Here is a 144,179-nt window from a genome sequence, read left to right as displayed (position 1 = left end):
CTTGATAATCCGGCCACCTCTGCAACTCGCCAAAACTGAGCTTCCCGACGTCCAAAACCTTTAAAAATTCCTCCCTGAGCTTCAAGAAGCAGTCCTAAGGCTCACTAGAACCTTAAAATTCAACGAAACCTCCGCGATCACGACAGAGTCACTGTGCACCACATCAGGGTTTCCTGGTTCCTGAGTTTTCGAAGTCTTCACGTCAAACCAAAGGTATAAATGAGTTCCTGGGCTCGTAAAGAACACGAATATCACCTTCACAGCCTCGATCCATGCATGAAATGGTTGATTCATCAGTTGACCGTACAATTGTATGGAAAATGAAGAAAAACCAAGAGGGAGGAGAGAGAGAGAGAGAGAGAGAGAGAGAGAGAGAGAGAGAGAGGATGAACGGGAGTGGTGTGTGTGTGTGGTCCAGATGGGTCACCAAGCAAAACAAAAGAAAAATAAAACCTAAGTTGTAATTGGTTCCAAAAACTAAGGAAAACATGAATTGGACCACAAACCAAAATGCATGTCACACAACACCATCTAATGTCCAAGGGTAAATTAGAAATTTCCATACTCTCGAGGATAAAATAATATACACATTCGGGGCGGGCTGTCACACCGGAAATATAATTCAAAAATTTATATATTTCACAAGTTTTGTATATTCTAGAACTTTTTTTTTGTATATGCAATTTATCTGTCATAATATTTGTTTTATACTTGTCTAGAATTCCAATTAATTTAGTATACTAGTATATTTATCATTTTTACTAGTATGTGTATCCAAAACTAAAATATAAAAGTTGATTACAAAATATATAATTTTAATACATAATTATAAAAAATAAAAAATAAACTGGATTTTTTTTATTGGAATATATGTTTGGAACACTTGAAAAAATTTGGATCGGAAATTCAAAATTTTTTGTAAACATTATGCATAAAATTGATTACAATTTTCACTTTATTTTTTAAAAAATATTCGGATTTGAAAATTTTCTGATTCGGATAGGAAATTTTAACGGCGGAATGGAAAATGTTGTTCAACCTTGCACCCTAGTTAAGTCCTTCAAACCAAGAATTATTATAATGCATTAATCCAATCAATTAAGAGACAGATATGACAAATTAGTAACTATTTCTTCAATTGATTATATATATATGTGTGTGTGTGTGTGTGTGTGTCGCCCGGCCCATTGCTTTCAGTTAAAATTTAAGGGCATATTAGTTTATATCTTAAATTTGTAGGTGAAATGATATAATTTAAGATAATCGAGTAATTAATGTTAGGGAAATCATATTTTTTTACTACAATTATCTATCACGTGATGTGGCAATTGACACATTGTATAATCAGCAGTTAATGAGATAAACTCATTAATTATAATGACATTTACATCACTTGACACGTTACGTAGTACACGAATGTGATAAAAGAAAATTTAATCTCTCTAGCATTTCAAGATAACCCAACTTTTTGAATGGTATACAAATAATGAATATGTATGACCTGAGCCTATACAGTAATACAATGAAATCAAACACGAGCCTACGTTTTTGTTCCTTATGAATTTTTCTTAGTTGAAAGAAACTAGGGTGATCTTCTTAGTTTAAACTTTGATGTACAAAATTTGGATTTTTCTTTGACATTAACACGTTGGACTTCATTGGTAAAGGAACTTGAAACTTGCTCACTCTATTCTACTTGTGAATTTGCCTCTTCACTCTCCAGAAAGGACCCGATAAGTTTTGATTGGTCTTCGGAAATTAGGTTAAACAAACACTTCACTGGATCGAGGGGCTGGCGTGTACTCCATGACATTGACAGGGGCGTAAGATGACTAAATTTCAGCATCAAGCCAACATGTTCGTTGATTTCTCCTCTTCGGTGATGCCTGCATCCTAGGGATGGCAACAGCTCAGTTTGCGGACGGACATGCTATAATCACGAAAATTAACCATATTCATAATCGCAAATTAACCATCGGATATTATCCATAACCATACCCACCGAATAACGGATTCCCCATCAGTTAACAGTTATATCAATCTTTGTCAATACAAAAAATACATTCATTCAATTGACGCATGATAATTTAGTAAATATTAATTTCGTTATTAAATTTTTGATGTATAAAATGATTTAATGAATGGATCTTGTGGAGCATAAAAATTAAAGTTAAACATTGATAATGTTGGCTAATCTTTGATATCTCTCATAAGTACTATTGAATTCTCATATACTTTGATTCATATCAAAACTTATGAACTTTCCCACAAAATACAACTCACATAATGCAATTTTTGTATTTACACTCAAAAGTAAGGGATTTGGCAAATAATGAATATACATGTGTGTGTGTATTTTAATACTTTAATATTATGAATAATGATATTATATATTATTCGGTTCGGATTCAGATTCGGGGATGGATACAGATTGGGGACCTCTATAACCATATCCAAAATCATAACTGAATAATATTCATGGTTTTTCCCCATACCCAAAATATACCCAAATTTTCATACCCAAATCTAATCCATTCAAGCGGTTATCCACGATGATCGAATTTAACAATTAGAATTGTCATCCCTACTACATCCCCACCTTCCAAGTTTAATTAGTTTATAATTATTCACTGACTTCATTATAAAAGACCTTAATGTGTGGTCTACAATTCATTAATGCAAACTTAGTGGATTCCCCTTAAAATAGTTAGTTAATTGGCTTTTTGCAGTCTCAAAGATATACAAATCAACTATTATATATACATGGTTGCAATTTGCAAATTGCATTGCAAGTGGTCATGTGCTTACACTAGGAAAAGAGGCAATGGAACAAAAGGAGAATATGTTTGTTTTGTTAACAGAGCTAGTGAGTCTTTCCAGTCCTCCGGAAGGGTGGACTGTCATGACAAAGCCCTTCGAAAGGGTAGACTGTCATGACAAAGCCAGCCGCTGGTTCCTATTAGAAAGAAGGAAAGAAGAAAAAAACAGAGGGTTAGTAGTTAGTGCATGATGAGGGAAGTACTCACTCTCTCTATCATCATTTGGAATATAAAAACTTTGATCCAATTGAGTACGGTTTTAATTATTCATAAGAAACAAAGAAGTTGACGGTTCATTTAAAGAATACTACTTATTACTATAATTTTTTATTTGTTCAACATACATTTATAGCTAAATAATTTCCAAATTGAATGAAACTTATGTAAAAATAATCTTTAGCTAATAATAAAAAAACTAAACACTTCCAATAAAATGTTTGTACAACGAAATAATCATGTTGTTAGAAAGGGAATGAGGACTTTCCACCTATTAAACAACTTTTTTTTTTTATCAAACGATATTATATACATTAAGGGAGGAAGGAAAGGTTTTAATCTCACAATGGACTAGTAATAATTTGGTTCATATTCATATTTGGTGAGAATCAAAGTTAAGACCTCTCACTTACAAGTGAAGAAGAATATCACTAAACCGTAGTACTAAATGGCACCTAATAAAGAGCTGAGAGAAAGCATTATCCTTGTTAAATTGATAGAGCTACTAATTAATGGAGTAGTATTCTCTCCCCTAATTGTTCTAATCTACTCCCTAATTATTGAACCAAAAGAGGCCCACATAGACATTTTATATTGGGGTTTTTATACTACAACACGTGAATCCATGTGAAGGCGGTCCACCATGTTGTTATTAGCTCTAGGATCCTTTGAGTGTTGGGTAGAAAATCCTCAAAAAGGGGGATGATTAATTGATTAATTCACTGTGAGAAGTTCAAAGTTCTGTTTAACTTTAATAGAAGTCCTTGCTGGAAGATTGACTGATAAAGATTGCGACCTCAATATTCGATGGAATTATGAAAGCTAATTGACTTGCTTACTGCAACATTCTGTTATTAACACTTTGTGTTTTCAGATTTTTGTTTATAAGTTTCTCTTTTTGAGGTTATAAGTTTTTTTCTTTCTGAGGTCATATTCTTCATTTTCATGAATTAATTTTGTATTTTTGAATGAAATATGTAAGTTGTTTAAAAAATAAAATAAATAAAAATAAATTGTCATCACTCCATTAGTAGCGATTTATGAAATGCACTTTTAACAATAATGTTAGTTTCGGAGCTATTTTATTAACTTATATTGTCATGAGTTAATTTGGCTCAAATACTATACTGTTATTTTCGGAGCTATTTTATAAACTTATATTCCAATCTTGGTTGCTTACTGAGATTATTTTCAATAGACTTCTAAATGAGTTGCTAAGTTAAAATTTAAGAAGTTAAAAATATAAAAAATCCAATCATGCTTCATATTTTTCTCCTAAGAACATCTCTAATAGTGAAATGCAAACATGAAATTTAAAAATTATATTTCCATCTCAATTGCTTTCCCAAAAGATATAAATGTGGTTTTTTCTCTTGTGGGGAAGGGAAATTATATGGTACCGCTACAACAAGGGTACTTGTACGCTTTATTTTAATAAAATTATGAGTGGGCGTTACGAAATCAAAAATTAGTCATCGTTAATTCACTTTTGAGTTCCCTACCTCAACATTTAATGATGTTACGATTTGAAGGTTACATACAATGTTTGAACTATAAGAAATGTAAGGCTACATTCTAATTGTCAAAGTTTACAGTCCCATGTTATATAATAATAATAATAATAATAATAATAATAATAATAATAATAAACGTTATGATTAATAACATATAATGACATAATAGTAAAAGTTATGGTCAATAACATATAATGACATAATTATTATTGTAACAATATTAGTATTTACGTTGTGTACGTCCTATTGTACGGCCAGGGTATACTCTTATGAGTAGACTAACCCATGAGGGAGATGTTTATTTAAAGGGATAGTTTAGTTGCAGTCTCTGGTTGCTAACTGTTATAGACTTAAACCTTATGCATTTCAGGATTTTGATTGAAGTCCCTCCACATAAATGACATAATAATAAAAAGATGCAATAATACCAATAAAGACTCAACCACTTTTTTGCTTTCATTTACACTACCAATTCAATTATTCAAAATTGCTTATGGATTTTGATAAAAAAAATAAATAAATAATAATTGCTTATGGGGGTGCATTCTAGATTATAAAAAAAAAAATGGGATTTTATTTTATTTTTAAATATGAATACATTTATATAATAAAATTTGGCTACTTTTGCATATAAAAAATTGGTACATTTATATAAAAGTGTGGGTTTATTTTACATACAATAAATTGATACACTTCACGTTTTCTATCCCAAAAATGGGTACATTTTAAAAAAAACAATGCGTACATTTTATAAAAAAAAAATGGTAATACATTTTAGATTAAAAAAATAAATAGATTTTACATTTAAAAAAAAGTTACATTTTACATAAAAAATGGTGCTTACAAAAAAGAAGGATACATTTTGCATATAATAAAGTGGTACATTTGTAAAGAAAAATGGGTACATTATAAATAGATTATGGGTACAAATAAAAGGTTAAAACAATTATGAGTACAAATACAAGTTTAAAAAATAATGGACAAAAAGAAATTAATATATGGGTACAAATTAAAATTTACAAGAAAGGGTGGTACAATATATATATATATATATATATATTAAAAAAAAACAAAAAAAAGGTTGCAAAAATTAAAAATGGGTACAAACTAGAAATAGAAATATATGATAAAAGTTTAGCCATAAATATAAATAGAACAAATGAAACGTTTCAAACACTAAATGAATATATTTAGAAATATATTTTAATTATCTTGACATGTAAATAGTTTATTTTTGAAATAATAATTAATGATGTTTATTAAAATTTAAGGATCTTGATCAAAAATTGAAAAGGAATAAAACTTTAATCAAGGAAGTAGGAAAAAAAAAAATAAAGAATGGGAACTTAGTTTCTCCATATTTGAATTTTGACCGGCTCCTCTTCAACTCATGGGGCTATTGCTTTTACATTTATCGTAGACGTACAAATAAAAAAGATGTTAATTTATATCAATATTTATATCTTCTGGCTAAGATAGATATTTTACATTTTTTTAAATTTCTCATTGAAGAACTTTCTAGCCATGTGTTATAGCTGCATATCAATACCCACGACTCGAGATGCCTAAGATGGCAAAACCTCTACGAGTTCCAAATGAAAACAGGGATTTTGATATAGGCATGAGAGTTTTAAATCTCTTAAACTAAACATCTTTACTTTTGGCGAAACATTTTCCAATTAAGAAGAAGGTCATGGAGGTTGCTAAAATGGTATTGGTCTGCTATTATGCGGCCACTACCATCTTCACCACACACAAAGAAGAATCAGAAACTTCACGAGCCAAGAATCAGCGAATAAGGAAATCACATGAGTAGAAACTAACTCCCTAAAACCCTATCTAAATTCTTAAATCTGTTCTTTGTTAGGAGATTGCCGCCTAATGTAATTTCAATTTGATTCCATTTTTCACTCAATTCAATACTCGTTTAATGATTTGATTTCATATTATATAGTCTATGTTTGAAATTTAGATTTTGAGACAATTAAAATTTATGTTGACCATGATATTCCCAGTTGGTGGGTTTTGAATATAATCTATGTTTGAAAAATTAACTAGGGCTTAGCAAACATGACATTTTCAATAGATTAGGTGGTGGGTTTTGAATATAATCTATGTTTGAAAAATTAACTAGGGCTTAGCAGACGTGACATTTTCAATAGATTAGGTACTTGTTTGGAATGTTTATTGAAACTAATTTGGAATGAGACTAAAAGGTTGATGAGTTTTAAGTACTTAATCCTTAAAAATTTATCTAGTTTCCATAACTGAGTATGTTTTCATGTAACGCCGAAATGTTTTCATTTAGCATTGGTATGTTTTCATTCGGTGTAGTACATTTTTATTTGACATTGGTATATTTTCATTTTTCATGGCTACGTTTTGATAAAGACTTATTATATTAATACCCCACATTCTTAATAAAAACCCACATATGTTTTTTCAATTAAAATTTGTCTTAATACACCTCACATACTTTTCCATAAACACCCTCACACTCCACACTCTCAACATAAAGATGGTGAGAGCAATCTGTTTGAATTTTTTTTCCTTAACCTTTTTCCCTCTAATCAACATTGATCTGCTAGGGGGTGTATCTCAAAAATGATAATTTAGGAAATAAGATGATGATGTGAGGAGCTTAGGCTCTCTATGTCCATTTGGTAGTTAAATTCGGCAGTATAAAGTATTGGCTTTGGCTAAGATGCACACTAAATGATAGTTTATGCATCACATATCATACTCAAACATCATGCTGTAAATGCAAAAATTGTCTCTTGAAGGCACAAATGCAATTTAGTATTATCTGATCAGTAGATTATTTTTAGAACATGGCTTTTGTGAAACAACATCAACATTATCTTCTTTGCGAAAGAAAGGGAGGACTGTAATCTAACACCAATGAATTTTAACCTTCATCCACCTGTGACAATACATTTTGAACAAGGTGAAGCTTCCGAAACGTCAATTTCATGTTCCGTTCGTCAAAAATAATTTTTCTCAATCAATGTGTTTGTAGTTTTATCGGTTAGGTTTTTGTTCTATAATGAAGAGTGAGAGTGGTTTAGAGAGTTGAAGAAGATAAACAATCTTAGGATATACATGTTAAAAGTGATTTGGAGTGTATTTAGTATTTTTTTAAATTTTTTAAAACCTTATAAGGTTGAAATTGTCATTGCATAATAGAGCATATAAATCATTTACTATTAAATTTTAATGTGGGGTGTATTCAACATTATGTGGGGTGTTAATAAAAAAAAGCCGTTGATAAAAAATAAAAATAAAAAAGAAAATTGAGTTAAAATTATTAAATATATATTAAATGTTGAAATGTAAATAGCTTAAATTCAATAAACTGACGTGGCTCAAGTCAAAACAGCTTAATAGATATTAATAAATTAAAAACTGGAAAAAAAAAAAAAAAAAAAAAAAAGATGGTAGGTTCTATGTTTAGATACTAATTTTTTTATTAATTAATTAAGTTCTCATCCCTCATGGTACATTATTTTATGTTCTAAATATATCAATAGATATATATTAATAATTACATCGTACATTATTTTATGTTCTAAATATATCAATAGATATATATTAATAATTACATGGTACATTATTTTTTTGGGAGTTTTAACGAAACACTCCCGGTACTGTTCACTTTTAACGAAAAACCACATTTTTACCTTTCCTTGGTACTATTCACTACACCTTTATTTGTCATTTTTCATTAAAACAAAAGTTTTTTTTACTTTTTGTTAGTTTTCCTTTTTTTTTTTGCTAGAACTATGTGAAGAATTATTACTCTGTTATTGATTTTAAGTAATTGTTGTATTGTAAAAATATTATTTGAATTTGTTTAAGTTTCATAATTTGTATTGAATGCATAAATGCAAGAGTTTATTTTTATTACAAATACACTAAGGGAAGGAGGAGTTCAGCTACGCTACACAATGGGCAACCTAATTTGGTATCGAATTCGTCATCTATGAGATTTAAACCTAAAACCTCTCACTTATAAGTGAAGATAAATATCATCCGACTGTAGTACTAAGTGGCATAAATGTAAGAGTGAAATCCCTTAAATGATGCTAGGGACCTTGATCAAACTATTTAAACAAATAAGGTTTCATCCTAACAATTAAGTTGATTAAGGAACGGAACCAAAATGACCATTTTTTATATATTTCTCATTGTGTTGTAGAGGAGACTAGGGTATGTTTACATATGGACCAAAAAAAAAAAAATGGGAATTTGAATAGTTTTGATTTATTAGTTTTTTGCGTTTACTAAAATATGGGTATGAAAATCATAATATGAGGAGACTTTTCCTTACCTTTACTTGCAGCTAATAAGGGGATTTCTCGGATTATGGTGGAAATGGATTCCACTACTTCTGTGAATCTAATCCAGGCTATGCAGTTGGATGGGTTTGATAATTTTTATCTCCTTGCTTCATTTTTGCGTAATTTCCATGAGAAGGGTTTTTTTTTTTTTTTTTTTTTTTTTTTGGGGACAAAATTGCCATGAGATTTTGAACCAATTCGAATACTCTCAATTCTCAAGCATATTTAAGAGAGAAGAATTAAGTTGCAAACTATTTAGCCAATCAGAGCTACAAACTTGATTTGGGTTTTTTTTTTCTTGAATAACCTCCTGTTTGGATTGGTGATCTTTTGTTTGATGACATTTTGGGAATTTCTAGGAATCGCCTAGTTTGTACTTCTTAGATTGTTTAGTGTTTTTGAGGTGTTCACCCCCCTTAGATTACCAAAAACAGTGTAATCTTTCACTTCAAATTCATAGTCAAATTCCTAAAAATCAGGAATCAAATCACTTAGTTGTACATGATCACCATCAATGGATGAAATTTACCACAACACATGCTTGTTATCTAATCATGCATGTGTTGCCGAAAATTTCATCTATGGATGCAAACATACTCGAGCAATGTAAGTCAATTGAAAGTACTTCACTCCCAATATTTAGTCACCATTGTTTTCTTTTTAAAAATTTATACGGCCTAAATAGTCATTTTATATTAGAATATTGAAGCTATTTAATAACATAAATTTATATAGGATGTATCCAACAATGTGGAGTACTAATAAAAAAAACTATGTCTGAGTACTAATAAAAAGAACTATGTCTTATTGCTTTTTTTTTCTGAGGAATGCTAGCTACATTTTCTTCTTGCCTTTTCCTTTCTACCCTTGCCACTCATTACATGCCATGTGTACTTTGCTTTTACTGAAAACTAAGTATTTAACTAGAAATTTTCATTCCACTTTACCCCTAATAAATCAGTTCTAACCCATTATTGCTCTTTGTTTTCTTTGAATTGTGTCATAATTGTTATTTCTTTTGATCACAAAATTAAAATAAATCAAGTAACTGAAGGAAAAAATGGTAGAACCCTTCATCTTCTGTATCTTCTTCAATCAGAACCGCTGGCTGATTTGAAATGGCCACCATGTGAACATGAAAACGGGGCTTTTGGTCTCTAGGGAAGCAACCAAGCGAATGATACACGGCCGGGGTGGGAGAATAATCATGATTACGACGTCAGCTTTCGCATCTTCTTCTACTAAATACCTGGAATCCTATGTCTATCCATAAGAATGGAGAGGTTTTTCATTCACCCTATACAACCCAAGACGACGGTGGGAACGATGGTCACCTTTTGGTCAAGGAGTAGTGGAATAACTATGAGTCTGCGAATTGCGTTGCGCCAGGCTTGTGGCGACGGATTTCTTTTCAAGTAAGTGTATGTTTGGGCCTGAACTAACAACGTCGGTCGAGAATGGGTTAACCCGAGTTGAGAATCTATAATTCTCTACCCAGTAATAATTCCTCAGGTTAGTGGACTTTCAACACAAGAGAAGATTGGTTTGACCGAGTCCTTATGGAAGTAGGACTGTGAAAGAACTAAGTTTGGACATGGCTTGGTCGAGTTCTCAGTAAAATGTAATTACCATTGATCAAGATGGGTTCTAATAAAATGTGAATCATTTTACGGATTGGAATTTATTCTTGATCAAATAAATATGAATTAAGTGTATATAGGACTTTCTCAGAGTCTTGGTTCAATTAAAGAAACTGAGGCTGGATAGAGTTTGGGTTTCGACTAAGGAAAAGATAATAGAGGAATATCCAGGGAAATGCTGAGTAGGCACAGTCGCATCAAAACTCTACCTCGGCATACTTTTTTATTACGAATACCATCCCTATAAATAGAAGAGGTTTTGCAACATGAAAATTCCTTTCAACTCAACTGCTCTACGCGAAACCATTCTCACACCCCTGAGAAAAATACAAAATGTCCTAACCCCCTCCCGTCAACATATCTTGAATTTGGATGAGTAAATAGCATTGTGTTGACAAACAAGGACACCTTCAGTTTGGACAAGTAAACAAAACCAGAACCATAGAATCAAGCAGGATAATAGCACCTTCAGGTTGGACAAGTAAACACCATTGCTTCTAGGTTGGTTGGTTATCTATGCAAATCTTGGCAGGTGAATAATTCTTAATTCTTTCTCTCGAAGAGGTCACTTCACCAACTTCCCAGCGAAGTGAAGTGTTCTATGATCGGTTACTCTTAGGTGCATTGTTCAATTCGGCATTCAAACAGCCGAACCATGTTCACTATAAAAACGCTCCTATCTTTTTACTATATTTTTCCTTACAACCTAATACTGATTTAACGCACCTATATTCTCACAAATGTTGTCGAGGCAGCTGATCCAGGTGGAGAAAATCCTAAACTTCACACTGAATTAGCCAACCTCTTCTTCTGGTTCTCGAACCCAAGACAAACGCGTTCCTTCCTCAAACATAGCCACTAAATGTAGAAGTCAGCATCGTATTCGACAAAACCACCACACACCTAGACTACTCGCTCGACTAAGTTCGGTCGCAAGTTGGCATGCTCGCATTCACAAGTAAGACGTAGTTAGTTCATAATTACTTGATGTGCACGCTACGTAGACTTTATAATTTTTAAAGCTAATAGAGGGAGAATACGATTTAGAAGATTGAGGAAGCTTTCCCTTTGGGTTGATGGCGAGCCCAATGATGTGTCTCACATGTGGGTATTACCATGGCAGATCATGTATGGTCTAGGTGTGAGCCGATGTTGAACAGTACAAGGCCAAGATTCAACCACATTTTCAAAATAAAAAAATAATAGTAATGAATGACTGAAGTAATAAATAAATAATGGGTTAGATTTGATTTATTAAGGGTACAAATGAAAAGAAAATTGATACCTTTCAAACACATTAAATATTTAGTTTTAAGTAAAATCAAGGTCCAAATGGCATGCAATGAGTGAAAAAAAAAAAGTTACACTATGTTTGGATGAGGAAAATAAACTTGGAATTTAAGTAAAAATCAGAATTTGTAAATTGACATGCACCAATTCCCTTGTTTGGATTCATAAGCATAGAAATTTAGAATTTCCGCATGGAAAAAAACTTGGGATTTGGGACCTCCAATTCCTAAGTTGAAATTCCATGTAAATAGGTGTCATTTCCCAATTTCTCTGATTTAGAGTTTAAAAATAACAAATTCCGTATTCAATTCCATTATTCTCAAATTCCGTATTCAATTCCAAACAAGAAAATTCACAAATTCTAGAAAATAAAGTCTCGTCATTTCAATTTCCGTCATTTTAAAATTCCTTAGTAATCTTAAATTTTTTTCATCCAAACATAGTGTTAAAGAACAATATAAAAGGAAAACGTAGCTAGCATTTTATTTTTTATACCGTCTCATTGCTATATATTTATTTAGTTTACTACATTTTATCATCTAGTAAAATAACAAAACTTCAACTGCTTTACAAGAAAAAGAAAAGAAAAAAAAATTAGAGATCCAATAAAATTTCATTTTTATCCCACTTCATCCAATTTTTTCTTTTTATTTTCTTCATTCCCCTTCTTCTCTGTTTGGTTTATTCCACCAGAAGAATTTAATACTGGAATACAAAATATTTTATTTTATTTCACTTATATATCGGGAGAATTTGCACAAATACTATCTAAACTAGTTGGAGTGTGTCTATTTGCCACCTAAATTAAAAGATTTGTCTAAGTACCACCCAGACTTCAATTTTGGTGCCAATGTACCACACCTTTAATAATTTCTGTTAAATTGTCCGTTAAAGTCTGAGATGCGTGTTATGAAATTTGAATAGTTGTGGTAGTGATTGTGCCGCCTGAGAGGGGGGGGTGGTTGTGGTTTATATCCAGTAAGTGGAGGCGTGGGGAGTGGAGGAAGGTCACTAAGTGAGGTATGATATACCCATTTGTCTCTCTTCTTCTCCTTTCAATATTTTATTTCATTACTTTTTTAATTTTTTATTTAGTTTGAGTTTTCAATAAATTGAAAGATTGAAACTGGACCCACCTATCTCCCTCGCCGTGTTTCCTATATCATCCTCCCCAACTCCATTTATCCATCCTTCCTCCACTCCATTTTCCTCTCCTTTTCTCACTCAATCTTCCTATCTCGGCCTTATGCGGTATATTTCCTTCCCTTCCCCTTTTTTTAGTTGTTTAAATAAATTTAAATATTGTGATTAAGGTGGTTTAGATAGAAATACACAAAATTACCCTTAACTTAATGACATAGTTGGCTGAACGTAATAGAGGTGGCAAAACACTTAGTACTACGATCTAGTAGTATTCCACTTTCATTTGTAAATGAAAGGTCTTATGTTCGATTCTCTCCCAAGATTCTAAAAGACGTTAGGCACTAATCGGGCAGTGGGCTGGGGCCTAACACCTAGGCAAGCACCTAGGGAGACTAAACGGATTTAAGTAAATCTATTATATTTCGTGTAAATAAATGTCTGCTTATACTTAATATATATATATATATATATATATAATTTCATCATAAAACTACAAAATAGAATGGCATATGTATTATGAAGTATTGGAACATAATGAAAACATGGGGAACAACGACATAAGGTCATCTCTAACCGAAGAGTCCAGAGGGTCAGAGGGCCGAAAATAGCTTGAAAACCGTCTCCAACCGAGGGCTAGGCCAGAGGGCTGTGGAATCTCAGAGGGCCCCATGGAATCAAAGAGGGCTAGAGGGCTGGCCAGAAATACTGGGAATCATGTCGGTTATAACCGACAGGAATTTTTAAAAATAAATTTGAAGCCAATGGCTAGCTGACGTCAGCTAGCCGTTGCTAGCTGGCGCCAGTTACCGTTGGATTCAATTCTTTTTTTTTTTTTTTTTTAATTCTATTTTTTTCCTATAAATACCTAAACCATTCCTCACAAAATTTTCACCATTCCTACCATTTCAATTCTCATATTTTCCTTCCTCTTTCAAAAATCTATCCTTCAATTTTTTTAATAATTTTGAAATGGCCTCTTCTACAATGAAGGGTAGGGTTTGGACCCGAAAAGAAGATGAAGCTCTTTGCAAGGCTTATAGATGGGTGTCGGAAGTTGTTTACCTCTGACTATACTCCAATGAGTAAGGCCTATTTTGATAGGAAAAAAAAAAGAAATTATGAGCCGACGGCAGTTGTTTACCTCTGACTATACTCCTACGATGGCGGATGATGAAGATGATGTTGATTATGGATATTAAATTTAAGTTGTTTTAGTTTTTAAATTTAAGTTAATGTTGTTTTCGAATTTAATTTGTAGTTTTTAAATTTAATTTGTCGTTTTTAAATTTTAGTTGTAATTTTTAAATATATTTTGTAGTTTTTAAATTTAAGTTGTTGTAGTTTTTAAATTTAAATAATAAATTATGTTTGGCCCTTTGGCCCTCGGTTAGAGACGATTTTTTGTGGTAGGGCTAAAACGAGCCCTCTGGCCCTCTGGCCCTCGATTGAAGACGGAGGCAAATATGTCCCTGTACTGTTCATTAAAATATTAATATCTTGGAGAATTTTGGAGGGCCAGAGGGCTAAAACGAGCCCTCTGGCTAGCCATCGGTTGGAGATGGCCTAAAGTGTGTTCATTTAAGTATGCAACAAGTCTCTTACAATTTATTAAAAAAAATAAAATGCAAAATGAAAGTTATCTATGTTCTGTCTAAGTGAGTCGCAACCTAAGCGAGTACCTAGGCAGGTTTGGACGGGCTACGTGGGTGCTTAGGTGGGCGCCTCATCATGTCTACGTGCTTTTTCTTAATTTTCAAACACCTAGGCATTAATCGGGACGGTGGCCAGCCGCCTAACGCCTAGGCGGCGCTCGATGGCAATTTTTAGAACAATGTTCTCACCAAAGGGGAATTTGAACATATTATTGCTAGCTCATTATGCGGCTTAGCCCACTTTCTCGCCTCCTTAGTATAACTAATATCATTTGTTTTAAAAAAATAAAATAATAAATAAATAAAATAAAAACAAACAAACAGATGAGCCAATTTAGCACCAAAATAAAAGTCTAAGTGGTAATTGACTAATTAAGCTAAAAAATTAGATTGAGTGGAAAATGGGCACACCCCTAAAAATTCAACTAGAACGTACAGGAAAAAAAAGTCGAGCTTGGACTTGGTACACATTTTAATTTCAACTTCCTTATATAATTCCTCTTAGATTACACGGAAACAGTTAAATAGATAATTGGAAATATTTTTTAAATCAAAGAAAACCCTGCCCACACGTTACATTATATTGAGAAAAAAAAAAGTGTGATATATGGATTCAATTGCTATAAGAAACACCTGATGAAAAAGTCAAAAATAGACGTGGACGATCATTGAATTCTTCTTGGCGAAACTGAAAAGTTTTAAATTGTTATATTATTTCAAAAGAGAAGGCCACACCCTGTTTTTCTTCGCCCAAACCCACACTTTCTCTGCAGAATGGCAACTATATTTGTGAATTCAGTTCTGTAATTATATACCTAACCCGTTTCAACTTTTAACCCTAACCCTAAAAACATATATATAAAAAAGGAATAAAATGTTAGGTCACAAACCGTTGCTGCTAATTCGATTCCCGCATGTCGGAGCAAATTTGAGGTGTAAAATTTAAGAAGAGTACAGAAACGAAGTGGATTAATTAGCCGCATAGAAAAAATCACATCATAAAACTTGTGAAAGCCGATGCTCCCTCTCCAAGTATTTACTATCTTCCAAGTCCAATCCATCATATCAGGTGATAAACTATTAATTACTGGCACATATAATAAAAAATTAGATCGAACTGAAATCCTCCGCCAAGCAAAATTACACAAATAAGAAATTAAATAATAATAATACACTAGTTCATGAACAATTAATTAGTAGCATAACTGAATTAAAGGTCAGAAACCCAATTGGAAACTAGACATGAATTATTATTCTTTTCCTTGCAAACTGAACATCATCAAAAGGCAGCAAATTAAACTCAAAGAAACTAAAACTAAGCTAGCTTTTATATTTTAACATCCACAAAAACACACCCCCAAAGTTTCTCTCCTTCTTTTTAGATCTTAATTCACATCTCTCACTTTCTATCTTGTTTCTAAAATTTATATTTCAATACAACAAAATGAAAATCCCCCACCTCTTCAGTTTCATCTCACTTTTATTAGAAAGGTGGTCTTGAATGCGCCCAATTAGCATAAGCCTCATGCCCAAGATGTCCATGGCCACCATTGGGGATCAGATTTGGAGGCAGATGATGACTGTAAATATTGGGAAGTCCGGATGAAGGATCAGGGAGTTGCTGCTGCTGCTGCTGATGCCCCCCACTCCCCAATTGGGCTCCACTGCTCCCACCACCAGTTGGGGAACCTCCATTATTATGCCCTCCTCCTCCTCCTCCTCCTCCTCCACTTCCTCCACCCTCCTCATCCTCCTCAAGAGGCAGCCTCTCATAAGTAGCATTTGCAAATGTTGCTGCCATCACCATCACTGGGCCTGCCGCCACTAGTGACCCCACCACACTTCCTCCAACCACCTGCCCCTGCCCACCGGCTAAATAAACCGTCAGCCCAGTAGATCCGGGAGGGGCAGGACCGGGAAGGAACGCCCCACTCAGAGACAAAATTTCAAACCTCCCGTGAAGCGCCACCACAGCTCCTGGAGCCGCAGGTTGTCTGAGGGTTACGTTGGCGACCGAGCCACTCCCGCTGAGAACACACACGCCTCTCTGCCGCCTCCTGGCGAACTGAGCCACGCTCTCCGCCACGTCAGCGCCGCCGGCAACCTCCATGACGTGACTACGGAGGGAGTTGGGGCTGTCCCGGGTGACGAAGATGGGGGGTTTGGGCTTGTTTTTGGATCCTGGAGGGCGACCTCTTGGCCTGCGGGATCCAATCTCGACTGCGCCTTCTTTGGGCTCATCATGGTCTCTGTCGTCATCATCGTCTCTGCCACTGCTTCTACCGCTGTTGTTTTCGTTTATGGAAATTTCGAGCTCCCGCTGCTTGCTCAGAGTTGGCGAATTGGTGACTACCGGGTCCATGCCCGGTAGCCCCAAGTTACCACTCCACCAGGGGTTCGCCAGAGTGGCAATTGATGGTCAAATTCTGGGAAAGTATAACAAGGAGGAGGAAACTAACCTAAATAAGACTATATAAAGACAAGCTCCTCAATTTGCCCTATTTAACTCGTTTCACAGTTTGAGATCACCAAGTCAAATCTATATGTATGCATACAGCTCATCAAGAATAAAAATGGAAAAAAGAAGCAAAGGAAGCTTGTGTAACCTTGTAAGAGAGAGTAGAAGAAGTTGATCAGAGAACTTGGGGAGAAGAGAGAGAATTAGATTGAATTAATTGGTGATGGGAGGAACCCATTAGAGATTGAGTTACACAGGTGATGAAGATGTAGCCAAATAAGATGAACAGACGATGGAGAAGTGGTGAGATGATATTAGTGGAGAGAATAAAGAACAGATGCAAAAACCCTTAAACTTGATTGATACAATCAATTAAGCACAAAGAAGAAAGGGAGAATATTAATTAAAATTAAGAAAGCACAGTAATACTAATACTAGCACACAGAAGGGAAAGACTGAAACGAAAATAAGATGGTATATTTATATAAAAATATACATAAGTAGAGACAACTAATTCAAAATTACAAAGTGTTTTATGGGGTTTGGTGTTTAATAAGCAAGGCTCTGTTATGATTTGGGGGAGCTGAGGGAGGTTATACCCTTTTTTCTTGTCTCGATCTCTTTAATCTCTCTTTCTCTGTGTATATAAAAAGAAGAAGATTAGATTAGTGGCTGGTGTGCTTTTTTTTTTTTTTTTTTTTTTTTTTTTTTTTTTTTTTTTTTTTTTTTTTTTTTTTTTTTTTGAGAAGGAAGGGAAGGAGGGGGAGTCTTGGGAAGGGTTAGGGTTTCGTGGGGTCGCGTGCGCGTGGGGAGGTGTCGTTCACACCGTTGCCTGGGGCCCAACAGACATGTCAATCAGGGAAGGGGACTCTTTTCGAATGCCTTCCATCAAATCCTACCAATTAATAAATCTAAAATTTTAAATTTTGATTAAACGGTTAAAATTATTATAAGTTTTAAAGAGATCTTTTATTTCTAACCGTTAAATCAAATTTCAAGAATTCAGATTTATTAATTAATAAAATTTGATGGAAGGGATCGGAAAGAATCCCTTTCAGTCAATCAGCTCTATTTGTGTGTTTTGTCTGCCAGTGTGCATCCGTGTGCGTCACAGTACCAAGAAAAGCTGGAGAGGACTGAAAGTGAAACGAACTGTGGATTTGATGGATGGATGGATGGATGGTTTAATGGATGGTGTTGCTCTGGCTACAACTACTTCTTTCTCCATGACCTCCTTTTTTTTTTTCTTTTTTTTTTTGCAGTTTTAGTGTACAGTCTTCTTTCCTATAATAGGTTGTAACCCATGTTTTCTTTTGTTGACACACAAACAGAAAAAGGACAGTATTCATATGATTATTTTTTAAGTAGGGATAATCTCAAAATCCATACATTCGTTATTTGTCTCTCTTTGACCTAAATTAAAGAAAAAACTAATTATTTGACTGCTATTGTGCTACTTTTCTGAAAACAAAATTTTGTACCGTACAAGTCATTGATGTAAAATATCATATAAGACCATCCCTAACTTTTAAAACTTACAAATTTTAACTTAGAAATAATTTTTTTTCACTCCAATCCTTATGTGTTAAATTTTGTACTAGAGATTACTAAAGAATAAATTTAGGCTAACATTTTTAAAGTAAATTTAAAAAAAAATATATGTAGACTATCCTAATTTAATTTTATGAATATTTTAACTTTAAAATATTTAAATTCCGATAAATATTGTAAAATCACTAAATCGACATTATGAAACTCATGGAACACTACAAAAAAATATGAAACACATAAAACAATATAAAACACATGATAGAATATAAAACATATGAAACACATATAAACCATAATTAATAAATCTTGATTAATAACTATATAAAATTGATACAAGCGATAACTAATAAACATTATAAAAATTAATACAAATGATAACTAATAAACAACATAAAAATTAATACAAAAGATAATTAATAAACAACATAAAAATCTAATCATAATAAGGGTTTAGGGTTTATGCATCATCATCATTTGCTTGACTTGCGTTTTGACTTCGGATAAGGTATTAGATGGTGGACTTGAGATATAGGAATGAGATGGATCATCATCTTGAAATATACTCCTTACAACATTCTTTCGCATAATTCGCTTTTATCACGGAAGAATTTCTTCCTATTTGGAGTGTATTTGTTGAGGTCCTCCTTCATTATATGAAAATCGAACATTTCTAGCTCCAATTCTAATTGCTTCTCAAAGGCCAAGCTCATACAAACCGTTTCTTCCTCCCGAGCCTCTCGGCGTTCAAACAATTTTTCAAATCCAAAAGAAATTGTTTCACCAATCAGATCTTGCATCTTTCCTTTTCTCTTTGCTTCCTTTTGCTTATCTCTTCCTGGGGGCCTTGTAAAAGAAGTTGGGGTCACCGAATTGTTACCTTGATTGCTAACCTTTGTGTTTGAGGCTTCATTAGTAAATAATGTTTCCTGTTGTTGGTCCATATCGGTTTCCCACCTCGGACAATCCTTGAGGACATCTCAAGCATGATGCAACTTAAAAGTTTGGTTTTTGGGCATGTTCTTGTATTGTAAATCGTCATTGCTTTGTCACCTTATGCAAGGTATACATAAATACAATTAGTTGCAAAACAAGATTGTGTACATGAAAAATAAACTATGAACAAAGACACTCACCACTTATACGGCACTCCTTCCACTAGACATGTCATTCATGGCTCTCTCCAAGTTTCCCTTCCATAAAGTGCACGATTTGTTGATAACCTTCCATCGATCATAAATACTACCAACTTCCCTTCAGTTGGTGTTGGAGTTGGAATTGAACTTATCAACAGTTTTAGCCCACAAAACTTTTTTATTTTGATTCGTGCCAACGGCACCATCTTCACTAGTACAAACCCATGCCAAGCATAAAGCAACTTCTTCCTCATTTGACCAATTATGACCTCTAATATGATCTTTTGGCATCTTGAAAATTTTGGACATGGGAAGCAAAATGAATTTGGAAGATGGTAGAAAGAAAAATTGGAAGAATTGTAGGAGAAAATTAAATTTTGTGCGGGTGTTTGAACAAATACATAGGTATTTTTATAGAGTTTTTGGGTGAATTTTAATTTGAATAATTTTTTAAAAATTTATTTTAGCCGTTAGATTGAGTTTTGGATTGTTGGATCTTTTTAAACCGTTAGATTTGATCATATATATTAGATCTCAGCCATTGGATTCAATGAATTTATAAATATAAAACCAAATATTAAATACATTTGAATCTAGACCGTTGGATCAACCAACGGTCAGTGCTAGCGAGCACCATTAGATTAAAGTAGAGAGCCAACAAGATCATTATTATGGCCGACAAGTGGCCAACAAGCCCACGTGGGTGGGGTCCTTGGGCTATCGAAGTATTTGGCAACCTGGCATGTTGATGCGTGGGTCACGTGAGACTTGCACGTCTGGGCTTCTATTTTCCACGCAAACAAGTGGACCAACCCACTAACCCTGTGTTAAATTCTGGCTGGAATTTGCCCCACTTGAGTTTTGGGTAAAACTCATATTTGGCCCAAGGGTTTGAGCAAGTTGGGATGGATTTAGAATCTAAAATTTGAGTTTGACTCCAAAGGTTGGAGTAGGTCTAAAGATCGATGATGAGATAATGAGGGCTTAATGTTGGGGTTGTATGACTTGATACAAGTCCTAAATGAACATCAAACAAGTGTAGCAACAATTTACAATATAAAAGACTTGAGAAATAAAACCTTACGATCTTGATAAGTAGGTCAGGCCTGACTCAAGGTGCATTGGACTTCAGTAGTTAAGTTAGGGTAATTTATAGCCCCTAGACCTAGAGAACGGACGTACCCTTCCTCATAGTTAAGACTGGATTTCTCCTACCATAATTTATAGTGTGTTCTTTTATGTTTGATCAGAACAGCTTTAGATTTAATTGTTGGTCCGAAATGAGAGAAGCATCAATCGAACAAATTGGTTGGGGTACGAGACAAATAGGAAGCATATGGAACAAGAACTTGGGGACATGAGAAGGATATGACGGTACCATATGAAAACCCCACCAACGCCTAAATGTCGAGAGTGTATACAACATTGTCTATTTAACTAACATCATTGAAATTGTTGAAATGCAAAGAAACCTAAACAATTTAGGAACATCAGAAATAGTACTTGTGTTATAGACATTCGACTAATATGGTACAATGGCACTATGGCAATTAGTATATGCTTGTGCAATGACAAAGCTGCTAGCAATCATGAAATTTAGTTAACAATGAATTAGTAATGGATTTGAAAAAATAACAAAATTAAGAATTGAGTCATGAGTAAGACCACTGATTACAGAATTATTGGCAGCAAATTTGGAAACATCTGATATGCATCCATGCAAGTTGTAGTTAAAATTAAAAAATAGAACCTAATAGATTTATTATGAAATAATTAAGTCCATTGGCCAGAAAAACGAAACAAGGACTGGTAAAAATTCAAATTTGTTTATACTTGAAGCAAAGAGGGAGAAGGAGACTGACAAAGATAGGACAAAGATAGGTTGAAAGGAGCACATTCAGGAATTGGCATGTCTTAGAGTGCATGTTTCAATAACTGCTAATTAATTCAGCTTGTAATCTGGCGATAGAGATTTAGGGCTGAATCTTATTGTTTCAACTTGCAATCAAAAGTATTAAAAGTTAGAAAGGATTGTGGCTACCCACCCCCAACGCACGCCCCCCACCCACCCACCCACGCAACCCCACACACACATATTACTACAAGTGATTTACTACTCTAAGATAAATTAAGAAGAGATGAAGTTTTGAATTCGAAATGCAGTGAGTTGAAAAAGAAATCTTATCCACCAAAGTAAACCCATCCCATCCAATCCTAGCCTAACCACACCACCTCTACTATTATAATATTTCTTTTCGGAAATTATTATTAGTATTTCAAAATCTCATTTGGCACTCTAAACTTTTTATAATTAGAAAGAAAATTACACTTGTGAGAAGTGTAGAATGATATTTTTGGAATGCTAATAAATATTCCTTTTTTTATACTATCAAAATATGATACAATTTATTCTTTGAATGTGTTTAATTTAAACAATAGAAGAAATCATTTATTAGCGTGAGATTAGCCATTTATGTTTATCAAAGAAAGTGGGATCCGACATGCAAAGTTAGATTTTGTTGCAATCCAAATTAGGGAAATTGCTAATCTATTGTATTGTTAATCAAAAGGTTAAAAAATTTAATATATGACCGCTTATTATTTCATGCAACATATATATATAGACACCCCCAACACATTTGTAATGTAGAGTTGACGACAATGATATCCAACAAAAAAAGAACAAATGAAATATACATGGTGGAGCATCCAAGGTATACTTTCCCAAAGCTTATTTGGCACGACATCTCACTACCACAAGGAGAAAAACTTGGCTGTTCTCTTTTGGCACTTATACTGTTTTTGTTTTTCCAACTCATCATTAGCGACCTTGTATATGTAATGATGAGTCCTAAATGGAACAAAAGAGTATATTGCCGATGTATGTAAGTTTTCCTTCACATAAAGGTCGGATCCTGTTGTTCCTTCAGCACTGATACTACTTTGTTTCTTTCGCATCATTAGCGGACTAATATGTAACCGAGTTCTACATGAACAAAAGAGTACACTATTACTTCCGATGTACATAAGTTCTTTTTTTTTCCTTTCCTTTGTGGTAGCTATTGTTGTAGGTTAATTTTCTAATTGATATATGAGTGTGACATGCATCGACGGTGTTACCACCCGAGTTAAAGAAATTATAGATGGGATAGACGTTCATTGATCTTGGTGAAAGAGAAGACACATGGCTCATTTCAATGGTTAATTGATGGACCACTACGTTGCTTACATCTTAAACGACTAAATTAAGGGATGGTTTCTACATCCAACATTTTATAAATCCAGCGCAATACATATTACATCTTATTTTCGAAATACGACTTTGTTTTCCAATGTTCTTGTTGACAAATCACTAGTGTAAACTACTATAATAATCTGCAAAAATAGAATTCGAACTCAATAGTTTGATGAGACAGACACTTTGTCCAGGCATAGATGTTTACATTTAATCCGCTGCCACATTTTTTAATTTAAAAAGAAATTACAACTGTCTAACTATATCATGTATGACAAAGTTGTATTAAGACAAGGGTTGAAAAAGTCCGCAGCTGCTATGCGAACTCTTCCAAATTCAAAAGCAAACTTGGCAAGAACTTTGATTAACAACTTTTGTTTGTATTAGTGACTTGGTTAGCATATTTGTTTGATTAGTGACTTAATTAATTTGTTGCCATAATTTACCATAACTGTTCTTCATTTCACATTACCAAAGATAGACTTTACTAGGTTGAATCTCCTAATTATATCTCTGACTGGCTTGATCAAATTGACGTAGAATGTCGGCAGGTTTCCTTGTGTAAAATTTAATTAAGTGCCACTTGGTACTACAGTTTAGTAGTATTCATCTTCATTTGTAAGTACTTGTAAGTGAGAGGTTTTAGGTTCGATTCTCGCCAAAGGTGAATTTAAACCACATTATTACTAACCTATTGTGAGGCTAAACCCATTTCTTCTTTTAATGTAGATAATATTATTTGTTAAAAAAACTTAATTATGTCCCACAAACCCTACACACCTAATTATATTATATAAATAGCTATTTTATGGATGCGCCCCATTGTCAGTGGGGCCCAAAAGAAGGGCATCCCCACCTTATTAGCTCATCAATTTGGGTCATGCACCTAATCCCCCTATGGCCCTAATAAAACCTAATCTCTTTATTGGAATACTTAATCAGATGATTTGTTTTTTTGTCTGCAAACTACTACCGGCCACTTGGCCATAAAAATAAAAGATTAAAGCTAAATTGGCAAAGTCTTGGGTTACTGAAAGGAAATTGCAAATTGCGATGCAATTTTAACGGCTTCATCTAAATGGTTACTTTTAAGAGTTGTTATTGACATTCGAAATTTTCAACAAAAACGAATCTTGCAAGTTGAGCTGCAAATTGCAATGCAGTGCTCATGGCCTTATCTAAATGGTTAATTTTAAGAGCTGTTATTGACAATCGAAGGCTATGTTTGGACAAGAAATTTTCAAGTTTCAACGAATCGAGCTCAAGCATCAAGGAATTGATGATGACAAAATAATTAGATATGATAGATTAGAAAAGTCTTCCACGATCATTATAAAAGGCATACAAGACAAAGTTGCAAATAACACCATCCAAAAAAGGTTTTGCTAATCTCTCTCACATGCCTTTGAAGTACTAGGTCTTTTCTATTCTCTCGTATTAAATTTTTGTTATTTGTTTCCTACTGCAAATTCCTGAGGACTATGAAATCCCACACTTGGATTATTCTCATATCTCTGGCAAAAAAAAATCTAAATGAAGTGATATGTTGATTTATTCGACTAAATTAACATTTTATAATTAGTAAAGTAGATTATTGTTATAGCTTACATTATCCAACAACAACGATCTTTTTAAATGGTCCGGCTACAATACTACTTACAACCACTGAGCTAACCATTGCATGATCTAACTGTTGCATTGTCATAGCCTACATTATCCAACAACAACAATCTTTTTAAATGCTCCGGCTACAATACTACTTACAACCACTAAGCTAACCATTGCGAGATCTAAAAATTGCTATTCAAGCTAGATTTATTGTCAAACCTAAATTATCCAACAACATCAATCTATTTAAACCATGATCATGAGCAAGTGCAAAAATACTACTGAATGATAAGTATAGAAAGTCATGTTGCATCCCCTCATGAGGCATGGAGCGAAGTCACTACAAAGAAGTTTTGAGGTTAATATACTGATAATGGGTTGAGAATCGGAATTGAACTCTCTGAGATTTAATCTCATGTTGTTCCTCAATAGCTCAGTGGTTGAGCGGTCAAGGTCTCGGGATAAAATTTATAGGCCGGCCGTCAAGGTCTTGGGAGTTGTTTTGAGACAAGCATAACGCTTCACAGGCACAACACTAAGTTGACTTTACTACCACAATTTTATAAACAAAAACAACCCAAATTCAAAAATGGCTTACATACCCTGATGCCAAGTTTTATAGCCTACAGTCAGTTGCACTTGCACCTACAACGCTTACGACGACGAAGAACTTGCCCTTCTGTAAATCAATTTCTAATTAACATCCATACATCAACATCGACTACCTCATAAATCACCCCGCCCTAACCAACAAACCGAACGATGAGCTGCATTTAACTTTCTGGTAACAACATAGGGCCGTGAGATCAAGAAAACCGTGCAACAGTACAGGCAAGGGTAAGGTTTTATAAATGTTAAGCGAGAAGCAAATGTCGCTTATGTGTTACTGTACAATTTAACATGCAGCTCAGCTCCAGCGGCTGAGCAATCCTTTCGGGCATGATACTCTATATAGAGAAACAGAAAATGTTCCTGCTGATGATCGCTCTCAGATCGTATTTCCAGATGCTCAGCTGTTTGAGAGAGATACATTTGCACCACATTCTTCGCTTGATCAAAAATTTGAGATAAAAAGCTTGTACGATTCTGGTTCAGCTATGCATGAAGTATTTGCGAATCCTGCAAACAAGCAGCAAACCAACATCAACCGCACAATTTGATTACGTAATCATGATTCCAAACATATGCGACCTTTCATTGATCAACTTAATCATCAAGCCACGCATGAATGATATGGGGAGAGTAGTAATGAACTCCCAAAATAACAAAAGCCTCTTCAACGATTAAAAGTAGGGGAATCAGTTCTAAGAATTCTTACATAAAAGCCTCAGATCGAGGAACTTTCTGCAATTGACGGTTGTGGCTTGCAATATCAAAGACATTTTAACAATCCATACAACTCCATACCCATACAGTTTCGTTTTCTTTGGAATGATTCTACGCGTCCTCTTTCTCAGCAACTGGGGTCCTATACAGTCTATGATCTTTCTTTATTACCCATTATCTTGAATCTACTATTCCTTTTGTCTTTCTCTTTTCTAATTTTGGCATGACCTTAGATCTTCATTGCACATTATCCCACCTTTTCCTCTTGTCCTCTTCGATTACTGCCGCCCCCTCACTTTGAATTATTATCCTCATTCCTAAATCCACATTCATTAACTAATAAAAACACATCTTATTCCAATTTCGATCCTAGCTTATAATAACACATCCATCTTAACATCTGCATCTCACACCCTCACCCACCTACATCCACCCGCCTTGATACTTCTGATTCTCGCCTCTGACAACTCGTTCATCAGTCAAAAGCTATCTCTATCAGAATAGTTGAATGCAATTCACAATTTTTTGAGGCCAAGATATCCTTCCCCATTCAATAAAAACATCAATATTGCAGTAAGAGAGCATATGAATAATGATTTTTTACCTAAATAGAATGTATATGATTAAGAAGAAAGCCACAAAATATGCCACAAGTACACACGTTCTCCGGCTGGATTTTTTCTCAAATACCTACATAGCAAACAACTTCATCTCTCAGACCATTGCCCATAAATATATATAAAAATGAAAAAAGAGAGGGATGAAGGCAAAAACAAGTTCGTGTAGGAGATCTAGTTTAGGTACCATCTTAAATCGATCCATTGTTCCAGACAATATACCCCTTGACACATCCATGCTATTGCCCTGGTTTTAAAATATAATCAAACAAGTTCAAACATACAAACAATACTAGAGAAAAAGAAACGTCTAACAAGTAGAGTACGTTTAATAACCGTAGAAGCATACCATACGGTCAAGCAAACGATTATGGCTCTCCACCTCTTCATGAATATCACCTGTTAACTGCAAATCAAACATTTAACTTTGTAAGATTAAAGATTGATCAAACCCTGCCCAACTCCATACCATTGCATTAGTATACCGTCAACTACAACTTCAACTTCACTTTCAGTAAGAAGAACAGTATCTAGCATCAGACCTGTCTAAATCTAAGCATAACAACAATAAAGTCTTTTCCCACTAAGTGGGGTTGACTATATGAATCCTAGAATGTCATTGCGCTCGATTCTATGCCACATCTTCCATTAGATCCAAGTACTCTAAGTCTTTTCTTAGAGTCTCTTCTAAAGTCTTCCTAGGTCTTCCTAGGTTTTCCTCTACCGCTTTGGCCCCGAACCTCTATGTCGTAATCACATCTTCTAACCGGAGCGTTAGTAGGCCTTCGTTTCACATGTCCAAACCACCGTAACCGATTTTCTCACATCTTTCATTCAATTTCCGCTACTCCTACTTTATCTCGGATATCCTCATTCCTAATCTTATCTTTTCTCATGTGCCTCAATTTCCGCTACTCCTACTTTACCTCAGATATCCTCATTCCTAACCTTATCTTTTCTCGTGTGCCCACACATCCAGCGAAGCATTCTCATCTCTGCTACACCCATTTTATGTACATGTTGATGCTTCACCGCCCAACATTCTGTGCTATAAAGCATTGTTGGCCTTATTGTTGTCCTATAAAATTTTCCCTTGAGCTTCAATGGCATACGATGATCACACAACACGCCGGATGCACTCTTCCACTTCATCCATCCAGCTTGTATTCTATGGTTGAGGTCTCCATCCAACTCTCTGTTCTTTTGCAAGATAGATCCTACATAGCGAAAGAAGTCGCTCTTTGGTACTTCTTGATCTCCAATCCTCACCTCTAACTCATTTGAGCCTTCGTTTGCATTGAACTTGCACTCCATATACTCTATCTTTGATCGACTTACGCGAAAACCTTTAGATTCCAACACTTCTTTCCAAAGGTTAAGCTTCGCATTTGCTCCTTCTTGAGTTTCATTTATCAACACTATATCGACTGCGAAAAGCATACACCAAGAGATACCATCTTGAATATATCTCGTTAACTCATCCATTACCAATGTGAAAAGGTTAACTCATACATCAAGAGATACCATCTTGAATATATAGGGAAGCTTTCAGTTTGTCCTTCATGAGTTCTTACGGCAATCTTTGCTCCGTCATACGTATCCTTTATAGCTTGGATTTATGCTACTCAATACTCCTTTCTTCTCTAAAATCCTAAAAAGAATTTCCAAATCTATAAAGACCATGTGCAAATCCTTTTTCATATCTCTATATCTTTCTATCGATCTTCGTAAGAGATAGATTGCCTCCATAGTTGAGTGCCCTGGCATAAACCCGAATTGGTTGTCCGAGACCCGTGTCTCTTGCCTTAGTCTATGCTCAATTACTCTCCCCAAAGCTTCATTGTATGACTCATTAACTTAATACTCCTATAGTTCATGCAATTTTGTACGTCGCCCTTATTCTTGTAGATAGGCACCAAAGTGCTCCTTCACCACTCATTTGTCTAAATCTAAGCATGCATTAAAATATATCAATTGACATCAATGACAATCGATGACATTTTGAATATATAAATAGTAAAAAAGTCAGCAAGCGTGTGATCAGGTGCATGTAGACTTATGCATGGTGAACAAGCAAGCTGTGTCTATTCGTACTGAAATCGAACACATTGCACATGTTCTGGGGGTTTTCAAGGCAATTTGGCACTCACCCTGGATTATTCCCGTACAATTATTCGAGGATAGTATATATGCATCATAGAAATTTATCCAATGATGTTAACAATTGAGCGTACAAAAACCTGTTGGCATTCAAAAACATTATGGTAACTAATAACAGCATAGACCAAAAAAATTAGTGTTGGTTCACAGGGTGGCATAACGATTGACCTGAGTTCCGTCAACAAAAAACCAGACAGAAAAGGCATCTGAATATGGGCCAGATTTCGGTGAACCCTTTCATGCTTATGCACCAAGCATGATGTTTTGATGAATTTTAGTTATTACCATTCATAGGAAAGTCTGTAATTCTGTATGTTCTATTAGCACCCTTGAATAGATACCCTACAATTTTTCAAGTCCTAAGCAGTCGACACATTATGGCAACAGAATATATACCCACTTTCTAAAACAGCAGGGCTCATATGAACTTATGCAATGTTATGTAAAGATATGTTCGTGTCTACAACAACAACAAAGCCTTGTCCTACTAAGTGGGGTTGGTTGTATGAATCCTAGAACGCCAATGCACTCGGTTTTGCGTCAAGTCTTCCATTATCTTTAATTACTCCACGTCTTTTCTTAAAGTCTCTTTCAAAGGCTTCCTAGGTCTTCCTCTACCCCTTTTGCCCCAAGCTCTGTCTCATAATCGCATTTTTTTATTGGAGCATTTGCAGATCTTCGGTTCACATGTCCAAACCACTTTAACCGATTTTCTCTCATCTTATCTTCAATTGCAGCCACTCCTACGCTTGTATTCTATAGTTGAGATCTTCATCCAATTCTTCGTTCTTTTGCAAGATAGCGGTGTCTAGTGCCTCAGTCTATGCTCAATTACTCTCTCCCAAAATATTTTCATGTCTCATAGAATATAAGGCATGTTAAGATATTTATGAAACAAAGATTCAAAGCAACAAATTTAGCCAGTCAAGAGATCTTTATTGCACTCACTCTCTTCAGAAAAACAACTCGGTCTTGTAAACTTTGCACGGACTTGTCATTGTCATGCTCATTAATGTCGTGGGAGTATGAGGAGGAGGCCCTAAGACCACCTTCCTCAAGGCCATCCAAAAGGGATGCCTTGGAGGAACGGTGCTCCCTACAAAAAGAGCAAACATAGTTAAGTATTAGACAAATGTACCTGGGGACCACAATATGTCTAATTATTTGACGATGCAATACTGGCTCAAAACTACAACATATTAGGGCTTGACACCACTACCTTGAACAATACTCAAACGTGACCGTGCAAATGAAGTTTAAAATTTTCCTAGCACCGGTTTGTGGCCAGGGCTTCTAATTAAACAAAAACTAACGCGTTAAATAAAGTTAATAAACGCATAATAGTAGTACGAAACAACAGAAAAAGCATGACGTTTCTAGTATTTCTGGACTAGGAATGCTTAAAGCAAGTACCAAACAACTGTCGAAACACAACAAACACAAATCTAAGGTATCGGAATCTGGAATGATGATCACAGCTTATAGCTTTCAAAATTTCACCTTACACAAATTGCAAACCAACACCTTGTCCCCTTATTAACAGATTTCCTTCCGACTAATCCGGACTATTAGCAATACTTCTATCCTAAACATGTAAATTAATTAAACCAACACTAAATCCAATCAGTATTTAATCTCATAAAATAAATGGTGGTGCTATCCACACAACCCTTTTTACCTTTCACACACACCCCTCTCATCGGATAAATTTGATTACAAGAGGAAAAAGGGGTGTGTGGATAGCAACACCCAAAATAAATTAACCTGCATTTTTAAAGTAAACCAAGATTAAGGCCAGATAATCTAAAATTGAGCTCCTACTTGGTGCTAATTACAAGATCTAACCAATAAATTTCGAAATTAATAATAAAATTAGCAACACAACATTGCGTTCACAGAGAAAATAAATGCTGAAGCTGTTAAAATTCGCGATCCTGATATATAATACACGTTCGTATCAGAAAAGACGAACCTTCTGTAGCTCATTGGCAGCGGTGTTGGCAGATTCGACGTCGTTTTGCGACGGAGTTTGGAGAGTGTGAGGGTGAAAGTTCGAAATGGTTGATCCTCCTCCGTTTGGTTGCTGAGAAAATGTGGGAAAGGAAGGGAAAATGAAGAGGAAATGTGAGGAATTGATTTGAACGGAACGCAAAGGCAGTTATTGGCAATTCCACGTGGTGCCTTAAATTGGGCTTGCAGCCAACAGGCCTTGGTCCAGAAACTTTTAGGATAATGGGCCTACCTATTCTTTCCGATAATCTTTTTTTTTTTTTTTTTTTTTTTTTTTTTGGTTACCCACACAGGTTTAAATTTGAACTCTCTGTATTTTACACCCTTCACATTTGAAGTCGTTTTTAAATTGAGCAATGAGATTTGAACTAACCGTATTTCGCTCCCTTCACATTTAAAGTTGTTTTTTAAGTGAGCGACGAGTTCTAGATTTTTCTTTTTTCTTTTTTTTTTCTTTTTTTTTTTTTTTTTTTTTTACATTGCTCTTTGAACATCTAATTAGTCATGAAATTGATGAGTTTTTTGTCAACGTGGGGCAAATGTTGCTTACACGTTAGTCTACATAAAGATTTCACACTCACCATGTTATCAATTTAATGATGGATAACACAACCAATTTGTAATACCCTGGAAAAATTTAAATATATGAATTGGATATTCATAATTATGAATATGTGAAAAGAATTGAGAATTTATATTAATTCATAAAAGTTTAGTTTTAAATTAAACTAGTTACGAGGTTTAAAGTTTGGACATTAATTATTTAAAATACGTAGACCTTTCGAGGTCAAAATTTATATTTTTGAATAGAGCTCGATCTCACGAACGCGTAGGCGCAAACCGTTCGTTAAACGGAGTTAGAACGAAGAAGTTATTAACGTTTAAAGTTAGGGATAAATTGGTAATTTTAAACATCTTTAGAAGGCTCTAGAAAATCTGGAGCCATGTGGCATGCCACATATGTGGCTGAGATGAAAGGAAGAAACAAAAATGGACGATGGGGATTGAAAGAAAAACATAGAAAGGGGAGAAGGGGGAAGGAATCAAGGGGGGATGGCCAATGGGGGTAGAGAGGAAGGAGAGGAAAGGAGAGAAGGAAGAAGGAGGGAATCCTTCGACCCGATTATACACACAACCCGACCTGGTCGGATCTTTTGATTTCGGGCACCTTAGATGACATGAAGCGTGTCAAATTGATCCTTACTTCAAACCCAATGGTTCCCTCTTCCTAGTACACCCCAAAAAAAAAAAATAGATTTGGCCTTGAAATTAGGAAAAACACACCGGTGGGTGCGATGGTCATTGCTCGGGATTCCCCAAATATTGAAATGTTTCCATCAAATTACTACCACCAGTAGACTCCCCTTGAAACCTGAAACAAAGCTCATGCGTTGGTTGGGGCGTCAGAGTTGTTTTGGAGTTGAATCAAGAACACCCAAATTCAAGGGTTTCCGGCGGGTTCGAGGCAAATTGGAGCCTTTCCAGGCCAAATTGGACTTGGCCTTAGGTATAAAGTTTGCTCTACTCTTTGGGATCTTCATTTTTGTAATTTTTAAGAATTTTTAGAAACAGATGAATTTTCCGACGAGCCGAGGCGGCCGACCACCACCCGCAACGGCGGGTGCGGCGGCTCAAGGCCAGGGAGCCAACATTGTGTTTTTATGCGACTTTCGTTATTCTCATTATGCTTTTGAGACCTAATAGCTGTGGTTTGAATATTAATACAATATGTTGGATTAAATGAATATATTTGGATTTGGTTTGAATTTTTGGAAATGTGAACTACGAATGGCTTGATCCCTGTTTATGGTACATAGGTCTCGTTAGATGCAACCATACAATAAGTGAGATTAAATAAACGAGACAAAGCTTTGATTGAGAAATTGAACTAAGTAAGCAGTTTGGAATTTTATTATAAGGGCCTATCATTGGAACTATTTCCAATAAACGGATATTTAAAATCTTATGTTTTGTATATAAATTGAAATTGGGCCTATCATTGGAATTATTTCCCGAAAATTGGTGGCAAATTTTGGTTAGAGATTTTTCCTTGTTGCTGGTTGGTTTGTGGTGCGATTCTTTCGTCAAATTCAAAGCAGAGTTGGTTTTCTTCGAGCGATTACCTTTGTGGTCGCTGGCGAGGTGATGGGCGGTCGGCCTTTGCTGGTTCCAACTTTGGGTTTTTGTTTTGTCTGCTTTTTTTTTGCCGAATGGGCTTTGGCTATCACTTTATTGGGCTAGTTTGTTGTACTTGTATTAGGCATTTCTCGTTCAATGAATTTGGTTGTCCTCTGCCCTAAAACAAAAAAAAATAAAAAAATTGTCTGCCCAGAACGAAGGAAGTCATGAATCGTGAAAGGAATGTCATGTAGTAGGGAGCACTGAGGAAGTTAGTAACTGGAAGAATATCAATACCCGTGGTTTACTAGACGCGGGGAATTTAAGAATCAGAGTAATTCCGATATACATTATATGAAAGTAATGTCGCAAAAAAAAAAAAAAAAAAAAAAGAACAACACAAACGAATTGGGCGGGGGTGAAAACATCCTGGCAGATCAATACTCGTCATGTCCATAAAATCTTTAGCTAGTGTGCAAAACAAGATTCAACCTGTAGACTTAGGACGGCTTCAGACCCGACGGCACATTGATGCTTTCTTTTGAGTGCAACGAGGCACCTTCAGTCATCGCAGGTTTTCCCAAAGAAGTTGTTCTCGTTACCCCGCCCACACGCATACATACTCACAGAGGTCTGCAGACTGCAAATGCAACATTTGGATTCATTGGAAGTTCCTTACAATCGTAAATGACTTGCGCCTCACAGGTCACAACTGCACTCGTGCATCGAAAACTCTATTTGTTCTCTTTCATTTTTCAGCACATAGCACATAATCTAGCATAATCAAAGAAGAAGCATTAACTTTACAACAACATATGTACAATTCTACAACAGAAGACACTTTTCTTAGAATTATGTACTTCACAAGTCAAAGCTTCACATACCTTGCAACAAAATACAACAATCAAATCTTGAGCGGGCAAAGTATTCAGTGTGAATTGCAAAACGTTGATATATTCACATCCTGTTGAACTATCATCTACATGTTTATCCAAGTGATTGGAATCAAGAACTCCTTTATCACAGCCACCGCCTTCTCGATTTCAAATCCAATAATGGAGCCAATCAATCAACAAATGAAGCCCCGCATTGCATTTGCCACTCCATGCAATCTTCAAAATCAAAACTACTTGCACAATCCAGTAATGCATTTTGCTGATGCTCGTAACGGCATATATAATTCAACCCAACAAGCAGCTTACAAATAGCTGCCTCCGTCTTCTCTCGATCAGCAAAATACAATGTCTGAAGCAGAAGAACATTTGTGCGCGTAACAATCTGCGTTTGCTCAAAATTACGCTCGCTCTGCCATCTCATCATGTTGTGCGCCAATGGGGCAAGCCACCTCAAAATTCCGTCAAGAGTCTCCTTCCAATCCTGTGCAAGAGGCGCATCATATATGGCCATATTCTTGGCATAGGACTTGAGATTAGTCCTCAGACCCATCCTTAAACTCGTTGGCAGCATATGATACAAATCGTCCCTCGCTTCCTCGCCGACTAGATAAGGATATCGAAGCAACTTCTCTATAACAATTATAACATTTGCGTAATGTAAAGCTAGAGCAGAGCCTCCCACTGTAGAAGGAGGGGCATAAACCATTAACTTACTCTTGGGACCAAACAGTGCACCACCATTCGTTCCGCCACACTTGTGAACACCCGTTTGTGCTCGGTTAAAACAACCCGAATGGTTCGGATACTCTCTCCTTAAACCGCCATTTGCAACACTGCAACCCGAAATTTGGCTACTCCTGTCATCATAATTACCAGCACCACCATAATCATCATCAACTGTACCGCTCATTCTAAGGCAGTCCATGAAAATCCTCCCGGGGCTTGCTCCGCACCGAGGGTTCAAATCCTCAGCTCGAAACGCCCCAAATTCACCTCTCCTCGAATCAAACTGAGGCTTAAAAGATGACCCTTTTTTCAGCACCACAGGCTTCTCAACCGGACCCGAATGCAATCCATCTTTCCTACTAGCAACCCTCTTTAACGGCTCAGAAGCCACCTGAGAAACCCTCCTCACATCAATCTGACCAGACACCGTAGGCGGTGAAGCTCCACCAATCAACCCAACACGGTCCTTGCTCAAAACAGAGTCTCCGAAAACAGCCTGAATCGTAGCGAAAATAGTACAGACCGTCCTGGCGAGCAATTCCACAACTTTATCATACGTTTGGCTCCAAAGAGAGACATCCTTGAGATGCCTGACATCCTGCTTTTGCCAAACGAGCTTCTGCTCAAAAGCCCTTTTGCTCTCCTCGTGCTGATTGTGCTGAAATTTCTTGGTGGCCTGCTCCAACTCATTCAAAACCTCCATTTCGCTGTACAAACTGGAAGTAGCATTGACATACCTCTCCATTTTTCTCACCATACCCTCCATGTCTTTTACCAAAAACCCCAACTCCTTCACATCAATGACCCCATTAACGAGGTCGGCATAGACATGCTCGAACCCCTGCAGAGCCGGCTCGACGCACCGCTTCCCGAGCCTCCCCACGACGGCGGCGACCCGGTTCAGCTCCTCCAGCTTCTCCGCCATGGCGAGCTCGAGAAGATAGGCCTCGTTGGCGGAGACCAGGTTGAGCACTCCCTCGGACTTCAAGATCTCGTTTTTGAGCTTCGAGATCTCGGAGTCGGTGAGAGACTTGTGGAGATGGACGGTCTTGGACATGACATTGGCGACCTCGAAGGAGAGAATGCCAACGGTCTGCTTCTGGGTTTTGGCGCCGGCGGCGGGTTGAGATTTGGGGACTGATGATTTTTTCGAAGGTTGAAAAGGAAGAGCGTGCTTGAGATTGGAGCTTACCTGGTTACCCATCTTCAAAATCCAAGGCTCTGCAACCATTGCTGCGAAGATCCGGATCTCAAAGTAACTGGGTCGGGCCAAAACGCCTGCGGAAACTCGATTTCATGCGCGAAATCTCGGTACCCTTTTGAGCTGGCCGGCTATGGCGGTGAATGGAAGGTGAGATTTTGCCGGCGAAAGCAAGAACAGAAGAAGGAAAGCAGAGAGGGGTTGGAGTGCTCTGGGCGTGGGGAGAGAGTGGGAAGGCGCAATTGATTGGAGGGAAAAGAAAGGTGTGGGGGAATCATCAATCAGTGGATGAATTTAAAGTGGTGGAAACTTTTCAAAACTTTTCAAAGTGGCTCTGACTCTGACTTTCTGCAGTTTTTTGGGTTTTGAATTTGTTTGCATCTTTTGTTTTTCTGGAAATTTTATTTGATATTCAAAATAACCCTCTCTTTTACCTCTCTGCATTTTGATGAGTAAATGAGGCCTGGTTGGTACTTAAAATTACAATAATTTTAAATAAGAAGATCTTAGACATCAATTCTTATCCGTTTATCGTACATCATGAAGTCAACTTTCGTTAAGTACTGTTTGTGTTCAATTTTAAATAAATAATTCTAAATAATTTCTAACCGCAGAATGGTTGATGAACGGATATCTAGAATCATCACAAAAAAGATCCAAATAGGATCCTATTCCTGTTTTGTGTGCTTAAATATAAGATTTTCCTTTTTAACGCTTTATTAGAATCTCTTTCATTTCTAAGAAGAAAAATACGCTAAACTAATATTTGATTTGTCTCTTATTAAAGAAAAATAAAATAACATGAATCCAAGTCAAACATTGATGAATTGAGTAGGTTTGCTTTTTCTGGGTTTCATATTGAAGGATTAAAAGGAAGAACTAGGGAAGTGGTTTTGACTTGAGATTTATTTTGAGTCAACGAGAAAGAAGCAACTAAACCATCATCACCACCACCTCCCCTTAGCCTCTCTGACTTCATATCCAAGTATTCACATTTTACAAGTCTTCATATTTTACATGTGTAAACAGAAAAAAAGCACACAAATTTTCAGTTTGTGCTGTATATTTTATTCAAATGGAGTTATTGACGGAAACTAAACGGAAGAGCTTCATTGATATGCAGGTGTTCGATCTTATTTGACGAATTTGGCTAAAAAAGCCTTAATCAAATGGTAGGCAAACTGCTTTGCAATTTGTATGTGCATCTTCTACATCTATTCCAATGAGGTCAACTGTCAAAATTCCCCAAAATTCTGATCCTGCATGCATAATATGTTGGATCCTTTAATTTCATGGAGATCTGGAAAATTTGAGGACAAAAGCATATATCCATGGGAAAATTGGTTAAAAACTAGGGCAGGAATGGTGGCTTTGGTGATGATTTATGAATATATCTACTTTTTAGCTTGCAAGTTTGCTGTTTAGCTACAATTTAATTGATTTAGGTATTACTGGTACCTGCTCCTCTAATTCTCTTTTAGATTGACACTGCAACTTTGGCTTAATTAATATGAATATTGAATTATACATAAATAAATAATTGAAATTGGAAATAAAAGACTTAAATGGTTATGAAATCAAATTTAACAACTAAAACACCGTAACATTGAATGATACCCTGATTAACAAGCATAGAAAGCAAACGAGGACATAATCACATTGACTACAACACATGCGTTTCAATTCGACCACATTGAAATCCACGACAAGATTTTTATCGAGCCCATATATGCACCATATTCTCAACTAGGTATGTATTCTCTTTCCTATCAATGAACATCGTACATTTTTCTTTATATATATATATATATATATATATATATATATATATAAATAAAATAAAAACCATATGTGTTTCAATTATGCATTTGAGTTTACATTTTCTTATTTATAATTTTGATTAGTCTAAAATAAAATATTGCTTATACAAAAAATAATAAAACAAATGAAGGTGAGTTGGAACCCCTCCCTGTATATAACAACTCAGACTCAGTGAACTCATTATTCATTTCCTATCATTATGTCTTGTGTGCCTTTTTCTTTTTTTCCCCAATATAAAAGGAATTATTGTTCAAGCCTTTTATTGGCTTAAGATGTTTGCAAAAGAAGAAAAATATGTTCTATGTTAAATGAAACATGGGAGCTAATTTTTACACATTTTTAAAACTTTTTACACGTTTTTATTCATTTTTAATAATTCAATTAATTAGGTAAAATAGAACGGTAATTTTATTTTAATAAAAATGTGTAAAAGGCGAAAAAAAAGTGTTCATCATTCCTCCCACGCGTATGCATATATCCTCTGTCCTTTTCAAACATATAGGCTTATAGCTTGCCGTATGTGACTTTGGATTTAGTTTTGTCTACTAATTCTGTGGAAAAAGATGTCTACGAACGAAAACTTGACTGCACTGATGAAGGGCATTCGTCAAAAGTTAATGATGTAGTGGGAGCTGGTGACTTTGTTTTTATGCAGACAAAACTTAGCATAAAAAGCTTAATTAAGACTTGAGGGCTATCACCACACCACACATGGACATTCTCTCCCTACAAAAAGCAAGCAAACAATGACAAAAAGAGCAACGACCTAGTCACTAATTCATCGATAGCTATAGGCTTTGCATATATTATTTTGGTTTTCCTCTTCAGAGGAGAAGGTTTAGCGTGTAATAGTAGAGTTTGAAATTTATTGCAATGGAGAAGTAAAATAGAAACTTCAAACATTGACTGTAATACTTCATTTATAATATTTCACAACGAGTCCTCGTACTTTGTAAGTTAAGCGTTCCCTAAATATTGATGGTGCTCCACTTGTCTCGAAGACAAATATGTACGTACTTATATTACATGTAGCATTCACATACTCTAATCAAATACAGATTATATTGATCGTCTTTCCATCGATACAAAACCCTAAATTCCTGGGCATCAAATATAAAATGAACATCAGTCATTTCCTTTATCTCAATTCTTTTGGGGACAGCATTAGAATTCAACGGGAGAAACGAAAACACCTTACTAGGGGCATAAGCACTCAATGTCCACATCCTTCTTCCGCCACTGCTCATGTGTTAGTAAATTTATACCCTCATGTCTCTCATTAACATAACGTGTATCACTATTTATCACAGTATACTGAGTGTACACATTCAAAGAGGGAGCAAAATCTCTCCCTATATGTGCATGGAAAAAAGTGAGTTACCAATCAAAGATTTGATAAATTTGCTTTCTCTTTTCTCAAAAGATTGTTTAAGGTCGAAGGATATGATAATAGTTAATCTCATACAGTAACTATTTAATCTTGCAGACCGAGTTCTGAAGCCATGCCGAGTCCAAACCATAAAATCATGGGGAAGACACTTCCATTTTGCAAGGGGCAGCTGGTTGGCAATGCATTTCATATGGAGATCACATGATTTCAGAAGGATTAGAAAACCCCATTTTCCTACCACTAATTATGTTAATTAGATTAGTTATCAAATTAACATGCATGTGGATCAAATGTGATTTAATGTGGTGGCCATTTTCGTTATGGCCTCTGTAAACTCCGCGAGTGCAGTATAACATGCATGCCTTTTCACTTTGTCTAATGCTTCTAGACCTTCTCCAATGCCTTCAAAGTCTGACGAACGTAAACTAAAGGGCACAAAAAAGACTTACAATTAGAGGACTAGAGAGAGAAGACCACCGCTTTGGCATGGAGATTGACTTCTATACATGGGTGCATTACTATTGTAGCCTCTCCTGCTAATGATATAATATATGTGTAAGTTTTTATTCACATGATGTTGTATCATTAACACGAAATCTCACGATAAAAGTGTATTTGTGTCATATAATGCTAACCTTATCGTGCACCTTTCCTTGATCATCATTGATTTTGTGTCTATTTACCAGCTTTCCCTATCATTTTAGATCCTTATCATGGATTTATGTGCCTTTGTTGCCCAAGATTATTATGAAAAACAAAAGCGCATGCATCATAAATCACAAAGAGTCGATTTGATTAGTTTTTTACTTTATCAAAGCACACAAACGAAGATATTGGCTGCTTGATTAGCAAAAGAAATTAATGCTCATTTTAGTCAACATTTTCGGCTAGTGCTAGTATGTACTTGTAGCATCACTCTACCTAATTACTAGTTCAAACGCAATATGCAAAGGCTCTTCCAATTTCGCACGGCAAAAATTAGCTAGTTGCATGCATGCAACGATAAATGCGAAAGGCGATCATCCACATCTGACCCTTTACATGCAAACGGTTGGAAATCGTTCATCATTCACACAAGAAAAACTAACCTACAATCAAAATGAAATAGCGACAATATCTCACGTAAATCATGCACCTTAATGCATTTTAACTTTCTCATTTGCTAGCAATAAGTGATTGACAATAAGATACTATTACAACATGCATTCACATTCCATGTAATTTGTTGAGAATGAATCCTACATTGATGAGAGGAGGGATATTGCATGAGTTTATAAGTTAGTTGGGCTACTCTCCCTATTGTCAGTTGGTTTTATGGTGGAATCTCAACTTTCTTCATGGTATCAGAGTAGGTTATCTTACGTGTAAAGCCAGACAGCCACATGCGCTCTACGTTTGTGTGTCCATGTGTTAGGCTTGAAAATTCGCCACATGTGAATGGCGTGTTGAGAATGAATTCCACATTGGTGTGAGGAGGGACTATGCATGGATTTAGAAGTTAGTTGGGCTACTCTCTAAATTACCAATTGGTTTTATGGTGGAATCTCAACTTTCTTCATAAATCTTTCTCCATTTGTACATATGAGTGATTGACTTGAGCACAAGACTCAACGACATGTATTGTTGCGAATTGATTTTATAGCGAAACCTCAACTTTCTTCATAAATCTTTCTTCATTTATACGTATGAGCGATTGACCTGAGCACACTCAACGACATGTGCTGTTGACAATCAAATGTAGGGTCGCCTGCCTAGCCAATTCCACTCTTAGAAAAATAGCATGCCTCTTATCTTATCAAGTGGAGTAGTAAAGGAAAGGTCAAAAAGATAAAAACACACAAAAGAGATTGGTTTTGTGATGATCAAAGCTTTCGCGCTATTTGCATGTAAGTTTGTGTTAGGAGCCACTTTTTACTCGAGTGGGCCGGCTGTTCAACTTTTGCCACACAAATTACGTATTTGGCTTACTTTTTTGTTTCTTTAAATATATATATATATATATATATATATATATATATATATATATATCTCTCTCTCTCTCTCTCTCGGATATCACTCTCATGGAGGAGGTGGCCTAGTGTTGATGTTACTAGCTATTTACACTTTTTTTTTTGTTTGTTAATTGGTTTGATTATTGATCCATAAACAACTCCGTAAGAATCAATCAACCTCTAATCATTTTGTATTTTAGTACTTGTTTTTGGCATCTCATAGGCCCATCTAATCTCTAATTACTTGTCTCGTCTTCCATTTTAATGTTCTCTTCTTTCACAAGTTTTAAATTATTGAAAAGAAAAACACTAGAGGGATAAAACGTGATCATGGAATAACTCCACTTAAAACATAATCTCACGACTTAAATTTAGTCCTCTCCAAACAATAAGATAAAAGTTCGTGATATAAGTACATCAACGTGAAAGACGGATTGTCTAGTCAAGTGAAACTGAATACGTACAAAAAGTCTTTATGTTTATGAGAAGTTTACGAATGACGTAATTTGAATATCTCTACCACGTATTTTCTCTCTAAGAAACGGCTGTCCCGTAGTGATGAAGGATATTGACAAACTTCTATTTCCTTGTTGAGCACATATAATAAGTAGATTTCAAACTTATTAAACATGTTTATCACGAAGTTATTTTTATTGACGACTCGTTCTTGAATTTGGAATCCGACTTTGACAATACTGGGTGGGCAGAATATCCGGGAAAAAATGGCAGTAGTTGTATCTTGGGTTGGCCATGGGCCGAACATGCTATTTTGGATCGGCCCAACATGGCCATGGTCATCCGTGGCCGATTTATGGAAACTCACACAAGAGAAACAAATATATTTAAAAAATGTAGCGTCTCAAGTGGTCATTTACCACAGTGGTGGAAAGATATTGAGCTCTTACATGACGACGTGAGTTAGAACCTTGTGGTTGGCTAATCTAACAAAAAATGTAGTATCATTTACACACCTCTTTTTACCTCCCGCACATTCTCATTAATTTTTTGTTATTAATCTCGTTTAATTTATTTGACCCGACAGCTGAAAATTGAGAAGAGTGTGTGGAGGTAAATTTTTGTGTGTAAATAGCACCACCCTATTCAAAAATGGAAGCCTATGCATTAGTACAACATGGCAATGCCTAGTATGCTATCTAAGACTAGATTGGGTAACTTATCAGATACCAACTCTCCACCCAAACAGAATTGACCAAAGGGTTGGATGCAGGCCCAACTTTACCTGACTGGGCCAAAGGGTTGGGTCTTGCTGGTGCCGAAGTCATGAATATTTTTTTATAAATGAATCGAATCGATGCAAGACTGAACGCATGGGCGTTAGTTAGAGATACAGTGTATGAATTTGATCTGGTCATCTCATCTCATATGTTCTGATAAGATAATGGAAGGCCACAATGTCACACCTCTTCCTCCCCTCATTTTATTCAATTAATTCGAAATCCAAATAAAATCAGACAATAAAAGCATGGAATATTTGACTAGCTATGTATTTCTCTGTTATTATTTCATTTTGGTCCAAAGGTTCTGGGAGGAATCCCTTCCTCTATTGGAATATTTTCTTCTTGTTGACCATGTTATTTTCTTCATTTGCACATATGCCCCATATTCTTATTAAATTTCTTCTTCACGTGTTACATGCTCTCCAATAAATATAAATTAAACAACACTTCTTTAGTCAGGCCAATACCATTCAAACCAAATTATTCTTTTGTTTTTTACATTTCTTTTTTAATACTTGTGTGTGAACTAAGCGTGCTTTTAGTCTAGTAATAGTGACCAATATTAGAAGATGATACAAGTTCGAGCTTCATGACTTGATGGATATAACAGATAAATGTGTGTTTGAGTACCGCTTCAAAAGGCAAATAAGACTACTTCTTTTGGTTCCATTAGAAACATTGAACGCTTAACCGGTCATAAAACCCATATTTCTTTTCCTTTCTCACCATAAAAAATTGATTGCATGTCAGATCAACCATAAAGACGCGGGACAAATATGGAAGGACTGTTTCAAAGTGTCATAACATGACGTGGGACATAATTGGTGTTATTTTAAATGCGGACAAGTTAAAAGAAGGAAGTATTATTTAATCAAGAAAATTGATTGGAGAATTGAAAATTTGAAGATTAATTGTTTATTTGGTGCTATCATATCCTTGAAATGGATATTTTGGACCTTTCGAGAAGTTGGCGTGTTAATTTTGGTCCCACTGCATATAGATTTGAAGAGAACGATGAGATCACCAAGACTTGTTGCATGGCGACAAGCTCAGCATGAATTTGGACGAATTATGTCGTTTAATGTGCGTAATTCGGGTTTCAATATTTTACGATCTTTTCTATATTTTGTTATCTGTTTATTTTTTTCCCTATTTGAAGTTAGGGTTTGTTAAGACTATTTCAACGACTTTTACGGTTGTATAACTTGTATTTTTTTCATCTTTCATATTATTAATCAAAATTCGACAATTTTTTTTAGTTCTTTGGTGTTACAACATCTTATTCAAGAATGACTGTTCGTGATCATTTTTATCTATAACTTCAGATGTGTCATAACAATTGCAGTTTTTAATTGCAAAACAAGACATGTGAGTGTAACGGTTGGTCAAGTTGGTCACTAACGCATCATAGATATCCAAAATTTTAATTAGTAATGTAATTATTCAATTTGGGTTTGCAATACCAAAATATCATGACTTAAAAAAAAGGATAATATAATATAAAATTCATAATGAGTTAATAATAATGTGGTTCAAATTTTCCTATAACGAGAATTAAACTTACGACCTTTCACTTATAAGTGAAAAAAATATCACTAAATTGTAATACTAAGTGGCTTTACGAACACAATTATTAGCAAAATGGTATTGTTATGCAAAAAGGTGTCCACAATAGAATCGTCCCTCGCTTGGTCGTGCTCTGCATCTCCTAGCTTTATTAGAAAGCAAAAAACCAATGATTACGTCACTAACCACAAATTCCGTTCAGTTTGGGGATCTCTGGCTTTGAAATACATCATCAAAGTTGGCTCAAGGCATCTTTTATACTCTCATATGAACAAGCTTACGAAATCATATTAGACCATCTTCAATTGAACAAGGGTCAGAGGGCTCGTTTTAGCCCTCTGATCCTCCAATAAATTAATATTTTAATAAACAGTGCATGGTCATATTTCTAACCAACTCCAACCGAGGGCCAAAGGGCCATATGGCTCGTTTTAGTCCTGTAAAAAAAAGCTGTCTCCAACCGAGGATCAAATGGCCAAACATAATTTATTATTTAAATTTAAAAACTACAACAACTTAAATTTAAAAACTACAGCTTATGTTTTACAAATTAAATTTAAAAACTACAACAACTTAAATTTATAGGAAAAAAATGAGAATTTTTTAATATTTTTTTACAAATTTTGGCCAAATTTTTTTTTTTTTTGGCTATAAATAGGATGGATATTGGGCTATAATTCGCACACCTTTGAATTCAATTTCCTTCAATTCAAGTTTACAATGAATTCCAACTTTGGATCTTCTTCGAATTCCAACTGGGGGTCCTCATCCAATTCTGAATAGGAAGAAAAATGGGCGCATATGAGACGAGAAGATGAGGAGTTTGATGAAGAAGATGAAGCATGGCGCAACACATAATATGTGGCAGCCATGGTTGCGGCCATGATGTGTCAGCCAACTGAGGAACAACCTCAATGGGGTGGCTATGTTGCTGGTCACTCTTACAAATCACGAAACAGAGCGATGACGCATGCTAATCTGATGAACAACTACTTCAACCCCAACTCAGTGTACACAGAAGATGATTTCAGACGTCGTTTCCAAATGAGGCATCATGTCTTCGAGCATTTAGTTCATGATGTCCATCAGATCAATCCATACTTTCAACAGAAGTTGGACAGAGCAGGCCACCCTGGTTTCTCACCTAATTAGAAGGTTATTGTTGCACTATGAATGATGGCCTATGCCTCCCCAACTGATTTGATGGATGAAACCCATGGTATGTCTGAGTCTACATGCCTTGATACTCTTGCTGAATTCCGTAACACAATTGTTCAGCTTTACAAAGAGGAGTACCTTCGCTAACCAAATCAAGAAGATATAGATCGGCTCCTTCGTAAAGCTGAAGACTGTGGGTTTCCGGGCATGATAGGGTCATTAGACTGCATGCATTGGAATTTGAAGAATTGTCCCACCGGATGGCAAGGAGACTTTAGCGAAAGGTCAAGAAAGCCAACTATTGTGTTAGAGGCGGTTGCCTCGTATGACACATGGATTTGGCATGCTTTCTTTGGAGTTCTTGGATCCCAAAATGACATTACAGTTCTTGGGCGTTCACCCTCTTCAATAACTTGACAGAAGGTAAATCACCTTAACTTGACTACTACATCAAAGATCGTCAATACAATATGGGGTATTACTTGGCAGATAGCATCTACCCAAAGTGGGTGACACTTGTCTAAGCAATTCCAAACGCTAAAAATGACGCCGAAAAGTGTTTTACCTTACATCAAGAGGCATACTAGAAAGATGTTGAGAGAGCTTTTGGTGTTCTACAAGCACAGTGAAAGATCATCAAGGAACCAGCAAGAGGGTGGAGTCAAGAAAATTTGGACTCCATCATGATGTCTTGCATCATATTACACAACATGATTGTGGAGGATGAGCGAGATGCGTATATTGATGAAGAGTCTGATGACGACCAAGAGGATCCAAATAGGTCAAGAAGGGCTCGTGCAATAATATATGATGGGCCTACTTTGCCTTTTCAATCCAAGAATTGATAGTATTTCTATAAATGAGTACATGAGGTGCTATAGGATCATACGTTCCCATGCCACAAACAAGTACCTACAACAGGATCTTGTTGCACATCTTTGGGCCAAAAGAAGCATAGAGTAGGCGTTTAAGTTTTATGTTGTTAAATATTTTTAAAAATGTTGTTTGAGTTTCATGTTGTTAAATGTTTTTTTTTTTTTATGTTGTATAATTTTTATGTTGGTTAATTTTATTTAATGTTGTTTCATGTTACTTAATTTAATTTAATGTTGTATAATGGCTTAGGAAGTTATAGGAAATTTATATCAACACAAGACATAAAAAGATAACACAAAATTTGTTTCGTTTTGGTCTTTATATATATATTTTTTGTAAGGGTTTTTATCACAAATAGTCCATGAAATTTGCCCTCACCATCAATATGGTCTCTGAAATTGAAAATCAATCACTGTAGTTTCTGAAAATAGGTGTCGCAAATCAATATGGTCCTTTTGTCACAATTTTATTAAAAATTCCGTTAAGTGTTGATGTGACACATAAATGGGCCCCAAAAGATTTACGAGTTTGTATCACAAATGGTCCCTAAAATTTACTTACACCATCAAGATGTTGTCTGAAATTGACTCACATCATCAAGATGGTCCCTAAAATTGAAAATCGATGAATGTAATCCTTGAGAATAGTTGTCGCAATCACTATGATTCTTCCGCCACAATTCTGTAAAACTTTTTGTTCTGTGTTGATGTGAGTTTAATAATTAATTAAAAATTTGTCTAAATACCTTTTTGCACAATAGAATTTTTTTCTTATAGTAGGAGTGTGTAAAGATGGGTGTTTTGAGATTTTTTTTTTTTAGAGAATAGACAGTGACTGAGGTAGAAGAATGTAGATTGAGACGATAGGTGATTGCAGGACTAAGTTTTTGGGTTCACAACTTTTTATTAACTATTAAATTATTAAACCTATTTGTAATTTTTTTTAAATTTAATTAGACTTGTGTGATCCATTTATGTGTCACATCAGCACATAACAAAATTTTTGACAGAATTGTGATACGAGGACAACATTGACTTGGGACACTTGCTTGCAAGACTACATTGTTTGATTTTCAATTTCAATGACCATTTTGACGTCGCAGGTCAATTTCAGGATCATTTTCATGTCGCAGGTCAATTTCAATGACCATTTGTGAGAAGAAAATGACTTATGAGACCCATTTATGTGCCACATCAGTATTTAGCAGAATTGTTAAAAGAATTGTGACGAAATGACCACATTGATTTACGACATCTATTTTCAGAAACTCTATTGATTGATTTTCAATTTCAGGGACAATCTTGATGGTGAGGGTCAATTTCAAGGACCATTTGTGATTAAAAAAAAAAAAAAAAAAAACCTTTTTTTCAATTACTAACAATATTATCTATAATAAAGGAGAGGGGCCGAGTTTAACCTCACAATAAGTTAATAATAATGTGGTTCAAATTCTCTTTTGGTAAAAATCAAATCTAAAACTTGTCATTTATAAGTGAAAAAAAATATCATTAGACTGTAATACTAATTAGCTATTTTGTTAGTGTTAATCAGGTAAAATATTGGAAATTGGACAACTTTGTAAGGCCAAAAAGAATTAGACAACTTTTGGAATAACTCAAAGTTTATACAATGGAACCCTTTGACTGAATCATGACCGTTGGATTCAATGATTCACCAAAGCATCCCCCTTCCACCACGAAAATGGCATCTCATGAACTTTTCCCCCAACCCCTAATTCCTCCTCTGATTTTAGAAAATTATAGTAAACAGCTTCTTGAGTAGGATTTAAATTTGACTCCATCCATTTTAAACTTTTAATTCAATTCCTCGCATTCTGATAAATATAAATTGATATAAGAGTTAATTCATTTCAATTTATATTCTGATTACACACATTACGTATTGATAAACGAATCATAGCATTAATCAACAAACGAACCCAAATAGGAATTAGCAAATTTTCTAGGGGAATATGTACGAAACAATTGGCAAAATCAGGTGCATGCTTGATCACAAATCGACTAAGATGAACGCACATACACCGTTAGATGAGATCTACACAGACTGTTTTTACAAATTAATAAGGGTCCATCAGAACCCTTCTAAACTAGATTGAATCCGGCTAACCAACTACACAGGAACGAAAGGCCGGACCATCTGAGCCGGCTCGTAGCAAAACGGAGCCGCAGGGTGCTGCCACTTCTTGAACACCGCCACCTGCGCCGACTTGTCAGCCTCCGCGCCCTGATGATGGTGGCGCGGGAGCTCCTTCTGCTGGTGCTGGCGCTGGTACCGCGAGTCGTCACGGGATTTGGTCTCGATCGGTTGATCGGGGGAGACAAGAGGGGAGAGGAGGGGGATGGCGACGTTCCAATCGGGGACGCGGTTTATTTGAAGGGAAGACGGGGGCGGGGCTCGCCGCTGGAGGCGGCTGGGCTGGCGGCGGTTGCCGGAACTCGGTCGCGGTGCTTCTGCCATTGATTTGATTTGGATGAGATCTCGGACGGGAGAGAGAGAGCGCGATGGATTTGGGATTTGGTGTGCAACAGATGGAACTCCGTAAGGAAGTGGTGAGGGGGTGTGAATATATATAAGCGAGGGAGAGGGAGGAGAGAGAAAGGCGTATGGTTGGCACGCGGCTTTGGCTCCTTCAAGCCCCCCGACTTTGGCTGTGTCACTCCAACAAAATACGACTCTCAGACACACGGAACGCGCGTTAATTTTTACTTCGTTTTGGGTACGTTTTGGTTTAACCGATTTTCCAGATTTTCAACATTTGAAGACTGAATTGGTTTTTTTTCACTTTTTAAGAAATAAAAAACAATTTGGTTTTTTGTTTACCTTATCACCAAACTGGATTTAACATTCACGTCACTCACACACATCATAAGCGGAGAAATGTTGGAGTTTAGGGGTTTACAAGACCCATGATTCTGATCACGGTCACATATTCTCAATCAAATCAAATTCATCACAACCAAGAATTGGAACGATCTCGAGCGAATTCGCTCCTGAAATTTGGATTCTAGGGTTAGGGGAAGCAAGGAGCATAGAGAAATAAGGTCGGACTCGGTGGGAAGATTTTTGGTTTGAATCCAAGTTGAGCAAGAACAAACTAGTAGAGGAGAAAATTGAGTTTTCTCGCTTCAGTTATATGGATTTGGATCCTCTCCTGATCCCCTCTCTTGGGATCCGAGATCAAGAAATAAGGATCGTTCATTAAAGATCGTGCATCTATAATTAAATGTTTTTAACGTAAAACGAGATTATTTTATTGTTAAAAATATAAAAAGTATTTAATTGTGGCTGCACGATCTTTGATGAACGGTTCTTGTGTCTTGATCCTCGAGATCCCCAGAGAGGGGATCCGGAGAGGATCCAAATCCCAGGTATATGATGTCGAAGGGAGTGGACGATCGCTCGGAAACTCAGCAAACCGAAGAGACATTCAAGACTTGTAATAACACAAACTAAGCGAGGGCAAAATTGGAACTACACTGACACTGTGCTTATGGACAATATTTTAGTGCATTAATATATATTTGATTTGTGTGACATAGAAATTAGGCTAATTAGGGCTAGTTGCAGTCTTTATTTGGTTTGATTAAACCTCGAACAACACTTCGTACCACTACAACATCATGGTTTTGGTTTAGGCATCAAACCATTGGCATAACTAATCACTTAGTGATTAATTTGGACTGGTTTAACTAAGTTATTATCCAATTTCAATCAGGCAGTAGTAAAGTTATTTTGATCGAAAGACTCAAAATTAGTGAAAAAGAGACCTAAATAGGAAGGATGCATGCAAGGGGATTCTCTATGTTCAGATGTTGTTAGCCTTGGTTGACTTCCTTTGCTCTTTTGGCTACAGCCCTGGAAATGAAATGCTTCTAATTTTCAAAAAAAAAAAAAAAAAAAAAAAAAAAAAAAAAAAACAACGAAAGGAAACTTCGTACTGAAAGTTAGGTAATGATTGAGAAGTTGTTTACCCATTAAATGTAAAGAAATTTTGAGAAGGGGAGATAGATGAATGTAAAAACTAACCAAACCACTCGAATTATTATTTTATTTTTTGTAAACCAATCAGGTTATTTAGTTTGGCCTTTTTGAATAGTTCATATGATTTAAGTTTCAAATAACAAGTTAAACTTAGGGGTGGGTTCGAATTCATTCGGTTCGGTTTTTGCCAAAACTGAAATTTCGGTTCAGTTTGATTCGGTTCAATTTTTTTTCAGTTTTTTTTTTTTTTTTTTTTTTTTTTTCAGTTTGGTTTTTCTTTTTTGTTTGGTTTTGTTCGCTTTTGGTTTTTCTTATTTTATAAAACTTGATATTTTTTAATATGGAGTTTAGAAAAGAGGCTTGCATTGTTAGATAATAATAAGAAAATGGGAAAGTGGAAAGTGGGAAGGTAGTATATATACAATATCATATAAACCAATTCTATTCTATCAACAACATCAACTGCAAAGAAAAATGATCACTGTATTCATTAAAAAAAACAAACAAATAGATAAGTCTTTCCAAGTTCCAAAGTCTTCCAAAACTTTCTTTTATAACCAATGAAATATCCTCCCTAATTGAACCAATACCTTGAAAAAGCCTTAGGCTTAGTTTCAAACTTGGCAACAAAGTTTTACAAAAGAAACATTAGGGGCATACATTTATAGAGTGTAAAGAGATTCGGTTCGGTTCGGTTTCCCAAACCTCCAAAATTGAAACTAAGCCAATAAGGTTCGGTTTGTTTTTGTTTTTTTTTTTTTTTTTCAATTTCGGTTCAGTGTTCAGTCAGATTTTTTTCGATTTTTGGTTTCTAAACCCACCCCTACTTGAACTTGACTTATTTGAAAAATAAAATAAAACAAAATAAAGAGTTGAAAGAAAAAAACTTGCGCGCCTAAACGAAGATCCCATCATGAAATGCATCAACTAAATGAAAACAATGCAACAATTTCAACGTTTTACGCGTATGTCAATGGTGAAGCTTCCCTTCTCCTCCCAAACTTTAACAATGGTATATCGGAAAGTGCAGACAATCTGAGGATGAGTACATATACTAGTGGATACACTGTTAATTTCTACTTCCATGTTCAAAACTTTATCATCTCCTACCATTATTGTAATTGTTTTGAACTCTTTATTTAATAATGATAAAATAAAAATATGAAGCTGAGCCGAAAAGCGAGTAGGCAGCTGGGGAGCTACGACCGAGCCAACAAAACCTCCCAACCGAAAGGCATCTAGATTTTACGCTACCAATTTAGACGTGGGCCCCACCACCGACTGTTTTGGGCATTACCATGTAACGCTTGCAGCTTGCAGTTTTTGCTCCCCTGGATTTTGACCTTTTTTTATTAATTAGTTTATTATTATTATTATTATCTGGTTGGACGACATCAAAAAAGAACGACGTGTCAACTATCTCCGACCAACAGCTCTGATGATGGTTACGTGGTCACTTATAAGCCTTGATCAACCCAAAACCATTCTAATGGTGTTGATTAAGGCTTACAAGTGACCACGTAACCATAATCAGAGCCGTTGGGAAAATTACAGAAATACATAGTCAAACCAGATAGTCTCTGTCTCAAAGGGTATAAACGTCATTTTTCCAGAATATTCGCATATTTAATTATTTATACATAAGTATGCTAAATTGCTTGGACGAAAAATATGAATGCAAAGAGAGAGCCCCATGATTTACACAGAGAAAATCCCCAAATGCAAATTTTCTCTTTTGAACATCCTTGTATGATGACCTAGGTGAAAAGCATTTTGAGCTCATCAATTCCGGCATATCGAACTCTTCCTTGTCGGTGAGAGCTCCGGCGACAAAGCAAGAGTTTGCTTTGTACAACTCAATAAAGGAAAACAACAATGATGCAGGAGAAGTTGTAAAGCCTGGACCAGTTTTAACACAACACTTGGCTCGTGTCCAATGCGATGAATTCTCATGATCGCTTGCCCCTCTCGTCGACTGCAGGATTCCACCACGGATCCTAAAAAAGGGCAAAGACGATGTTTTTAACATCAGGGATGAAATGATTAGTGCTACCAGAAACATCCAAATTATAGCTACAAAGATGGGGGTTTTCATGGACGTCAGCAACACCTGAAACATAATACATTCCCAAAATATTCTAACTAGCAAGAAGATTGCTGACAAACTATGACAGCAAAGAAACAGAATGTGATCCTTGTAGCTTACCATTTCCCCTTCGGTGTCGTTGAACTTGTTCAAAACCCTCTCCCTCTTTTCTTCACAGGGGACTCCGAGAGATCCAATAAAATTGACCACCCCCTTGCAACATCCATCAATGTTGTAATTAAATTATTGCCAATGCCAACATATAATTCCAATTAAAAACAAATAATATTATAAATACCATTATAATTAAATTTTAGAGAAAAAGGGAAAGAGGTAAAAAGTTAGGCGAAAGAGTACAAAACTATGGAGTCAGCGCCAAATCTTTCCCGGTCTTTCAAACCCAAGCTAAACCGGGTACGAACCGGATTCGTTGGTATTTGCAAGTGTGACCCGATTACGAATAAACAAAAAAGTCATAATAAAAAAAAAGATAACGAGAAAACCAAGACACAACCCAAAGGACTCTCCTCAGCTGCAGCAAAAGCAATGTGCACATTAGAGAAGCGCGGCGATCTCTTCTTCCTAACCCTCACCGGAGACCACGACCACCGCCTCGGCCTCCCAATCATCGACTCCCTCCTCTCCGCCATCGCCGAAGCCAAGTCCCAAGCCACGCGCGGCTCCGTCCTCATCACCACCGCCCAAGGCAAGTTCTTCTCTAATGGCTTCGACCTCGGCTGGGCCCAATCCGCCGGCTCCGCCACCGCTGCCCGCGCCCGCCTCAATCAAATGGTCCTCGCCTTCAAGCCGGTCGTCGTCGCGCTCCTTTCGCTCCCGATGCCGACGATCGCCGCAGTCCAAGGCCACGCCGCCGCAGCCGGCTTCTTGTTCGCCCTGAGCCACGATTACTTCCTGATGAGGCGCGACAGAGGTGTGCTGTACATGAGCGAGGTCGATTTGGGGCTGCCGTTCCCGGACTACTTCACGGCGGCGTTTCGGTCGAAGATCGGGTCGGTGTCGGGTCGGAGGGACGTGATGCTGAGGGGGATGAAGGTGAAGGGAGAGGAGGCGGTGAAAATGGGGATCGTGGAGTCGGCGCACGATAGCGCGGAGAGCACGGTGGAGGCTGCGGTGCGCCTGGGGGAGCAGTTGGGGAAGAGGAAGTGGAACGGCGACGTTTACGCGGAGATCAGGAAGAGCTTGTATCCGGAGTTGTGTGGAGTGCTTGGAGTGGCGATTGCTACTCCAAAGGCAAAGCTCTGAGTCTGTCATCTTCTCCGATTTAGTGGGGCATTTAGGGAATAATTTGAAACTCAAGAGGTTTGAATTGAAATTTGATGATTTCAGTGGTCAAATGTGTGAATCATTTTATGTAAGACTACATAAGAAAGCTGAGGAAATAAGAAATAGATTATTTACCCTCAATTTTCTTTCGAAATGTGGCTGAAAATTTTCACTTTGCAGTAAGTGCTAGTGCCAATAACAACACTCATTAAAATATGTGTAAAAGTGATCTTGGACGTTTATCGGAAATAAATTTGTTCTAGTCAATGTATATATGCTCACATTTACGTTTAGCACCAATTGAAGGTTGTTCAGATGGTTCGTTTTAGCTTTCTGGTCCTTTAAGAAATTAATATTTTAATGAACAAGACCATATTTCTTACTATATCCAACCGAGGGTCAAACATAATTTATTACTAAAATTTAAAAGCTACAACAACTTAAATTAAATGTAAGATAATTAAATATTTAAAATAAAATTGTGAAAACACTTACTTCGTCGTAGTAATTGTCACATCCCACATCGACTAACAGATAGGGGGTGATGTGCACCCACGACTGCGCACTCTTTCACTGTTGAATTTTAATTAGTTCTAGTTTAGTTTTAATTTATTCACTTTTTCTCACCACTTACCCTTATGGTTAGGTCACCTCAAGGTGTCGCCCATCACAACTCGATTCGGAGTCCAATTGGACTTTCCAGGTCTGGATGTGTTAGTAATTGGCACCGCTTTCATGTCTACTTGTGGCGGTTAATAGTTGTATATTAAATTAATTTTTTAATTTAAGTGTCCAAATACTAGTACAACTTAGTTTGAGATAGTTACATGTATAAATGCACATTTACCATCTCTAATAGGAAGCTTATATTTGGGGCACCCATTATATTTGTCCCACATCGGGAGAGAATTGAGCAAGCAAAAACTTGCATGTGTGACACCCATTATATTTGTCCCACATTAGCTGTGGGAGAGGTTTGAGCAATCAAACATGCTTATAAAAGTAACACCCCCACATAAAACCAATCACCTTTTTGGACCTTAATTAAATATTATTTTTAAATTTTTGGCCAAAAAAAAAATGTAAAAAAAATAAAAAATAACGGCTAGCTGACGTCAGCTAGCCGTTGAGATTCAAATTTGTTAGCCCGCCCGATTGGCCCTTTGACCCTTTTTTGTCCAGTGGGGTCCATAAGCCTTTTGGCCTGACCCTTGATTGGAGATGATTTTAAGGTTATTTTCGACCCTTTGACCTTCTGGACCTTTCTGTTAAAGGTGGCCTTAAATTAAATGTCCTTCCTACACGAGTGCTCTATGGAGAGAGTGTTCACCTGAATAATGTACTAAAGTGTTTCCTACACAATTAAATTCTTGGCGTGTTATCACTTTATAATAAGTGCTTCTAAAGAAGTTGAAGCATCACCAAAAAGATGTAAAGCAATGCCAATTTGTTTTTAGAGCCCACATATTTCTTTATTTTTCTTCACTCATTAATTATTATTTCTTGAATTTTGACCCACTTGATTTTGTAAATAACAAAAAACCATTTTGATTTGACATCTCCATTAGTCGGTTGGAATAAGAGACTTTTCAAAATGTTATTTTGTAATATCAACCATAAAAATGAAATTTGACATTTTATTTTGACATGCCAAATAGGGTTTCATCATGCCTTCAAATTTTACCACATGGCATTCTATCAGGAATTTGATTCCTGTTTTAGACATTTGACATTTCTATTGGAGATGCTTTAAATATATTACTTTTTAGACCACCAAAGAATCGCCTCCCCGTTTGTATTATTGGATTGCCTTCCTCCTGAAATCAAATTGAAATACTAATCATAGATTATGAATTACAAGCTGTCTAATCTGTGTACGTCTATTATTTGGGAGCCCATAATTAGAGGGGATGGGACACGTTTGGCACTTGGTAGTGCCAAGGAGTTGAGTGACAAGGCCACTCCTGCCAAACTAGTTGATTTAAATGACTTGTTGAGTCATATTGTAGAGAAGCTCGCTTGCATTCAATGCACAGTTTTAATAGCGTCTTTTATTTGTGATCCGTACAACTAAGAGGAGAGAGAAGACAAAATGTAAAAAATAAAAAATAAAAAACTGTATCACTTGCTTGTGGTTGGTAAGAATCATTGCCATATGGTGCATTGAGCACGTGAGAGATCTATCTAACTGGCGAAGGCTTCTAAGAACATCTCCAACCAAACCTTCAAATTTCACTTTAGATTTGAAGGCATGAAAGAACAACTTTCGTAGCCGATACGGATGTTAAACTGTTTTGTGAAGGGAAAAGAGGATGTCTGTTAAATAAATCATCGAAGGACATTTCTAAGTGTGAAAAATATTGTGAGTAATAAAAATGGAGGGTGGGCCAAAGCGAGCCAACCCTAGGAGCTCCCACAAATTATGTCAGCCATATGTCTTGATATCCATACGGCACTCACCAATCAAGGGTGAGAGTGGCATATTTAGCCAACTGACCCTTTTAAACCCCAGAATATCCCCACCGCCTCCATTTTGTACCACGTCCTTTCTCGCCCCTTTTCGTTTCATCGATGTGGGACTGGAGTAAGTGAAATTTTAAGCCAATTTGGCCCCTACCCTAAACTACATAAACTTGGGCCAATTTGCAGCTACCTAATAGTTTAACAAGTAAATTGCTTGAAGGTTAGTTCATAGGGCATACTGGCAGCTACCTAGTAATTTAAGTTGAGATAAATGGCAATTTACTCTTGTTTTAACAAAGGAAAATGATTAACGCTTTTAGAGTAGTAAAAAGAAAGATGCATTGCCTCTTTACGGGCACCCAATGCTTTCGTCTGAAAGACTAAATAAGTTACAGAGTCGGTTAACTGCCAAAGCCCCGACTAACATTGACATTACTAGGGAGCCGATAGCATCTTCAATTAAGTTCATGTAATTAAGAGCAGGTGTCACCTTCTACGAATTAATGTAACACATTGCCTGTGCTTGAAGAAAATAAGAGTCCTTGTACTTTCTCCCACTTCCAATGTGAATCCCATTGCGAATCCAGTCGTCACGATGTATCCAAGCATCCCGACCAATATCAAGAATTCCAAGAATCTGTTGTGAAGCACAGTATATGCTAAGTTGGTAACTTGATGAAAAGTGCAACCAGCAAAAGACACGTTTGGTGGATGCCATTAGCCACAGACAGACAACTAAAACAAGCGCACAAGTATATACTAAAACGGTACCTTCTCCCTACAATCACCAACTACATAAGATGCATACAACTATGTATTAAAAAGGTAGAGGATGCTTGACTTACCGCACCACCTTTCCATGGTACAAAAGTTGGATTTGATCTTGATTGCAAGACCTATTTAACATGATATAGACCACATATGAAAAACTATGGTCGAGTTTATTTTGGTTACAAGAAAAAAAAAAGAAAAGGATTAAAACCATCGAGGATATAAGTAATAAACTAACCTCAACAGTATCAATCGCTTCATTTGAAGGAATTGCATGTAAAACCCTGCCAAAAGGAGAATGATAATTTAATCTTATAAGGGTGTCTGTATCTCTTGCGTGAACGGTCCATCCCCATTCAATAGCCTTTATTAAATAAGCACACGGGCATATCAAGCTCGCATAAGTATCCAATTTTATTGGTGTGTACTTAAAACCAGAAATTCAGCAGAAAGTTGTGCTAGGGTCAACGTAAAGAGGGGCACACAGCAAACAACTTTTCCAAGCATGGAGACTGAGACCTATGAACTAAAAACTCGCCATCCCAACAACTACTATTCATCTTGCATTGTGAAAACACGAAGCTTAATTGCCTAAGCTATGAGTTTATGAACATAAACCACAAGTCTAACTTAGCAAAACTCTACGCCAAGGAATCAAACTCCACATTGGTGGGTTTCTCTAAAGGATGTTGAGGTTACACCCAAAACCAATTGGCAGTGGGAGGAGTAACCATACTCCTTATGATCCCATTCAAGGTTTCCTTAACTTTCCAATGTGAGACAACTCTCCATGCACCCTCACGTGTGGCGATACTCGAGGCAAACACATGGAGAACACATTGGGTGACATAGACACGTGTATTGTTGGGATTCACAAGTGGGCGAACCTGGCTCTGATACCGTATTAGAACATCATAAGCATAACCATAATCACAAATATTAATCAAACAAGTAGGCTTGTTTAAGATGAACTGACCTTTCCTCCACTGCAGGAACAAGACCTCTTGTCAAAGCCACTCCACCAATCTAAAACATGAAATAGGTCATTTCTTCATTTCTTCATTTCTACACCAAGTAAGCAAATATAGAAACACATTGTATATCTTAAGTGACAAACTCACCAATAGTATACTGCAGAACAATTTTCTTTGGAGGTCTATACGTCCTGTCAACAAACCACCAAGTGGTGCTTAGGTATCAGATAGAAAAGCACTGTAAGTGACACTCTAGAAACCTACCTGTTGAAAGAATGCTACTTGTTATGGCTTCTGCAAGGCCAATTTTTTCTTCTTTCTTTGGTTTAGCTGAAAAAGCTGGGTAGCTGTCCCACATTGGATACCCGGTGTTCATGCTGGAAAACAAGCCATCTGACATTTCAGGTCTTCTGGGAAATTCCATGTGCCACGTATCTTCTAGCATGTCTTCATAGTCACGAAACCTAAGCAATTAACCAATCCAATATTTATCAAGAATGACTAATTTATCCCAATTATTATAATGTTGCAGAGAAGTTTAGCTTGGAAAACATTACTGACCAAACACTCGGCGGTGGAGGATATGCATCTGGGACCAAAAGCATTGGGAAGAACAAACCCATAGGAGGGACCTATGCAACATAAAATTATAATAAATTTTGTTCCCTGAAAGTTATATTTTAGGATTAAGGCAGCTATAATTCACTTTAAGAGACACACATTGAGAGCAGTTAATCTTGTCTTATGAGATCCAGCTGGCATGCCATCTTCATAAGAATGAACTACACCAACAGCATCAAGCTCCCCCTCCTGTATAAAGGAAACTAAGTAATTTGAAAAGCAAAACCCAAGAACCAAGGTAAAGGACCCTTGTCCAACACATTCTACACTATTTGGCCATACACTCCATTCAATTCAATTACTAACATATAGCCTTTTAAATCAAGCACATGTTAATAAACCTTCTTTCAACATGAAGGGACTTTGACAGACCTGAATATATGATTACGTTATAGAGAATTAGCTTCACATCTGTGTTCTATAGATGATTCACCATGACCTGAAAAGCTTTCTTTTAACTGTTCATTGCACTGTGAAACCTCAAATTGTATACTAGATCTTCATATATTCTGGAAAGAAAATATGATTGGCTCGTTACTTATAATAATTTTTTTTTTTTTCAAACAAAACATACAGGGGGAGAAAACAAACTTATAAAAAGGAAAACCACCTATTGGATCAAAGTTATGAAATAAGACATAACATATGTGTGCGTTGTCTTGTAGGTAGTCCTCACGAGATAATTACATTAATTGAAAACTGAACACAGAAATATTATACATACATACAACCCCACTAGAGTGTAGGGTGGCCAAAAAAATCTAGATGGCATCATACACAACATTACTGAAGGTATAACCTAGTTTAAGAGAATCATCACTAGCATGATAGTGTGATACTCAACCTGCCTCTCTTTGGGACGTCATGTCTACAACCAATGTTCCGATTCATCTAGACTAGCGGGAGCTCTGTAATAATATATTTTTTTTTTTTTTTTTGGTACTTTTAAGCATCTTTTGGCTTTCCTCAGATGGACTTCTTGTCCATATGTATATGCATGCATGTATTACTGGCGTGAATCATGTATCACTAAAAGAAGCTAGGGCAGATGACAGAAGATACATTACATAGAAAATCCAAGACCAAACAAGAAACAAGTAAGAGAACTAACTTTAATCTCACAATAAGACTCTTTTAGTCTGTTAAGCATCAAGAGATCTATCGGCTTGGTGAACATGTCAGTACGAATTTGTGGCCATGTCTGATGATGTCTTTGAGTCCAAAGAAGGCATCTTGAAATGTCCTGAAAAAATACACATACAATTTAACTTCACAAAGAAAAGGTTGGATGGAAAATGAAACTTGTTAAATCAACATTTATTTCATTAACGGGAAATTAAAAGGTAAAGAAAGAGGTTACAAGATGAGAGCAAGTTAACAAAGAAGAACTAAAAGGCCTTTGCAGTGGAATAAATACATGATGGCAGAATTAGCCCAGTGCTGATGTGCTAAAGAGGAATTGATGCACCATCACATTGTAAGCACAAACTGAAGGAATTTGAAGGACATACCAATTCAAAAGAATAAAACATGATATATATCACCATCAAGAGAGAAGAAAAATTTGAGACGCAAATACGCAAAAGAACAAGTGTGATGAAGAGTAAGATATGAATCATGCGATGAATCGTAAAAATAAAGACTTCAAGCTTTGCATCATTAAGAAACAGCTACTGAGTGTGAACATTATCTTTTTAGGGTTTTAGTTAACATGGATGAGCAACAGTTACAGAAACAAGGGTAGAATATTTATTTCATTCTTGTAGCTACTAGCTAGTCAAAACTTCAGAAATTCTAAAATAGAACCCACCTCTCCACCAAAAGGTAAAGTTTTCTCTGTATGAGGTAAAGCTGCTCCATCCTGGACAACAGAAGAGACAAGCGATACATTATCATAAGTGGAAGACCAACTCTAACAATTTAGGCATAATTCAGCATGCTATTGATATAAGACCAAAAAGCTACAAAAGGAGTTAGTTTTTCTTTTATTTATTCAGCATGAAATTTTATAAAGGATGTTTAAAAGTAATAACACACTTGCGAAAGAAAAGAGAGATGGCAGTGACAGTGTAAAGTAACCTCATTTGAGGGATCCCTTAATTGAAGCTCACACACACGCACACTCATTTGCTAAATCCAATACATATACATACATGCATACACACGCATACAAAAGTGATTTTAGGAAATGCCTCTAATTGAATAACTAAGCATGCATTTTTTTCATGTTGGTTCTGAAAGCATGAACAGATATGCAGGGACTGTATGGAATGATATATTTATGCTTTTTGAGTTTCTTTCTTTATGTTAAATAGATGGGAAGAGAAGGTATGGAAATGGCAGTTACCTCAATGCAAATAACTGATGTCACCTGAGCACCCATCTTAACAACACAAGCTGTTGATAATCCATTCCCAAAAGCTGCAGCTAGACCTTCCTGTGGTAACGAACACAATAAAATCATCATGTACAAAGGTGAGACCATGAAGAGTCAGCGACACACAACAATTTGTACTGCAAAAATAGGAAATCATCAATTGAGGAAAAAGATTGTCAATAGCACTGAGAAAAAATAGAAAAGTTAAATGATAACTCTAATTGTGGCATTATCTCATTGAGCATAGATTTATACAGAAAAAAAAATTTCCCCACCTGATGTACCACTGCTGAGCTAAAACGCAAGTCACGCAAGACTATTGACAACAATTCCTTTATTTCTGCTTGGAGAAAATGACAAATTATAAAATATGACCATAGTTTCCCAAGGCAATGTTTTTATATATTCAAGCGAACAATAAATTTCCATAATCAGAATTAGAATAGGCCAAGATAAATAAAAAAAATCACAGAAGCGCAAGGGAGTATAAACTGTATGATAAATTGTTGTTATGGTTAAAGGATGTATCATTTAGTACATTGACATGCTTTCCGTTTCACATAAAAAGACACTACTGATTGCACAACAGGTGTGAGATGAATCATAAATCCAAGGCAAAATGGTGAAGTTGTATTTTATCTTTAAAGTTAGATAAAGATGGTTACACCCTACAGTTACACCTAATGTGTCAGATAAACATTGTAAAGTAAATTGCAGTGCCACCTACTATATTGGAAAACACAGTTCACACTTCCTTGTGGAAAGGCATTACAAAACCAACTAGCAGAGACCTTTAAATAGATAACACCAATTAGATAGAAGGACATCGTTATGAACAGAAAGCTACAAACTACAACATGATATGCAAATTATCACCACTACGTATTGTAACAATAATAACAAGTTGTTTCAGTAATAGCAGTCTAAACATTTCTATATCCAATTGTGTAGTCCCCTGGTAAAATTGATATCAGCTCAACGAAACTTATAAGCTCTTTGAGAAGGATGCAAAACGGGGGTTTTGATAAAAGCATTTTTTTCTTATAGGATAAACCGATAATGAGGAAGGATATGTCCAACTTGGATAATGAGGAAGGATATGTCGAACTTCAAGTTGAAACAGGCTAGTTCTAAATGAATTTTTCTTGTTGTCACTAGTATACTTAGGAAGACCCTCTTCTTCAGTGAGATGGAAAAAAATTCTTTACATAAAGTTACGGTTATCCATATAAGTTCTGATTGACACACATCATTCATCAAGTAAAAGAATTTGCAGATCGTGTAGCACTCACCTTGTGTTAGCAAATATTTCCACTAAAACAGACGAAGAAAAATACCTAGATAAAGTAGGAATACATTTCTAAAAAATAGAAACAGTTGGCAATCCTAAATGGCAGTGGATACAAATTTTGAAATAAAAACTTATAGCCATGGAAGTCCAATGACTAAGACAGACAAATGTGAGGGCAAAGCAGTAATTTCTCAATCTAAAGAACAGACTACAATTTTGAGTACCTCGATTATCAAATGTTTCTGGAAGGACGAGCATAGCTGCATACTTGTGTCTTTCATGTAGAGGGATGTGCAGTTTCTCTGTCAAAATAAAATCCCAAATAGCATGTACGTCTTCAAGTACCTAACAAAACATGCAAAATGTAAATGAGATTCAGTATCTCATGAAAATTAGAAACTTTTACTTTTATGTATTGAATAATGCATTAAAGCATAAAAGTTTAAATTACTAGATTTTCTCAATTTATTGTGATGAAACATGTCACATGTCATCCCAAAAATTTCTTAGGAGAAGATGTAATCAGAACCCATGTGAAGTTGAAATTCTACAATGGCAACTCAACCAAAGTCGATTCATATCTCTGAGTTAAAATGATAATGAAAACAGGAACTGTACCTGCTGCATGGGATAATGTAGCGAAATATTTAGGTGACCTCTACGTATAGGACGATGTAAGGTATATGGTGCCATGGGGGATATTTTTAGTGCTTCCTCACCATAGATGACCTTTTTGTATTTGTGATTGCTAGAGCCAAGCTCCTCAGTATTTGCATCTCTGTGCTGGCCTAAAGACTCGCTAGTTGTGCCTTTATTCTCTGAACTTTCTGCACAGTTAACATGACTATTTGAGGAAATGTGTGCCAAATAAGACAATATTGGTTGCAGTGGAATAATATCAAGTTAAATGTCCATACACACAATCAAGAAAAGTAGAACAAGTGATATACAAGGACTCTTGTATGACCTAATGCTGAAGACGAACTAGGTTCCTTTTGGTACACATCTGTCCAATCAAATGATGTGTCCTTTCTACTATTCTGTGGATTAAGTCCATCAACGCGTCCCATCTGCACATCAGCTTCATCATTTCATTTTCAATGAACAAAACACATAATCACCAATGTCCAAATCATAAAGATCAAGCTCCTTTTACATTGGTAGGGAAGGTGCATAGCGCACTATCTGTATGAAAACGAACAAACACAATGCTAATTTCAAGCAGAAAATATGCGTACCTTGCGTGGGTAAGAATTATTTCCAACCTCTTCATCTATAAACGGAATCTTCAAGAACGACGCAATCTTCAAAATGGCAGAAACAATAAAGCTTAAATTCAAACTCCAAATACAAATCTAACAAGTTAACGCATCAAACAAAGCAATGCGCATAGACTCACCATATCGTAGGCCTTTTCCCGCTCCATGTACTGCGTAGTCGTAACTTGAGTATTGAGCAGCTGAAACCCAAAAGCAATCCAAAAGAAACTAAAAACATCAACAATCAATCGCGACCGAACCCTACGAAACACTAAAATTGTACGTAAAGTTTAAGGAACAACACGAAACCTGGTCTTGAACATTTCTCCTGGGCTCCTGCGTGGTGTGCCATGCGATGCAATGTGGAATATTAAGAGGGGTGTCCTTCGAAGCAAGGCCAATTCTGATGTTTGCAGAACCTGAGCTCCCAAAACAACAACAACCCAAAATTGAAAGGACCAAAATTAGTGACTAAAATTTGAAATGGGGATGTGGGTTTTGCGATTTGCGTTGTAAACTTTGATGGGTTTATGCTGAAAAATCGAATGGAGCTGTAAAAAAGTGGGAAATTAAGTACCTGGGTTGATGATGACCAGATTGGATCCTCGCTCGGAGAGCAGCTGTGAGGGAACCACGGATTTCAGGTAATCCTGGGAAGTAGCAAGGCACAAGCTGTGTAAATTACAACGAGAGATAGATAGACAGATAGATAGAGAGTGAGAGAGAGGGTCCATACCATGGAGCTTCAAATGGCGGTTCGCCTCCTTGATGTTGCTTCGCTTTGTGTGTTTCACTGCTTACGGTGAGTCTCTTGTTTTCTTCTATTTATTTCTGGGTCTGGAAAATGGGTCGTCACGGGCCAACCTTCTATTTCAACCCAAGCCTGGTCTGAACCAGACCGATTTAATATCTTAGGAAACCGGAGCTAATTTTTCAACAAACTCAAAAAAGTAATTAATTACCAAACAAATTTTCAATTAAAAAAAAAAGTAATTAATTACCAAACAAATTTTTAATTAAAAAAATAAAAAATAAAAAATGAAAAACGAAATAGTTATCAAACTGTTCTTAAGTATTGCCATGATTGAGATTTGGTTAGAACATTACAACATTAATGAAATAAAATAAATAAATAAATAAAACATTACAACATAACAAGTTGTTAGTTAAGTTTTTTTTTTTTTTTCTTTCTCCAATTGGATTTTTGGAGTTATAAAATTTATAATTATTAGTATGTTTTACCTAATTTAATAAAAATTAACTAGAGGGTAAAAAAAACATTTATTGTGACTGATTTTGACCTAATATCACTTTTGATTTATGTGACTACCCTATTTCAATAGCACATATGATAAAAGTTTAGGTTATTCCTCTTCATCTGCCAAGTCCCGACCATCTTATTATTTTTAATTTTGCCAATATGAACACAATTTTTTTCATTGACACTTTAAGGTCATTTTTAATTGTGGTCAAGTTAATTGATGGATTATTTACATATGTGGGCTAATCAGCTGACTAGGATGGACAATATGTCATTGTCAACCTCTTACGTATCAAGTTTGACTCTTCCGGTAAATTAAAAATATAAAATTATGGATTTTAACACAAATTATTTCTGAAATTAAACTATCCTATGATGGTCTTTAAAATATAAATTTGATTAATAATGTATTTGAATATGAGTGTCACACATCAATCTAGCCGTGCTTTGCAATCCTATCAAAAATATTTTTATATGCTGATGTGACATTTGTATAGACCCATTTATCCAATCAATCAATACTATTTATTAACAAAACATTGCTTGTCGACCTCTTTTTCAAAATTGTCCTTCCATACATTAACATAAAGAAAACACAAACTAATAAAATGAGAATAAGATAAGGATAAAACAGTAATTACCATAATTAAAATAAAAGTTAAAAAAGATAAAAGCTTAACTGGGCAATCCCTTTTCTTTGCCGGATACGTGCCAACCCGTTAAAACAAATAACTTCTTCCATTAAAAAAAATTAAAAAACAAATATTTGAGAAAAAAATAAAAAGATGGATTTTCCACACATAAGAGTGTATCCTTCTTTTAGTAGTAGATTATTAATTTTTAAAAATTTAAAATTCTAAACACAATAAAAATGAATAAATAAAAAGAAAAACGGTAAAGAAAATAAAATCTCCCTCTCTTTTCCTTTCCTCTCTCATCACGGCCCCTCTCTTCCTCCTCTATTTGTTCTTTCTTTGTGATTTTTTTATGGAGAGATACTATTTAAGCATCGAGGCCCCGCTCTTCCTCCTCTATTTGTTCTTTCTTTGTGATTTTTTTATGGAGAGAAATACTATTTAAGCATCGAGCTACAGTTGCTTAACATATTAATACCTAATGGTTTTCCACAAAAAGATAACGAAAGACATAACCTTTTCAATTCTTTATATTTTCCAATTCGATCTGATCCATTTATTCGTAAAGCTATTTACTCGATCGTAGACATTTTTAGAACACTTTTAACAGAGGGAACGACACCAACCCCCATCAACTTGGATCATAATGGACCATTACCAAATAACTCCCCCAACCACAGTCCATAAACCCTAAACCATTTACTCACCTTAGTCAGCAATCCCTGACCTCCCTCATTCCTCACTCACTGCCACTCGGACCCCAACGCAACCACCGGCGATTTCTGAATCTTATGCTTCATTTAGTAAGCGCAGATTGTATGACTTGTGAGCAAAGGAAAACCACCAGGCCACAACCAATTCAGATCTTCAAGTAAACAGAGTTTCTGAACCCCACAACAGGGAATAATCAAAGTAATGAATCCTACCAAAGAACATTCGAATAAAATTACAAGAGTGTTGATAAGAATACTTATCCTCCCCGTCATAAGTATGGGGAGCAGCAGCAACTTCAACAACCTAAAATTTAAACGCTTCTTGAAGATCTATTACCCCCTTGATATACTTCTAACCCGTTTTGGCTTTTGGGGCCGCCTTCTTTTTGACTTGCCTCTTTGGGATTGAGTTCTTCATGCCAATGAAGAACAGCAGCGCACCAAAAAGCGCTGCGTGCTGCAACACAGAAAATGGAATCTCAGCAGATTAAGTTGCCACTCACATGGAATATTGATAAACGATGAACAAACATATAAAGCAATACGCAGTGTATACCAACCTGCATGAACTCATTTAGGAGTATGCCAAATTTGGCGTTTTCAGGACTGTAGTTGTAGAAATCATAGATAAGGGGAGTGGTAATCGCCAATTGTAGAAGCTACAAAAGAAAAACGTTACATGTGTCAATAATTTTCAAAAGCCTAATATGTTGATCAGAAACTTGGAAAAAATGAATACTAACCAGGAGAGTAGCTCCAAAGGAACTGTTAAGTACGAATAGAAGTCCTCCAAGCCCTTTCATTGCTACCACACCAGCAGCTAAATGTCTTACCTGTACAAGAAATTCCCATATCAAAAATCAAACTACGAATGCGCAACATGACCATAGAATCCAAGGGAGAAACTGCAGAGAAAGAAATAAAAATACTTACGTCTATCTCCGGTATTGCAACCCCTAGCTTAGCAGACAAATTTTTCTTGAACACATTAAACTTGGGAGCCAAGTCCTTTGCAGCAGGGCCACCATCAACACCAAATTCATTAAACCTACATATACAGATGTGCCATCAACACAAAGGAACATGATATTGTTTTAATTTTTAAACACATCAAAGTGCAACAGAATTTTTGACAATCTCAACAACAAGCCTAGCAAAGTCGTGCATAATTCTTGCAATATAGCATACAAACGGATACGCATCAAGGCTGTAAATAATATGTAAAAGTTAAAACAACAGCAAACCAACGGGTAAAGCGCCTGAAGATACTGAAACTTAACAATATCAGGGCAGAAAACTCATGCGAGGAGTTACAAACTATAAACTGGAACTGTAACAACTTTTATCTTGCATTCTTTTCTTTGTGAGTTAAACGTTGGCACGTGTCAAAAACCTCCTCACTCTACATTGGTCAGAGCACCTCAATGGCCAATTCCTTGACTAATATCCACAAATAAATAAATTTACATATGTGTGTGCTGGTGCTGAGGAATACGAAGGTGGGGGGTCTTGAAGTATAGAAATAACAATACTTTTTACGACCGCCATAGAGAAAATGGAAACCACATTGAAATTAAATTTAACAACTTAAGTGCCATTCCATACTCTACATGGAAATTATTCCGTCCAAAACAAACAAACGAGACCGGAAAACTGGATCCCAACTATATACACATGGAAGTTTTTTAACGACAACAAGCACTTGAATCAACATTTCAACCAAACCAGCATTTAGGGAGCCAAAAAAGATTCTACACATATAAAATAAGTTGTTAGACACAATTCCACCAAACCCACATCCTTGTCTGTCGCAAAAGAAATCCAAAGTTCATTTACAGAAGACCAGACAAGAAGCACCCAACCAAACTTCACAGATACGCAAATAAGTTCGTTTTGTGTCGGAAAAAATTATGCTTAATCAAGATTCCATAAGACAACACAAAAGGTTACTAGAACTTCACAATTCATTCAACCACCTGACTCTCTCTACGTGCCGAGATTAATTAAAACAACCGGGATTTGGAAACTGAGCACAGATTAATAGATCTCAGTCAGTTCTTAACACTAATAAATCGAACAGTAAGTCGTAACAACAACCCAGAACACTTGAATTGTTTTCTTACAAAACAATATTTTTTTACTGAAATCTCACTTCGAAAATTTCAAACACACAAACACACAGATGTATATATATACACATATACAACAACATGTTATGCAGAGGCATCAGAAATCTGAGAAAAAAAACCAACGGAAACATGCTTACAAAAGTTAAATCGGAGAAGTAAAGCAAAATAAATCAGCTAACAGTAAACAAGTTAAAGGAGTAAGCATGTATGGTAGAGAGAGAAGCCCTAATACAGCAGATCTAGAGAGAGAGACAGAGAGAGAGAGAGCGCTTACGCTTGCCAAGCAGAGAGGATGAAGATGGAGGCGAAGAGGACGCGGCCGAGGAAGGAGACGAAACCCATTGTTTTGTGCAGAAGAGGAGAAAGAAGAAGCGACGACAGAGTGCCGAAAACGACGGGGTTCGTACTCTCCGAGGGGTTGGTGTGCGGGCGGTCGTTTTGTTTCGGCTTCTTTATTTAAAGAAGCAAATTTTTAAGCCCGGTTCCCTTGGATAGTCCAAATCCGAACCGGACAAGGGCCGTGGACTTTGACCCGACTTACCATGGTTCACTGTGTGACAACTGACAAGAAGTGATTTTATTTGACCCTATCACTTGTTTATTGAACAAAATTTACTTTCTGAATTTTATTTTTTGAAACAAATTTAATGGTTTGGCTTCAATAAGTTTTGGTTTTGGTTTTTAAAACCCAACAAAAGTTGTGTCCAAATTTGTTTTACAAACTAATTCTATATTAAAATCAATCGGTCATGCCAGCGTACTAGGTGGAATTCCCACTTAAAGATAAAGGCGAGGATCACAATGGCAAATTTAAGCTAGGCCTCGAACACTAAACCCTAAACCCAATATGATATAATGTTGTCATTCTTAAGGAGGGATAACAATTATTTGAATTATACTTATTTTGGCGGAGCATATAGGTAATATTCTTCTTACAATTTTTTTTTTAATTAAAAAAAAATAAAGAATCAAACTTTTACCGTGAATACACTCAATAACCCTGATCATTTGACTTGCCTTGATCTACATCTGATGACTACAGCTGCTGCATGAGGTCATGAGATGTGGGCAGATGCATTAGATTTTCAATTTGAATAATTATGTAATATTATATTCAAGTAACAAAACCAAAAAGGAAAAGGAAATCTGGGAGAGGGTGTGAAAAGAAACAATATACGTGATGAGTCGTGGAATTGAATAATGGAATAATCCAGATCCAATGGAAAACATGCACGCATTTGCTTCCTTTCTTTAATTACAATTCTACCAATGCCCGTTATTTTCAAATAATGTTTTCCTTTTGCCCCTTTCACTTTCCATCTTATTATAATTGTCGGGATCCAATCTATGCAGTGCATTTGCCAAAGTCTTCTGTTTCAATAAATTTTTTTTTTTCTTTTTTTGTAAACGACTTTCCTTTTCTTCTGGTGGTGAAACTTTTATAAGTTCTAGAAATACAAATTAAACGTTATACCATTTTGCGTTTTATAATAAAAGTAGACAATATTATTAACATGTCATACTTTTAGAGTATATTAGTAAATAAAACTCACGTGTTATAGTTTGAGCAAATTATAACATTATATACCCGTATTCTGAATGTACAAAAAAATTGCTCTCTGTGACCCGACTGGACCGTGAAGGCAATCTTCGAGACCTCCTCCTTATATTGGTAATTCAAGGGTTGTCTTCATAATGGTATCAATTTCTACTCTATGTTTGCTTGTACGATCCTCAGTTAAATTGATGATGTGGTTGATGTGGCATTATAGAAGCCACACTTGCACCATTATGACAAAGCTGTGCAACTAGTTATCATCTTAGATCATATGAGGCAATGACAAAGACTAATCAGAAACTCAATGATTACTTTTTTATTTATCTGATGCAAATGCGGCATCTACATCAACAAAAAAAAAAATGAAGTTCATAATCATCATGTCATTGAATTTTCCTATCTACCGTAATGCCGAACACCCAAAAAACATAAATACAACTTCAAAACATCATGACAACTCCGTAACCCATTTTGAAAACCGCTAAATCTAAATGGGCAAAATGGGTAGCATGTTGTTATCCCAAAAGTAAATGCAAGCAATGAAAGATGCAAAACAACTACCTGGCGAAGAGCACTTTAACTTAAATCTCATAACATTGCAAGGGCAAAAATGTAAAACAACGCTCACACACTCTTTCCAAAACCGCCACGTTAGTCCCCAATACAGACAAACAAATCCAACCAAAATGATCGGTTAGCGAATTACGCGTAGGCCCGCGGATCCCCAAACTTTCACCAATAAGCCACGAGTACACCCCATTATAATACTCCCGAGAGTACCAGATATTCGAATCCAACCAACCACCTCTTTACTCTTTTAAATTTTCGAACGCGTGCATCTGTCGCCCGCTTTACGACGTCGTTCCCTAGATCTACTCCGCCCTTATCGCACTCGCCCTGTCTGTCCGAGTTACTTGTTTCCTCCTTCCTTCGCATCGAGAGTTGGGTCTCTCCTCGTACAGGCATCCGACCATGGCTTTCGTTTCGTTCGTTGGACGCCTTCTTTTCGCCTCTGTCTTCTTCCTCTCTGCTTGGCATGAGTAAGCCCAGATCTCTATCTCCCCTCCCTGTTTTTTATTTTCTTCTTTTAATTTTTTTTTTTTTTTTTTTTTTTTTTTTGTAGTTTAAATTATGCAATATCTGATGTATAATTTTAGTTCATCAAACATGCATGCATGGATTTTTTTTATTTTTTTTTAATGTAATTTGCTGTTTGCTACCATTTATTTGTTTTTCTATATCAATTTTTTTTTTTTCAGTTTTGGTGATGCATTCGTAGTTGGATCCAAGTTAATTGAAGAATATGAGTTGTAAAACGATATGATTTAAGCATATTGCATTTATTTGGTATGTAGATTAGTAATTACGATAGTACGTTACGTTGTCGGACTGTTGATCTAAAATGGATACTTGTTAATTGTTATGAGTTCACATCATTCATTTTGTATGAGGCTTGATTTTGATGAGACAGTTCATATGCTTACAGTTGGTTTCTATTTATAGGTTCAATGAATTTGGCGTGGACGGGGGACCCGCAGCCGAATATCTGAGACCAAAATTCGACGTTTTCTCGAATCATCTGTCAACTCACACTGGTGTGCAAGTGCCCAAACAAATTGAAGTAAGAGACTACTTTAGTTTAATTACTTGAGTTCAGTTACTTGTTAATGTTTTGATGAAATATCGTTTTCAGTTGGCACCTAAGTGACTTTTGTACTTTGTGATTGGCAGATCAAACATTTAGTGGCAGCCATGGTGGCATTGAAGGGCATTGGGGGTCTTCTCTTCATCTTTGGTTCTTCTATTGGCGCCTATTTGCTGGTTTGTAACTGTGATTTGGTTGTCTGAGACTCTGATCTCGATCTTGTTTTTGTACCCGTAGGTCAATAATTAGCCGCTAAAACATGTGTTTCGCTATATTTTTGTGCAGCTTCTGCATCAGGCCATTGCTACTCCTATCTTGTATGATTTCTACAACTATGATCCCGAGAAGAAAGAATTCAATCAACTCTTTTTTCAGTTTACTCAGGTTAGCAATCAAGTTTCCTTATTCTCACACTTTTAATACGTGTTGTTTTGCCCATATTTTAATGTTGATCCCTTTGATTTAGGACTCAACAAGGTTATCCTTTTAATTTTAAAATTAGATATTTCGTCAAATTTGTAGACATAACATGTATGAGTTACTGAGCAACCAGGGAAAAACTATAGGGATGAAACCGTAAATTTACTGGTAAATTGACGGCTCGTGTATATGCTAAGATGAGGAAACGACTAATTTGGAAAAATTTGATATGGTTAGAATGGTACTTCTGTTAAGTTTTAAACTGCTGGAATCAAGGTGAGTAGGATCAAACTCCAAGATGAAAATGTAATTTTGCTTCTTTTTTGGTCGTCGTATTTAAATTTCACGGAATGAGGATAATTCATTTTCTTTTTGGTAAATGACGGTATGATTATTGGCCTACGAGTAAGGTTGCTCCGTTGTGACTTGGATCCTCCCTTAGCTTAGAAGCTGCTTGCACAAGGCTGCCCCTTTTTATTAATATCGGGGGCCCCATGGTCAATTTGTTTAGGTGATAAGATAGGTTAAGAGAGGCATGCTGTGCAAAGCTGAAAAACCAAAGAAAAAACTGCTAAATCATTGTTACTGATTTACTTTGTATGATTTGCAGAACATGGCATTCTTCGGGGCTCTGCTCTTTTTCGTAGGCATGAAGACATTGATACCAAAGAGACAACAACTCAGGAAAAGAGCTCCAAAACCAAAAACTACATGAGAGGACGGAACCTTAGATGAGGCGTGGGTTTAGTGTTTTTTTCTTCACCTGACTATTCCTTGAGGAAACTAGTTTTGTATGCCTGTATCTCTGTCTGTATTTCGGTCCCTCTCTTCAGAAATTTAGGGAAACAAGATTTTAGAGGTACGACGGCGTTTTCTTTATTTTGAGGGGTTGGTGTTTTGTTCGTAGTATTACTTAGCCAGTTTGTTGTGGACGGTGCAACGCTAAGAAACGTACATTAGTTATTGGTATTTTCTCAAGGTGCAACTTTTCTATTCTTCGATTTGAGATCTTTAATTCGTTACCATGTTCATTGTCATTAAGAGTTGTACAGCTTACCGGTATATGTGGTGCATTTGAGTTTATGAACGGTTAGATGTTTAGATTAAAAACATGCAAATTCAACCGTCCACTGTAGCTAAGCATCACATTCCTCTCCTGGGTGTTTTTGGTGATAGGTATGGTATGGAATTAGGTTCATCGATAGCTAAGCATCACATTCCTCTCCTGGGTGTTTTGTAGTCTAATAATAAGATTTTATAGAAAAAGTTTATACATGCTGTTGTATTATTGAATTGAAATGCTATAATGACGGAGAATCTGTCGTAGGCTACTCCATCCACAATGGCTTAAAAGAGTCTGACACAGTAGCCACCGCCCCACAATCCCACCATTACAGTTGCTGGCCGAGTGAGGCTGTATAATTCATTGCTTTTGTCCGTGTCGTCGTACAAGGCGTTGAAAAAAGATTCAATGAAAAGAAAAGAGGTTGACAAAAGTGAAAGAATGCAGCAGAGATCAATGCTTCTTTCAACTCCCGAATTAACCCTGTGGCTTTTATGGGTGAAATTAGATTAGCTTAAAACTCGGCCTGCGTTTAGTGTGGCCTTGGACCTGGATGCAAGCTTAGGATAAGGCCCAAGAGTAGATTGTGGCCCATTGTCAACTCTACTAACCACTTAAGTCAACCTTACTGCGTCTCTGCAAATGTCCGATGGAGTAATTAGAATTCCCTACATGTTGAAAATAATAGTGGGTAATGAATGCCCACATAGAAACTGAAGGCATTGGGTAGATTTTCAATGCCCATAAAATTAATCTTGATTTGGGAGATGAAGGAAGAACATATCGTCAAAGATGTGTGCTTGGAGTTGCTCTATAAATAGAGCACTCCGTATGCTTTCAATGTAGATAGAGCAGAGAAAGAGAGGAAGAGGAGAGGAGAGAATATATAGAGTTATCTTTGTACTCGTATTATTCCAAATTATAATGAAAGCACCACTGCTGCCCGAGGACGTACTCCAGTCACACTGACTGTAGAGGAACCTCGTAAATTTTGTGTCTTGTTTTATTTATTCCACTGCACACACACCGTCGATTTTACAACATGTTATCATCACGAGAAACTCTCATGTCAGTGGAAAGCACAACGCCATAAATCCGGTAAAGCACTATCCACCTCTCACCTTCGTCATCTAAAATCTCACAGAATAAAATGTATGTCCATTTTTCGTCTCTCCCACTGCGCCAGAAGCGCCCCACCGAATTCCGGTGAGAATTGAAATTTATGACCTGAAGTCGTCACGAGATGAGAAAACTCGTACCTGACAACTGGTTTCCAGAGATCCAGAAGAATCTCATTAGACTTGGAAACCCAGATCACGTTGTTTTTGACGAATCTTAAGAACTCCCATGAATACTTCGTTGTTTGAGATGGTGATGGCAAGAATGAATCCACACATGCCTCCCTCTCTTGTGCCTTCGTCAACCCCATTATCATCTTTGTCTCTGTAGGGAGGTTCTTGCTTAACGATGCCATGTTCCTTGGGTCATGCAAGAACAACGCCGGTCTGTAGTAGCCTTTTGGATTGAATTGAATTTGGGCAACCTCCATAACTACCGAGCTGGCCCTGCGTTTCGAGACTGGCAGAGATAGAGAAGGAAGAAAAATAATAGAAAAGGGGGATTGATGGAATGGCAAGGCACATGTGAACAAGGAAAAAAAGGAATGTTGACTGCAACCTCAGAAATATATATATATATATATATATATATATGAAAGGATTTGAATGGTGCATGACACCATTTGGTCAACATAATATAAATGGTTTCTGTTGGTGCATGGCACCATGCTGCAGAAATAAAAAAAGTAACAATAATAAGGTTTGAATAAGTGCTGACAGAAGAAAGAAAAATAATAAATAAAAGGAGGTATGATACTTCTTGTTATTTATGTGAATTGGTGTTGGTTTAAAACCCTTTCACAAGTTCTATTTACTTTAAAACAATTTATTTATCATGGACGGTTTTACCGCCTACTGTTTTAAGTTTTGATTTATGTGAATGGTGCTGAATTAAAGCCCTTGTCACAAGCCTTATTTACTTAAATTCATTATGGCTGGAATTACCGCCTATTGCTTTAATTTATTTATTGTACTTTTTTTGTTACGATGAGTACATACTGGACCCGAAGTTCCTTGATCAGATCAGAACATGCAGTTTCTTGATCCTCATCATATAAAAATGATTGGACCTGAAGTTCCATCAAACAAAAAGATCGGGCATAAAGCCCCTTGATCCTCAAGATCGACATGAAGTTCCTTGATGAGTACCTTAAGTTTGAGGAGCCAAAGTGCCTCAACTTAATTGCAATAAAAGCCATAAGAGTCTCAGTCTGCAGACTATTAAATAAGGACCAGAAGTTCCTTATGTCCATACTCAAAAATGGTTTAGCAGAAACATTTATTAAGCGGATGAAATTGATTACCCGCGTTCTGCTGATGAAAATGAAGTTGCCAAGTTTCTACATGGGACATGTCATTTTACATGATGCATTATTGATTTGGTTGAGACCTGTTGACAACCATCAATACTTCTTAGTACAACTCGTGTTTGGGAATCAGCCAAACATTATATATTTACTAGTTTTTGGTTGTGTTATCTATGTGCCTATTGCACTGCCACAACATACTGAAATGAAGCATCATTACGGATTAGGCATTGATGTTGAACATCATCTATCATTCAATATTTAAAACCCTTGACCGAGGATATATTTACCGCGTGGTTTGTGGACTGTCATTTTGATAAGACAATTTTCCTGCCGTTAGGGGGAGAAAATAACTTCGTTTCAGAAGAACGATGAACAAATATCATTCCAGAAGAATGATGAGAAAAAAAACCGTTCCAGAAGAACGAAGAGAATTTGTCTTATTTTAATTCATGAAGCAATCAATATACAAACGAAGTGAGAATAATTGAATGATGCAACGATATGCAAATCAAATACTAGATGCATTTAATGATGAAACGAAAGTGATAAAATCACATATACTTGCTGCAAATGTGCCTACAAGAATTAATGTCTCTGTTGGACAAAATAATATGGCAGAAAATGATTTATCTGTTGCACGCCTGAAGCGTGGCAGACCCTCAAACTCAAAAGGTTCAGTCATTCGAAAGAAGAAGAATATGGCACTACTGAACTATTGCATAACTGTCGCATGCCAGACGCATGACAGTTGCCGCAAGGATACTTGTTCCGAAAAGGTCAATCCGCGGACATGGGAATATTGATGTCTCATGCATGAAGCATGATAGACGTATAAGTTCCAATGACTCAACTCCCGAAGTGGAGATTAAAATCCAAGCTTTATAACGCTCAAAAGGAGGTTATGATCCGCATTCTCTAAATTACGACTATCCTGGAAGAGATAGTGTAATGCCCTTGATGAAGTAATGGATATCCAAAGAAATGGAAAGCTTTTATGCATGCGCATGCACATGAGAATATGAGATCACAGATTGATGATAACCAATGGTAATTTTGGTTTTTACAAGTAGCTACTAAATTCATCAATGAGCTGTGGTGATATTGAGTCCCGTTCTTTTTCCATCAACAAAATTATGGGCCAAAATGGAAAAAGGCAATTCCATTACAATTTTGTAAGAACGTGGAAAAATAGACCTATATACTTGGATACAATACAAATAGCCAAAAGATGTTGAACCTAGAATGTTACATATGGGCATTTGTAATACCATCACATGATATGACGCAAGGTTGTAAAGGAGTTCATATGAATGGAGAATTATATACGAAGGGTTATGAGTCGCCCACATCATATCTCCATAAGTAAATCCTTCAAATATACATGGAAGCAAATTGCTTTGTATAAATTCTAAAGGAAAATGTGTTATAAAATGTAGAAAATCCCTAAAGGATTCAAATTGCTTGAAGAAAGCCCTGGAAGGGTAAAACATAAAATATGTACTCAATACCAATGAATGATATAAATTGCCTTAGTGAGTACTTTCATTATGGTATTGTTGCAACATACTAAAATCTCTTGCAAGAGTTGATGATATTAAATTGGGACTCCTGAAGAGTCAAGAAAGATTATAAAGTGTTGAGAGAAATATTGTCTCGAACTGCAGAATTGAACAATATGCTAACACGAATCTTATCCATGATATTTACGATATTAAAGAATCATATGGATTGAAGATTATGAGTTGATTACTCAAATGATTTAGACACTAAGAATGATCATTTATCTTCGCGAGGGTAAAGATAAATTGATATTTGGTCTAGAAGTACCACATCTTAGTGAAATATATGCTTTATTATATTTAGCACAATACACTGAATGAAATAAAGTTTATATATTAATATCTCCGAGAAATTACATACACATGAGTTAAAACAAACAAATAGGAGGGAGCCTTCACAAAGGTTGCTCATGTGACGCCTCAGTACTTGGAAGTACCCCAGAAGGGGGAGACACCAGAAGTTGATTATTTGGAGTCTCAATACTTGGTGGAACTCCAGACAGCTGAGACAATGGATGTCATTGGAATAAACACTCGAAGCCCCGATTGTCATTTTGAGTCCGATCTTCGGATTCTAGTAGCTGGTCGAGCTTTCTTTTCATGCTCGTAGAGTAATTATTTGCAAGAATGTGTAACACTCTATTCTCATGCTTGAGCCCTCTAATCTCTTGTGTAAGACTTGCAACCTCAGCCATTAATGATTCAACTTGGTGAGTTTGAGAAAGTAGGCGCTGACCCATATTGGATACAGAGCCCGCACATTGAACACTGAGAGCCAATGAGTCTTGAACGGCCGCCTTATCAAACCGGTTTGAAAGGATTCTGTTCTCCTTTGGAGTGAGAAGATTTCTGGCTACCACTGTAGCGGTTATGTTATTCTTCATCACAGAGTCCCTAACCGTAAGAGGACCATTAAAAGATGAGAAGGACGGGCGCCATATGTTATCCTGACGCTGCTCGTCTGTATCACTCCTGAGACTCAAATATAAGCAAATGTTAGATGGGCAAACCATTTTCAGAAATGATGAAGGAAGTCAGATAAAATCTCAGAAGTGCAAGAAAGGGAAATTTCTGCAGGCAACAATTTTCTGAGTGTTTCTGAACAAAATTGATATCTCTATAAAAGGAGGGGCAACATGACCACTTATTCAAAAATCGAAGAGACACCGATTTTTAAATTTCAAAAGCTGGATTTCCCTGCATGACGTCTATCAACATTTCTCAGGCGCAATCTCAGTTCTTGGATATCACGTGCAACTTTATCAAAGATCTTTGATAAAGTTGAAAACGCGTGAATCTTACTGTTCTAATTACACCACAGTTGCTGACAAGAGTAAAGACACATCACTACTACCTGCTATTGGGAAATCCTTATATATGTCAACCTCTGTCCTCCATGGCAAGGCAGAATTGAAAAGTATCTAACTCTTCCACATCTCCGAGAATGCAACTTTCACAAAGTATCTCGAAATACTCAGTTTTCTTCATTTCCGAGAATACCTCTACAAACAAGTCACACCAGAGCAAGAGTATCTCATATTATCAGGGACGAGAGCAAGAGTATCTTATATCATGCAATTTCCCTGTCCTTTCCTTTGTCCTTGTTCTTACTTGCCAAGACAAGGACAGAGAAATCAATATGTCGGAACCTCCACTCAAACTTTCGCTGCCACTAAGAAGTGATGGTCCATTCAAATGCAAGGTTTGCATTTAACTTCTTCATCAGTGAGCAACTACTACAAGAGAAGATGCCACACATGCATGGGGAAAAAATAGGGAACATACCACTTCTGCAAAGGGAACAAATAAGGCAAGTGAAAATGATACATTAAAGCATGTGGAGACAAGCACAACAAACACATGTCAGTTCATCCCCGACAAAGTCTAAGATCATTTGTCACATGAAGCTCCTCATGGTCTAATTTCATTCAAGATCAAGCCTAGACGGCCTTTGAAGAAATCACAAGTCCGATTCAAGATCAAGTGTCCACCACCCTTAAATCAAATTCAGCTCCAGATAAAATAGGTAAATTCAGACATTTGAAGGAAGTCTAGCAGAAGACCCTCCAACCCAGTTTAAGAACAAGTCTGTGGAAAGTTAACAATAAGTAAAACACCTCATTCGGCAACTATCACCGCTAAGAGACTAAAGCAGCAGGATCAATGATCAACCTAAAAAATTTGAAATCAGGGGGAGATACTCATCAAGAGGGAGCATCCAAAAATAGATCAAGATTTTAACGAGGCAACTAATGTTGATATGTGGGCATCCAAGGGGGAGTGTTGAAAATAATAGTGGGTAATGAATGCCCACATAGAAACTGAAGACATTTGGTAGATTTTCAATGCCCATAAAATTAATCTTGACTTGGGAGATGAAGGAAGAACATATTGTCAAAGATGTGTGAGCACTCCGTATGCTTTCAATGTAGATAGAGCAGAGAAAGAGAGGAAAAAGAGAGGAGAGAATACATAGAGTTATCTTTGTACTCCTATTATTCCAAATTATAATGAAAGCACCACTGCTGCCCGAGGACGTACTCCAGTCACACTGACTGTAGAGGAACCTTGTAAATTTTGTGTCTTGTTTTATTTATTCCACTGCACACACACCGTCGATTTTACAACACTACATTTTTTTTAAACTTGTTTAGACTAAATATCTGTTTGTTTACAAAATTTGATTAAGATGCTTTGATTAATTGCTAGCTCAACATTTTTCATGTATTTAAGGTATCATTTGGTATGCAGACGGGACGGGACGGAACAAAATGAGACGGGACCGGACGGGACAAGACGGAACGGAATGGAGCGGGAGTAAAGATGCCCTTGGATGGAAACAAGGAGGAAGAAGGAGATTGAGAGGTTATAGTTTTGTGTTCCATGGATGTGGAATGAGTCGTTCCAGAGAGGTGAGGTGGAACGAAAATTCACCCAAAACTCATTCCGTGGAACAACTTGTTCCACCCGTTTTAGGCGCACAAAACGTGGGACGGAACGCCTTATCCCACTCTGTTCCGTTCCGTCCCACGTATCAAACGGTACCTAATATATATCCACTTAAGCTACCTAACAACTAATTTCCTGCAGTCTAGGAATTTTAAATTCGTGGCCTTAAAAATATTTAAAACTTATGGTACATTTGAAAATAAACTACAGACTTTTGGTATGTTTAGATTTTAAATGTACCAGAACAAAATACACCAAAAGTCTAAATGTGAAGCCTCATTCCCAACATACATCTAGGATCAACACGAGACGCTTGGGTGCAGGGGTGCGAGAAATTCAAACTAAAATACTGAAATGGAATTCACAATAAAGCAAGCTGGCGGGTCTCTCTCACAAATATTTATAACAACTGTACAACAAAAAGTAACTAACCAAATATGAAAACATCAAGACATTTGACATCAAGACATCAGATTATAAAGAGGGATTTCTATTGGGTTTGTCAACAAAATAAATATGAAACCAATTTCCTTCCTAATTTGTTGCAACCCCTCCTCAACAAATTTTGGACTGACATTAGTATGGAAGTTGAATATCAGAGTGTGGAACAAACAAGAATACAAAATAATAAGAATATTATTAATAGATAAAAATGCCGGAAAGGCTACATAACCTAATAGGTTATATCGTGACTAACTTGTTCTCGACTAAATAACAAGTATGCTATTTATAATAAACTAACCCTAATCCTAAAAGTTAAGAAATCAAAACCCTAATGCTAACGGGCTAAGTCCAGAAAACCAAACATTCAAATAAACCAAAATACTAATATTTTCCAAAACTCCCTGTCAAACTCATGGCAGTATACAACATGAGTTTGCAAACAAGCAGATGCGAACTGACTCCGTTAGGTGGATTGGCAGGCAAGTAAACTTGACTGGACTTGACTTGATTGGCGAACTTGCAAACTAGACTTAATTTGCAAAGTGATTCTGATTCTTACATGCTAATGTGAGAGTACGAAAATAAAGCACATGAATGCTCCCCGTCACTAGACAAACGAAATTTTCATATCTCAATTGTACCAACAAATAAACAACGCCAAAAAATTCTAGCAACTATCATTCGAGCCGTCAACACTCCAAACACTCCAGTGACAGTCACAAAACAATTCCAAACAGGTTAACAACTCGTGTGGGCCTAAAACAAACTTAACCATTTTTTCCCCTTGTCCGTGTGGGCCCAACGCAATAACAAACAATATTTTTTCTTTCCTCTCTTTTTGCCTTCTTTATTTTTTCTATGCAGACGCGAGAAAAGGAGAAGACGGAAGAAACAGGCGAAGACAGCAAACAGGCTCACGGCGGCGGATCCTCAAATCCAGATTCTTCATATTGCGGGTGGCGGTGGTGCGAGACAGAGTTGCAGCAATGCTGTGGTGGATCGGTCAGATCGGCAGGTCAGATTGGGGTTGCAGGCAGCAGTAGCGTGGGCTGGGATCTGGGTTGCAGGTTCCTTCGATGCTATGGATGCAAGCGCTTCGGCGATGGCTTTTCCAGATGGTGGTGCCAGACGAGGCGAAACTAGGTTCGTCGGAAGGCGGTGGCATAGGCATGGTTGGTTAAGGTACATAGGTTTATGGGTTTCAGCAGATCTGTACTTGGACAATATGGAGGGGGATGACAGGTTGCGGAAACGAGTAGATGCAGCGGGACTGTTGTGACAAGGGTGGCAGGACTGGTTCACGACAGATCAAACACTGGATATTTTTGTTTATTTATTTATTTTTAACTACAAACAAGGGGTCTAACCCAAACCAGAGAACGAGAAAAATTCGACGAGACGAAACTGGAAAAACAAAGACGACAAAGTCATACGAACAGAAACAGATCAAACCCCTAAGATCAAACTTGTTTTGATACCAAGCTGAATTTCAGAGTGCAGGACAAATAAGAATACAAAATAATAAGAATATTATTAATAGATAAGAATGCCGGAACGGCCATAAAGTCCTAATATCCTATATCGTGATTAACTTATTCTCGACTGAATAAGAAACATGCTATTTATAATAAATTAATCATAATCCTAAAAGATAAGAAATCAAAACCTTAATGCTAACAGGCTAAGCCTAGAAAACCAAACATTCAAATAAACCAAAATACTAGTATTTTCCAACACTTTGTAGTTGGACTACCAATGTGCAAGGGAAGGTCAGCTATCATGGTGGTAGTATATTGGTTGTCTAAATTTGCCCATTTCATGGCTTTATCTCATCCTTATATTGCTGCTTGTGTGGCTCACTTGTTTGTGGACAATGTGTTCAAATGCAAGGGATGCTAGCTACTATAGTTAGTGACAGGGATTCCATCTTTCTCAATGCATACTATAATGAATACTTTTAAGTTACAAGGATCCAAGTTGTGTATGAGCTCAGATTATCATCCTCAAAGTGAAAATTAAACTATGGTGGTTAATAAATGCTTAGAAACACCCCTTGGTAGAGTGAGTCTACTTAGCGAACTGGCGGGACGCAGAGATCGATTGATCAATACGAATCTCGAGAATGTATGGTTGACCACCGCCCCCTTGTCCTAGAGGCTCTCCGGCTGGGGAGGAGCTTGCTATCGTAACCCTTTCTCCCAGTGTATGTGAAAAAGAGTGATGAACCCATTTTTTTTGTCGGTCATAGGTTGGTCTAAAGAACGAGTATTTGAGATGCTTTACAAGTTATCAACCTAAAAAGTGTGTGCAGTGGCTAGCATGGGCATAATGGAGTTATAACACCTCATATACACTTCTATCAACACACTGTTTGAGATGGTTTATGAGTATCCTCCACCTTACATTGATACTTATGAGTTTGGAAAACCCAACTGGACAAGGTGGAGCAAAGTTTAATATCAAGGGACAGATTGTTGTCTATGTTGAAGACTATTCTGGATATAGCTTAGAATCGGATGAAAGTTCGAGCTGACAAGCATAGAGCTAAAAGAGAATTTGCTGTGTGAGATTTGGTTTATCTGAGGTTAATCTCTTATCAATTGCAGCCTCTAGCTTCACATGTTTATCGCAAATTACATCTCAAGTATTGTAATCCTTTTGAGGTGCTGGAAAAGGATTAGACAAGTTGCCTACAAACTGAAGTTGCCAGATGGAATTAATTAAAATCCACCCCTATGTTGAGTTGCCTTAAGAAGCACCTTGGGCCAGATGCTACATTAGTAACAAGTTTGCCTTCAGTTAAAGAAGATGGATTAATGCAATAGACTCCTCTAACAATGCCTTAAAGAAGAATGTACAAGAAAAGAAATGCAGTCGGAGTCAAATTGCTTATACATTGAGAAGGCAGTATCAAAGAGGAAACTACTTGGGAAGATTATGATGACTTAATTACCCAATTTCAGATTTCAAATTTCAATTAACCTTGAGGACAATGTTATTCTTTAAGGGGTAGTAATGATAGCATCAGTGATTGTCATAGTCATAGTGGTAGTTTAATAGTGGTTAAATGAGGTTATTGGTTGTTTTTAGCGAGTCTATATAAATTTCAGCTGGCAAGTAGGGTGTGGGAATGGTATAAGAGCACACGTGGGGTGTGAGAAAATGAGTAGGGTTCTTCTTTCTTCATCTCCTATATTTTCTCCCATCCTTTCACACTTTACTTTTTGTCTTTCTCTCTTTATAAAAAGTCAGCAAAAGATGTTGACGTGGGTCAATCGTGTGCATTCAAATAGAAGAGGAGGGAAGGGGAGAGAAATTAGAAGGGAGAGAATCCTACTCTGTGAGAAATGTAATGGTCATTTTTATTAAACAAATATAATACAAAAATACATTGGAGTTATGCCCCTTCTTCCTTTCCACTCTTTCCTCCATTGTTAACTGTTATACCTACTTGTTAAGGTTGAATATGATCATATCACGGGTCTAGGTTTTGATCTCTTGATGAAAATCTCATCGCCACATTTGATGAAGATTTTGAATGATATGAGTTCTGACCCTACCAACCAAGTTCGTAAGTCATGCCGTGCCACTTGAGCACGTAAACCACTTATGTTTGGGTGGATATTTAATATTGGGCTTAGTGCGGTTAAAGGCCTAAGAATGCGAAAAGTAGGAGGAAATTGGGCTGGGATAGTTGGCAGCCCAAGAAGAATTTAAAATTATTTTTGCCAAGGAATAGGCAGTAAGTCTACGTGAGAAGTAACAAGTGACAAATGGTAGCTCATCCCTAGCAAAAAACACTTTTTCATGGCATGGGTAGGTAAATAACTAAACTAGATAGAGACTCACCATACTTTGGAGTCATCACCAAAAGGGAAGGCTTGGACAATCGGGCTAGAAAGTCTATAAAAGCAATGAAGGACACAACGAAGAGCTCTATTAACCAATCAATCAAAAGACACTCAACTTTGCACTCCGACAACAAGAAACCAAAAAGCTTTAGTTTGTTCAACCTTTACCCTTTTTAGTTGCAGGTTCACCATAGAAAGCTATCTTTTGTCAAAGTTTTAAAAGCTCTGCTACCCTTCCCTGTGTTGTAGTATCGAATCTCTTTTGTAAATCTGGTTTGTATTTCATTTTGCAAGACTTCAATCTCTATAAAATACAAAGAGAAGTGATTGCAAGAAGATGAATCTTGCCTCACAAGGTTGTAATCTTGCCCGAGTCTCTTTTGTTTGTACTTACATAAAGTAGATCTTTTGTTTATGCATCTTTCATTGGATCTTATGTCATTTTCAACTACCTTCGTTCAAGCATCATCTATGATTAATCTTACTTATTTACTGTTAGTCTAAATTGGTAACCAAAGAAATAACTTGAACGGCCTTGAACTCCCTTTAATTGTACATATGATTGTTTACATGGCAGGAAAAAGAACTTTATACAAACTTAACCCATCTGTGAACAATCCAATTTAACTAAGAAGTAGAAGTGACTTGTGGCGTAAGTAATCAATCTATCTAATAACTAAAAGAGCAATCTGTTATACAAAGGATAACAGTGGCATGCTCATACTCATATTAGCTTTGACTATGAGCCTAAAGGCCCAAACTAATAACAAACTTATATTGCAGTACACCAAGCAACAAACCTTGCCTGACAGGCAAGACCCAAGGGAGTTGTGTGAGGGACAGATCTAGCCCGAACATAATTTTGGCTCGCTTGGTGGGACATAGTTTGTAGTATTGTCTGCCAAGACGAAGGAAGGATCGAACATTCAGGTGGAAGGTAGAATTCGGGCAATCTTTTTGCCAACCAGAAACAGACATGAAAGATCACCCAGAAGATTTTCCTTCACCACACAATCCCAATATCATAGAAAGCCCGACCTCTTTAGAGAAGTCGAGTGGAAAAGTCACTAATGAAGATTTGCAAGCCACCATGATGAAAGTACTGAAGAGTATGGAGAAGATCTCTCTGCAAACCAGATGAGAGGTTAGTAGCCTGTGTTTCTTAACAGAAACGTTACAAAGAAAGTTAGAGTTAGAATACTCCACGCCAAAAGATGGCTATGCCAGTGAAGGAGCCGTGGAGACGAGCCCAATAAAAAAGTTAGCAGTTCCTTAATTTCCTTTACTTGAAGAACTGAAGAACAAAGGGAAAAAGAAGGAAGGGGCTGAGATCAGTCATCAAGAAGACCCTATTGTGGAGTTTCAAGAGATAGGCTTGCCTGATTTTCCGTCATCAACACCAAAAATTAGGAGGCAAATCAGGCAAGAAGGAATAAAGATCGGTACACCTAACTCGATTGGAGAAACGAGTGGAAAAAGCTTGTCTACTGCTACGGGCAAGCCTTCTCCTTACAGTTTACCACCATTGGCTAATAAAGGAGGATGAAAAGCTAGATGAGGGCAACCCCGACATATAAAGGGAAGCTTTCTCAAGCATCGACCATGGCCTGAAGTGGGGGACTTCCTATCCCCCGCACAATAATATTGCCAATCAGCAACTTAGGAATGAGTTGGCAGAGTTGAGAAGGATGGTGGTATAGAATGCTCAACCTCAAGCTCGCCTGATGTTTAGAATAATATATCAGAAGCCTTATCCTGGGTATGTTGATGAGCAAAATCCTTTCCCTCTTAATTTCAAAATGCCCAGTCCTAACTTTCAGCAGAGAAGATTGTAATGTATTTTCTAGAAATTACATTTTCAAATTTTCAAATCACTATGTGGCGTTCGAGGACAACCTCAACTACAAACTGAGATTATTTAGGAACTCGGATTAGCTTTCCAATGGTACTCTCTGTTACCCCCTTATTCCATTGCTAACAGGGGCAAATGAAGATGGCTTTTCATGAGTAGTTCTGTAGGGTGAAACCTGACCATTAATGATCTGGTAGAAGTGAAGCAATATGAACACGAGTCCACAAAGGATTTTATGATGAGGTTTAGGAAGGCTAAGATGAGATGCCAGTTCCTCATCAACCATCTTAACGCATAGCTATTGCCCAGAAGCTCTGAGACTACCTCTAAGGAAGAAGTTCTATGAGGTGCAGTTTAATGAACCTTAGAAGCTGGTGACTGCGGCCACTAAGTATAAAAACTATTGATAGAAAAACAACAAGTGAAGTATTCATTTAACATACCTCAATTTTATAAAAATAAAGCATCAACACTTTAACTGGAGTTTGAAGGCCTAGAGGTGGGAGAAAATGACAACAGCTTGGGGGAAATGATAGAGCTATATGCTACATAGATGACTACTCATTTCAAACCTTTGATGGTGAAAGGATTGGTTCAACCCATCAAGGACCAGAAGATCGTGATGAATGATAGAGGGTTTGTACCTATTAAACCTTCAAAGTATCAGTCATATTCCTTTGACCTGACTAAGGCCGCAGACATCTATAAAGAACTAGTAAGAGCTCAGGTAATCTTGCTTGACATCACTAAAAAAGTGCCTAAACTTGAAGAACTTAGAGGAAATAAATATTGCAAGATCCACTACACCTTCAATCACTCAATTGGCAATTGTGTACAATTCATAGATTAGATCCAAGATCTTATAGTCAAAGGGAAGTTGTTGTTGGAAAAACCCCAGGCTAACATGATGATTGACATAGACCCATTCTTTGAAGCCTCAATCAACATGATAAATCTTAATTAGGTTGAGAGAGGAAATGGAAAGGTTATCCTGGATGGGAGAGGAGAAAGAAAGGAGGCATGTAGGCCAATGGAAGACAGCAGGAGGTTACTCGACAAGCCCCAAGCAACTATGGTTAAAGGAATGGTTTTGTGCAGTAGATGTTAATGTGAATGTGAGCTCGAGGTACCAACATTAGGTGCCATCATTGATCACGAGTTGATCAAAATGAAAGAGATAGAACAAGTTGCCCACATGAGTCTCCAGGTTATTGAAGCAAATAAGGAGACTACTAATAATGTGTTCCAGAGGTTGGGATGAGATTCAGAACCTAAGAATTTATCTGAGTTATTTAGAAACTTTGAAGCCTCTGAAGAAGTGGAAGATAAAAATGTGAGGTTACAAAATTGGGTGGATGTTAAGACCCCCCCCCAGCCAATTAGCCACGGCAGCATAAGATAAAGGAGACTAGAAAAGACCATGAGCCCGATACCATCAGTTACAAAGGTGAATTTGGCTCGACTTGGCCAAAAATGGTATATAGTGGGCAAAGATGGAAGGCTTATCAAAGAAATAGGGGCATTCACAATAAAAAGGGTTTAGAGACAACATAAGGCTCATATGAACTCATTAAAAATTCCTGCTATTTTAGAAGCTTCTGAGGATGTTAAGTTTGAGGAATTTACCTAAGGAGGAGAGAGACAACCTAGCTGGAGGAACAGGAAAAAAGTAGAAAGAGCTAATAGAAAGGCTGAAAGCGGAGGGGATCATGTCTCTCAAACCCCTAATTCAGGGAAATACAGGGTATAGGATCAATGGACAAACATTTTTACAAATACTTTTACACTCTTTTTAAGCCTTTTAATTACATGACATCCAGTGGTTCTTATTTATTCCTTAAATGATATGGATGTTTATGTGGATTTTAACTAATATTAAAGATAAAATAAAACTTAAAAAACTTAAAAATCTGGAAAAAATTAAACTAAAATTAAAAAAAGGAAGAAACTTTAATTGAAATTGGTTCTCCCATTCCCATTTCGATCAAGACTTGGATTCAGACTTTGAACCCTAATAAAAAATCATTAACTGAATTTTTATTTATTTTTATTTTTTATTTATTTTTAAGACTTGGATCCTGATTTTGGATTCATGAAACATCATTTAACTGATGTTTTTTTTGCTTTTTCCAACCAGGGACGGATGGAAAGCCGGCTAAGATTGTTCTTATTTTTTGCTGGGAAAATTAAAACTAATATTAAAAAAGGAAGATAATTTAACTGAAATTGGTTCTCCCATTCCCATTTCGATCAAGACTTGTATTCAGACTTTGAACCCTAATAAAAAAATCATGAAACTTCTTCTTTGCCGATAAGGAAGCTTGATGGAATCTCTTCTTTCATCTTATCAAAAATAAACCCTAACAACTCCATCGCCCCCTCATTCGCTTGTAATGCTAATTTGCTAGTGCAGGGGTCAGATTAAATCTTACCACCACCATCCACCATCAAGGTCAGCTTTTACATTTCACAACTATTTTTCCGTTTAAAAGTATTGGATAGTTGTCTAAAACTCGCAAGCGCTTGAACGGTAATTTGCTTTCTGTGTTCATTGAAGCTACAATTTTTTTTCTTCCAGAAATGCTAAGTTGGCAGTTTGTATATTTTTGAAGGTTTTAATTGCTAATAAGTAAATCTTTGTTTATACTTCAGTAAATGTGCTTGCAAGTCTGGTAATTGTATCTTTATCTGAAATATACAAATATATATATATTTTTATTTTTATTTATTTTTCTCATGTCACCCGGGCTGATCATTTTACCAGACCACGAAAATGTCAGGGTATATACTACTCATTCGTTTTCCATTTCTCTGTATTCGTTTCGGTGCACTTTGTTGTGCATATAAAAATGGAGGATGCATATAGTTTTAGGGATGAAAGTTTGTTCCTGATTGCTTGGCCTGCGCAGTATCCTGAATTTATGTTTTAAACCAATTCTACATATGAAAATACGGGGACACGTTATTCCATATTTTAATTTTAGTTTTAATTTTCCAAATTTCATGTTTTGTTTTGTTTTGTTTTTGTTTTTGTTTTTGTTTTTTTTTTTGTTTTTTTTTTCAGTTTTATTTTATCTTTAATATTAGTTAAATTTCACATAAGCATCCATATCATTTAATGAATAAATAAGAACCATTGGATGTCATGTAATCAAAAGGCTTAAAAAGAGTGTAAAAGTATTTGTAAAAATATTTATCCCTTTATTCTATCCTTAAGAAGAATGCAAGATAGTATAGTGATGGTACCTACACTAGGCTGGAATCCAGAGCATATTTGTTTTGGAACCAAATCTCCTGAAAGAGGGGTACCTCCACCATGAGGTAATTCCCTTTGGGACTCATGAACAACTACTTGATTTCAATGCAATAAAAGAAGAGAAAGTGCCCGAGTTGATGTTAAACAAAGATACCTAAGCCTGGATGGATAAGTTTCTATGCCAGATTGGAGAGAATAAGGAAGGAGCACCTGGACCTAGCAACTTTCATGTCAACATGATCTATGTACTGTCCTCCATGTTCTATGCAAAACCAAATCAACCAGCTATCATGGATGATGAATCATTGGCATAGAAGCCAGTGATGGCCCTTGTAAACATTGAAAAGGTTAGTAAAGAAGAGTTAAGCTTGGTAGACATGCCTGACCCCACACGAAAAGAGCATGAGAGAGTTTATTTTAATGAGATGGTGTTAAAAAAACCAAGTCTGGCCTTAGCAAACCATTTAAAGCCCATATATGTGACAACTCATTTGGAAATAGTCTATTTTAAAAAGGTGTTGATAAATGGGGGTACATCAGTTAATGTATTACCACTTAAACAACTAAAGAAACTTTGCAGAGGTGAGGAAGACCTTATCCCCACTGATCTCACGATGTCTAGGTTTTCTGGAGTCATCACCAAAACACATGGGATACTACCCTTAGAAGTAGATTTGGGATTCAAGAAGATTATGTTGGCATTCTTTATGGTAGATAACACCTCTACTTATGGGGCGTTGTTGAGAAGGGATTGGATACACCAGAGTTTGTCTATACCAGCATTACACATAAATGCTAGGATTAGACTATAGTTTATTAGAGCATAAGATGCATATTAAAAAGGGTACATGCTTGTAAAGCAAGCATCAAGAAGGATGTCAAAAGAACTCGAAGGAAAAATCAAGGAAGAAATTGAGAAGCTAGTGAAGGCGGGCTTTATTATACTTGTAAAATATGTAAAGTGGTTGCCCAACATTGTACCTATACTGAAAGCTTTAACTAATGCCAGTCGATGTTGTGTCGATTATAGAAATATTAACGAAGCAACTCCCAAAGATGAATACCTTATGCCTATGGCCGACCTATCTATTGATGTAGTTGCAAAACACAAAGTATTATCTTTTATGGATGGAAATGCTGGATATAATCAAATAAAAATGGCTAAAGAAGACATACATAAGATAACATTTAGATACCTAGGACATATATGAGTTTATGAATATGTTGTCATGCTTATTAGGCTGAAAAATGCTGGTGCTGCATATCAAAGGGCAATGAATGTTATTTTTCATGATCTGATCGGGCACATCATGGAGGTATACATTGATGACATCATGGAAAGGTCTAAAACTAAAGAACAACACTTGGAAGACCTCAGACAAGCCTTACTGAGAATGAGAACCCACAAGTTGAAGATAAATACTAGAAAGTGTGCCTTTGGGGTTAATCGGGGCAACTTTTTGGGGTTCTTGGTCCATCAAAGAGGTGTGAAAGTGGACAAGAACAAGGCTAGGGCTATAATGGAGTCATCTACACCCACTAACACCTACTAACAAAGTGCAATTGCAAAGGTTGCTAGGAAAGATTAATTTTTTGAGAAGATTCATTGCTAATCTTGTGGGCAAGATCCAATATTTGACTTATTTGTTAAGATTAAAGAATCAAGACAAGTTTGAGTGGGCCCCTCAACATCAAGAGGTCTTTGATAAAGTGAAGACTTGTCTAGCCTCTCTTTAAATGCTCATGCCTACCCAGAAAGAGAAGCCTTTAAAGCTCTACATTTCAACATCCGGGAAATCAATAGGGAGTTTATTAACTCAAAGCAATGAAGGAGGAAAAGAAAATGCAATATACTACCTCAATAGGATCCTTACGGAGGTAGAAACAAGATATACCCCAATTGAGAAATTATGCTTAGCCTTGTACTTTGCTACCAACAAATTAAGGCACTATATGTTGCATTGACATATCCATATAATTGTCAAACTGATGTGATCAAGTACATGTTGTCCAAGCCAATGCTAACAGGAAGAATTGGGAAATGGATCCTAGCACTGTTAGAGTTCAGTTTCTAGTATGTACCTCAAAGGTCAGTGAAAAAACAAGCAATTGTAGACTTCCTAACTAAGCACTAAGAGTCCGAAGAGAAACTCATCAACATCCCTGGAACCTTGGAAGTGGCTAACCTTTGGATCCCATCCAATAAGGCTCAGTCTGGCAAGGAAGAATAGATACAACAAAAATTAAAAAGGATAACTAGCTTATGGATCACTCCTTAGAGGCTGTATTTTGATGGATCATGCATACAACATGCTGCAGGAACTGAAATTGTCATCATTGATCCAAAGGGAGTCTAACATTGCTACTAATTTCTTTTAGATTATAAAGATACTACCAACAATAGGGTGGAATATCAAGCATTGATCATTGGCTTAGAAATTCTAATGGAGTTGGAGTCAGCTGAAATAGAAGTATATGGTGATTTCGAGTTGGTAATTAATAAATTAGATGGAGAGTACAAGTGTAGACATATCACAAAGACAAGATATTATCTGGCAGCTACTCAATTATTGGGATATTGGGGTATTGAAGCAACAATTAGCCATATTCCTAGAGAAGCAAACTTAACTGCCAATGAAAAGGCACATAGGGTTTCTGGAACACATGTTCAAGAATAAGGGCATGAGATAAAAGTAGAGATACAAAGAAGAAGTTTCCCCTATATCTTTGAAAGTTGATTTAGCCTGGATGTAACGACTGAAGAGCCTGAGATAGAGGATTGGAGAACATCTACCATCTAGTACTTGAATGACCTTTCTCCTCCCACTAGTAAGAAAATTAGACAACAGGCAACTAAGTTTGTTATGTGGGATAATACTTTGCTGAGAAAGACTCCAGATATGCTTTTATTAAAATGCTTGGGTCTGGAAGAATTAATGAGGGTGATGGCTGAGGTATATAAAGGCATTTGTGGAGCATACTAGCATAATTTTATCGATGTAAACCCAAATTTAATAACAGATATATATTAGAAACAATTTAAGTGCCAAAGATGCTAGTCAAGCAAAAGCACAGTAACTCACATATGAAATATCTGAGTTATCTAATATGTATTAGATGCAATCCAAGGTTCAAACAATCATACATGAAGTTCGTTCACACAACAATAAATAAACGTCCAAAGATGAGATGATTACTAAGAAGATATGCTACTTCTGGCCCAACATGGAGAAAGATTGTAAAGCTTATGCTAGAGGATGTGAGAAATGCCAAAAGCATAGACCTCTATAACATATACCATCGGTGCCCTTGAATCTAGTAGTAAAGCTATGACCTTTCGGAAGGTGGGCCATGAACTTTATCAGGCAGATATACCCAGCTTCTAGCAAAGGGCACACCTTCATAATAGTGGCAACTGATTACTTTACTAAGTGGGTTGAAGCTTCAACTGTGAAAACCATTAATTAAGCTGCTGTGAAGAAGTTCATTGAGACCAAAATTCTACATAAATTTGGGGTGCCTGAAACAATTATTACAGACATATGGCATTCATTCATTTCAAAAGAAGTTGAGGAGTTTGCAGCTAAGTTCAAGATAAAGAAGATCTAGTCTAGCCCTTATTATCCCCAATCTAGTGGTCAAGCAGAAGCTAGCAACAAGATATTGGGGAACATCATTAAAAGAATGGTGGCAGATAGCCCAGAAATGTGGCATGAGATGTTGGGAGATAATCTTTAGGCTTATAGAACCTTAAAAAGAACAGGAACTGAGACTATTCCTTATGCATTGACATTTGGGCAAGATACAATGCTCTTTATGGAGATCAATGTGAGTTCTCTAAGGCTTCAGAACCAATTTGGCCTACATAGTGATGAATTTATTCAGGCCATGTGTTAAGGAATTGAGGACTTGAATGTTGCCCAAATTAAAGCTATGAACAAGATCCACGAAGGAAAAAAGGCTGTTGCCCGAGCTTACAATAAGAGAGTATAATTGAAGACTTTTGAAGAAGAAGAATTGGTGTAGAAAGCAGTTTTGCCCTTGGGAGCTCAAGTTAGAGGTTTTGGGAAATCAAGTCTTACTTGGGAAGGCCCTTTCATAATTACCAAAGTATTAGACAGAGGAACTTATTACTTGGTAGATTTAGAAGGAGATTTACAGAAACATCTAATAAATGCTAAATTTCTAAAGAAGTACCACCCAACTCTTTGGGATGTTAGAGACTGTTATATTAATGAAGTTTGATACTTAGAAAAAGGGGTGAGGAATTCTTTATATGTCTAAAAGCAGTTGTTTCTGTTAGAAAATGTGAATAAACAAGTAAAATAGCAAAATAGTGAGAGATCTTTTTATTTAATTATTAGGAAAGTATAGGAGCCCTAAATTACAAGTTTACATCTTTAGCCAAGGCAGCTATCCTAGACTTGACTTTCTAAAGCTATATTGCTGTTGGCTAACTGGGCTTCTGACTTCTCCACTTCCTGGTTTACTTTCTTCACTTCCTCAATCTTATTGTATAGCTTGCTGGAGAGGGTCATTTGCTCATCCTTTAGAGCAGAAAGTTGTTTTTCCAACTTCTGGATCTCTACAGCCACCACCATTATCAGATCCTCCATGGCTGAGCCCTTCTCCACCAGCTGCTGCAAATTAGTGGAGGTCCGACTATGCTTTTCCTTGTAACACCTCACCCTGTTGCCCTGCCTCTCTGCCTTAAGATGCTGATCCCTCAAAGCTCTTAGATTTCAAAGAAGGAAATGAAAGACTCATACTGCACCTTGGTCATTTGCTAGGCTTAATATAATTCAGTAAGGGCATTCTAAGTATCTTGAAGAGCCTTAAAGCTAAATAAGGTAGAAAAGTCCATTTGCATCCATTCTTTGAAGATCATGCGTTGCTCCATGAGGTGTTGAGGCTTAGAAGGACGCCTTTTGGATCCAGCTTAGTCCTAATTTGCCCGAACTCTCTAACTAGTTCGAGCAATGAAGCTGTGGCTAGGAGAGAAGCCAATAGAGGATGCATGATTCCAGCACCATTAGAAGTAGCTGTAGTAGTGGCAATGTCTTCAACAGTAGTAGTAGTAGCAGTAATGGAAGAGGAAGCAGATCCGGTAACAGGCACCCTCCTAGGCCTAGGAATGAGAATTCTTGAAGTCCAGTAGCCCAAGAAGTTTGAGCTGGGACCACTATGCTCATAGTAGGCTGAAGAGACTTGCCCGAAACCTCACCAAAGGTTTACCAGATGAAAAGAGAATGAGTTACAAGAGCTCAACCTTAAGCTGAAATAATAATAAAAAGGGATGGGGGAGTAGAAGGAACATATTGTCAAGATAAATATACCTTAGTTGAACTTTGAGCCATGGTTAGAGGATTTTTTGGTAAAGTTACTACTGGTGAGGATAGAGCAGGGGAGGCTCTAAGACTAGTTACCTATGAGATAACTGGGTTACCTATGAGATAACTGGAATATCAAGGACTATTGGTTCCTTGGCAGCTTTTGGAAGAGGGGAAAACTGACATAAACAAAGTTTAGATCATTAGTTTCAAGTAATAAAAGAAAAACCATCTCAAAATAAGAAACACCTGAGAGGAGAAAATTATGGAATGCTAGTGTCTTCTACAAAATGGAACAACTTTCCAGTTGCAGGGTTGAATTAAGAAGTATGAATCACTGTTATGGTTGAATGAACTTGAGAAGAATGAGGAAGGGGTGCTTGTTGAGTTTCAGATGCTGGAATGCTCTTAATTGTCTAAAAGTAACAAAGACAGGTCAAAGGTTGGATCTTAATAATAATAAAAAAAGGGTAACAAGTTTTGAGAGAAGGATATACCACTGAAGGCTTGGCCCGAAAGGGAGAAACTTGCTTAGATCGGGCATGAGGAGAAGATGGTTTATCCTGGGAAGTTCCTTCTGCCTTGGAAGCTTGTTTTGAAACCATTTGAGGTTAATGAAAGGGTTAAAGAAGAAGAGGAAATAGGTTTAGGTGATCAATTATGACTACCTTCAACTTCTTCAAAATCTTGGACATAACTTCCTTGTCACTTTGCTGCCGCTCCTCACTGGCCTTTATCCCATTGGGAGGGGAGTCAAGCTTTTTACTAGCAGTAGGTCCTAACCATGAGGAAAATGCAATAAGTTTGATATCTATGAAAAGTGAGCAGAATTGAGAAATTCAAGAAAATAAAGTGCTTATTGGTAGACTTTTGTTTTTTCTTGCCCACTTTAGTTGGAAGAGTGGCCAGATGGTCAGAAGTTTGAGAAGTTTGGGGTCTTTTTCTTTTCCTAGTTGGAGTAGCTCTAGGGACGGGAAGATCATGTCTAGCCTTAGACCGTTTCTCTTATTCTAAATCAGACGATTCAACCACCTTGGGATTGGCCTGACGAGACGTTCCGGTTTCTACCTCAGGTCTAACCTCTGTCTCAGATTCGTTAAACATCTCATAAATGTTTTCAGCTTTCCCAAGAGTTTGGCTCGGGCATGCTTCTTGCTTAGTAGCTTCAGTAGCGGCTTCTAGTAAAATCATGGCATTAGCAGCCTCTTCTTCCTTTTGCTCGAGTGTTGTGGCTTTTGGGTTGCCTTGAGGTGCATAATGAAGGAAGCAAGGTTAGCATGGATAAAGATCATATAAATAAAGAAAATGAATAGCAAGATAAATTACCTATTAGTAGGAGTTGGTTTTTCTCGTTGATAACTTTCTTCCTGCTATTAAACTCTTCTTTCTTAGGGAGAAACTTGAAGAAAACTTGCCCGAAGAGCTTAACATGGGCTTCTCTGATGTCGCCGTCATACTTGTTGGACCATTTGGCCTCCCACCAAGTGGTAAAAAAGGCGGTACACTTAAAATTCAGAGTGGTAAGCTTATGAGCTATCTTGGTCATTACATTCAAAGTACGTTTACTTGCCCAAAATGTAGCCTAAGAAGGAGAAGGTAGGCGATATGAGGTTCCACATTGGATCGAATCAAAGAAGGGGACCAGGATAGCCTTCTCGAATCCTAATTGTCAACCACAGAAGTTAAGGTGGTAAACCTCTAGCCCACATTCATAGCTCGCTTGATCACTTCTTACTCCCCATGCTATATCCTTTTGTTGGATGTAGCTGATGAACTTTTCTTTGCAGAATCTGCTAGCATCCACCCTAAAGGAATCCTGGAAAAATGTTGTCCGAGAACCAATGATACCTCCTAAGCACAGAGGTACCCCACTCCAAGTCAATTATGGTTTTGCTGATCTTGAAGAAGTAGAGGTAAGAGAAAGTTGAATGGTTGGTATCTGGAGCCTCTATTAGAATTTGGGTTGGAGCGAGGATAAAGGACCATGCGGCCACATTATCAAAAGATTGCAGAGCTTTCACCAAAGGGATCCATTCCATCTTCACTCATTTGGATTTGTTGGGGAACACATGCGTGTTCAACTAGTTAAGGAGGAAATACATGTGTTCTTGGGCTTGGTCAGCAGAAGGCGTTGGCAGGCAAAAATTCTTCTTGGCAAAAGGAATGAAGCCAGTGAACAAAGACCCATAACTCTTGAAGGTTGTAAGATTATACTCCAAGCTCACAATGTTTTGTGAAGGTTTAGAACTTCCAGTTGGTGGTTGGGAAAAGGATGACCAGTCATGAGTAATGTCCACACATCTTCCCGACTACTTAAGTCTGAATACTTGAGCCATATCAAAGACGGTTGGAGTCATCGGGCCTATTCTGAAGTCAAATGAGTTAGTCTCATTGTTCCAGAACAGAAGGGCAATTAACAGAAGCTCATGCTTTATGGGAATGATGGTCTTGGACATCATAATTAACTCATAAATGCCATTGGCCATCCATTTCCCTTTCTAGATGGGTTTCATCTCGTCCACCCACTTTGACCAAGCTGCGTCGGTCACGAAAGGAAAACCTCTCTTGAAGTTTGACCACCTAACAACATAAATGCCCTATTCAGCTTCATAAGGACAATGGGTGAACCATTCCTTAGTAGGCATATTGCTTTCCATAGCAACAGGAACTCTGGTGGTCCAAGTAGGCCCTAGTGAATACACTTCACCTTATTCAAAGAAAATGTGGAGATTGAGGCCAGCCTAAGGATAATGAAGGCCATTGAGTCGACGACAAAAAGTGACAATCCCTTCTCCAGACTCATATGTAGTGTGTGATTTGGTAGCCATTGTTGAATTCGGTAGAAAAGAATGAAAAAAAGTGGCTAGAGTTTGAGGCAAGAAAGGGTTGAAAATTCAAGAGAATATGGTAGTTCGGAGAATCAAGTTTGTTCAAGGTAATGACCAAAAAGAGTAAAGTGGAAGTTATATAACGGGCATGTAGTTAATGTTGGAGATCGTGAGTTAGTGCAAATGTTTTTTTTAAACGACTAATTAAGTGGTGCTAATACCTAATTTTGGCAAGCAATTAATTTTAATCATTATCAATGTCTTGATTAGTAAACTTAACAATGATTAAAGGGGGCACTGTTTGGGTGGATATTTAATGTTGGGTTTAGTGCAGTTAAAGGCCCAAGAATGCAAAAAGTATGAGGAAATTGGGCTGGGACAATTGGTAGCCCAGGAAGAATTTAAAATCATTTTTGCCAAAGAATTGACAGCAAGCCTATGCAAGAAGTGACAGGTGACAGAGGGCATCTCACCCCCAGCAAAAAGCACTTTTCCATGGCATGGGTAGGTAAATAACAAAAGTAGATAGTGATTCACCATACTCTGGAGCCATCACAAAAAAGGAAGGCTTGGACAATCGGGCTAGAAAGTCTATAAAAACAATGAAGGACACAAGGAAGAGCTCTCTCAACCAATCAATCAAAAGACACTTAACTTTGCACTTTAACAACAAGAAACAAGAAAGCTTTAGTTTGTACAACCTTTACCCTTTTTAGTCGTAGGTCCATCATAGAAAGCTATCTTTTGTCAAAGTTTTAGAAGCTCTGCTACCCTTCCCTGTTTGTAGTATCAAATATCTTTAGTAAACCTGGTTTATATTTCATTTTCCAGGACTTCAGTCTCTGTAAAATACAAAGAGAAGTAGATACAAAAAGATGAACCTTGCTTGACAAGGTTGTAATCTTGCCCGAGTCTCCTTTGTTTGTACTTACATAAAGTAGATATATTGTTTATGCATCTTTCATTGGATCCTATGTCATTTTCAACTGCCTTCATTCAAGTATCATCTATCATTAATCTTGTCAAGCTAATCACAAACAGGTGATTTGTTTGTGATTACCCAAACTATATTTCTGGTAACCAATTTCCTTAATGTAATCACCAACTATGTTAGCAATAAACTTTTTCGTTCTTGTACTCTCCTTCACAGTTTACTGTCACTTAGTACTACAGTCTAGTGGTATTCTCCTTCCCTTGTAAGTGAGAGTCTTAGGTTTGATTCCCACCAAATGTGAATTTGAACCACACTATTATTAAGCCATTGTGAGACTTAGCTGACCCTTCACCTTAGTGTAGATAATATCATTTGTTAAAAATAAAAATAAAAAACATAGCCCCAACTTCTTAAGCGACCATGACAATAATAAGAGGTCTTCTTTGTGAATCCTTCCATTCATCAGTCATCACTACACACCCTTATATTTCCATGGAAACTTAATCTTTCCTAACTCTCACTCACAAACGTTTCTCTCCTAGATATGGCTTTGATTAATTGCCAATTAATTAAGCGTATATTTGTTTGGGCCGTACTTTAATTAACGGTTCCTGCAGTGGTAACGAAGGAAACTGACTTTCGGCCTCTTTTTTGAAATGCTCGAAACGAGTTTTCATCTCTCCGGGCCGAAGAAGGAGCTTGATGCGTTTTTCGAACTCTTCAATGGTGGTTTCAAAGTCGCGATCAACTGCCTTTCTCTCTTGAAGTAATTCGGCGACAATGGTCGGGGTAGATCAGTTGTCGCCCCTTCCTTCTACCTTTTTTGGCTGCCACCGGGTGGTCGAATTAGCTTGTGATTCTTGTCGTCGAGCCATGCAATCTATTCTCTGGCGACGACATTTTTGAGACTTAGATAATGCCGTATACAGGCTAGTTGGAGAATCATAACTGTACCAATGTTGGTCACGTGGCTTAGGTGGCTTGAAGGTTTTTTGACCCACCGATAAACTCGAACTGCTGGAGTTACGCGAGTAATAATCCTCATTATAGAATGACGCGTCAAAGTCAAGACGTTGTCTGATTGGGGTTGGGTCTTTTGCTTGTACTTGTGGGCCGAGTCTCTCAAACACTTGCTGTCGTTGGCCGGCACCGAGTTTCTTTAGAGGTTTTGTTGCGGCTGTGGACGACGGACATGAAGTTGAAGCCGGAGGTGTTCTCTCTTTAGGTTCAATTCGTGTTTTACAGCGGCCGCACAAAACCATTGATTCATCAGTTTCTTCGGAACTAGAACCTGACATGGGTTCAACAATGGCCGGCACTGAAGACTCCATGGGTGGTGCATTTGAAAATAAATTAATCTTGAGTCTCGGCTGACCACCCTGCTTACAGACATGCTGTACTGGGACGAATTCGGCCTTCCATTTTCCTTTGTTTTTAGGGAGATGAGCATCCACCATACCAACTGCTGTCGAGGGGAAGGGATTGACGTCAACTGCCATCTGCTGATCAGAAAATTTTAACTTACCCTTCTCAATCCAACTTTGAATTGCATCACGGAACACGACGCAATTATTCGTAGCATGCTTGTTTGAATTATGGTACTTGTAATATGTTTTGTCTTTCAATTCTTCGGCCTTAGGAATGTTGTGTCCCGGCCGAAGTTTTATGATCTTTGCTACCAACAACTGGTCGAAAATTGCATCGGCCTTGGTGATATCGAAAGTGTAAACTTTTAATGTTTTAATTATCTCTTCAGAAGCCGAGCGGGTTTTGGCATCTTTGGAACTGATTTGAGCTAATACCTTGCAAATGTATGATTTATCTATCATTATTTCAGTCGCGTCCACACTGGCGTATTGGGGATCCTTGCTTTCGGCCAATGCGTAGCTAATCGTGAGATTCTTGTATATCGTTCCTCAGGATGGCGATTTTGATATTTTTTCCTCTCAGAGCAAATAATCATACTGCTCAACGTGCTGAGTAAGTTCGTACATATCTCGAATATTTGCCCCCAGAAATTTCTTTTTGTATTCCACGTCTAGGCCGTTTAGAGCAATTTTGACGAATTCAACTTCATGGAGAGGTACTCGGCACCAATTCCTAGCCGACTTAAAACCTTGTTAAGTATTCCATTGGCGATTCATTTGAAGCTTAAGCCATTCTAGCTAACGATGAAACGGACATTTCCATCCCTAGTCGATAGAATTGTTCATGGAATTTCTCGACTAATTCCTCCCAACTCTGGACGGAGTTCGGTGGGAGGTTGATGCACCAAGCAAAGGCTGAACCTGTTAGTGAAAAGTTGAATAGCCGTAGTTTATGGAAATCGCTATTAATGTCTCCATATTACGCAGTGAACTGAGCGACATGTTCTAACGAAGATAAGGATGATTCTCCGGCGAAAAGACTGAAGTCAGGGATCTTAAAGCCTTTAGGGTATTTGAACTTTTCCACATAAGCCGGGTACGGATGGATAAACTTTGGGAACTTCGGCCCTTTTTTTAAGGCCGAGTCGATCATTCTTTGGACCTTGGTCATATTGACGGATGCTGCTTTTATTCCCTGGTCAGGCCCATCAGATATATTGCTTGATCCGCCTCTTTTTTCCAAGTCAATTGGTTGGAGTCGAGCAGATCCTTTCTTGGCTTGTAATGGAACATTCTTAAAAGGAAGTTGTCGAGGATGGCCGACGTGGCCATCTTCAAAGGCTTTACTGACCAATAGTTCAAGCATCTTGGTTTGTGTATCACTATTGTTTCGTATTGTGTCAAGCAAATCATTCATTTTCTGGCCAATCGATTGCTCGACTTGCCGAGATTGTTCATTAAGTCATCTTTTAAGAAACGACCTAGTTCGCGGATTAGAACCTTCCCTACCATCTTCGTCGCAATCTTCCACTATTCCTTCGACGAAAATGCCTGCCGTTTGGTTAGGAATTTCTGGGTTGCGAGGTTGTCCGCCGAGACAACTTTCCTTCTCTTGGCGTGTCGCACTTGTAGCCTCGGGTGGCACAACAATGAGGGAATTTTGTGCCTGAGACAAATCTTGTCCAGGGCCTTGTACTAGTAAGTTGGTTGTTGATTTTCCCATGATTGTTTTCTTTTTTACGGACCGTGTCTCAATGGTCATGAACTCCGAAGGTCTAGCACAAGGTCCCACCGGGCGTGGCGCACAGGTCAAGTAATTAATAAGCTAACTACGTCATTCGGTTGAATGCGGGGCGTGCCAACTCGTCGGCCGAGGAGTAAAATTTGTTGATGTTGAATTGAGCGCGTTGCTGACTTCTTTATCTTGCGACTGTGGCGAAGAAGGAACAAATCTCGGCCTTTGGATTCTCGAGCCTGAAGACAAGGCTACTAGTTCTGCGAAGTTCACGAATCATCGACGCCGAATTCGGTCACAGTGATTATATTCGTGAGAGTATAAGCACGCTGAATCGACACTAGATTATATGGACACAAGTATTCAAAGGTGATGTCTGTCTTGATGGTAAATGTGGTTCGACTGTCAGAATGCCGAACTCTGAAACCCACTTGGGAGTATCCAATCATAAAATCACTCGGCGTTCATTATGCTGAATGTCATAACTCGTAACACCTTACTTCGCCGAGAAGACTAATAAGATGATGTCTGCCAATAAGAATTCGGAAACCCTTCTCAACCAAGACTTGGATAGGTAACTAGTCGGCCTCGACACAATGCTGTTTATCCAAATTAAAGGTGCTTCTCGGTCGGCTGACTCTACGGCAACAGTGTTGTTTATCCAAACTGAAGATGTTCGCCGGTTGCCTTCACAGTGCTGTTTATCCAAACTGAAGATGTATTGGCGAAAAAAGAAAATGAAAAATCTCAAGTTGTTTGAGAGGTTTGCGCAGGGCAATTGTGTGTTTTTTTTTTGGAGCCCTGAATGATGCACTCTGCTATTTATTTATAGCAACAAAACCTCCCCAAGGTCAAGTTGAACCCGTATTATACTAGGACTTCTTGTTCTGTTCCAACTCTACCTTGACCAATCCTACTCCTATTAGGACTTTGAACTCACCCCTTTTTGGGACCATATTCATTGCTGGTCGAGAATCCAAATTGCATTAGGACCCCTTATCATATTAGGACTTCTTCAACCCCTCTTCTCATCCGAATTATTCCTTCTTGCGATAGGATTCGACCCTGAACGGCCCGGGACCACCAGGCAGCCCACATAATACACTCGGAAAAGCTTTGGGCCGAACCTACGCTTGGCCCAATAACATTTTGAGCCCAAACAATATTATATTTTTTTACCAGACAATTCCAGTCATGATATGCCGTTTATAAATGAATAAAACCCAACACCCCAAGCATATTTTTTGGTCAAAAGTAGTAGTTGCTGAAATAGTGAAGTGATGCCTAATTAACATGTGCTTACTAATGAGATTATTCTAATATATTATTAGTCTTTGGAAAATGATTGATGTTGATTGCCAATAAAGTCCAAATTATTCTGCTATCATCTTTTGGTCTACTCTTCCAACTTCGGCGGCTATAAAATGATCATCTTCTCTGATCACTAATACACACAAATACACTACTCTGTCTGATCGTATCTAGTCACAAACGAAGATGGCAGCTACCAACACAAATTACGATCGCAAAAGTGAACTAAAAGCTTTTGATGACACAAAAGAAGGTGTTAAAGGCCTTGTTGATGCCGGCATAACAGTAATTCCTAGAATATTTCATCACCCGCCGAACTTGGATGACAACCTCGATTCAGAAGCCAGCAGCCAGTTTAGCATTCCGGTCATAGACCTTCAAGGCCTTGAACTCGGTAGTCCAACTAAGCGCAAGGAGATTGTTGCGAAAGTCGCAGAGGCATCGGAGAATTGGGGATTTTTTCAGATTGCAAATCATGGAATACCTGTTGATGTTTTGGAGGAGATGAAGAATGGGGCACGTGGGTTTTTTGAGCAAGACACTCAGGTGAAGAAGGAGCTTTATACTCGTGATCAGTCCAGAACTGTGTTGTACAATACCAACTTTGATCTGTATAGTGCACCGGCCGCTACTTGGAGGGATAGTTTTGGGATTTACATGGCTCCTAATCCTCCTAAGCCGGAAGACTTGCCAGAAATATGCAGGTATGTTTGTTTGTGTGTGTGTGTGTGTGTGTGTATGACATGCATGATAATTTTTAATTCTTTGCTATAATTGGAAATTAGTTTGATTCAGCAATAATCCATCCTAGATGAGATTCGATCACGTATTGAATTTTGGTAGTTAATAAATACACTTTCAAGTAGGATTTCATTTGTTTCCTGAAAGTTTTATATGCCCCCGTTGAGTGGTTCTCGAAAAATCATTTCCAAAGTCAAAAAATCTTGCTTTTTGATTAACAATTGTCACCAGTGAGATTTGAACTTAATACCTACTCCAACAAAGTAAAGAGTGACTGTTGATATACCAAACGATCATGTGTAAGATCGGAGAGATACAATTAAAATCACGACACACAAGCCGCTCAGCTTTGTTAAATCTCTGTCATATAATTGTTACTCCAAGAGGAGGGATTTTATAATGCTTGATTTTCTGCGTTTCAACTTGTAGGGACGTACTGGTTGATTATTCGAAGCAAGTAATGAAGTTGGGGAAGTTGCTGTTGGAGTTGTTGTCCGAGGCTCTTGGCCTAAAGCCAAGTCACTTGAATGACATAGGTTGCAGTGAGGGGCTTGCGCTTCTAAGCCATTACTATCCTGCTTGTCCACAGCCAGAATTGACAATGGGCACCGCCAAGCACGGCGACGCTGTCTTCCTTACAATCCTTCTGCGAGATCATATTGGTGGTCTCCAAGTTCTTCCTCAGAACAAGTGGATTAATGTTCCTCCTGTGCCTGGGGCTCTTGTGGTTAACATTGGGGATCTTCTACAGGTGAGTACAAACCAAATCTGCACCGTTGACTTTCTAATAACAATTTATAAATCTCACAGCAATAATAATTACTTAAATTAGAGATGAAAAATGATACAGAGACGACATTTGTTAATGTGATAGTTTTGATTGTTAATGGTGAGTTAGGGAGTAAACAATTCTGATTATTAATCCCAATTGGATGGACAACCGTGTATATATTAATATTGTCACAATACAAGCCAACTAACTTCAAAATTATACCAAGTGTTATCGTCTCTTTTTTTTTTTTTCTTTTCTTCTGTTGAGTAGCATTTGGCTCCTTGCTTTAACTATGTATGTATAATCATAATATGCACAGTAATATTGAGCAACTTTATTAAGAAAATATTTAGAAAATTCTGCCTTTTAAAAAGTATTTGTCTCCTTGCTTTAAAGTGAGCATGTATAATAATATTGAGCAACTTTATTAAGAAAATATTTAAAGAATTCGGCCTTTTAAAAAAAAAAAAATTCAATTCAAATATAATTAGATTATTTAGGCACTATTAATATCCTTTTCTTTCTGGTCTTTTTTTTTTTTTTTTTTTTTTTTTTTTTTTTTGCGGGGGGTTTTGTAAATACATGTAGAATATGTAAAAAGTAACTTGTATAAAACGTAAAATTTATGTGTTTTATTGAAAAATATGTGAAAGTAACTTGTATAAAATGTAAAATTTATTTGTGTGCGTGTATAATAGTGTATTGCTAATTGAAGCTTTAAAACACATTTAATTTATCGAAACATTAAAATGTTTACGGAAAATGAAAGTACATTCCTCCAATAACAGTTGACGTGGGCCAGGTTTTCTTTATGGGGTGCACACCTTTTGTTAATTTCTGTTTATTGATCTTCTTCAATTCATCCGATCCGACGGTCGAAAACCAAAAAAGTGTAGGAGAAGTAAAAAGCGGAGTGTGGATATCACACCCCTTCTTTATTTGTTGTGTTCTCTAGCGACTATATTAGAATTTTCTCTCGTGTCATCAAGATTTTTGAAAGAAATTTGAGAAAATCTTATAGTAGTATTGTTTTAGAATATGCCTCAAATTGTTGTATTTAGGCTCCTTGTTTTGGTTTTAAAGTTGAATTGGGTTTCAGCTCATATCAAATGATAGATTCAAGAGCGTGCAACACAGAGTATTAGCAAGCCGTGTAGGTCCAAGAGTATCCATTGCGAGCTTTTTCTTCACCGGTATGTTGCCGTCGACAAAACTCTTTGGACCGATCAAAGAGCTATTATCAGAAGACAATCCTCCAAAGTATAGAGAGACCACTGTGAGGGATTACTTTGCTTGCGTCCAACTCAAAGGCCTTGATGGCACATCTGCCTTGCCTCAATTCAAGCTTTAAACTACTGCTATATATATTCCGTAAAGTGTTGAAATCTGCCGTTCTAAATTATAAAATAAAAATACATGTATGGTGTGTAACATTACTCTTTTGGCCATATATATATATTGGTTGTTTTGACTCCTTGTAATAATTCAGTTGGTAAGTTGGTAGAGAAATGTAATTTAGTAAGTTGTACATCATTGACAGCTGTAATGGTTATTGAACAATAGTTCATTATTCAGATTAAGTTTTCCACCAACAAACCAACTTGAAGTATTAAATTGAAGTTATTAGGATCAAACCTTGGATCTTGAACTGTCAAATATTATATGTCTTGAACTCTATAAATATGTCAATATATACTCATGTGATAAACAACTGTCATAACTTATTATATTAATATTGAAAACGAGCAAATTCAGTGACTTTCTACAAGTACGTTGCTTAATTTCTTCCAGCAGCTTCACTACTTGTAAGGTACTCCTTTGCAAAAGTATACACTACCTTTGATCTAAATCATCTGACATCCAGTAAACCAAGATATGGTAGCTACCAGCACTTCAAATGAAGTTCCAGACAATCATAACAGAAAAAGCGAAGTGAAAGCATTTGATGAAACGAAGGAAGGTGTTAAAGGCCTGGTTGATGCCGGGATAACCCAAGTTCCTCGGATTTTTCATCAACCACCAAAACCGGGTGATCAGTACTGCATCAGCAGTTCCACCTCTGATTCAGAAGCCAGCCAGTTCAGCATTCCAGTCATAGACCTTGAAGGCCTTGAACTTGGTAGTCTAACTATGCGCAAGGAAATTGTTGCAAAAGTTAAAAGAGGCATCGGAGACTTGGGGCTTCTTTCAAATTTTCAACCACGGAATACCTAATGACGTTCTAGAGGAGATCAAGGATGGCGTGCGTGGGTTTTTTGAGCTAGACACTCAAGTTAAGAAGGAGTTTTATACTCGTGATCCCTTAAACCTGTGGTCTACAATAGCAACTCTAATCTTTACTGTGCATCCGCGACTAATTGGAGGGATACTTTTATGTACTACGCGGCTCCTAATCCTACTAAGCCAGAAGACTTACCACAAGTGTTCAGGTATGTGACCTGCTATATAACTGATAATGTTTATGATATTAGTGTGAATAATCTGAACTAATCGATCCCTCTTCAATGAATTAGTGAGATGGTTTGATCTTGAATATCTAGGCAACATTCCTCCTCTGATTAATATATAAGAATTCTTTTACGGTTTTTATGCATGAGTTGTTATTAGAGAGAGAAATATGGAGAACAACTTTGAAGTAGGATTTAAATCGTTTCACCAAAAGTGTTATTAACCCCAGTAAAGAAAGGGCCATAGTCATAGTTGCATTTGCCACAGAGATCACGTTATGGTTGGAATGTATCAGTTTATTTAGGAAAATAAATTGAGATTTGATTTGATTTCGTATTAGGGTATTTTTGGTATTTTCGCATTAGGATTGCTGGTAATTTAGTTTGAGAAACAAGTCAGTCACACTGTAGTCTTGTCAAATTATATAGCCGTCTAGGTGATTTGTTGTCTTTTCTTTCGTTTCACCTAATAAAATTTTATATTCCGTTTATTCGTCATTTATAGAGTCATGCATATACAGGAACATATAAGTGATGGTGGCTGATCTTTGGCTATTTTATTTTGAATGGATTGGATCAGTGGCAAGAGGTTCTTTCATAAGAAAACTAATGAAAAAAATATGAAAAGTTTAAATGTTAACAAAAAAATCAGGTACTAATTTTATTTAATGTTTAGGACAAAGTCTAGCACTAAACAAATCCAATTAAAATGATCCAAACACTGATTTTTCAATTTTACCCCTGCCTTTACCGTTTATTATCTTTCTTCCTTCTCTCTTCGACTCTGTCTCCCCCCATTTCTTCGTGAGATCTCACTCTTACAATGCAATAAATTTTGGAAAATCAAGGATTTCACGAAACCTGGCGATTCGGGGATGAGTTCGGTGCATCTCTAATCAGATTACACAAAAGTTGAAGAAAGAAATGAAAAACACACATGGGTCACTATAGAATTCGTCGATGTCGTCCTAGTGGCTGTTGGGGAGACTTTCTCATCAACCAAATTACAGGGAGACTTACAAGTACGATCATCTCTGCAAGAGCAGAGGTGACTTACTCGCTCACTTTGAGAAGAGCTTCATACTGGGCAGGTTCTAATTCATCCTTGTGGTTGTCAGTGAAGGAGAGGAAAGGAGAGGTTGGGGAAAGTGAGAAAGGGAAGAGAGAGAAATGAGGGAGAAAGAGAGAATAATCTCTACGACGGAGCAACTCAGTTTGCAAATAACTTACGATGAACTGAAATCTTCCTCCCAATTTCTACAGCCAACATCTCACCGCATGCCTTGAGAACAAATGGGTACGTAAAATTGTCCACTTTCAGTCCAAAACTAAGTATTTCACGGTACAAAACCAGAGACTTGAAGCCTTGAACGGACATCCATTGCAGGCATATCCCCTAATCATGAAATTCCACAGGAACAAGTTTTTCAGAAAAATCCCATAAAAAATTTGCAGCGCTTGGGGCATTTTACCGCAGTACGTAGAAAGGGGCGGTGAACGTGACAGTGTGGAGGTTTTAGCCGTGAACGTGACAGTGTGGAGGTTTTAGCCGTGAACGTGACAGTGTGGAGGTTTTAGCCATTTGGTAAGAATTTGGTTTTAATGAGGGATCGGAAGATGGTAATTGTTAATTCTCCCTTTACTTCAAATGTTGCAGATCCATAAGAAAGAGGTGTTTAACTTCATTCGTTTGTATATTAGCAATTTTTATATATTTGTAGTTTGTAACCATGATTTCACTAAATCTCTCTGGCTTGAATTCTTTATTGTTTTATCCTTTCTATGTGAGATTCTATCTAATTATTTATAATCTTTGCATTCTTATTCATGTGCTTAGAACAACCATTTATTGATTATTATTTTTCTTTCAGTTCCAAGCATTTGATGAATTAAGGCCAAATCTCTCGATCTCCCTCTTTATCGTGCTTTCTTTCAATTTCTTGGTATGCAATATTTCTTTGCCTGGAATTTTTGATAATATTATTTACTATCATTATATTTTCTTCTTCTATATATATAAATCCAGAAGGCAAAAATTTTAAAATAACCATAATCCAAAAAAACTCTTATTTGATTCAGATTTAAAAAAAAAAAAAAAATTTCAATTTGTAGTCTTCTAGCAAAACAAAACTACCACGTAAAGGGATAAAAAGGTAAAAACATGGGAATAGAGTTTTTTTTTTTCTTTTGGTAGAATGGCTATAGAATTTTGAACGTAGGAGAAGACAAGATAAGAGCAGTGAGTTGTCTTTGGTGGAATGGCTATAGAGTATTTTTTGGACCCGATTTTACACTATCGCCCCGAGCAATCAAGGCTGTAGAGTGAGTAAAATTTTGAGCAGTTGGATTGGAAAAAGATTTGTCTAGATCATATTATTATAATTTTAATAATCATGATGTTATCTAAGGAATTATTGAAATTTATTTCTAAAAATGTAGAGATAATTAAAGAGTTCAAACGATTGAAATGCTATCGGATCAGAAGATCAAAGATAAGGCTCAACTGGTTGTGGGGACTTATTTTCAAAGTTTGATGTCAAATCACATGCATCTAGTATAGATAGCTTTTTGAAGTTTTTAATTGCAAGGGGACAATTCCAAACGTGCCATTTACAAGAGAATTATGCAATATGGGGGATTATATCCTAATGCATGTTTCTCGGGTTAGTTCTGTGCATGTGGTTCAAGTGCCGTGCAATAATGAAGCGTCAAAGGAGGTGTTTGGCTTTGATTACGTGTGGATGGAGGAAAACATGTGGTAAAGCCACATCACCAAAGATCAAATACAATCATTTGAAGATCAAGTCACGTCAAACTCATGGGAGTTTGAAATTGGACTCTACTCGAGGATCAGGCTGTGCCAAACAAGTACATCAGTCCTATAAATATAGATGCAATGGCAACGGAAAAAGCCCTCCAATTAAACACACAAACTGCCATGCGCAAATCCTCGCTCCACGCAAAACCTCTCAAACACCTTGAGATTTTTATTTTCTTTTTCGCCAACACATTTTTCAGTTTGGATAAATAGCACTGTGAAGGCAACCAGTGACACCTTCAGTTTGGATAAACAGCATTGTTGCTGTAGAATCAACCGTCCGCAGAGCACTTTTAATTTGGATAAATAGCATTGCGTCGAGGCTGACTGATTACCTATCCAAGTCTCGGTCGAGAAGGATTTTCGAATCCTTATTGGCAGAGGTCATCTCATTAGCCTTTTCGGCAAAATGAGGTGTTACAGATTACTGGGCTCGGCACATTGAACGCTGAGTTGTTTTATGATTGGATACTCACAAGTAAGTTTTAGAGTTCGACATTCTGACGGCCGAACCACATTCACTATCAAGACATACATCTCTTTTGAGTACTTGTGTCTGTATAGCTTGGTACCAGTTCGGCGTGCTTATATTATTACGAATATAATCACCGTGACCGAACCCGGTGTCAACAATCCGTGAACTTCGTAGAACTAGCAGCCTTGTCTTCAGGCTCCAGAACATGAAGGCCGAGACGTGTTCCTTCCTCAACCGCAGTTGCAAGATCAAGAAGTTAGTAGTGCGCTCAACGCAACATTAACAAATTTTACTCCTCGGCCGACGAATTGGCACGCCCCGCATCAACCGAAGGACGTAGTTATCTTATTAATTACTCGGCCTGTGCGCCACGTAGGCTTGGTAGTTTTTAGGGTTAACAAGTATTTAGGGTTTCCATTTAAGTTCGTGATATGCTTTTCAATTATTGAATGATTTATTTCTCCCTCTCATTCTTCTTATAGGGAAATCTGTGTATATGGAACGATTATTGTTGAACTTGATGCCTGTTTCATTTGGAGAATAGTCATTCTGACTTTTCTCACTCTAATTCCTTTTTACTATTCATATTCCTTTTCCATTCTCATTACATGTACGTAAATGTGGATCGATTTTTAATCATCGAAATTCATATGTTTTGGCGGTTCTTAATCGCGGTGAGAAGATTGAGATGTTGGTGGATAAAACTAATAATCTTCGCTCCTAGGTTAGTCCATCGATTCAACTAATACCATAAACTCCATCGATTCAACTAATACTATAACTCCATCGATTCAACTAATACCATAAACTCACCTGAACTTACCTGGGTGTCCTACGTTCACCTTTGCATTTCAAAGCATTCACAATAATTATGTGCAGGTAATATACATATGGATATACCTTGATGCAATCTAATACTCAACCATGTCATAACATTTTCAATTATATACATATCTATATATATATATATATATATATATATAATATGACATAAAATGCATAAGCTGTAACGCCCTACTCCCGAACTATTTATCTTCGGGGATAATCATCGGTGACAAGCCCAACTAGACACTAGTTTAATTAACCATCATTACTTACGTTTCCTTACTTTAATTTCTTGATTCTTCACACATTGATTTATAACCAACATTTAACCACCAACACATAAGGTTAAATCTCACATTTTACACCAATGTCCCTCACATTGTTCAATTCCCCCAAACAAAGCTATTGTCTCAATTATTTAATCTCACTTCTTGTATGGTTACATCTAACGTCTCGTTAGACTGCCTACATACCCTAAACAGGGATCTAACCATTCGTAGTTCACGTATGTACTTCTAAACATTCACAGAAATTATATGAAAAATTCAACTTATAAATGTTTGTGGAGATGTCAATCTTATATATATATACACGATAGAAGAGAAAAAACCCACTCACCTCAAGTCTGCGCTACAACTCCCAAGCACGAATATCAAGACGTCACGAACGATCATCACCTAAAACAATTATTCAGTCACGTCTCAGAACTCTTATCCATAGAACTCGTAATTTACATAAAACACATTCCAAGGACGTTCTAGAATGATTTGAGATCCATTGACCAAAAGTCAACCTTCGGTCAAAGATCAACGGTAGGGTCCACGACCCTACGTAACTCAATCCGGAAGATCCGCATTTCGGATTTCCAATTCAAAACTTCTAAAGATCCACATTATACTTCTAGAATATAATACTAAAGTTTCATTACGATCCAACGGTTGGATCTCTGTCAATTGCTGATTCAAGTGGCGGTCAACATTCTATTTCACGAACTTACAAATCCAATTTGGGAAGATCCAAACGTCAGATTTCCAATCCGTAAGTTTCTAATATCCTCAAAAATTACATACCATAATTTATTAAAATTTGGTGATGATTTAACGGTCGGATCGTCAATTCATGTAAGAACCTCTTAATGGCCAACTAGGTGGTCAACTATGAAACTATATTAAACATCATAATTTCACTAAACGGATGTCAAATATGGAATCAGAGCTTAAAATTAGCATAGGAAGGTCAGGTGGACTCTCGGCCCACGCGCCGCCGCGATTCGCTGGAAAATTCCACTATTTCTAAAAATTCTCAAATTTCACAAAAATGAAGATCTCAAAGAGAGGAACAACTTTCATACCTGACACAAAGTCCAAAAGTGGACGTAAGATGGTCAAGTTTTCCCACGAAGTCGGTGGGTGCCTAAAGCTTCCCGGTGTCGATTCGTCTTCTACGGTGGTCCAATGGGGTCAAGGTTGGTTGAGTTTTGCTCCTGGGATGATGGGCTACAAAGCCCAAGTGGTGGCATCGGCCATTGCTTTGCCGATTTGCCGGAAAATATCGAAAAGAGTGGTCGGAGCATTGTTGATTTTCGTCAACTTTTGTGGCCTCCAACTACCACATACCATGGTTAATCAAGGTGGTTCTTGGGTAAGTTTTGTAGAGGGGAATGAGAGCTTCAAGATGGTGGTGGTGGAGTCGAAAAACTCCACCGGAGTTGGCCGGAATTGGCCTTAGAAAATGGGTGGTCACACTGGTTTGGGCACAGGTGCACAGGGAGCTTTTCCTTTTTCTTTTTTTTTTTTTTTCCTGATTGGCTCTCCCTCGCTCCCTCAAATTCGGATTGGTTCCTTCTTAATGTGCCTAAAATCTGATTGGCCACTTTCCCACAAGGTGGGAATTTAAATAATTTATAACTAAACTTTAAATAATCATTTTCAAACGTCCATAACTATACCGTTATAATCCGGACTTGCAAACGGCTTTTTGCTTATGAATTCACACCAACGAGTACCACGAGGACATGCTAAAAGACTAAGTCATACGTCTTTCTAGATGATGGTCAACGGAAGTCAAAGTCTTTGCCTCTAGGGCATTTTCATAAATTCATGCCTTTAAAATTAATAAAAACGTAAAATTTGAGACGGGTAGTCATAAAACATACTATGAAGCCAGAAACCCTATCAACTCCATCTTTAGCAATTTTTAATCAGATAAATTGTTCAAACAAATGTGATAAAAGTCAGTGTATTTTGTGGTACTGTAAGGAATATATATATATATATATATATATATATATATATATATATATATATATATGAATTCTTACTCTTCAACTTAATGTCATAGATTAATTGTTTAATTTATTCTCTTACATTATTATTTGATTCCTTGAAGTATTTTTTACCTTTATTTTTTCCTAATCTCTTTGAATGTGCTTCCGCACGGATAAACAGCCTTTATTTTATCACACATTTTACACCCAACTTAATTTAATTCCAATACCTTTTATTTGTAATTGTATGTTGTATTTTATTTTTAGGACACCCTATGAGAAAGAAAACAACTACCACAACACGTCTTAAGGGGCGCGTAGTGCCCGTGATTAGAAAAGGCCAGCGCGTGCGGAAAGACTAGTATTAAATAAAATAATGATTAAAAAGCTCAACTAGCAAATTTGAAAAAAACCTAAACATTAAATAAATTTTAAAAATGTTAAAATAACATTAAATAAATTTTAAATGTATAATTATAAACATTTTTATATACAAATCAATTTGCATTTTTAACAAATTTACAACTAATCAAATACCGTATTATCCATGTCTCCTCTATCGCAAATGATACTAATGCCATGATCTTGATGACACATATGCCTCGACTCGTTTCAAGCTTTGAACAATGCCATGATCTGTACTAAATTATAAAATACCTGATTGTAATCATTTACGGTGATTTGTTAGAGAAGTGTAATTAAGTTGATGATTCCTCCTCTCAACAATGTGAGATTCATTCTCAACACGTTCTCTCCTGTGTGACAAATTTTCAAGTCTAATATGTGGACAACATAAAGCAAGTGACGTGGAGCGCATGTAGCTGTTGACATAAAGCAAGTGACGTGGAGCGCATGTAGCTGTTGGGCTTCACATGAGGGACGACCTGGTTCTGATACCATAAAGAAAGTTGAGGTTCCACCACAAAACCAATTTACAATATGGGGAATAGTCCAACTTTTTATAAGCCCATACAAAATCCATTATCTCATCAATGTGCGATTTATTCTCAACAAGTTTTCTTATGGTGATCAATGTGGAAATGATTTCTAGTCTAAACTCTGGCAAAGGCATTTAGAATTGCTTTCTTTTCTAATATGGTTGAATGGAATGTGAATTTGACTCATTTCCAAAACTAAGTATTTTGGAATGGAAAGCTTTTAAGAATTCCATTTTAGTGTCCGGAACAAAACTGGAATTGAGGTGTGGAAATAATTTGTCATTTTCGTTTTGTGAATCTCGGAATTGAATGAAAATTCCCCACTTCTCCTACATTACCCTTCCCTTTGCAATTATACATTTGCAATACTACAAAAAAGTCAAAGACAAAAAAATGCATATATAAAGTAAACTCCTAACAGCTACCACAAGCGCAAGCACCTTCGTACTAGCACAAATACCCCAATACAAATCCGCCACAAAGATGGCACGCACAACATACTATACCTAGGCACATGCAATGTCATCGCGGGCCAGCGAGACAACAAAAACCATCCCTGAAAAGCAAAGCCACATCACTTGCTAGGTGAGACATCACCCGTTAAACGCGGCAAATACAAAAAATCCCTAATCCAAACCGGAACAGACCTTGGACTACACCGTGTACATATTAGTGAACTCTGCAAAAGGAGATCTCCGACTCCAAACCCAGAGCTTCAGAGGTTTTGGACAAGGAGAGTCTTAAGAATGGAATAGCAGAATGAATAATCTTCTGTATTGATTCATTAAAATATACAAAGCTAGGCTAGAGTTCTTATACAAACTGTAGAGATACAATCACATCATGTAATTCGTACAAATCAGCTAAGTAAATATTTTTACAAAGGAAAAGAATAAATCACTGATAGTCAACGATCATCATGCTACTAAATAGGAAGGAAATCATTCATATCATTACACTCCCCCTCAAGTTGGCGAGTGAATGTCAAAAACCGCTAACTTGCTCAGCATAAAATGGAGCTGTTCTTTTCCTAAGGGCTTCATGAATATGTCGGCAACTTTCCTTGAAGATTGAACAAATTTGGTGATTACCTTTCCTTCATGAATTTTATCTGGAACAAAATGACAATCAATCTCTATATGGCATGTCCGCTCATGAAAAAACAGGATTAGCAACAATGTGAAGAGCCGCTTAGTTATCATAGTGTAAAATAGTAGGGCCCATTACATAAAAGACTTTGTAAGCAGGTGAGCTCACAACAGGCTGTAGCTATTGAACGATACGCAACTTCTGTAGAAGATAATGAAACGATCTTTTGTTTTTTGCTTTTCCATGAAATTAAAGAATCCCCGAGGAAAACACAATACATGGTAGTAGAACGTCGAGTCACGGGACACCCCGCCCAATCAGCATCACAAAAGGCCTTCAATCCTAACAAACTTTGTGAGGAAAACAAAATACCTTGGCCTGGAATGTTCTTCAAATATCTCAAAACACGTAAAGTTGCATCATAGTGAGTATTGCGAGGATGTTCCATGAAATGACTCAACGTATTCACTGCAAAAAGTTATATCGGGTCTAGTAATAGTTAAATATATCAAATGTCCTATCAATCTTTGATAGATGGACGAATCATGAAGCAAATCTCCTTTATCAGGAAGTAGCTTCAAATTTTGTTCCATGGGAAAGCTAGCGGATCGTGCTCCCAAAAGAGCCACATCTTTCAAAATGTCTAATAAATATTTTCTTTGAGAAACAAAGATCCCCTTTTTTGAACGAGCAATCTTTATTCCTAAAATTATTTAATGGCTCCTAAATCTTTGATGTGGAAGCATTTATTCCAAAAGGATTTAGGAGCACTAATAGCCGTCATGTCATTACTTGTGATCAAGATATCATCAACATAAATAAGGAAAGATGTGAACGATTTACCAAATTTTCTTGTAAAAAGGGAATAATCAGCTTTGGACTGCGTATACCTAGCTGCACGAATAGCCCAAGAAAACTAAAAAAACCATTGCCGAGAAGCCTGCTTTAATTCATACAAAGACGTGTGAAGACGACATACCAAATGCTCATTCTGTCTCTGAAGGCCAGGAGGTGGAACCATACATATATATATATATATATATGTATGTATGTATCCTCATGGAGATCACCATGTAGGAAGGCGTTGTGGACATCCATTTGATGTAGGGACCAGCCGCAAGAGCAAGGAGACAACGAAAAGTAACCAACTTTGCAGTAAAGGAAAAGGTCTCTTGGTAATCAACACCCTCAAGTTGAGTGTAATCCTTGGCCACTAAATGAGCTTTGTAACGCTTAATAGTGCCATCAGACTTGTGCTTGGTTTTGTATACCCAACAACAACTAATAGGGGTCTTGCCAGGTGGAAGTGCAGTCAAAGACCAAGTGGCATTAGCTTCTAGAGCTTGAATCTCTAAGGCTATGGCTTCTCGCCACCGAAGATCTTTAGCAACCTCTGCATATGTGTTAGGTTCAACAGGGAGAGTAATATTGGCAATAAAACTTTGTAAGATGGAGAAAGATTTTTATAAGACATATACTTGCATAAGAGATGGTGAGTACCTTTTTTAGAGGAACCTGGAGTCGATGCATTGAGTGGGGAAGACAAGGAAAGCAAACATAGTCATCAAGGTAAGCAGGTCTACGTTTAGGCCTATCAAAATGGCGTATGAGGTGTGCAATAGGTGGACTAAGTGATTGAGGAGGGCTATGGGTGACCGTTTGGTCTGGGAAAGGTGTAGAAATGGAGTTAGATGGAGTCTGAATGTCGACTTGAGTGAATGGTGAAATGGACTCAACGTGAGTGGGTGAAGTATCAATGTCATCATGAGTAGGAAGAGGCAAGACAGGTTCTTGAAGTTGGGTTAATGAAGGAGTGGTGATAAAAGGAAAATTAGACTCACAAAAAACGACATCTCGGCTGGTGAACACTTTATGAGTATAAAGGTCATACAAGTTATATGCTTTTTGACCAAAGGGATATCCTACAAAGACACATTTTCTGGCTTGCGCATCAACTTTATGAAGAGGGTGAACGTTGGTGACATACACTAAACACCAAAAAGTATGCAAGTGTGCATACGATGGAGGACGACCATAAAGAACCTCAAAAGGTGATTTATTGGACAAAAGTGGTGTGGGTGAACGATTTATGAGGTAGATTACAGTAAGGACACAATCTCCCTAAAAATACAAAGGTAAGTGACTTTGAAAACGTGGTGCCTTGGTTACTTGCAAAATATGACGGTGTTTTTGCTCAACCACTCCATTTTGTTGTGAAGTATATGTGCAAGAACATTCAAAAATCACACCACTCTCGGAAAAGAAAGAATGTAGGGACAAAAATTCACTACCATGATCAGTTCGAATTTTCTTAATTTTGTGATGAAATTGAGTTTCTACATAAGAAAAGAAAGTTTTAAGTAACTGTTGTATTTTAGATTTATGTCTCATCAAAAAGAGCCAAGTTGTTCGAGAAAAATCATCAACAATTGTTACGAAATATCGAGCCCCATTATATGTAGAAATTTTGTGTGGTCCCCAAATGTCACAATGAACAAGCTCAAAAATGTGTTTACTGGAAATATGACTTAATTGAAGAGTAAATTTAGTTTGCTTTGCTAATGGGAAACATCACAAGGTTTATTTGAATGACAATAAACATCTAACAATTGCTTAGCTAAAAGGTGGAGTTGTTGTGGAGATGGATGACCAAGACAATGATGTCAAGAAATGGAATTAACGCAACTGGGTGAAGGTGAAGTGGGTGCAGCTACAGTTTAGTTTGGTGATATAGTAAAGACCTCCACGTTGTCTACCCCATCCAATCATCTTTCACGTATCCAAGTCTTGTAAGACACAAAAATCCAGAAAAAATGTTATGGAGCAACGAAAGGATTTTGTGAAATGACTAACGGATATCAAATTAACCAAAAAAGTGGCAATTCATAATACATTAGTCAATGAAAGTTTGGGATCAAAAGTAAAATTGCCAATACTACTAATTGAAACCCTTTCACCAGTCATAAGTTTTACTGGTGGCAAAGATTTGTTCAAATTAGAATTTGATAAGGGAAGCGCCGTAACATGATCGGTGGTGCCACTATCAATTATCCACTCTTGTGAATGATGGGAAGTCAAACCTGTGATTGCATTGGTTTGTGCTTCATATGGCAAACTTCCAGCCATCATAGCAAAAAGTTGTTGAAGCTGTTCAGGAGTAAAGGTCATCAGTGTTGTTGATGTAGAGGAAGAAGCTGAAGAAGTGGTTGTTTGAACATGGTTGGTCGCTGGTTTTCCTTCCTTATCGCGACCCTTTCCCTTGTTCTTTTAATGGAGACGATGGTCCTCGAGATATCCAAGGAGCCGGTAGCAAGTCTCCTTGGTATGGTGGTCCACATCACAATAATCGCAATGTAATGGCTTGCGAATCCCTTGGCTACCACGGTTGTGCTGATTACCTTAACCACATTGAACTGCCATGGCTGCTCTTTCCACACTTGGTTGTGTGATGGCTGCAATTCCACGTTGCTTCTCCTCTTGGCTAACCATTGAAAAAACTTTGAGCACTGAAGGCAATGGCTTTACAAGAAGAATCTGACCTCTCACTGCTGCATATGAATCATCATGCCCCATTAGAAATTGCATAACCTTATTCTGCTCCTCTTTCTTGTTATGATCTTCCATGGCGCCACATGAGCAGTTTTTATGGCTGCCGTAAGAAGATAATTCATCCCATAAACCCTTCAATTGGGAATAAAAGTCAGACACAAACATTTGATTTTGAGCGAGGCGTGCAATGTCATGTCGAATCTCAAAAGTTTAAGGGACGTTGTCTTGCAAAAAACGAGTCTTGAGGTCCTCCCAAACAACATGTGCAGTTTCTGCATAAACTACACTGTTTGATAACCCAGAACTCATAGAATTCAAAATCCACATAAGAACCATGTCATTACAGCGCTGCCAAAGAGCAACTTCAATTGCTTTCTTGTCTGACAGCTTATTCACAAACCCATCACCAAAACCAAACTTGTTCTTTGCGCTAAGGGCAATACACATTGAATGAGACCATGTGCTATAATTGTTTCCAGTAAGTAGAGTGGAAACAAGCTGCATCCCTGGATTATCAGGGTAATGATTATAGAAAGAGCTTGAGGGATCGTTCGATGCCTCAACTAACTTGGCGAAAAATGACGACTTTTCTCACAAGAAAAATCGGAAAAATAAATAAATAAAATAAAAAAAAGAAAGAGAAACCAAGGAAACAAAAAAAACGTCCTAGGATCTTGGACACTCTAGTACCATCTTAAGAATGGAATGGCAGAATGACTAATCTTCTGTATTGATTCATTAAAATATACAAAGCTAGGCTAGAGTTCTTATACAAACTGGAGAGATACAATCACATCTTGTAATTCCCACAAATCAGCTAAGTAAATATTTTTACAAAGGGAAAGAATAAATCACTGATAGTCAACGATCATCATGCTCCCAAATAGGAAGGAAATCATTCATATCATAACAGAGAGGCTTTAGCATTCCGTCCAGAATGCAACTGTCATAACTTATTGTGATCATATTGAAAACGTGCAGCCTATACGTACTCTTTTGTCTCTACAAATATGTTGCTTTCTTCCAACTTCACTACTTGTAAGGTAAACTCCCTTGCAAATATATACAGTAGTTCTGATTTAAATTCTCTGATTCCAAGATGGTAGCTACCAGCACTCCAAATGAAGTTCCATCCAATTACGATCGAAAAAGTGAGGTGGGCTTTTGACTAAACAAAGGAAGGTGTTAAAGCCTCGTTGATGCCAGAATAACCCAAGTTCCTCGGATTTTTCATCAACCACCAGAATCGGGCGATGAGTACTGCATCAACAGTACCATCTGTGATTCAGAAGCCAGCCAGTTTAGCATTCCAGTCATAGACCTTGAAGGCCTTGACTTTGACAGTTCAACCAAACGCAAGGATATTTTTGCGAAAGTTAAAGAGGCATCAGAGACTTGGGGCTTCTTTCAAATTGTTAATCACGGAATACCTAATGGTTTTCTGGAGGAGATTAAGGATGGGGTGCGTGGGTATTTTGAGCTAGACACTCAAGTGAAGGAGGAGTTTTACACTCATGATCCCTTTAAACCTGTGGTCTACAATAGTGACTTTGATCTATACAGTGCACCCACGACGAATTGGAGGGACTTATTTATGTGCTATATGGCTCCTAATCTTACTAAGGCTGAAGACTTGCCAGAAGTGTTCAGATGTGTATCTGATCTATAAGAACTCATTTACTGTATATGCATGCGTTGTTATTAGAGATGTATAATAATACTAATATGGATAACAACTTTGAAGTAGGATTTGAATCGTTTCACAAAAGTTTTATTTACCTACCCTCGTAAGAATTTATTGGAAAATCAACACTACTAAGAAAAACGGGAATCACAATTGCATATTGTGGCTTTCAGTCATCATTAGACACGGATCACCCCTGCTTTGGCAAACTAGCAATAGAATCAAGGGTTTTTTAACTTTAATCCTTCAAGAAGATTGAAATTTAAAATAAACTTGGTGTTAGATTACATATTAATTATAATCCCTTGATGTGTCCTTAATTCAAAATAATTAATGTGCATTTTATTTAATGTATCACATTAAATATTTAAATTTATTAACATACAAATTTTAATTTATTTTTTGACCAAAAAAGAGTTTTCTAATTTATTAATTTTATTTAACATTCTTCAAATTTGAAAGACTCAATTAATGTACCTAAATGTTAGTACCGAAATGTATTATATTGAACTAACGTGTTTAAATGTTAGTACCGAAATGTATGTACCTAAATATATGCACCGAATTGTAATATATTAAATTAATGTACCTAAATGTGTGTACTGAAATGTATGCATCGAAATGTGTACCTAAATGTGTGTACCGAAATGTATATATTGAATTAATGTACCTAAATATTTGTACGAAATGTATGTAACGAAATGTGTGTATCTAAATGTATGCACCAAAATGTATTATAATGAATTTAATGTACCTAAATGAAGAAGACAATGCATGTGACATCCCACATCGCCCAGGGAAGTGATCATTATATGTATATTCCCATCCCTTCTTAGCACGAGGCCTTTTGGGAGCTCACTGGCTTCGGGTTCCGTAGGAACTCCGAAGTTAAGCGAGAAGGGGGCTAGAGCAATCCCATGATGGGTGACCCACTGGGAAGTTGCTCATGAGTTCCCAAAAACAAAACCGTGAGGGAATGGTAAGCCCAAAGCGGACAATATCGTGCTACGATGGTGGAGCGGGCCCGGGATGTGGTCCCCCCTGGGCCGGGATATGACAATGCACATCGAAATATATTGTATAACAAAAATTAGTTTATCTAAATGTTTACAACAAAATATATTACGATAAATGAAATGAAAATGAAAATTATAATGAAATAAAATTAATACATTAAAAATTAGAAAGAAAAAGAGAAATAATTAAAAAATCAAAATATAATTAATAAATGATGTTATTAATACAACAAGAGACTCAAATTAGATTTTGATCTTACTTATGGTTTTAATTTAAAAGTCATGTTTGCCAAGGATTAAAATGAAATTTTCTATAAAATCAATTCACACACGCATATATATATATAGGACAGGTTACGCAGTCTGTGGGTGATCTTTGGCAATTGACTTTACATTATCTGTCACTATTTTGATTAAAGGCCACGGATTGGATCAGCAAAGTTCAGAATCTGAAAACTGAAAAGATTTATTCATTCTCAACATACAATCTGCTCAACCCACCATTTTAGTTAAATCTCTTCGTGAAATCATTTTCACGGCAAGAGAGGGAATTTTCAAAATGCTTGGTTTCTTCCGAGAATAACCATACTAGTAAAGCATATGAGATATGTGATAGCCTACATGCTTTTCTGTTTTTCAACTTGCAGAGACATGCTAGTTGAATATTCGAAGCAAGTAATGAAGTTGTCGAAGTTATTGTTTGAGTTGTTGTTGGAGGCACTTGGGCTGAAACCGAGTCACTTGAATGACATAGATTGCAGTGAGGGGCTTGTCATGGTAGGCAATTACTATCCTTCTTGCCCACTACCAGAATTGACTCTGGGCTCATCCAAGCACGCCGACAATGATTTCTTATCTGGGTTGATGTCCCACTTTGAACTTTGGAGCATCAAAACCGGTCAGAAAAGCATCCTTCCCCATTTCAACAACCACGTGTGTGGTGTGACCCCTCTCCTCCACCCCTAGTCCCCATCACTCACATCAGCCAAGAGACTAACAAACAAAGGAGACCATCTTTTATTCTTTTTTATTCTTTCCTTTCTCCATCTTGAATATAAAAATTTAAACAATCAATAGTAACTTGATGTTGAATATTGACAGCCCATTTTTCTTTTTTGGAAAGATCAACTTGATGCTAGCTGTCCAAACGTGATTGGATGAAATTAAAATAAATTAAATGGGAAAGTTTGAGGGTGGTCACGTGAGAATGAAAGGATGAGAGAGAAATTCATTTTCTCATTTTCTTCCTCCTTTCATCTTCGTCTTCGCAAGAACATAACTAGCAAACTTAGAAATTCCAAAACACACTGCACTCATCCTTTCTCAAGTTTGAAAACAGAAAAAAAATTGAAATTCCAGATCGTCTAGGCCAACCAGTCGGCCGCCTAGGACGCCCAAGGTCCGCCCAAGCCGCCTCAGCACCCACCTAATTCCTTCCTCGATTTTTCTCCCGATTAAGAGTTAATCCCAGCGGCTGGCCACCACCCAACGCCTATGCGGCCGCCTAAACCGATTTTTAGAATACTGGTCAGAATAGGAGTTCCCATCCACCATCTCCTTCGTTTTACCTTAAAGTTAAGGATAGGGAAATTAGAGTGAATATGGAATGTATATTCTTGTATATTTCACAAAAGGAATTTACATTTGTTATATACAATTTTGAATTGTGCCACATTAAGAAAATACAAGACATTTAACAAAAGAATATTCTGTTACAATCTTCTATTAAATGAGAAGATAGTCAACGGTGGTCATGTGTAATTGCCCTGATTTGAGTTGTTGATATCTGGTACAGAGGTTATTTCCATAATTTTAGGAGATTTCCTTTTAAGGGAAAGGTAGCTTGCTTACTTAGTGCTTGCACCAAGGAAACCCCACAATGCCAAATGAGGTCTCTGGGCTGTATTCATCCAAATTACTTCTTAATTAAAATTTAGGGACGATTTGAAAAATTCCATCTCTAAGCTAATCATTCTGCCCATCATGTCCATAGGATAGCAAATATCTATACAGTGAAAAAGGAGCAAATACTTAGTTACTATTTTTGAAAATCATTTTTAATTAAATTTTTTTATTTCTATACCCTAAATTAGGATAAGGGTAAATCGCCAAAATGGTCCATGAGATTTGCATAACTCATCACTTTGGTCACTGAGATTCCAAATCGATAAAAGTGGTCCCTGAGATTGTCCACCATCCATCATTTTGGTCCTTTCGTTAAAAACTCCGTTAAGTGTCCCAGAGCTTTTGGCCGGAAGTTTGGGCAATTTTCAAAGCTTCGTAACTCAATCGTTTCTTAATCAAATTTGAGCCATAATATATCAAAATGAAGATAGGAAAGTGTAGAATAAGATTATACTTATTTCGAAGCCCAATGGTTGCCGGAGATGGCCGGAAAATAGCCTCAAAGTTGACTGGTCCAAGAGAAAACTGGAAAAACGTTCATAAATTCTTCAATACTCAACAAAATCAAGTGATTCAAAAATGAAAATCATACTTCTCGATGAGGCAAAGAGAATGGAACCTTTTTCGGCTGCTATATCGCCTTGGTTTGGCCAAAAAAGGGCTTGAGAGTGGCTAATTTGAGACCAAGATAGCCACTTTCGAGCTGTTTTCTTGCCAAACCACGGCGATTTATCCGTCAAAAAGGTACCATTCTCTTCGTCTCGTCAAGAAGTATGCTTTTGTTTTTGAATCACTTGATTTCGTTGAGTATTGAAGAAGTTATGAACATTTAAAATTTACCTAGTTCCCAACGAGTTTTCCAGTTTTCGCTCGGACCAATCAAATTTGAGGCTATTTTCCGGCCATCTCTGGGAACCATTGGGCTTCGAAATAGGTATAATCTTATTCTACACTTTTCTATCTTCATTTTGATATATTATGGGTCGAATTTGGTTAAGAAACGATTGAGTTACGAAGCTTTGAAAATTACCCAAACTTCCGGCCAAGAGCTCCGGGACACTTAACGGAGCTTTTAATGGAAGGACCAAAATGATGGATGGTGGACAATCTCAGGGACCACTTTTATCGATTTGGAATCTCAGGAACCAAAGTGATGAGTTATGCAAATCTCAAGGACCATTTTGGCGATTTAGCCTTAGGATAATAATTGACACGATACCTGTACATCACTACATGGCATCGCATGTTAATAGAATAAGTATATGTGGACAAAAATTTGCACATGTATATCTCTATTTCATATGAGACGCCACTATGATGATATATATAACTGTCCATATAAGTCTTTTTTTCTAAATTAGAGTATGGCTTGAGTAGAAATTTATCAGTTAGTTCTTCCTAATCCTTTCAACAAAATTTAATTAAATAGAGATCATAATTGGAGATGCTATTAAAATTTCTAGTCGTAAGTCATAACCTGCCGCCTACAAATAAACCCAAAAATCCCACGTACTTCAACTTCCGTTTTGATTGTAAATTTGGTTTGGCATCACAGATGACGATAAAGAATTGACGAATTTGTTTCCGTGGGAACATGGCTAGCTTTTTTTTTTTTTTTTTTTTTTTTTTGTTTCATCTGCAAATAAATCCTAACATATTGAACTTATAAGGATCTTGATGTTTGCAGTGATTGAAAATTTTGAAATATCTACCGGCGGCGTAATCAAGTTGCACTTTGTAATATTATTTTCGAGTTTGACTACAATCATTGCAAAGAATAATTACATCTTTATATGTATCATCTAACGATTGATTTTCCGGGCACTCATACGTACCATGAAATAAAAATCAATTAATGTTTGGCTGAGCTATAAACAGCTAACCCACAACTAATATATGAATGTGATTGTATAAATGCTATATTTAATTGAGATTTTGAGATATTTTAATAGATTAATAAATTTATGAATTTTGATGGAGTTTAATTGATTTCTAGAACTCATTTTTGAGTGAATTCTCTCAAACTCTTAAGGCGAGAGGTAAGGTATACGAATGTTTAAAATACTCTACGAAATCTTTTAAATTTTTATACTCCTTTAAAACCTCACATATGACATAACCCTAATTGAATACAACCCTCTTTGAATTTTTTTTTAAATTTTTTTTTAATTATGCTTATTGCCAATCAAGTCAAAGTTTTTTTGGAATTATCTTTTGGCCTTAGCGAAATTATTGCCATCCTTTCAACTTCAACCATTATAAAATGATCCCCTAGGACCACTTACATACATCAATAAACAAGTTAGGTGAATGAAATCTAGTCACAAACCAAGATGGTAGCTACCAACACAAATGACGACCGGAAAAGTGAAGTAAAAGCTTTCGATGACACCAAAGAAGGAGTTAAAGGCCTCGTTGATGCGGGCATAACCGAGGTTCCTACAATTTTTCATCAACCGCCGGAGTTGGATGATCACTACATAAAAAATTCCAGCTCTGATTCAGAAGCCAGACAGTTTAGCATTCCAGTCATAGACCTTCAAGGCCTTGAACTTGGTAGTCCAACTAAACGCAACGAGATTGTTGCGAAAGTCGGAGAGGCGTCAGAGACGTGGGGCTTTTTCCAAATTGTCAATCATGGAATACCTGTTGATGTTCTGGAGGAGATTAAGGATGGGGTACGTGGGTTTTTTGAACAAGACACTCAAGTGAAGAAGGAGCTTTACACTCGTGATCCCCTTAAACCTTTGGTCTACAATAGCAACTTTGATCTTTACAGTGCACCGGCCACTAATTGGAGGGATACTTTTTTGTGTTATGTGGCTCCTAATCCTACTAAGCCAGAAGACTTGCCACAAGTATGCAGGTATGTGACAAAGGAATTTATAATTCTCTGCAATCAGTGGTAAGTTTTATAAAATTTACTATAAGTCTGATTTTGTGCGATTCGGGCGGGTTGGAAGGTCAATCCAATCCTAACCCAACTTTACAATTTGAGCTCGGGTTCGGGTTGGGTTTCATTCGAGTTCATTTGAGTTTGGGTTTAATTGGGTTAGGGTTTACTTGGGTTGGGTTCTGGTTGCCCAACTTTTTCATGTTTAATCTTGTAACAACTTAATTTCTAACAATTCCTAAGAAAATTAAGCCAAGTAGCATCAAAGCTAGCTAACTTTAATTTCATAAATCAATATACTATAAAGCTTTAGGATTTAGAGACTACAAATATGCTGACTAATCAAAGTCTCTTATTCCCTAAAAGCTTAAGTAATTATAAAAGGTAATTTATTAAAAAAAATATTAGAAAGGGAGTTGGTTTTTGGACTTGGCTCATTTGGGTGTAGTATGAGCATTAATTGATATGGGTTACAATATGATTAAATTGAGTTTGATTAGTTGGGTTGGGGATAGACGGACAAATGATCAACCTAACTCAACCTAATCAATAAACGGGTTGAAATTGGGTTGGGTCCGGACGGGTTATAACTATAAAAAAACCCACTTGTTCAGGTTTAAAGTCAGTTTAAACATAGACGAGTTCGGATTGCACCCCTAATTATTTGACATGGTCCAACTCAAGTTGCAACCCTAATTATTCGACATGGTCCAACTTTATTTGATTATTAGGTTAGGTCTTTTGACACATTGTCTACCTCATCTTATCTTCACTTTCCTGTCAATTTTCCCCCTAAATTATATTATCCTTTAATTCTAGGATTAATTGTATTATGAAATTAATTTTAATTGATTATTTATATCATTAAAATAAGGGAACTTTAACAAAAAGCTCCCGGTACTGTTCATTTTAACGAAAAACTATTTTTTTTACACTAAAAAGTCAATCTTGGTGCTATTCACTTTACCTTTTATTTTGTACTTATCGTTTAAACTTAAAGTTTTCAAACTCTTTTCATTAGTTTTCCTTTAATATAATCCCTTAATTATAAGATTGGATTTAAACAATATTATCTCTTCTTCCTTGTAACTCCCGTGTACATCTTTTTAGGAGTATTTATCAAATATAGCCAAAAATTAACCCTTAATTTCAAAAATGTCACTTTTTATAAAAACTTTCAAATATATCCAAAATTTCACTTTAAATAGACACAAAAACCGTCAAATTTAACAATTAAATCAATTAAAGGCTTTTTAGCTATTGTCGCCTCAAGCTCCGGTCCAACTTCACCTTCGCTTCTACACTCCATCACCATAACCCTATCCCCTTCGACCCCCTCATCACTGACATTGAGCCCCACCACGGTTATCGCAAGTAGGAGCAGCAGAATTTCAATCATGCCTTCAATGCCTTTTTTATTACTAATATCATTTTTAGTTTTGCATATAAAAATGGTTTTTAAAGTCAATCCACATGTCGTTATATGATTGTATTTGTGAGACCCACGTGGTGCCACATCATCACACTAACAGAGTAATTGACAGATTTTTCACGAAAAAACTAAAATGATCACGATGGACAAATTCAAAGAAAAATTAAAATGATTCACAATAGACAAATTCAAGAACACTACTATTGATTATCATTAATTGTTAAGAACCAAATTAAGGAGTTATGTCAAGGTCACGAACCATTTTGGCTAAAAAGCCTTTAATTTATTTGATTGTTAAATTTGGGGGTATTTGTGTCTATTTAGGTAGAATTTTGGATATATTTGAAAGATTTTATAAAAAAATGACATTTTTGAAATTAAGGGTTAATTTTTGGCTATATTTGATAAATACTCTCTTTTTAGAGCATTATTATCTCTATTTCTTATGTGTCGTCTTCATCTTCCTCTTTTTCTTTCATTTTTTTTCTTATGTCTTATTCTTTCTCTTTTTGTTCCATCTTTTTTTTTATTATCCTCCTACTCCTTCACAAAATCTTCTTCTTTCTTTCAAGAATTGCAGACTCCCATGATTCTTATGTATTCATAACGTTTTATAAGAAACTTTTTGCTAGATGTATTCACCATATTATGTTTATTTTGTTTGTTTATATATATATATAGGGAGAGAGAGAGAGATACTCTCTTTTTAGAGCATTATTATCTCTATTTCTTATGCATCGTCTTCATCTTTCTCTTTTTCTTTCCTTTTTTTCTTATGTCTTATTCTTTCACTTTTTGTTCCATCTTTTTTTTGTTCTCCTCCTACTCCTTCACAAAATCTTCTTCTTTCTTTCAAGAATTGCAGACTCCCATGATTCTCGTGTATTCATAACGTTTTATAAGAAACTTTTTGCTAGGTGTATTCATCATATTATGTTTATTTTGTTTGTTTATATATATATATATATGTATAGAGAGAGAGAGAGAGAGGTATTTGTCGATTTACTCTCTAAATTTGTAAGAATTAGCCACGTTCCCCCTCAACTTTAATTTTGGCCAATTTTCCCCCCTCAACTCTCATAATTAGTCAATTTCCCCTCTCCTGTTCAGTTTTTTGAATTTTTCATCTATCCTTCCATTGAGTATGTCACGTGCTATCCATATGACCACTTTTGAAGGGCAAACATGTCATTTTCTCTACATCTTCTATCTCTTTCCTTTTCGCCACCCACGTTTTCTACTCCTACCTAGATTCTTTTCTGTTAGAGAAGCACCTCTTCACCAAAAAAACAAATGACAAAAAAAGAGAGAAGCACCTTAAGGTGCGTTTGTTGCACCGAACTGTCTCGAACTAGACTAGCTTCAGGGACTAAGCTGGACTGGCTTAAACTAGACTAAGTTGGACTAGCTTAGTGAAGTGTTTGGTGCAGTGTTGGACTAAAAAGCAGGATAATAAAAATAATAAAATTAATTCTTTTTTTTTTTCTTTTTCTATTTCTTTTTCCTATTCTAGAACATTCCTGAAACCTCTATTCCCTCTCATTTTTTCCGTCCAAACTCCATAGATTCCAATCATAGCTTTTCCTTACCTTTTGACAAAAATATAAATAAATAAATAATCATAGCTTTTCCTTCATTTCAATTGATAAAGCTCTCCATCCAAATTCCACTACTTGCAACCACATCTTTCTCCTCCATTTGAATCAATAAAGCTCCCAAAACACAAACAATCAAAAATTCAATTTCAATCAAAATCAAAATTGTAGTTGCGTTCCTTGTGTACCCAACAACGACACTCTGATTCTGGTCCTGACTTGAGTCTAGGTCGCGAACCAAGACCAACTAGTCAAAAATCTCACCTCCTCGAGGTTAGGTCATACAGATTCGTGTCGGCATCAAGTAGGACAAGGAGAGAGAGGGAGAGGACGTGATCTGGGTTCAGGGCGATGAGAGAGGGAAATGGCACAAACGAGAGCAGTGGAGAGAGTACGCGAGAGCGAAGACAGGACGCGAGAGCAAAGGGAGGTGTCTTAGTTAGTCCTATAGTTTTGGGGGGAACATGCTAAGATCGGCTAGAGATGTTGTTAGTCGAGGCGAGTCCTCCCTAATACCACTAAAGTTAGTCTTGCAAGCGAACAAACATGGATTGCACTAATCTTTAATCCTATCTAGTTTAGTGAGAGCTAAAGAAGGAAAACAAACGGCCCCTTAGTTCTTTAAGGTGGCGATGACTTTCGACACCGCCTACATCCGCTGCTCCATGGCTGAGATCTTCTCCAAAGTGCCACCACTAAGCCCTCCCATGAAACATTTCAAATCACAACCAACCGGTGGCGACACTGCTAAACCTTCCCATGAAACCCTTCCGTTTCAACTTTGTATAAAAGTAGCAAAAAACTGACCTGAATAATGGGAAACTCCAAGACCCACCTGCATTTATACATTTAATACAACCCATAAAACAAAACTATTACAAAACCCCCTAAATCACACTCTCCCAATTGCTGAAACCCATTCCCAACCCCCCCCCCCCCCACACACACACACACACACTGACACCACTACAACAAACCCCGACATCAATGCTGCAAAAAAATCAGGAAACCCACCGAAAGCTTAGCTTGAGCATGGGAATTGTCGTCTCTGTCGAATTGGAGCCGCCTTGGATGAAAAGGAAGTGAACGAGCTGGAGAAGAGAGTTCGGGTGGTGGGGGTGGGACAAGGAGAATAAGGAGAGTGAGAATGAGAAGAGGAGCAAAATGAGATGGAAGGTTAGAAACATAGAAAAGGGTGAAAATTGATGGGGTGAAAGGGAATGTGAATGGGGGTTTGGCAACAAAGGGGGAAGCAGAGGGGACAACTGAAGGATTTTGAAAAAGAAGATGATGATGAATGTGGAGGGAGAAATTGCATTGGTAGAGTACTGATGGAACTAGAAGGGGCTTGGCTCAGAGAAAAGGAACAAGATAGAAAGTTCGGAGAAAAAGAAGAAGATACAAGGTTTGGATAGCACGTGACATACTTAACAAAAGAATAGATGAAAAATTCAAAAAATTTAACAACAAGGGGAAAATTGACTAATTATATTAGTTGAGGAGGGAAATTGGCCAAAATTAAAGTTGAGGAGGGAATTTGGCTAATCCTCACAAATTCAAGGAGCAAATTGATAAATACCTCACACACTCATATATATATATATATCTATATATCGTTCTCATTTTTCTATTTGTGTATATAAAATTGTAGACTTTCACTATTAATTTATTCCTCAGTTTTTTGTTTTTTTATACATACTTTTCAATATATAACTAAAAACGTTATAGCAGATGCATTTTCTTCTATTATTTTGTTCATATATACCTATGTATTAGGTAGATGTATGTTACAAAAGATAGAGGACAATACTCTTGTTATATAATAATTAGATTATATATATATATATATATATATATATATATATATATATATATATATATATATATGCTTTATAGGTACAAAGTATTTGTCTTCCCATATAGTAGGTATATTTGGAATTAGGTTGTCACGCCTCAATTCCGAGATACATCCAGGATCGACATGTGAAGTCACCACATACCTGATCATCTATCATGTCCCGCCTTCTAGACATGAACATAACACAAATCAAGTCCAATAGTGTAGTAACTTTTCATTTATTTTATGGTTGCACCTAACCTCTATGTTAGACTGCCTCCATACTCAAGATGGGATCAAGCCATTTGTAGTTCACTCTTCTTTTAAACTCTTAAATTCTCAAGGCATTAACTAACAAGAACTTAGAGTTTCAGAATCACTCAAGGAAACCAATTGAGCATGCCTTGCTAGAGTTTAATCTACATAATGAAATCATATGTGAAACATGGTTGTCATTCACCTATATCACAATATTTTCCAACCTAATCCACCATCACTACAATTAATCGATTCGATGAATAACATATGCACAATATTAGCATTTAACTACATTAATCAATCAACAAGATTACATGTCATTTCACAAAATTTAATACAGGAACTCTCCATAATTCCCTACCTGGAATCCAAGCAATAACATGGTAACTTTAATTTACAAACACTATGTCTATTATGAGCAATTCCTATTCACTCAAAGTTTTGGACTAACTTAATGGAAATGAACAAGAGCTGGGATTTGGACCACTTAATGGAATCCAACCAAGAAGCAATCCTCCATCGCATATTTACCAAGCACGACCACTCTATATGATGCTAGATAGACAAATTTATCAAGTATGCCCCCTCTAGGATATGTATGATCTCCTATCACGCATTAACTATGCAGGACTCTATCATATAACACTAGGTAATGACCACCCATCGCAAATATACCAAGCATGACCACCCCTATCATATGTACCGTCCTCCATCGCCCTATCATAGCAGATGCATTTTCTTCCCTAACTCTAAGCATGACCACCCCTATCCTATGGCTGTAAGTAGTGATCACCCATTGTAGATATATCAAGCATGATCACCCATATAATGCTTATGGTCCCGCATTTCAAATATACCAAGTACGACCATCCATGTACTATTGCCACATGGTGTAGTCACATCATCACATATTGACCCACATGTTGTATACTACAAACACACATACCATAAATTTCCATGACAACACACTATCTAATCACACAGACAAACTACTTCTACTGAATACTTCTAATATGGTTCCAAGATCATATTTTAATGCCAGTAATCATACATCGCATTTATATTATCTAGAAGCTCAATAAACATATATATCACTGTACGCATCACTTACATGTAAACCAACGTATACATTAATTGGAATAGCTTGCTAACCAAGATAGATACACTAGGCTCTACTTAGTCTATAGTAATACTATTTTTTATTTTTTTTGAGCAAACAATATTATCTACACTAAGGGGGAGAGGGTGGGCTTAGCCTCACAATAGGCTAGCAATAATGTAGTTCAAACTTGTCCTTAGTGAGAATCGAACCTTAACCTCACACTTAGAAGTGAAGAGAAATATCACTAGACTGTAGTACTAAGTGGCTAGTAATACTCATTTTAATATTTAATAAATATTCAAAACATGTTGACCGAAAGTCAATTGTGGGTCGACATGTTCAACAAAACGGTCAACCACCCTAGTAATCCAATCTGAAATATCCGCCCACTCGATTTTTTATCTATAAATTTCTAAGGGTCTCAATATGTTTCTAAAACTATATATTAAAATTTCTTGACAATCTGACGGTCGGATTCGCCAATCGCAAATTCAGGAGGCAGTGAATGTTCGTTTCCTCAAAACATAAAAATTTAATCTGGAAAAATCCGTATGTCTGATTCCCTATTCATAAGTTTCTAAGATTCTCAAATATTAATTACAAATACACTTATTAATTTGGTGATGATCCAACAGTCGGATCGTCGTCTTCTACAAATGTCAAAATTTACAATTTCCTTCAATCCGGAAGATATGCATATCAAATTTCCAATCTGTAAATTTTTAGAGTCCTTAAATAATAAGTACAATAACATACTACAAATTGGTGGCAATCCAATGGTTGGATCGCCGATTACTTTAATAGTCAAGTGGCGGAGCATTACAAAATTAGGCTCACACAACGAATTTCACCAAACAGATGTCAAATATGGAATTAGGGTATCAAATCTAGCCTAGAAAAACCAAGTGGTGTCTCGAGCCACGCACCGCCTCATGCAACGGCCTACAACCTCAATTCACTTAACACCAAAGTTGCTCAATAATTTTTTTTTTTTTGAACAAATGATATTATCTACACTAAGGGAGAGGGCTGGGCTTAGCTTCACAATTGGCTAGCAATAATGTGGTTCAAACTCGCATTTGACGAGAATCAAACCTAAGACCTCTCACTTACAGGTGAAGAGGAATATCACTAAACCATAGTACTAAGTGGCCAAAATTGCTCAAATTATACCAAAATGAAGATCGCAATGAGATGAATAACTTTTGTATCTGCCTATTTCATCAGGATATACTTGAAATAGGCAAGGAAAAGCCAGGACACCCAAAACCCTCGAACATCGATTCACCCTTATCGCAGGTTGAGGGAGGCTTGGTGAGGGTAGTGGTTGACGTTGAGGTGATTGGAAGCTACAAATGCCGACGTCGAGGTCCAGGAAGCATTAGGTTTGATTGGTATGAAATCGTGGCCAAAATGGTTCAAACCTGGGTGGGTTGGGTTCGTGATGACGAAGGGATTCGAGAAGTGGTGATCGTTGAGGTCGTCACGTCAAAAAATGCCGTGAAATGGCGTCGGGAAGCTCAGCCTGGAATCGGGTCAATTCGCAGAGAAACAAGTCGACCCAGCCTTTCAAAACTTTTTGGGGGTGGGGGTAGGGGTGGGTTGGTTTCTCCCACTTTCTGGGAGCTTCTAAAAAAAGGTCTAGATTCCCTTTTTGCCCCCGAGTTTAGTGGCTTATAAATCTTTCGTTAAAACTCTGTTTCTTGAATGATTTTGTTTACGTGTTCGTGGAATTGAGCTCCATCTAAAATACAAAGATTGACCTAGAGAGATCTACATATTTTAAATGAATAGTTGCGAAAAATCAAGCTTAGTAAATAGGTAACTAATTCTAAAATTTACAAAAATAAAATAAATTCGCGTAAATACAAAATATGTAGAATTCTATAGTGAAATCCAGGGACAGAATTTCACATAGGCAATACTTTTGTTTTTCTACCTATAACATAGGTTTTTGTTTCTAATCAACCTCACATGTCATGTTTTTGTTTTCATAAATCTTTACCTTCTAAAATTCAATTTAACAAATTAAAATATAATTTTTATTTTACTGTAAGGGGCAAAATGGGCATACTAATAAATCAAATGAAACTAGAATTGATATGAAATTAAGTGAATTTTTTGGACTTGGATCAAAATGCCCCTATATTATATCTTTATCATGATTCATTGATTAGATGATTTGATCATGTATTGACTTTTGGTGGTAATGGAGTTACATACTTTGGCCAGTATAACATAGACAACAATTTCATATAGAATTCATTTACTGTTTAAAATATGGAATGGATTGTCTAAGTTGAGATAGAAATATGGAGAACAACTTTGAAGGTCGGTTTGATCGTTCATTTAAAGCATTATTTGCCCAAGCTAAATAGGTTGACCAACTCCAATCTTTGGCCTAACCTTTAGGCATTTGGCCAGAAAGTGTGGGGTTATTGAAAGTGTTTTTAATATGACTGAAAGAGCTTGTGATGAAAACATTGTTCTAAAAATCCCAACCTAACACCGCCTAGGCGCTAGGCGGCTGGCCACCGTCCCAATTAATGTCTAGACGTTTGAAAATTAAGAAAGGGTGCCTAGACCTACTAAAGCGCCCGCCTAGGCCTCCTACCCCTCCCAGACCCGCCTAGGCACCTGCCTAAATTGTGACTCACTTAGACAGAAAATAGACTACTTTCATTTTATATTTTATTTTTTTTCAATAAATTGTAAGAGACTTGTTGAATATTTAAATGAGCATAAATTATATGTTTGTTCCCCATGTTTTCATTATTTTCCAATACTTCATAATACATATGTCATTCTATTTTGTAGTTTATGATGAAATTATGTATATTTTAAGTATAAACAGACACTTATTTACACAAAATATAATGGATTTACTTAAATCCGACTAGTCCACTTAGGCACCCGCCTAACCACCTAGGTGCTAAGTCTCAGCCCACCGTCCGACTAACGCCTAGCGTCTTTTCGAACCTTGAATGAAAATGTTTTCAACACCAATTCTTGTTAAAATTTTAAGTGAATCTTGGATTCCATTGTTTTGGTCGGTCCCATCTCCTGGCCTATTTATATCTTTTTCTTCCTTGGACCCATTTTTTGGCCAGCATTAAAAACCCAGTTTCAGAAGGCAAAGGGTTGTAGTTGGTCTTACTAGATACAATAAAGTTTGAAATCTGAAAAGTAAAAAGATACTTACATAGGCAGCTCAACTCACCATATTGTTTCATTTCTGTATTAATTTCAACTCGCAGAGACATACTAGTTGAATATTCAAAGCATGTAATGAAGTTGGGGAAGTTGTTGTTCGAGTTGTTATCGGAGGCTCTTGGCCTAAAGCCAAGTCACTTGAATGACATGGACTGTAGTGAGGGGCTTCTGATTCTAGGTCATTACTATCCTTCTTGTCCACAGCCAGGGTTGACTATGGGCACAAGCAAGCATGCCGACAATGACTTCGTCACAGTGCTTTTGCAAGATCATATTGGAGGTCTTCAAGTTCTTCATCACAGAAAGTGGGTTGATGTTCCGCCTGTGTCTGGTGCTCTTGTGGTTAACATTGGAGACCTTTTACAGGCAAGTAAAAGACTATCATATATATTGTTATTGGATTGATGCGTCATCGTTCTATATATGTTCTAATTAAAATTGATTATTCTCTAATCATCAATTTATAGCCAGTGCATAATGAAGATATTAATTGCTACCCATACCATCAACTTGTTCAATGCATGATTTACTAAATGATCTACAAAATAATTGGCACTATCATTACTATCTTGTGATATACCTGTATATTTGTAAGTGAAGGTCAAGTGCGATTCATTGTGTGGCTTAATTGAAATATCATATACCATGTATTACCATGATTTTTATGTCTATATTTATGCCCTCTCTAAATTCTATAATTTTTCTTGTGTCAAATTTTTTGATTTAGATTCAATTTTGGGTTTTAATGTTGAATTGTTTTGGGGTTTCAGCTTATATCAAATGATAGATTCAAGAGCATACAACACAGGGTACTAGCAAACTGTGTAGGTCCAAGGATATCTGTTGCGAGCTTCTTTTGCACAGGGATGTTACCGTCAACAAAGCTCTATGGACCCATCAAGGAGTTAGTATCAAAAGACAATCCTCCAAAGTACAAGGAGACCACTGTGAGGGACTACGTTGCTTACTTCAACAACAAAGGCCTTGATGGCACATCTGCCTTGTCACATTTTAAGCTTTAAAGTTTGACACAGAGGATCAGTACCAAGGTTCTAAAAGACGTTATACGCTAGTCAGGCAGTGGGCTGGGGCCTAGAGCCTAAGTGGATTTAAGTAAATTATTTTATATCTTTAATATTTTGGTGAATTTGATAATATGAGACGAAAGTTTAAAGGATTATAAAGGCTAGTTTAGTATTGTTGTGCTTTTTAAAAAAAAAAAACTGTTTTTACTGTGTTGTGAGAATAAACAGTTATAAAATAAAGCTGTTAACTATTTGGTAAACCTTTTCTTGTAAAAATGTTTTTAATAATAATAAAAAAAAAATAGTGCAGGAGTGTTTGGTAAAATTTTATATAAATTGTTTTGAATATGTTAAATGACTAAAAATGATATAATATTTATTGTGATATAATAATTGTCAAAGACAATAATGTAGAGGTAAATATTGTAATTTTGTAAAACATGTGGGGGTGTACTTGTCATTTGAAAAGTTCATTAAATTATCATTGATTACTATGCTTTGAAAAAAAACACTTTCTTTAGAAACAAGGTAGATTCTGCTTCTACTTTTCTATGTTTTTCTACTTTCATTGACAACATTTTTTTTTGTTTTACCAAGCACATTTAATGTTCAAATTTTTTTAATGAGCATTTTTCTTTTTTGAAGCACCAAAACCCTAAACCAACCCTAAGTTTGTTAGTTTCAAAGATGGTGAACTTAAAAGAAAAGTCTATTGAAAACATTGGCAGTATTGAAAACATTAGCAATGTTGAAAATGTTGGCAGATTTATGAATGCCCACACAGATTTTTCAATACCCACATATAGTAATGTAGACTTTGGAAATGAAGGAGATCATATTTTTTTCAAAGGGTGTAATTAATACGTTTGGAGTTGCTCTATAAATAGAGCACTCCGACTGCTATCAAAATACATAAAGGAAAAAGGAAAGATCAATAACATCAGTATCTATTCCTCCCTCTTTGATTTGTCATCCCTTTGTGTTATAGTTACAATGTGATATTTTATACCTGTTTTGCTTCTATCATTAGTAAAGGTTATCTCTCTAACTTTTACCTATTTATAACACGTTATCAGCACGACTTTCTAAAATCTAACCAATTTGTCATTTCTCTTCGCCGAACGAAAGAAGAAAAAAAAAAGTTTCCTCTAAGGATTTTAATGTTCATCTTCTTCCTCTGTCTCAACTGGTGGACATATCCTCGCAAAGAAATGTTTGCTTCATACATGCTTTTAGTTATCAACCTAACAGTTACATATATCTTTGATTTCTTGTTCGGTGTAGATTTTGATTACTAACCCAGTGTTTATTTATGTTAATTTTACTGCAATCCAAGATGGTGCGGAACAATCTCCTATCTTGAACTGCAAATTTAATCTCACTGCAATCCAAGATGATGCGGTATCATCGTCTATCTTGGACTGCAGATTTAATTTTATTGCAATTTTAGGTGGAGCGGTATAATCGTCCACCCTACTCTGCATATTTACATTTTCCTGCTACTTAAGTAGTGCGGAATAATCGCTCATCCTATGTTATGTTATTTCATTAAGAATGGTGTGGTACAATCGCCCTCCTCATTCATCATGTAAATCTCGAGCTTGAAGTTCTAACACTACATACCTCCAGAATACATATTATTCCAAGTTCTTACATATCTTAGTTTTCTTTCAGAAAAGAAAATGGCGAACTTGCCAAAACTTGATTTTGTTGCCCTGGACATTACTGGGAAGAACTACCTTACCTGGGTAGTGGATTCCAAGATCCATTTGGAGGCAGGAAATCTTGGAGAAACAATCAAGTAGGGGAATAGTGCATCTTTTCAAGATCGAGTGAAGGCCATGATCTTTATCCATCGCCATCTTGATGAAGGACTAAAAAGCGAGTACCTAACGGTTGAAGATCCATTAGCACTCTGGAAGGCATTGGGAAACAGATAAAATCAATAGAAAATGATGATTTTTCCAAGAGCTCGTTATAAGTGGACTCACCTAAGGATCCAGGATTTCAAGTCAGTGGCTGAGTACAATTCTGTGATGTTCATAATTAGCTCCCAAATGAAACTCTGTGGGGAAACCATCACTGAGGAAGATATGCTGGAAAAGACTTTTAGCACCTTTCATACCTCACACGTGCTCTTGCAGTAGCAGTATAGAGAGTGAAGTTTCACTGAATACAACCAGCTGATCTCTGTGCTCCTGGTTGCTGAACAAAACAATGAGCTTCTGATGAAGAATCATCTATCTCGACCTACTAGATCTGCACCATTTCAAGAAGTGAATGTTGCTTCCCTCGAAGTGAACGCCACATTCTCTAGTGGCAATAATCATAGACGAGGACGTGGCCACAGGCGAGGATGGTGGAATGGGAAAAGCAAGAATCATGGTGTCCAGTTTCATAACTAGGTTCCAAGGCATAATTCAGTCCCGAGCTTTAAAAATGTGAATCGCCACAATGGCAAAGCTCATATGAACATTGCTCCTAGAAACTCTGAAAGAGCCTACCATAGGTGTGGTGGCAATGGGCACTGGGCGCGTACTTGTCGTACCCCAAAACATCTGGTAGATCTATATCAAGCCTCCGAGACCAATTTTCTCGACCATGCTAAACCAATGGATATACTTGATCTAGTGTGTGACTTATCAGGGCAGTTGAACACAACCTATCTAGATATCTCAGATTTTATTGTGGAAAGGGGGAATGAAGTATGCCAGTTCGACTAAATTGTTTATGTTTGATGTACTAAACTTATAGTTCAAAACTAACATTTCAAATTCAATACAAGTGGTGTTTAAATTTCCATTTTATAATTTGCTTTTAACTATGATTCCCTTACTCAGAGAGCATAGATAAAAATTATGGCCATTCTCAAAACATGAGAAATAGCGGAGATATTTTGTCTTGCAGACTGCGCAACCACGTATATAATACTTTGAGATCAAAAGTATTTCTCAAGGTTGATGCTTACAAAAGTAAGGGTAACAATAATATCAGGCCCTTCAGATGTTATTGAAGGCTTAGGGAAGGCCCTGATTATGTTACCAAATGGAACAATATTGTCCATACAGAATACGTTGTATGCTACTCAATCTACTTGAAATTTGTTGAGTTTTAAAGACATACGTTTAAAGGATACCACATTGAAACGAAAAGTGCAGAAAATGTGGAGTATCTATGCATTACCTCTAATGATACCCAAAAACGTATATTAGAGAAGTTGCATGGTTTGATGAGTGGATTGTATTATACATACATAAAGACAGTTGAATCACATACTGTCATGAACCATAAGTTCATTGATTCAAAAGTATACATGCTTTGGCATGACCGTCTGGGTCACCCAGGATCTACCATGATGCGTAGAATCATTACTAACTCTAATGGACATCCATTATTGAGCAGACACATTGCTATCTCAAATGATAACCCTTGCAAGGCTCGTTCTCAAAGGAAGTTGGTAATTAAACCATCACAATTAAAGGTTGATGTTGAATCCCCATCATTTGTGCAAGAATTCAATGGGATATTTGTGGGCTTATTCAACCATCTTGTGGACCATTCCAATATTTTATGGTTTTGATTGATGCATCTACCCGATGGTCACATGTTTGTCTCTTGTCTACTCGGAATGTAGCTTTTGTGAGACCTCTTACTCAGATAATTAAGTTACGAGCACAGTTCCCAGATAACCCCATTAAGTCAATCCGACTTGATAACGTTGGTGAATTTACGTCTCAAACCTTTGATGATTACTGCATGACATTGGGCATTGATGTTGAACACCATGTTCCTCATGTCTATACTCAAAATGGTTTAGCAAAAGTATTGATCAAGCGGCTTCAGTTAATAGCTCGCACTCTACCCATGAAAACAAAATTGCCAATCTCTGCATGGGGAAATGCCATCTTACATGCTACATCATTGGTTTGATTAAGACCTATAGTCAACCACCAATACTCCTCAGTATAACTCGTATTTGGACATCAGCCAAACATTTCACATTTATGAGTTTTTGGTTGTGCTGTTTATGTACCTATTGCACCACCACAACGCACTAAAATGAGACATCAACGCCAACTGGGAATTTATGTGGGTTTTGATTCACCATCTATCATTAGATATTTGGAACCCTTAACAGGTGATATGTTTACAGCTCGTTTTGCTGATTGTCACTTTGATGAGACAGTCTTCCCATCGTTAGGGGGAGAAAAGACCGTTCCAAAAGAACGGCAAAAGCTGAAATGGGTTGATCCCAATCAAATGCCAGATGCATTTAATGATGCTATGAAAGTGACAAAATCACATATACTAGCTGCAAATGCACCTGCAAGAATTGATGTCCTTGTTGGACAAAATAAACTGGTAGCAGATGATTCATCTGGTGCACGCCTGAAGCGTGGTAGACCTCCAGATTCAAAAGATTCATCCCCTCGAAAGAGAAAGATGAAGGCACAACTGAATCCAAATGAAATCATTCAAGAAAAGAAAATGAATGACAAATCCACAATTCATTATTCTGTACTTTCAGAAAAAGAAAATATCTTTGATGAGACACATGTACCCGAAGAAACAGAGGTACATGAAAGAAAAGAAATCTCCATAAATTATGCTTGTACTAATGAATTGTGGGATCAGAATGAAATAATCATCAACGACATGTTCACATTCGCAGTAGCCAATGAAATCATATTAAGTGATGATCTTGAGCCTCACTTTGCTGATGAATGCAAACAGAGATAAGATTGGCCTAAGTGGAAAGATACAATGTAGGCAAAATTAAATTCCTTGGAAAGGTGAAATGTTTTTGGACCAATAGTCCAAACCCCACCTGTTGTAAACCCCGTGGGTTACAAATGGGTATTCACAAGGAAACGTAATGAGAAAAATAAGATTGCAAGATATAAAGCACGACTCGTTGCACAAGGTTTTTCGCAAAGACCTAGAATTGATTATGAGGAGACATACTCTCCTGTAATGGATGCAATTACGTTCCGTTACTTAATAAGTTTAGTGGTTTTAGAAAAACTTGACATGCGACTTATGGATGTCATCACCGCGTATCTATATGGAGAATTAGATACTGACATATATATGAAAATCCTAGAAGGACTTAAGTTGCCTGACATAATTAACAAACCACGAGGTATGCTCTCAATCAAATTAAGGACGAATGTGGTATAATCGTCTCAGTGAGTATTTGATCAAAGAAGGGTATACCAACAATGTCATTTGCCCTTGTGTGTTCATTAAGAAATCCAACTCTGGATTTGCTCTAGTGGCAGTATATGTCGATGATATGAACCTAGTTGGAACCCCTAAAGAGCTCAATAAAACTACTGAATATCTAAAAAGCGAATTTGAAATGAAAGACCTTGGAAAAACAAAATTTTGTCTTAGCCTGCAGATCAAGCATTGTGCTAATGAAATTTTGGTCCACCAATCAGCTTACATTGAAAAAATGCTGAAGCGATTTGGCATGGACAAGGCTTATCCACTTAGCACGCCAATGGTCGTTTGTTCTTTGGACATTAAGAAACATCCATTCCATCCAAAAGAAGATGATGAACTGGTCCTTGGTCCAGAAGTACCATATTTGAGTGCAATAGGTGCTTTACTGTATTTAGCATAATGTACTAGACTAGATATAACCTTTTTAGTCAACTTGTTAGCAAGGTATAGCTCTGCTCTAACAATTCGTCATTGGAAAGAAGTCAAACATGGGTCTCTTCTACTCAGAGAAATCCACAATCCGCATAAAACTCGCTCACAAACTGGATATGTGTTCAAGAATGGAGATACAACAATCTCATAGCGCTCAACAAAGCAAACATTAGTTGCTACATCTTGAAATCATTCAAAAATACTTGCTTTACATGAAGCAAGTCGTGAATATTCTTGGTTAAGATCAATGATCCATCATATTCAGAATTTATGTGGTCTACCTTCAAAGACAGACACTCAAACTGTCATCCATGAAGACAATGCAACCTGTGTTGCCCACATGAAAGAAAGATTCATCAAAGGCGATAAGACTAAACAAATATCTCCAAAGATTTTCAATGCATGTGAGCTTCAGAAGGCTAAAGTTATTGAAGTCAGACAAATCCGTTCCAATGAAAATTTGGCAGACTTGTTCACCAAATCTCTACCAAAGTGCACTTCACATTTCAGAAGTTAGTGCAAAGTATCGGATTACGTTGACTTATCACTTAGATAAATTTGGAGAATGCGGAATCAAGGGGAGATATATATCAAGGGGAGCATCCATGATACATGCATGTTGTACTCTTTTTCCTTCGATTAGGATCCACTGGGTTTTTCCTATCAAGGTTTTAACGAGGCAACATAAGCATATTTAACACTATCAACAATCCAAATAAAGTTGTACTCTTTTTCCTTCGCTATGGTTTTTTCCACTAGGTTTTTCCAAGCAAGGTTTTAACAAGGCAACTAATATTGATATGTGGGCATCCAAGGGGGACTGTTGAAAACATTGGCAGTATTGAAAACATTGGCAATGTTGAAAATGTTGGCAGATTAATGAATGCCCACACAGATTTTTCAATACCCACACATAATAATGTAGACTTTGGAAATGAAGGAGATCATATTTTTTTCAAAGGGTGTAATTAATACGTTTGGAGTTGCTCTATAAATAGAGCGCTCCGACTGCTATCAAAATACACAAAGAAAAAAGGAAAGATCAATAACATCAATATCTATTCCTCCCTCTTTGATTTGTCATCCCTTTGTGTTATAGTTACAATGTGATATTTTACACCTACTTTGCTCCTGTCATTAGTAAATGTTATATCTCTAACTTTTACCTATTTATAACAAAGTCAAATATGTACTGTAAACTTGTTGTCTATTGAAAGCATTTTCTTTAAGTGGTTTAATGTGCCATATAAAAACGAGGTGAGGAGCACCACATGAATATTTAAAAAACAATTAAACAAAAAGATTGCGTGGTTTTTTTTTCTTTTTTTTTTTTTTTTTGGAGTAAAAGGTTGAGTGGTTTTGTGTCTTGTTTGTCACATGTAGACTTGGTATTCGTATCGTGTTTCTCGTGTTCATGTCGTTTTCATGACATACTTGATACCTTAACTGGTCATGTCATATAACACCTGTTAAAGTAAACGGATAATATGACTCGACCCAAAATTGATCCATTAATATTATCAGGTAATATGACCCGATCCATTTTGGGTTAAAGAAAATATATTTTAAATCAATAAATAATGAAAATGAAAAATATAATTTGACTTTAAAAAATGGAAAACATAATACTAAATTAGTATATGCATTACATTGTCACATCAATATTACTTCAAAGCATAAAAAAATAAAAACATTTGTCTTTCAAGTATTATAGATCCCAAAATAAGATCCTAATAAAAAAAACATTAGTACATTAATACAAAATACTAAATGTTCAAGGATATGCAAAATGAAGAGAGTTGCGTTTCAAGGTTGAGAATGCAATCCCGAGCATTTATATATGCTTTCATATTTTTCAGACTTGTACATTAATTATTATGAATTTCCTTATTTTGAACTCCCCTAAATATACTATTCATGAGGGCTTGTATGGTTCTAAAAATTGAAACGGCGATGTTCCCATCCTCAAAGCGTAGAGGATGCGCTCATGAGTGTTTGCAGATTTTTTTCACATTTTTTGCACTTGTAAATTAATTATTATAATTTTTTAATATATTTTGTATTATTAAATTGCTTTTGATTTTATTTTTATTTTTATTATGTTTTATAATATTTTTAATCTCACTCTTTGCGTATATTCTATAAAAATAAATAAATAAAATTTAAATATAATAATACAATAATATATATATATATATATATATATATATATATATATTCACACACACACTATGCTTATTATATTTTATAGTAAGTTTTTTTTATTAGTTTAAAGAATTAAAATCATCAAAATAATATTTTTCTTAACGTGTTGAAACAGGTTACCTGCATTTCACTCTCGTGTTAACCTGTTAAGGTCCCATTATTAACGGGTTCTTATCGTGTGATCCGATAACGACCATATTAGTTATCGTGTCGACCCAAACCAGTTATTTTCGTGTCATTTAGGTGTCGTGTTAACGGGTTGTGTAAGAAATTATCAGGTCTAGTCACGTGGGTGGGCATGGGAAGTGAGAGAAACTCATTTCTCTTTCTTCTTCCTCTCGTCT

At 36.6% G+C, this 144,179-nt stretch overlaps 11 protein-coding genes and 1 non-coding gene across 12 annotated transcripts; 5 read left to right on the top strand and 7 right to left on the bottom strand.

Annotated features, from left to right (window-relative positions):
• Positions 1-15,972: 15,972 nt before the first annotated feature.
• Positions 15,973-17,495, bottom strand: LOC137738315 (AT-hook motif nuclear-localized protein 20-like). Its single transcript, XM_068477953.1, has one exon. It carries the CDS (start codon positions 16,974-16,976, stop codon positions 16,098-16,100), a length of 879 nt encoding a protein of 292 aa, XP_068334054.1. The 5' UTR covers positions 16,977-17,495; the 3' UTR covers positions 15,973-16,097.
• A 7,766-nt stretch (positions 17,496-25,261) lies between these two features.
• On the bottom strand, positions 25,262-30,833 carry LOC137737674 (bet1-like SNARE 1-1). Its single transcript, XM_068477218.1, has 6 exons — positions 30,675-30,833; positions 29,651-29,798; positions 26,892-26,948; positions 26,730-26,789; positions 26,530-26,615; positions 25,262-25,718 (listed from the first exon to the last, which is right to left on the bottom strand). Exons 1-6 carry the CDS (start codon positions 30,686-30,688, stop codon positions 25,691-25,693), a joined length of 393 nt encoding a protein of 130 aa, XP_068333319.1. The 5' UTR covers positions 30,689-30,833; the 3' UTR covers positions 25,262-25,690.
• Positions 30,834-33,093: 2,260 nt separating this feature from the next.
• LOC137737673 (protein PSK SIMULATOR 1-like) lies at positions 33,094-35,959 on the bottom strand. Its single transcript, XM_068477217.1, has 2 exons — positions 33,715-35,959; positions 33,094-33,604 (listed from the first exon to the last, which is right to left on the bottom strand). Exon 1 carries the CDS (start codon positions 35,681-35,683, stop codon positions 33,896-33,898), a length of 1,788 nt encoding a protein of 595 aa, XP_068333318.1. The 5' UTR covers positions 35,684-35,959; the 3' UTR covers positions 33,094-33,604; positions 33,715-33,895.
• An 11,605-nt stretch (positions 35,960-47,564) lies between these two features.
• On the bottom strand, positions 47,565-48,268 carry LOC137738351 (uncharacterized protein At4g14450, chloroplastic-like). Its single transcript, XM_068477989.1, has one exon. The coding sequence runs from the start codon at positions 48,169-48,171 to the stop codon at positions 47,824-47,826; it is 348 nt and encodes a 115-aa protein (XP_068334090.1). The 5' UTR covers positions 48,172-48,268; the 3' UTR covers positions 47,565-47,823.
• Positions 48,269-52,130: 3,862 nt separating this feature from the next.
• Positions 52,131-53,206, top strand: LOC137737144 (enoyl-CoA delta isomerase 2, peroxisomal-like). The gene has a single exon (XM_068476535.1). It carries the CDS (start codon positions 52,145-52,147, stop codon positions 53,042-53,044), a length of 900 nt encoding a protein of 299 aa, XP_068332636.1. The 5' UTR covers positions 52,131-52,144; the 3' UTR covers positions 53,045-53,206.
• A 2,235-nt stretch (positions 53,207-55,441) lies between these two features.
• Positions 55,442-55,569, bottom strand: LOC137738536 (U11 spliceosomal RNA). The gene has a single exon (XR_011068979.1). It is a non-coding gene; the product is annotated as a U11 spliceosomal RNA (small nuclear RNA).
• Positions 55,570-55,796: 227 nt separating this feature from the next.
• On the bottom strand, positions 55,797-63,680 carry LOC137738418 (actin-related protein 9-like). Its single transcript, XM_068478054.1, has 20 exons — positions 63,558-63,680; positions 63,399-63,471; positions 63,131-63,240; positions 62,962-63,021; positions 62,801-62,866; positions 62,530-62,632; positions 62,181-62,389; positions 61,787-61,907; positions 60,547-60,611; positions 60,242-60,331; positions 59,705-59,755; positions 59,006-59,137; positions 57,994-58,083; positions 57,835-57,905; positions 57,538-57,737; positions 57,421-57,464; positions 57,276-57,325; positions 56,538-56,583; positions 56,374-56,424; positions 55,797-56,165 (listed from the first exon to the last, which is right to left on the bottom strand). The coding sequence occupies exons 1-20, from the start codon at positions 63,558-63,560 to the stop codon at positions 56,022-56,024; spliced, it is 1,779 nt and encodes a 592-aa protein (XP_068334155.1). The 5' UTR covers positions 63,561-63,680; the 3' UTR covers positions 55,797-56,021.
• Positions 63,681-65,583: 1,903 nt separating this feature from the next.
• LOC137738419 (uncharacterized) lies at positions 65,584-67,991 on the bottom strand. Its single transcript, XM_068478055.1, has 5 exons — positions 67,834-67,991; positions 66,364-66,478; positions 66,174-66,263; positions 65,991-66,089; positions 65,584-65,887 (listed from the first exon to the last, which is right to left on the bottom strand). The coding sequence occupies exons 1-5, from the start codon at positions 67,899-67,901 to the stop codon at positions 65,783-65,785; spliced, it is 477 nt and encodes a 158-aa protein (XP_068334156.1). The 5' UTR covers positions 67,902-67,991; the 3' UTR covers positions 65,584-65,782.
• Positions 67,992-69,910: 1,919 nt separating this feature from the next.
• On the top strand, positions 69,911-72,219 carry LOC137737465 (uncharacterized). Its single transcript, XM_068476952.1, has 5 exons — positions 69,911-70,157; positions 70,621-70,738; positions 70,849-70,938; positions 71,048-71,146; positions 71,793-72,219. The coding sequence occupies exons 1-5, from the start codon at positions 70,090-70,092 to the stop codon at positions 71,895-71,897; spliced, it is 480 nt and encodes a 159-aa protein (XP_068333053.1). The 5' UTR covers positions 69,911-70,089; the 3' UTR covers positions 71,898-72,219.
• A 29,992-nt stretch (positions 72,220-102,211) lies between these two features.
• On the top strand, positions 102,212-105,185 carry LOC137736679 (1-aminocyclopropane-1-carboxylate oxidase homolog 1-like). Its single transcript, XM_068475912.1, has 3 exons — positions 102,212-102,793; positions 103,260-103,581; positions 104,702-105,185. Exons 1-3 carry the CDS (start codon positions 102,276-102,278, stop codon positions 104,951-104,953), a joined length of 1,092 nt encoding a protein of 363 aa, XP_068332013.1. The 5' UTR covers positions 102,212-102,275; the 3' UTR covers positions 104,954-105,185.
• Positions 105,186-105,477: 292 nt separating this feature from the next.
• On the top strand, positions 105,478-121,675 carry LOC137736120 (1-aminocyclopropane-1-carboxylate oxidase homolog 3-like). The gene is made up of 3 exons (XM_068475450.1): positions 105,478-105,631; positions 119,254-119,653; positions 121,351-121,675. Exons 1-3 carry the CDS (start codon positions 105,478-105,480, stop codon positions 121,673-121,675), a joined length of 879 nt encoding a protein of 292 aa, XP_068331551.1.
• A 3,223-nt stretch (positions 121,676-124,898) lies between these two features.
• LOC137736677 (1-aminocyclopropane-1-carboxylate oxidase homolog 1-like) lies at positions 124,899-136,242 on the top strand. The gene is made up of 3 exons (XM_068475911.1): positions 124,899-125,480; positions 134,989-135,310; positions 135,715-136,242. Exons 1-3 carry the CDS (start codon positions 124,948-124,950, stop codon positions 135,964-135,966), a joined length of 1,107 nt encoding a protein of 368 aa, XP_068332012.1. The 5' UTR covers positions 124,899-124,947; the 3' UTR covers positions 135,967-136,242.
• Positions 136,243-144,179: the final 7,937 nt, after the last annotated feature.

This window comes from Pyrus communis, chromosome 6 (genome assembly GCF_963583255.1).
Source record: "Pyrus communis chromosome 6, drPyrComm1.1, whole genome shotgun sequence".
Taxonomy (NCBI): Eukaryota; Viridiplantae; Streptophyta; class Magnoliopsida; order Rosales; family Rosaceae; genus Pyrus; species Pyrus communis.
The sequence above is the reverse complement of the archived record's forward strand: the minus strand, read 5'-3'. Positions and strand labels throughout refer to the sequence as shown.

What these genes read in the sequence shown, in the direction of transcription:
- LOC137736120 (XM_068475450.1), top strand. Translation starts at nt 105,478, where the DNA reads ATGGTAGCTACCAGCACTTCAAATGAAGTTCCAGACAATCATAACAGA. An exon ending in TCATCAACCACCAAAACCGG is followed by an intron (nt 105,632 to 119,253) that starts GTGATCAGTACT and finishes ATCAACCACCAG; the next exon opens with AATCGGGCGATGAGTACTGC. An exon ending in GCTGAAGACTTGCCAGAAGT is followed by an intron (nt 119,654 to 121,350) that starts GTTCAGATGTGT and finishes CTGTTTTTCAAC; the next exon opens with TTGCAGAGACATGCTAGTTG.
- LOC137738315 (XM_068477953.1), bottom strand. Translation starts at nt 16,976, where the DNA reads ATGGACCCGGTAGTCACCAATTCGCCAACTCTGAGCAAGCAGCGGGAG.
- LOC137737144 (XM_068476535.1), top strand. Translation starts at nt 52,145, where the DNA reads ATGGAGTCAGCGCCAAATCTTTCCCGGTCTTTCAAACCCAAGCTAAAC.
- LOC137737465 (XM_068476952.1), top strand. Translation starts at nt 70,090, where the DNA reads ATGGCTTTCGTTTCGTTCGTTGGACGCCTTCTTTTCGCCTCTGTCTTC. An exon ending in AAGTGCCCAAACAAATTGAA is followed by an intron (nt 70,739 to 70,848) that starts GTAAGAGACTAC and finishes TGTGATTGGCAG; the next exon opens with ATCAAACATTTAGTGGCAGC. An exon ending in CTATTGGCGCCTATTTGCTG is followed by an intron (nt 70,939 to 71,047) that starts GTTTGTAACTGT and finishes ATTTTTGTGCAG; the next exon opens with CTTCTGCATCAGGCCATTGC.
- LOC137738419 (XM_068478055.1), bottom strand. Translation starts at nt 67,901, where the DNA reads ATGGGTTTCGTCTCCTTCCTCGGCCGCGTCCTCTTCGCCTCCATCTTC. An exon ending in ATCCTCTCTGCTTGGCAAGC is followed by an intron (nt 66,479 to 67,833) that starts GTAAGCGCTCTC and finishes CTGTATATGTAG; the next exon opens with GTTTAATGAATTTGGTGTTG. An exon ending in CCTTTGGAGCTACTCTCCTG is followed by an intron (nt 66,090 to 66,173) that starts GTTAGTATTCAT and finishes TTTCTTTTGTAG; the next exon opens with CTTCTACAATTGGCGATTAC.
- LOC137737674 (XM_068477218.1), bottom strand. An exon ending in ATCGTTTGCTTGACCGTATG is followed by an intron (nt 26,790 to 26,891) that starts GTATGCTTCTAC and finishes TTTTAAAACCAG; the next exon opens with GGCAATAGCATGGATGTGTC. An exon ending in CAATGGATCGATTTAAGATG is followed by an intron (nt 26,616 to 26,729) that starts GTACCTAAACTA and finishes TTTGCTATGTAG; the next exon opens with GTATTTGAGAAAAAATCCAG.
- LOC137737673 (XM_068477217.1), bottom strand. Translation starts at nt 35,683, where the DNA reads ATGGTTGCAGAGCCTTGGATTTTGAAGATGGGTAACCAGGTAAGCTCC.
- LOC137736679 (XM_068475912.1), top strand. Translation starts at nt 102,276, where the DNA reads ATGGCAGCTACCAACACAAATTACGATCGCAAAAGTGAACTAAAAGCT. An exon ending in GACTTGCCAGAAATATGCAG is followed by an intron (nt 102,794 to 103,259) that starts GTATGTTTGTTT and finishes TTCAACTTGTAG; the next exon opens with GGACGTACTGGTTGATTATT. An exon ending in ACATTGGGGATCTTCTACAG is followed by an intron (nt 103,582 to 104,701) that starts GTGAGTACAAAC and finishes ATTGGGTTTCAG; the next exon opens with CTCATATCAAATGATAGATT.
- LOC137736677 (XM_068475911.1), top strand. Translation starts at nt 124,948, where the DNA reads ATGGTAGCTACCAACACAAATGACGACCGGAAAAGTGAAGTAAAAGCT. An exon ending in GACTTGCCACAAGTATGCAG is followed by an intron (nt 125,481 to 134,988) that starts GTATGTGACAAA and finishes TTCAACTCGCAG; the next exon opens with AGACATACTAGTTGAATATT. An exon ending in ACATTGGAGACCTTTTACAG is followed by an intron (nt 135,311 to 135,714) that starts GCAAGTAAAAGA and finishes TTGGGGTTTCAG; the next exon opens with CTTATATCAAATGATAGATT.
- LOC137738418 (XM_068478054.1), bottom strand. An exon ending in ATAATTCTTACCCACGCAAG is followed by an intron (nt 62,633 to 62,800) that starts GTACGCATATTT and finishes GCTGATGTGCAG; the next exon opens with ATGGGACGCGTTGATGGACT. An exon ending in AAGCGATTGATACTGTTGAG is followed by an intron (nt 56,425 to 56,537) that starts GTTAGTTTATTA and finishes CATGTTAAATAG; the next exon opens with GTCTTGCAATCAAGATCAAA.
- LOC137738351 (XM_068477989.1), bottom strand. Translation starts at nt 48,171, where the DNA reads ATGGCAGAAGCACCGCGACCGAGTTCCGGCAACCGCCGCCAGCCCAGC.